The sequence below is a fragment of the Pinus tabuliformis genome, chromosome 5_2 (assembly GCF_031772625.1).
Source record: "Pinus tabuliformis cultivar Carrire ecotype Pingquan chromosome 5_2, CPIR1, whole genome shotgun sequence".
Lineage (NCBI taxonomy): Eukaryota > Viridiplantae > Streptophyta > Pinopsida > Pinales > Pinaceae > Pinus > Pinus tabuliformis.
Genome location: NC_142306.1, coordinates 361414079 through 361558257, shown reverse-complemented (window position 1 = coordinate 361558257; position 144179 = coordinate 361414079). Strand labels below are relative to the sequence as shown.

Here is a 144179-nt window from a genome sequence, read left to right as displayed (position 1 = left end):
TTTTGAAATGCTTCACGGAAGGAGTTTTACCACTCCAAAGCTCATGAGGTGTTTGAGTGTTGTTTACTCGGACATTTGTTTTGTTAAGAATGATAACAGCAGCATGTGCAGCTTCACCCCAGAAGGTTGCAGGAGTACCTGATTCATCGAGCATAGCACGAGCCATTTGTTGGATAGTTCTGTTCATTCTTTCCACAACCCCATTTTGCTGAGGAGTTCTAGCTGTAGAGAATTCTCTTCTTATCCCATGTTCATCGCAGAAATCGAAAAATTCATTTGATGTGAACTCCCCACCTCTGTCAGATCTGAGGCACTTAATTTTGTGTCCTGATTCATTTTCAGCCAATGCTTTGAAGGATTTGAATTTTTCGAATGCTTCATCTTTGTGCTTCATAAGCCCTAACCAAACAAACCTTGAGAAATCATCAATGAATAATATCAGATATTCTTCTCCTCGAGGTGTCCTTTTCCTAAATGGACCACATACATCTGTATGGACTAGCTCAAGAGGCAAGCTAGCTGATCCTTCCTTTTCTGGAAAGTTAGTTCTGGTTTGCTTTCCAAACTGACAAGATTTGCATATGGTGTTGTCTGGAATTTTGATATCTGGAAGATCGCGAACTGCCTGATATTTGCATGCTTTTCTTATTTGTGAGAAGCTTAGATGTCCCAACCTTCGATGCCATAACCAGTGCTCTTCATCCTTGCTAAGATAGCATTGTTGTTGTCCTTCTTCAAATATGTACAGATTATTTGGAGTTCTTTTGCCTTTGAGAACTGTTTTACCTGTATCAAGATCACGAACAAGACATCCATTCGATCTGAAAATAACCTCGGTTTTTTGATCACACATCTGACTGACACTTAGAAGATTATGCTTCAATCCATCAACATACAAAACATTTCCAGCCTTGACCTTTTCTTTCAAAGGAGCAATACCTTTTCCTTTTATAGTTGCAGGAGTATCATTTCCAAAAGAAACTTTCTTTCCCTTTTCTAAAGTAGAATAAGATTCAAGTTTTTCTTTATCACCTGTCATATGTTTCGAACATCCACTGTCAATGTACCATAGATTTTCTTGTCCTTCTGCATAAAACGCTATCCCACATCTTTCTGTCTGAGGTTCTTTTATTCTCCATTTTTTGGTGCTCGTGGCTTGTTCCTTTTTCTCCTGAAACCTGCTCCTGCATTCAGATTCTTTATGACCAAAATTATTGCAAATAGAACATTCAACTTCATTTTCAAGAACCGAAAAGTTGTTATAGGTCCTCTTTGTAATCCCTGTCATACTTCTTTGTTTTTGAGCTTCCCTAGTCATGATTGTTTTATATGCAACACATTGAGCTGCTTTGTGACCAAAGTTATGGCAAGAAAAGCATTGTCCATTGAAGAAGCTTCTGCGGTTATTGAATCTACCAGCCAACTGATTGTAATTTCTATTTTCATCTATTCTTGTGCCAAACTGAGAAGATTTTACCTGTGGTTGGTTGTAGCTTTTGTTCACCCTTAAGAAGGATTGTCCCTGATAGTTTCTGTTTGTAATTCGTCCCTGCTTTACCTGATTATCTTCATTGTTCTTCTGCTCATTTCTTCTTGCTGCATCAAGATAACTCTTTGAGGTGGATGCTTGAGAGGTTTCTCCATTATAGCCCAAACCTGTCTTGTTTAGAGGAGACCGCTGCACATTGATGATCTCATCCAAAGTTTCAGATCCTTTGACAAACTTAAGATTAATAGCTTTTGTTTTCTCAATTTCTTTTCTGAGACCAACAATTTCACCTTCTAGTTTTTCAAGGTGTTTTTCCTTTTCATCAATTTGGAATTGCAAAGTATCAATGATCACACTCTTTTCTTCTATGCATCTCTTGAGTCTAGTGATTTCATTATAGAGATTATCCACATCTACAGCATCCTCATAATCATCATCTTCAAATGCCATTAATAGCTTATATTTATTACCTTGTTCATCTTCATCACTGTTTGATAAGCCATCACTATCTTCATGGGTGTAGTAGCTTTTCTTATTTGCACTTTGTTTCTTATTCCATCTAGCAGGTTCTTTTCCTTTATCCTTATTAGGACATTTTGCAGCATAATGACCTACTCTTCCACAAGCAAAGCATTTGAAAGGTAGCTTACCTCTAAACCTTCCAGCACCCCTTTGAAGATTTCTGACAAAATTTGATTCTTCTTCCTCTTCTTCTGGAACATGGCTTGCTTCATAGTAATCTTCTTTTCTTGATGCCTTAAAAGCAGCTTCCCTTCTGTCTGATGGACCTCCCTTTCTCATTTCATAAGCAGTTAGAATTCCATGTAGCTGAGACATAGTGAGAACTTTGAGATTTTCCTTTTCTTCTATTGCAGATACTTTGGATTCAAACTTGGGGGATAATGATCTTAGAATCTTTTGAACTACTATAGTCTCTTTTATTTCTTCACCCAAATTTTTCATACAATTAACAATCTCATCTACCCGAAGAAAATAATTAGCCACACTTTCATCATTATACATCTTGAGGGTCTCATATTGAATCCTGAGAGTTTGAAGTTTAGCTTGCTTTACCTGTTCATCTCCTTCATAGCTAGTGATCATTTTGTCCCATATCTCTTTTGCTGATTTGAAGTGCATGACCTTCATGAATTCTGTTTGAGATATACTTCCTAATAGAGTACTGACTGCTTTTGCATTTGTTTCATATGCCTTTTTCTCAGCTGGATCTGTAGGAGTAGCTGAAGGAAAAGCATAGCCTGTTTCTACAATGTCCCAAACTTCTGTACCAAGAGATTGAAGATATGCAGTAACTCTTACCTTCCAATAATTGAAATTTGTTCCATCAAAAACCGGTGGCCTGATTGATGCTTCTTTCTCGTAATTGCTCATGATGAATGATCTTCCTTCAAGCGATCAAGCTTCTCTGAAGGACCTGCTCTGATACCAATTGTTGGAAATAATACTGAGAGGGGGGGTGAATCAGTATTATCAGATTAATCAAACTTTTCAAATGCTCAGAAACATATACGCTACTTCAGTTAAGTGAACCAGCGTGTACACGCTACTGTGACGAAGTAAAACAGCGTATAAGAAGAAAACTCACAATTTAGTTAGCTTATTCTTCAATTAAGTGCATCAGGACATTATTCACCACATTAACAGTAAACATGTGCAGTATAACAGAACAGATAAAAAGCCACACACATGAACACCAAGATATAAGGTGGAAACCCAATGTGGGTGAAAACCACCTGCTGCAAGTTGTCTCTATCTTTCTTTAATATGAAACTTCAGTTTACAATCTTTTGTACTGGTGCAGCCTTATACCAGTACGCAGGCTACAACCTGCAGAAGGCTACAACCTTCTCTCGTTCTCCAAACTTCCTTGGAAGGGAGCTCCAACCCCCTTTGCTCTTGTACTAGCCAAGATACTAGTACGTAGGTGCTGACCAACAATCTTCCTTCTTTCAGATATCACTTTTCATACATTTTCAGACTTGGATATTCCTGAAGCACAACATTACAATCTGAAGACCACAAATCATTCAATTTCCACAACAGATCATTGAAGCATAAAACAACCAAACTTTGAATCACTGAACCATTGAACCCTGTCAATCACCAGTTACCAGAACACAGAGCAGACTACAGAACTCTGCAATAACAGTCAGACCCCACTGTAAACCCAAAATCAAGCTTCAAAAGATATACGCTACTTCAATGAGCAAAACCCGCGTATACACGCTCTTTTACCGAAGCCAACCTGCGTACAGATCTAAAAATAAACTTTCTCAATTTGCAGCTGTACCAGACATTAGTTAGATCCAAAACGTAACATTGCGACAATATGCAGATCTAGAAATACGCATAATCAACCATATCATGATAGTGCATTTCAAACCATTAGATCCCGATCTATCCTTAGATCTAGTCTTCCATCAACCGATGTGATCTCTCCTTGGCTTAGATCAAGCAACCCAGAACCTGCATATCAGATCTCTTTCTCTCTTAGATATTCAAGCCTTGTCGAAAGATGATCTTGCCTAATGATCTTCTTCTCCTTATATAGTCTTAGGCCTAGTTCAATACCAAGAGCCAAAACCATAGTAACACAATACCATCAACTTCAAAACTAGGGATCGACACGCCCGTCGAGACACAATGGTCCGAAATCATAGGCACAACTTCCAAGGACTAACCACCATGGACCAAAGATACTTTTCCACATACACGCGCTTTTTCTGAAACCAACTTGCGTGTACACGCGACTTGGGCTTAACGAACATGCGTATATGAACTTCCTTGGCATGCTGTACTAAGATCTGTCTTCTGATTAAGTTGCCATCACCTGTACCAACCTCTGAGCACCTGTACCATCCTCTGAGTGAGTTGCCATCAAGGACAACACTTGAATCATAATGCCAACAGTAGATCTTAGTGAAGGACTACTAGCAAGCATAACATTGAACTTTAATAATACACAGTGGACACAACAACTAGACTATGAAAATACAGCTTTCAGATGTCGTGGGTGTTCACAAACAGGACACCTCTACAGTGCATGTCTGAAAGCAAAACAACCACCCAAATGGAACAAGAAGCAATAGAAACAGCCAAAAGGATGGCAATACATAGGCCCCCTAGAGGAAGAAGCAAAACAAGCAGAAACAACAGAATACGAAACAGAAATGGAGGAGCAAAAGACATATAACAGCACACCTAACGAGGAGAAAGACCCCAGCAACCCACTGCAACACCAAGAAACTCAACCAACAAGAATGGAAATAACCGGCATCAAGCAATCTCATGGATCAGAAGGATCTAAATCTGACAAAGACTCTCCCACCCATACAAGTGAAAATCAACTTTCCATTGTAACCACTCCCAACACTGGAGGTTGGCGAAAAGTGGAAAAAAGAAAGGGAGAAAAGAGTAATATCAATTTATTTTATTTTTTAATATTTTATTTCCTTTTATTTCTCCAAGGTAGTGCTGCTACTATGTGTGCATCAAGCACACGAGCCCTGCTACTCTATGTGCTTCAAGCACACGAGCCTTGCTACTCTGTGTGCTTCAAGCACACGAGTCCTTCGGGACACCTCTAGAATGCTTCATTGCATATACTACAATGTAACTCTCCGTTTTAATTAATAGAAAGTTGATGTTTTTTTTTCCTTGGAAAAAAATAATGGAAAGTATTACAACCATTGGAAAGGACCGTATTTCAATGCAATCATACGTGGTTCAAGTTCCAATTCATATGGATAAATGTGCAAGGTATGGTGGGGATCAGAATAATGATCGTGGGATGTACGAGTTGGTGCGAGGTTCAACAGCGATAATGACAGATCATCATTGTTATTAAATACATCATCTTTAACATTAAATATGATACCTCCCCCCAACTAAGGGATGACCATCCACGGTCATGTCTAGTCATGTCATAGGTGAAATATCAATCAAATACACAAAGTCGGTCGAGGACATACCTGGAAACTTACCTTGACGAAGTAATAACACCGGAGGAGTAACAGCACTAGATGAGTACTTAGACTGAATCACTATGAATGGAGTAACAACACTGGAGGAGTAACAGCACCAGTGAAGTACTTAGATGGAATCCCGACGAACGAAGTAACAGCACCGAAGGAGTAACAACACCAGTGCTCAGACGGAATTTCCATGAACAGAGTAACAACACCAGTGCTTAGACAGAATTGCCACGAACAGAGTAACAACACTAGAGGAATAACAGCATCGGATGAGTACTTAGACTGAATCGCTACAAATAGAGTAATAACAACAGAGGAGTAACAGCACCAATGAAGTACTTAAACATAATCGTGATGAACGGAGTAACAACACCGGAGGAGTCAAAGCACCAGCGAAGTACTTAGATGGAATTGCCACCAATGGAGTAACAACACCGAAGGAGTAATAGCACTAGTGAAGTACTTAGACGAAATCAGCATTCACGGAGTAACAACACTTGGGGAGTAACAGCACCAGTGGAGTAGCAGCACCAGTGAAGTAGCTGCAAGAAAAATAATGATAGAGTAGTAACAACATTTTATTATATATATATATATATATATATTTATTTATTTATTTATTTATTTATTTATTTATTTATTTATTTATTTTTATTTTTATTTTTATTTTTTTTAATTAAACAAGGGGTGCAGAGGAAGAGTTCTTTGAACTAACAATTTCAAATCCATAATTATCAAAGAGATGTTTAATAAAGTGTTGTGGCCAGCAACAACCCCCCTTCTTATTTAGTGTTATTCCTAATACTAAATAAGTGGGGACCCTTAGTTAAAATTTAAAAAATCAAAGTAGTGCTTAAATTTCCTTTTCGAATAAAACTTACCATCATAAGCTTAGGAAAACCCCCTTGGAAAATCTAAAAAATCTAAGTTTTATGATAAGGTAAGACAAAATCTTTCCTTAGGAAATATCGCATCGCAAAAAGATGACAGAAGACCACCTTACAAGCCGAATTCCAATATTGTGAGATCGCGATACGCGATAATAAACAAATATCGCATCGCATACATCAAGCACAACTTACATTGAAACACTTTAATTTGCCGATATGTGATGACGTCAATCGCAAATCGCATTTCATAGAAAACAAGTTAACAAAGATTGTCATATATAACGTTCCTGCGATCTGTGATATTGGGATTTCGTGATACAGCAACAACGCGATAATGCGATGTCAGGAACAATCAACTCTGCGATGTTACAATCCTGCGACGTTGTGATTCTGCGATATTGCGATCTGTGATATTGCAAAGCAAATCGAAAAATTGCTTCATCGCAGATCTTTCGGGCTCGTTATTCAAGAAAAGTATTTTCCATAAACTGACACCTGGTTATGTGCTTTAATGCTAATAAATGAGTTAGTTGCCAGTTATTAATGGAATATGGTTTCGTGATTATCAAAAAATCATCTCACGTAAGGTGGTATACTTGATGTGTCTTCGGCATTTAAAACTTTCCCATCACCCTTCCTTGTCATTATTTTCACTTCACTTGTGAATTGCAGGAACGAAGAACAAAGAACGATACAAAGCAATACGCAGGATAAAATGGGAAAGAAAAGCAAAGCTCCGAGCTCTGAAGAAAGAGAAATGGCGCCCTTGTATACAGACACGGCCTGTAATAGAGATGCAGGAATTGCTACGTGGGAAGGCATGTATAATCTGCTCGAAGAGGAGAATCCTAGAGTAATGGAAGTTTCCACTACTGCGAGATCAAATAGTTCTTCTAAGGCATCCATCACAAAGCTAGCTTACTCATTCTTGCACCGAATAGCAGCAAGACCCAAAATTCTCCCATACACGGACATGGTAAAGTGGATACTGGACAGTGGTGATATCAGAAATAGACAGTTTAAGACTCAGGATCAAGAGCTTACGGAATTATTATTTTTATAAATCTTTAGCTTTATATCCGCTAAAAGGAAAAAGCGCAAAAGGCGAAAAACGCATCAAGGAAGTCGGGACCAAGAAACGGAGGCAGTTTCGCCAATCGCGCATCGCTGAGAAAAATTTCTAGAAAAGGAAAGCTGCTAATTGTCCAATCACCTGCAAGCCCCGAAAATTGCAAGAAAGCAATGATAGAGATAGATTGGAAGCAGAAGGCTCAAGAAAAGGCAAAAGCAATCCAAGGGTTAACCAAGTTGAACTGGGATTATTACTAGGCATACTTGGTAAAGCCACATAGCCAGTGGATGACTCTTAAGTGTATCATCAATTCGGCTAAAAGGATGGCGCCAGCTCTTGTCGATTCTGTTTTCTCAGCTCAGCTAAAATCGGAAGTCAGCCAGCCGACTCCTCTCAAACAGATGCTGCATGCGTGCGATTTCAAGGATCAGATACAGAAGTAGTTTTAATTTTAGATTCAATTTTAGTTTTAATTTTGTTTTATTTTTCCTGAAATGAGGACGGTCATTTAAACCGCATCCTACATTTTTGTAATAATTTATTTTTAGATTTAGTTAGTAGTATTTAAACCCTTCTCATGCATTTAGAGAAGGGTCCTAAAATTTGTCAAAAACTTATCCCTAGAACATGCACTTCTATACCCTCTGAGGAGGTTTTGATGAATGAATGGAACAGGATTTATTGATGTTTGCATTTGATATCTCCTACTGATGTTGCACTTTTGTACTCTTAGAGGATGTTAGACCAAGAAGAGATAAATCGTTATCGCTTGAAGCTCATGAGTAGGACTAGTTATAAATGGTATTTCTATCTCTTAACTATTTCTGCCCTTGTGTTAAAGTGATTTTTATGTTCAGTTATTTATATATTGATGTATGAATTCCTGAGTTATCATTTGGCACTTTTGTATGGTGATAGCTATTTATTTATGCTTAATGTATGAGTAGCTTGTTATGCGATATGTTTTTCACAACTGTTTCGTCTAATTTTTTATACGAAGTGGTTCATCTTTATTGAATTCTTTTCTCATAACAGTTGAATGATCTTTATTACCAGATGTTATTTGAAATATTTTTAGATCGCATAAAAGAAAGGTTACACCCCGGGTTAGTGTAGACTTAGATATTTCTGCTTATTAGAATACAATTTGTTAGATTAGAATTAGAGTAGAAGTATTCCATTTAGAAACTGTTAGAAAGAGAAATATCAGTCCATTACACACACACATAAATTGGGAAACTGGTCCCATATCCCCAGTCTGACCCACTATACCAAACGGAAAAGGAGCTGCTAACCAAGGTCCAGACCAGGTGGGTATCCCCCTTGTTGTAGACCCGATTTTCAGGGCTTCAACATATTTGGCACTAGAAGGAGGGCCCCGAAATGTGAATGGCAAGAAAATCTAAATCTAAATACCATTCTGAGAGTAAATCGCCCTCACCATCTCCTCCGACTTCTCCATTGCATTTAGAATCTTTACATCTAGAGTTAGAAGTCGTTGGAGCAACAACCGTTGCTACAAACCCTGACATTTCAGAATAATCTACTATTGAACCTCCTAAAGTTGAATCTTTGATTCACAAACTTCAGCAATTTTCTATATCTCCTCAAAAATCTGATAAATCTCAAGGCAACATGACTTCGCAATATAACCCTGCTCATCCTCTTACCAGGTTAAAGAGCAAAAAGTTTGGTGTTCAGCCAACCGAATTACCTCTACCTACTAGGAAGAGAGCAAGGAAGTCTCCTAAAGGTTCCGATAGCGAGACTCTTTCATCATCATCATCCATCTCAACCTCTTCACCGTGAAGTCAACCATCCACTCCTCCACTTCAGATCATTGTCCATCAGCCTACTGGAACTTCCACAACTCCCTCTCAACCATCTGGAGTCGTAATATCCTCATCTTCTCAACCGCAGGGATCATCTTCTGCACTTTCCTCTGTTAGTAGTTCAGCGATGGCCTAATCTCCATGGAATAAACCAGGGGTAGTCTTAATGCCTGCTCCCTTGAGTCAGTTACCGGCCCATCCTAAAAAATGGTTGCCTAAGTTTAATCTTGAGGAAAGCATGCTAGCGGAAGAACATATAAATAACTTTATGCTATCCATAAATCTCAATGGAGTTGTTAACGAAGATGTTGGTGTTCAACGTTTTCCTTATACTCTGCAAGGAACAGCCGGATCATGGTATTTCTCATTACCATCTGGATCTATTACTAGTTGGAACATCTTCCAAGAACAATTCCTAACCAAGTTTGGTGATGACAGGTCTACAGCAACACTGATCAATGACTTTTCTAACCTTAGGGCCAAGTCGAGAGAACCTATCAAAGATTTCAATTTACGTTTCAATAAAATCTTAATCAAAATTCCTACTGCTTCCCAGCCTAGAGAAGAAGTGCAAAGTGAATGGTACATTACTACTTTACCCTCAAACTTAGCAATCTTTGTTGATAGGGCTAACAAAACAACCTTAGTTGAAAATATGAAAGAAGCAATAGCAGTAGAGAAACATATTATGGCCCTAGAAAAGAAAAATGTGATAGAGGAACGAAAATCTAAAAAGGTTTCTTTCAAAGAAGATCCCAAGAAAAAACAATTGAAAGATCCATTCGATTTAGAAGGATTACAAAAGGTTTTGAAGACCATGTCTAATGAAATGGTCGACATTAAGAAACAAGTGGCAGAAACTTCTTCTAAAAATCCATACAGGCCTTTTAAAAGAAATCCTTCAACTGATTCCAAACCCCCTAACGCTATTTCAAATGCTGAATCAGAAGAAGAAGAAGAGGAAAACGCTACTGAAGAACATATCGATGAAGAAGAAGTTGTAGAGTTACAAGGTATGTGGGATTTCATCCTCCCAGATGAAGAGGATCAAGAGGCATTCCCGGTTAGTACTTGCAGCAGAAATCAACTTGATCCTCCTCAGCCTACACCTAAGCCAAAGAGCGCAAGCTCGATGACTAAGGATAAAGTCGCAGCCAAGAAAACATCACCTAAAGCGACTCAAACCAGCCCAGTCCAAACAGACACATCAACTCCATCTAAAACGCTAATCGTTTCAGATGAAATGGAGTATAATATCATAGAAGATATGAAAAATACTAGGGCCAATATTACTCTTTTTGAATTGAGCAAGTCAAAACACCAACAGAAAGTACTTTTGAAAGAATTACATGTTGTACCAGTTGCACCTTTACCAGCCGTTGTAATCTTGCAAGCTTCCCATGATATGGGAAGACCTCCAACTAATATGGTGAATAAGGTTGATCCAAATGATATTTCCTTAATTGGAGGAAGATCGAGATCGCATACTCCCCCATTTCTCCTTGCTTATGAAATTTTCAATAAAAACGTGCATAATTGCTTAGTCGATTTTGGAGCTTCATCAAATATTTTACCAAGATCAATATGTGCAAAATTGAACGTTCAACCACAGAAATCCATTGTGCACATAGTCCAATTAGATCGATCGCAAGTCGAAGTGATTGGCGAATTAAATCAGGTTACCATAAGGCTGTCATCCAAACCAAAGGTATGTCAAGTTATTGACATTTTAGTTGCTGATATTCCGGAATTTTATGGCCTAATTCTTAGCAAAGATTGGTCAGAAAAACTTCACGGATACTTTGCAACCGATTGGTCTCACATGTGGCTGCCTTATAATGGTAAACCAAACCAAATAAAAGTTGAACGCGAACAACATCAGAAATACATAGTAACAGAACTCGAGGGAGAAATGAACCAGTAGCATATAATTCTAACATCATTGGAAACTATTTAGTAGATTCTTTCCTAGGAAATTTTAATGCTCATACTTCACCTTACTTAGAACATTCTGTTTTGTCTCAAGTAGAAAATTTCTCTCAAACAGATAGTTTTAAATGCATTAATTTTATAGATAGTCCTATAAATAAATCTTTGTTTTGGAAACTATTTTTTGATGGTTCTAAGTCTAACGAAGGAGCAGGAGCAGGATGCATGTTAGTAAGTCCAGAGGGAGATAAAACCATGCTAACTTGCAGACTCGAATTTGAGTGCACCAACACCACAGAATACGAGGCTATAGTCCAAGGGTTATACAAAGCAATCGAATTAGATGTCAAATACTTGCAAGTTTTTGGAGATTCTGAAATTGTAATGAGACAGGTACGTAATACTATAAACTGTTTATCAGGTCATTTAAAGCATTACCAATCTTTAGTTCAAGATCTGACTGAACACTTTATATCATTTAATATTTCATCAATTCCCAGACTCCAGAATGCTAGCGCAGACCTCTTAGCCAACGTAGCTTCCAAGCTCATTCCTTCAGAATATTTTAGCCCTGACCGATTTTCAATTAAGTTAATTTTTAGACCATCTATTCCTGATAACATTACCAATTGGAGGATTTTCAATGACGATCCTGATATCGTGAGTTTTCTCACATTTGAAGGATCCTACACCAATCAAATAATTGACGAAGACCAACATGACCAACAATTGCAACAAGATAGTACTAACAATGCTATACCTAAATCAGTAGTCAAATTAGAAGACCTTTATGATTTTAAAGATCGATTCAAAAGATCTACCAATTCAAAACTCCAAAGTTCAACTTTGAATTATGAATTAGTAAATCTAGGAACTAATGCCAAACCGCAGAATATCAACCTAGGCCTTGGCCTAGCCCCTGAAGAAAAATTAGCATATATCTGTCTCTTGAGACAATACAAAAGTGTCTTTGCTTGGAATTACGATGAACTCAAAGCATACGACACCTCCATCATCCAACATACTATCCCAATATCGATAATGAAAAACCTGTCCAACAAAAGTTGAGAAAAATCCATCCAAATTTAGAAAATTAGATCAAAATTGAACTCAACAAGTTATTGAAAGCCAAAATAATCTTTCCCATTAGACATTCTAAATGGGTCTCCAATATGGTACCTGTTAGAAAGAAAAACGGAGATATTAGAATCTGCATTGACTTTCGAAACCTTAACAAGGCCTGCCAAAAGGATAATTTTCCTTTGCCCCCCATGGAACAAATATTGCAGGCAGTTGCGGGCTCAGGACTAATGTCATTCTTGGACGGATTCTCAGGATACAATCAAGTGTTGGTACATCCCGATGATCAATTAAAAATGACATTCAGAACTAAATGGGGCACATACGCATATCAAAAGATGCCATTTGGATTGATTAACGCGGGTGCCACATTTCAAAGGGCCATGGACATCGCATTCAAGGGGTTAGTTAATAAATCAGTGGTAATCTATTTGGATGATATAACTGTTTATTCCAGGAAACGAAGCAACCATCTCAGAGATTTACAACAAATCTTCCAACGTTGTTTAAGGTATGGGATTTCGCTTAACCCGAAAAAATCTTTTTTCGCATCAAGTGAAGGAAAACTTCTAGGATTCATAGTGTCAAAATCTATAATTCACATTGATCCTGACAGAATCAAGGAAATTTCCGCAGTACCCCTACCTCACAACAAGAAAGCCATGCAATCTTTCCTTGGCCAGATTAACTTTGTAAAGAGATTTGTTCCAGATTTTTCAAGAATCGTATCTCCTTTACAAGCCATGATTAAAAAGAATGCAAACTTTAAATGGGGCCAAGATGAACATGAGGCATTCAATCTGATCAAACAAGCAATTATCAATGCTCCATCTTTGGCAACTCCAAATTTTTCCGATCCTTTTATTTTATATACATTTGCCTTAGATAGATCATATGTTGCGATACTCACACAAGAAAATCAAGAAAAGGCGGAATCCCCAATTGCTTTTTTCAGTTCTAATTTACAAGGTGCTGAGTTGAATTATTCAGATGTGGAAAAACAAGCTTATGCTTTTTTTAAAGCAATTAAATATTTCATAACTTTTTTACTCAAAACACATACCAAGATCATAGTACCATTTCCAGCGGTAAGAAATCTTCTAGTACAGAAGGATGGGGGTGAGAAAAGGGCCAATTGGGTTACTGCCTTACAAGAATATGACGTAGAAATCAAACCAGCAAGTATTGTAAAAGGTCAAGGCTTTTGCAAAATGATGGCAGGAGCATCGCTAATATCCAAAAATTCATCTGAACAGGTACAAGTGTACGAGGTAAGCCTAAACGATGTTGAGTTATTATACGCTGATATTATTTATTACCTAAAGAACGAATATGCTCCTCCAAACCTCGATCATACCAAGAAAATAGCTCTAAGGTTAAAAGCCAAACAATATCAACTCGTGAATGACGTTCTTTTTAGAATAAATTATGATTCTGTTCTCCTTAGATGTCTTGAGAAAGTTGAAGCTGAAAAAGTCTTCAGGAACTCCACGATGGGCCAGCAGGCAGACACTGTGTCAGAGATGCAACTGCTCACAAAATTTTGCGCGTAGGCTATTACGAGCCCACATTATTCAAAGACGCACATAACTACGTAAGGAAATGTCAAGTCTATCAAACCTCTGCTAGGAGAAAAAAGAAACCATCCTTGCCACTGCAACCAGTTACCATTGAACAGCCTTTCGATCAGTGTGGATTGGACGTAATAGGTGAGATCGTTCCTCACTCTTCTAAACAGCATAGATACATCCTTACAATGACAGATTACTTTACTAAATGGGTAGAAGCAGTTCCACTCAAGACGGCTAATGCTGAAAATATCATTGAATTCATAGATCAGTTCATAATCACCAGTTTTGGGTTGCCTTCTGCTTTAATGTTTGATAATGCATCATACTTTTCTGGTAATACAATGACTGAATTTGCACTCAAAAGGGGTTTCAAGCTTAAATACTCGGCCAATTATTATCCACAAGGGAATGGGTTAGCTGAATCCACAAATAAGAACTTAATCAGAATCATTAAGCGAACCATTGACCAAAACCATAAAAATTGGCATAAGTCTTTAATATATGCTTTATGGGCAGATCGAATAACGCATAAAACCTCTATCAGCACTTCTCCCTTTAATTTAGTTTATGGGAAAGAAGTGGTTCATCCAACACATCTGGCAATTCCCTCTTTAGCCTTGGTTCAATATATTGATGAAGCACCAACTTCTTCTCTACAACTAAAGCAGCTGGAATTAATTAAGCTAGAAGAACAATGAGAACGGGCTAAGATTACTCACGCTCATCATCAAGCATTGGTGAAAGCCTCTTTTGATTCCAATATGATATCCAGAAAATATTTTTAGATGGGAGATCTAGTTTTAAAATGGGACAAGGCTCATGAGGAAAAGGGAAAACATACAAAATTTCAAAGAATGTGACTTGGTCCTTTTCAAATCATAGAAGTTGCAGGTTCGTCTACCTTCATGTTACAAGATTTAACAGGGAGAAGAGATTCTTTACCTGTTAATGGTCAGATTCTTAAGAAATATTTTCCATAGAAGATCATTCTTCTATTCTTGTAGAGTAGTTGTTTTTCTTTCCATAATAAAATCGGTTGTAAATGGTTACTTTTGAGATTCATGAAAAAGACACAAATTCTCTTCTAGATTTTGTTTTTTCACTTGTATAAATAGAATTCTTTCTGAAAAATTAATCATTACTATTGAAAGATACAGTTAAAGACTATAGGCCTAGATATGATATTAGTTTCGACTTTGTAAATTTTGATGAAAAGCCACCTTTAGTTAGAAATTGTTTTATTTCAGTCAATGAAAGGTATCATTGTCGTCCAGAACTGTCTTAAGGAGATAATGAATTCCTCCCCACCTAGGAAACTACAATATTCAGAAAATGATCCAAATATACACTTTAACTTAAAGAGTAAGAGGTCTCAACACGAGCCGACTTATCATGATCATAGATGTTATAACTTGCTGACTTTGCCAAAACTGCATACCACAACAGGGCAATGACTCAAGATTGTTGCAATCAAAAGACAAGGGGTCTCATCACGAGCCAGCTTGTTCAGCAAAGTTATAAATCAGTGAATGACTATGTCATGAATTGGCTACCAAACCAAGACATTTCTCTTTAAGAATAAAAAGAAAATGAAAGCAAAAAGTGTGGAAATGGATTTTTCTTTGAAGAATTGTAAATTTCTCTAAGTAGGATACAGGATCATTGCTGGATAATAGGTAACCCTATTGAAGCTATAAATTCTTACTGGAAACAGAGGCTCTACCTACGACAAATGATCATATTTAAAACTGATTTACAGAGAAGACTTTGTTTTTATCTTTATAAAACCAAGTAATGATTGATGTAGATACAAGGACTAGCTTGAGAAAGTAAATAATCAAAGTTGACAAAAAGAAGAAACAAAATATCATTGATAGGCAAAAGCATAATGTACTTAGTCTTTCTAAGTAAAGTTTAATTTTCTGGAAAATTTTCTGTTTTGGAAGTTTTGAAAATTCAAAAGAGCAGAAGAGGTAACTGGTTCTTCCAAGTGAATCGCCAATTGTTGTGGCCAGCAACAACCCCCCTTCTTATTTAGTGTTATTCCTAATACTAAATTAGTGGGGACCCTTAGTTAAAATTTAAAAAATCAAAGTAGTGCTTAAATTTTCTTTTCGAATAAAACTTACCATCATAAGCTTAGGAAAACCCCCTTGGAAAATCTAAAAAATCTAAGTTTTATGATAAGGTAAGACAAAATCTTTCCTTAGGAAATATCGCATCGCAAAAAGATGACAGAAGACGACCTTACAAGCCGAATTTCAATATTGCGAGATCGCGATACGTAATAATAAAAAAATATCGCATCGCATACATCAAGCACCACTTACATTGAAACACTTTAATTTGCCGATATGTGATGACACCGATCGCAAATCGCATTTCACAAAAAACAGGTTAACAAAGATTGTCATATATAACGTTCTTGTGATCTGCGATATTGCGATATTGGGATTTCGCGATACATCGACAATGCGATAATGCGATGTCACGAGCAATCAACTCTGCGATGTTACGATCCTGCGACGTTGTGATTCTGCAATATTGCGAAGCAAATCACAAAATTGCTTCATCGCAGATCTTTCGGGCTCGTTATTCAAGAAAAGTATTTTCCATAAACTGACACCTGGTTATGTGCTTTAATGCTAATAAATGAGTTAGTTGCCAATTATTAATGGAATATGGTTTCATGCTTATCAAATCATCTCACGTAAGGTGGTATACTTGATGTGTCTTCGGCATTTAAAACTTTCCCATCACCCTTCCTTGTCATTATTTTCACTTCACTTGTGAATTGCAGGAACGGAGAACAAAGAACGATACAAAGCAATACGCAGGATAAAATGGGAAAGAAAAGCAAATCTCCAAGCTCTGAAGAAAGAGAAATGGCAACCTTGTATACAGACACAGCCTGTAACAGAGATGCAGGAATTGCTACATGGGAAGGCATGTATAATCTGCTCGAAGAGGAGAATCCCATAGTAATGGAAGTTGTCGCTACTGCGTGCTCAAATAGTTCTTCTAAGGCATCCATCACAGAGCTAGCTTACTCATTCTTGCACCGAATAGCAGCAAGACCCAAAATTCTTCCATACACAGACATGGTAAAGTGGATACTGGACAGTGGTGATATCAGAAATAGACAGTTTAAGACTCGGGGTCAAGAGCTTACGGAATTATTATTTTTACAAATCTTTAGCTTTATATCTGCTAAAAGGAAAAAGCGCAAAAGGCAAAAAACGCATCAAGGAAGTTCGGACCAAGAAACGGAGGCAGTTTTGCTAATCGCGCATCGCTGAGAAAAATTTCTAGAAAAGGAAAGCTGCTAATTGCCCAGTCACCTGCAAGCCCCGAAAATTGCAAGAAAGCAACGATAGAGATAGATTGGAAGCAGAAGGCTCAAGAAAAGGCAGAAGCAATCCAAGGGTTAACCAAGTTGAACTGGGATTATTACTGGGCATACTTGGTAAAGCCACATAGCCAGTGGATGACTCTTAAGTGTATCATCAATTCGGCCGAAAAGATGGCGCCAGCTCTTGTCGATTCTGTTTTCTCAACTCAGCTAAAATCAGAAGTCAACCAGCCGACTCTTCTCAAACAGATGTTGCATGCGTGCGATTTCAAGGATCAGATACAGAAGTAGTTTTAATTTTAGATTCAATTTTAGTTTTAATTTTGTTTTATTTTTCCTGAAATGAGGACAGTCATTTAAACCTAATCCTACATTTTTGTAATAATTTATTTTTAGATTTAGTTAGTAGTATTTAAGCTCTTCTCATGCATTTAGAGAAGGGTCCTGAAATTTGTCAAAAACTTATCACCAGAACATGCACTTCTGTACCCTCTGAGGAGGTTTTGATGAATGAATGGAACAGGATTTATTGATGTTTGCATTTGATATCTGCTACTGATGTTGCACTTTTGTACTCTTAATGGATGTTAGAACAAGAAGAGATAAATCGTTATCACATGAAGCTCATGAGTAGGACTAGTTATAAATGGTATTTCTATCTCTTAACTATTTCTGCCCTTGTGTTAAAGTGATTTTTATGTTCAGTTATTTATATATTGATGTATGAATGCTTGAGTTATGATTTGGCACTTTTGTACGGTGATAGCTATTTATTTATTCTTAATGTATGAGTAGCTTGTTATGCAATATGTTTTTCACAACTGTTTCGTCTAATTTTTTATACGAAGTGTTTCATCTTTATTGAATTCTTTTCTCATAACAGTTGAATGATCTTTATTACCAGTTGTTATTTGAAATCTTTTTAGATCGCATAAAAGAAAGGTTACACGCCGGGTTAGTGTAGACTTAGATATTTCTGCTTATTAGAATACAATTTGTTAGATTAGAATTAGAGTAGAAGTATTCCATTTAGAAACTGTTAGAAAGAGAAATATCAATCCATTACACACACACACATAAATTGGGAAACTGGTCCCATATCCCCAATCCGACCCACTATACCAAACGAAAAAGGAGCTGCTAACCCGGGTGGGTATCCCCCTTGTTGTAGACCCAATTTTCGGGGCTTCAACATAAAGGAATCTTTAAAAGTTGGGTGGTGATACAATATGAGGCGATGTCCATTTACAATCAGGGGAGTATGTGTTTCATCAATTGTTACAAGTCTAACAATATATTTATCAAACATCGTTTCAACTTCATACGGCCCCATCCATCTAGAGTAGAGTTTTCCATTAAAATATTTGAACTACGAGTCGTAGAGAAACGCCAAATCTCCTCTTTGAAACACTTTTTTCTTGATGAATTTATCATGCCATTTAGTTCGTTGCTGCTGAACTGCAAGAGTTGTCTGGACAACTATCAAATGAATTTCATCCAACTCAATTAACTATTCTAGTCAATGTTTTGGGGCTTCTGAAACATCCAAACCTACTTCAAGGGTTGTCCTGAGCGTATTAATTTTGAATTCCACTGGAAAAAAAGGGGATTTCCCATAGACAAGCGCGTATGGTGAAATTCATGTTGTGTTCCACCATGTTGTTCTATATGCCCAAAGTGCCTCAGGAATATTTTCAGCCCAATTTTGGCAATGGTTTTCTACAGTCTTCGTAAGGATATTCTCCAGCACTTTATTTGTACTCTCGACTTGACCATTCGCCTGAGGATGATATGGTTATGTCACCCTGTGCTTGATTCCATACTTATTCATAAGTCCTGCTATCATATGTGATGTAAATTACGCCCCTCCATCTAAAACTATCTCTCTAGGAGCTCCGTACCGAGTGAAAATTTCTTCGAATAAGAAATATGAGACAACTTGTTATGTTGCTTTTGTAACATCCTTGACCTCTACCCACTTTTTCACATAATTTGTGCAGACTAGAATGTGGACTTTATGATGTGAAGGTGGATTGAATGGCCCAATGAAATCAATAGCCCCTTTCTCAAAGGGCTCAAGTGCTAGTTGAGGTTGTAACAGCATCTCATATGGCCAACAAGGTTGTCCCATCCGCTGGAAGTTATCGCACCCTCAAACATATTTTCTTACATCATGAAAAATAGAGGGCAAATAGTACCCCATCTGTAACACCTTATGACCTGTTCGTTTATCTGCAAAATGCCCTCCACAGTGGCCATCGTGAGTAGCTTTCAGGACATCATAGATGTCATCTTCACCTATGAAGCATCGTATTTGCTGATCGGGTCCTGTATAAAAGAGGTATCCCTCTATCCACAAATAGCAAGAATTATGATGGATAATCTTTCGATGCTCTTTTTATGGCAAGTGTTGAGGCACTTTTCATGTAGAAAGATAGTTATCAATATCTGCATACCATGGAGTGTGAGTAGAAATTGCAAAGAGATGTTCATCTGGAAAACTATCCTCTACAAGTGTACGTTCATCACTAGTATCCAACCTAGATAGGAAATCCACAACTACATTATCTTTCCTTGGCTTATCTACAATGGTAATATCAAATTCTTGAATTAGTTCCATCTCGTAATACGACGATGAGTTATCAGTGTATTCATTAGATACCTGATGGTTGTATGATCAGTGTGCACGAAAGTGGGATACCCTATAATGTAATGTTGAAACTTATTAATAGCATAAAAACAGCCAAAAACTCTTTTTCAGTTGCCATATATTTCAGTTCAGCAGCAGTCAAATTCTCGCTGATGTAATAGTTCGCGTATGGTTTCTTGTCCTCCTGTTGTCCCAATACTGCCCCTACTACTGTGTAAGAAGCATCTATAGAAATATGAAATGGGAGCTTCCAGTCAGTACCACATAATATCGGAGCTTTGAAAATTAGTTCTTTGATTTCCACGAATGTTGTTTCACATCCATCTGTCCACACAAACTCTGCATCCTTAGGTAACGACTGAAAATGTGAGAATTCTATCTTAGAAAAAATTTCTATAAAACGTCTATAATAGCCAGCGTAACTGATGAAACTATGCACCTGTGTTGGTGTCTTAGGTGTAGGAAAATTTAATATTACCTCTACCTTGGTAGGATCAACCCGAATTCCTACAGCTGAAAGCAGGTGTCCCAACACTATTCCTTCTTTCATCATCATATGGAATTTCATTGTACTAAGAGAAACATGTGTTTTCTTACATATTTTAAGTACTTTCTCTAATTTTTCTAGAGATTTTTCAAAATAATCCCCATATGGGGTGAAGTCATCCATGTAGATTTCAACACTATCATTGACTAGATCAAAAAAAATATATAATATTTCCCGTTGAAAGGTAGCAGGTGCATTACAGAGACCGAATGGGAGGAATCGGTATGAAAAGGTTCCCCAAGGGCATGTGAAGGTAGATTTATCTTGATCCTCAAGAGTTATTAATCTAGTTGTAACCACTAAATCCGTCCAAAAAGGAGAAGAATTGCTTTCCAGCTAATGTATCAAGGATCTGGTCAATAAAGGGTAAGGGAAAATGATATTTTTGAGTTTCTTTATTTAATTCCATGTAATCAACACAAATCCTTCACTTGCCATTCTTCTTCGGAACAATGACTAGTGGGGATACCCATTGACTGTTCGAGATTGGGTAAATAAATCCCACATCTAATAGCTTATGTAGTTCGTCTTTGACAATGCTCTTTAATTAAAGCAGGATTCATTCTTCTCTGTAGTTTCCTAACAGATCAAAATTCTTCTTTAATGTATATGTGATGAGTACATAAGTCAGCAGGGATTCCTTTCATATCTGTATACTCCCAAGCAAAAGATTCTTTCTGTTCCCGAAGGACTTTCTGTAACTGTTCAGACTGGGAAGGTGAAAGTTCAAGATTAATGTTCAGCGTTCTCCCTAGTTCAATTTCTACATGAACGTTGTTACGGGGTACAATTACAGGAACATTTTCAACTTCAGTCTTTGGTTCAATGGCTTCCTGAACATTGCAACTCATAACAATTTCTAATAGTTGGTGGGTTGAATTAGAAATGGAGTTGGGGCTGCTGACAAAGGTACTAATGGCATCATCCTCTATTTCATCCTTAAAGTAGAGGGCCTCTCCAATGGTAGGAATTGGTCTAATTTCTTCATTTTCAGGTTTAGGCCCTTTCGTAGGTAGAGATTATTGTATTAAAGTAAATCCTGGTTTATCTGGTGAACTTGGTTCTGCACAGGGATAAAGGATAATATTCTTTATAACTTCCCCATTGGATATTACCATATTTCTTAACCTACACCCAGTGTAAGTGTCTGCGGTCGCAAGCCATGGTCTTCCTAAAATCAAAGGATGCCCATCTGGGGATTGGGTATGTAATACCAAAAGATCGACCAGGTGCTACTATGAGTCTACTGAAATGGTCATATCTTCCAACTTCCCTGTTGGTCTTATAGTAAATCAATCTGCCAATTCTAGGACGATGGGAGTTGGTTTAAGGTTTCGCAGGCCAAAGGCAATCACAGTTGCAGAACTTATGGCATTAATTGATGCCCCCAAGTCTACTAGCACATTTGGGATATCAACCCCATTAATCTATATTGTAAGAATCGGGTTCCCTAGATCCCCGTATTTAATAGGTGTAGGCTTCCCCAACATTATGTCTAATAATTTTCCCACCGATTCCTCCCATTCGGTCTTTGTAATGCACCCGCTACCATTCAAGATATTGGTTCTCAAGATATTTATCCTCAAGTTGTCTAGCAATTTTCCAATTCCTGCTTTTGTAACTCCATCGTTGGATGTCTTGAGCATTCATATCCCTTGCCTATGCCTCACAGCTCCACGTGAACACTTAATGCACAATTCACAGATGGTTTTGAATTCTTCCTTTGATATATATCCCTTTCCTACTATGTTCAAGAATTCCAAGGATTCCTCACTTAGTGCCTGGAGTAAAATTATCTTCAATATGTCCTTATCCAGATCACTATGACCTGATCTCTGCAAACTGTATTTGAAACATTCCACAAATTCCTCCATGTTATCATCTTATTTCTATATAATATTAAAGATGTCTTCCTTAACATCTCGTGATTTACAATAGTCTTGATATTTTTTTAGGAAAATCGTCTTCATATCATCCCATGTAGTAATAGATATTCCCCCTAAACCCATGAACCATCTCAAAGTTGTTCCCTTCAAAGTGGCAGGGAATATCTTCAATTTCTAGGCAACGAAAATATAGTCATACCCTTGACAAACAACGTCGAATTCAAACAGGAATGTGTCTAGATCTTCAAAAGAAAGACCATGGAAGTTAGGTAATGTTGTCAAAGGAATAGGCTTCATAGGCACATCACCCCTGATATCTCCAATTTGGAACTCGATTGAAGAAGTTGTAGGAGCCATGAATATCTTCCAATATTCACTTGGAATCTCAACAAGTTTTTGTTGTTCTATAATGCGTAGTTGAGGTTGTTTGATAGCACTTCCTCGATCAAATGGTGCAGAGAATTCCCTCAAGTCTTCTTCTTCTTAACTCATAATGGTCAGTTCCTCCGATGCTCTTCTTGCTACTTCTTCCTCCCTGAATTGTGCTTCTGTTATTGGGGGAGGTTCTGGTTGTGAAACTGACTTCCCTCCAGATCTCGTATGAGATCTCACCCTAACAGCAACTCGCGATGATGCTCCTGACTTAGATTTTGAAATGATTTCTTGGATGTAGGTAATTCTGCCTAGATCTGTCTCTCTTTTTGGGGGTCTTCCTATGCCCCTTTTATTTGTATCTTTGTTCATGCAATCTGACAATAAAAAGAAAACATTCAAGCAAATCGAAATATCAGGACCTGAAGCAGGGTGAAAACTTCCCTCCTTGGGATGAGTGAGTGGCCCCTAAAAAGAAAGCAAAAGAAGGAAAACAAACCAACCACAAAATAAGCTCAGGACCTGAAACAGGGTCAAAACAAAACTTCCCTTCCTAGGGCGAGAGAGAATTCGTATTGGTCCGGATCTTGGGGGGAGGCCCCATGATATAAAAGATTGAAATGGAATTTGGGGGAGAGGCCCCCAAGATTTGAAAAATTGAAATTCCAGAAGAAAAAGAGGAGAATGCCCAATAATAAAAACCACAAATATTTTTTTTATTGAAACGGAGAATAACTGTAAAAACTACATTGTGGTGGAAAAATTGTCCTTTTACAAAATGCGACTTGTTACTTATAGTATTTTTCAGTTGCAATATCATGGGTCAATTCCATGGGTGGATGTCACAATACCATGGGCAAATACCATGGGTGGATGTCAATTACAATACCGTGGGTGGATAAATACCATGGGTGGATGCCACTTACAATACCATGGGTAAATTCCATGGGTGGATGAATACCATGGGTTGATGCCATTTTCCATTCGGATCATTCCTCCCTCATTAAAAAGAAATGGTCCCCATTGCGTGAAGTTCCCTCTTGTGAAGCCTTTGTTCAATATGAAGAGCCATTGAAGAGAAGGGTTTTATCTGGTTAACCTATAACCATGATGAACGAAGATCCGAGGATAGAGATACCCTATAATGCTTGTGACCAACTGTGATATTGAAAATGTGCGGCCTAGCAAGTGGACTTCGATGAAGTGTGAGTTTGTTGATGACCCATAACCATGATGAACGAACATCCGAGGATAGAGATAGTCTGTAATGCTTGTGCCCAACTGTGATATTGACAGTGTGCGGCCTAGCAAATGGACTTCGATGAAGTGTGGGTTTGTGGGTGACCCATAACCATGACAAAAGAAGATCCAAGGATAGAGATACCCTGTAATGCTTGTGACCAACTGTGATACTAACAATGTGTGGCCTAGCAAATGAACTTCGATGACAAGGATTTTGTGTGATTGACCTATAACCTTGATGTTGGTTGTTGATGAAGTAGCAGGTGCCTACATAGCCTCGGGTGGGAGGGCACGTCTCAAAGAACCCAATCCAAATGCTTCTATGCTGACACTGATGAATGTGAAGCAGGTGCCTACTAAAGCAGGGTGGGAGGGCACGTCTCCAAAGGGAACCCACTCTGAATGCTGCTCTAGAATTAAAATGGACATAACTCGAACAATATAACTCAAAATATTTATTATAACCTGTTTTTGGAAACAGAGGGACCATTTCGCATCTTCTCGTGTGTTAGAAATCCTTATCTAGACACTCTAGAATCTCATATTCACACTGCAACTTCTCCGCCGTCACAAAAGTTCTGAAAAAATAGTTGATTTTAAATCAGCAATATCTCCCACATCCGAACTCTGATTCCACTCATTGTTTTTTGAAATTGAGTGATTTTTCAAGAGGAAATCGGATCTACAATAACTTTTCTAAAATTATGCACCAAAATTTCAACAAAAAAAAAATAGGAGAGTCGTCGTCCACGAATTGTCGTCAAAAACATTTCTGCAACATAGCTAATTTTAAATCAGCGATATCTCCCTCATCCGGACTCTGATTCGGCCGATTGTTTTTTTGAATTTAGGTATTTTTTCGTAAGGAATCCAGATTTCTTATTTGTTTTTGTAAATTTTTCACCAAAAAATTCAAATCTGATCTACAAACTTGCCACCCAAAACACATTCCTAAAAAATAAATAATAAAATTAATTAAAAAAAATAAAAATTAAAAAAATTAAAAAATTAAAAAAAAAATCTTCCCGCTTGGCCCAAAAAAATGTTTTGTGGAGGACGTAGCACATGCCTAAATTTTGTTGAATATTGCTGCAAATTTTGAAACTGAAATATGCATCAAACCCTCATTCCCATGGAATCATAACCTGCTTTGATACCATTGATCTGGATCTTGGGGGGAGGCCCCCAAGATCTAAAATATTGAAATGGATTTTGGGGGAGAGGCCCCCAAGATCTGAAAAATTGAAATGCTAGAAGAAAAAGAGGAGAATTCCAATAAGAAAAACCACAAAGAATTTTTTTATTAAAACGGAGAATAACTGTAAAAACTACATTGTGCAGACAAAGTGTCCTTTTACAAAATGCGACTTGTTACTTATAGTCAGTTACAATACCACGGGTCAATTCCATGGGTGAATTAATACCATGGGTGGATGTCACAATACCATGGGCGAATGAATACCATGGGTGGATGTCACAATAACATGGGTGAATGAATACCATGGGTGGATGTCACTTACAATACCATGGGTGGATGCCACTTACAATACCATGGGTAAATTCCATGGGTGGATGAATACCATGGGTTGATGCCATTTTCCATTCGGATCACCTATGAAAGAAACAAAACAATCTAATGCTCAGGACCTGGAGCAAGGTGAAAAAAATTCCCCTCCCTGGGACGAGAGAGTGGTCCTATGGGCAATACTAGTCATACTTTCATGCCTTCGATAGCCTCCCCGGCAATAGCGCCAAAATGTTGGTGTTAATATATGAATCATACAGTTCAACCAATTCCACATTAATTGTCAACCCGGGGCTCGACCAGTTATTTCAAGGCTATCATGCAAGGTATATGCAGGCCACAGTTTCCCTACCCAACATTGAACATTCAATAATAAACATAACAATGTGTAACAGCAAGTAATAATTGTAACATCAATCAAAGTAACAGAAAGTTAAGACTCACAGCAACACACTGATAAATCATTACACAGCAAGAAAATAATGCAACAAAAATAAACCTACGCACACAACTAATCCAACAACGCCTGGTCAGGAGAGTGGGCCCAACTCCCTAATCAGGGTTGCACAAGATCAGGAACTATGAAATTCTCAGAAGATTAGAAATTGCATTAATAAAAATAACATTACATAGTTTTGATGTTACAGCTCTGAATTCTCGTGTATCTCTTAGCGGTGGATTTCCCAACCCTGTAACACTACTTGTACATTTCATTTAACAACTGAAAATTCCTAAGATTACGGAAGATGTCTACCTACAAATACATAGGGATTCTCAAGATACAACAGAATATAAAGATAACACTTGTGTTGGTCAATAAGTTGAACAATCGTTGTAGCTGATATCCAAATATAACGTTGCCATCTCAATAGTCATCATACGCTGAATCATGGTCTTGATCATCATTCCTTTGAATCTGCAAGAAAACTTAAGTTAGCAAGTTTCTTTAGGCAATAATCCACTATGACTACACTTCTTCTATTAATAATCCACAAATACATGACAATAGGTATACCTTTGTTGCTTAGAATACAAATAGACCAACAAGGACATGAAATGAGAACAAGAAAGGGATAAAAAGGCCAGTAAAAAGTAGGCAAATTTAGCAACCAACACTTAGCTTAAGTTATGAGGAGCTATTTATAACAAATGAAAATGACCTTTGAGCTTCTTCGTGGCTCTTCAACTCCTATGACTTTTCATAAACATGACCTTTTACATTCCATATGTGGTTATTCACATTCCATATGTGCTTATTCACATTCCACATGTGTCCCTTGGACTACATTACATACAATTTATAACAAAATACAAATTACGTATGAGATGGTGGTTATGTGAGACAAAAATTATAATAGTACAAAGTCTTATCAAATTGAAAAATCATTTTCTTCGTCATGGAGATCATTGGTGATGTATGTGTGCCATGCTATGAACTTCGTAGGGATGATTTTGACCTGAACTAACAAGTCCATTGCATACCACATCTTCACCTCCAGTTTATTTATCAATATGGTCTTCGAGCTTGATTGTACATTATTCTACATCCATGAGAGTTTCGTGTGACCTTTGACTCGTGCGATGGCATATTGTATAATAATACCTTTGGTGATCTCCAAGCCTTCTTATTTTGATGCTTGCTTGATCTTTTCTATGTACTACTTGATCTCCTAGAAGATGATTTCCCTACGTCTGATTTCTTCAAGTGATCCTACTGAGGCATCCCATGTTTATATTCAAGAGACTCGAAACCATTGCGTGGAGGACCATAAGCAGTAATGGTCTTAGTCACTTGTTCTCCAAGATGGTTGTAATTTTTATGTTGGAGTCTCAGCTACACTCGGTCAATTTCAGTGAAAATCTTGTCCTTTCTAACCAAATGTGGTAGAGCATTCAGGTATTTGGCAACCCATTCTTGAAGTTGATCAACCACTTTGTTTGCCACTTTCAAGGACTTCAAGACTTCTTGTGCTTTCTTTTAAGGGCCAACAAGAGGAGCCACCACTTGTTGTAGAAGTATCATCGCATCATATAACCGTGCCATGATGTCCTCCACTGGCCCTAGTTCCTCCTTCATGGCTGGCTGCCATTCTACTATATTAAAGTTGTGTGAATATAGTCGTTGATTTTCCACAACAAAGTGTTCTACCTATTTCTTCACCGCAATTAGATCTCTCCTTAATCATGCATTCTCATTTAAGAGATATTCAAAGTTGTCATGCGTTGTTGTAGCAAAAGAAACATTTGCGTCCATGATTTCCCTGGGATTCCTTTTGGTATTGGTAGTTATCATCTTCTCTATAGATACTAAGAATAGGTTCTGAGGATCATTTGGGAAGTATCTTTGCCTCTGCTGCACAATCCTATTCTTGATCTGATCAAATGTGACATTACACACATCCATGTCTCTGTCTTCAGGTGGATATCCCCATTTCACCAAATGGGAGATGACCACCCGTGAGAGGAGGTTCTTTTGGAGAACCTAGATCATCATCTATGGGTTGAATGGTATCGCCTTCCTCCATCTCTTCCTCTATCCCCTCAGTCAATTTTTCTCCCTCCTGTCTTTGTGCTACTTCTTCCTCCTGGGACTATCGTTGTTGTTCCTCTTCTTGTCTCCTTCTTTTCTCTTCTTCTTCATGTTGCTTCCTCTTCTGCTCTTCTTCTAACTCTCTCATTTCTTGTTTAGCTTGAATAGCTCCTGCGTTCAAAGGATTGACTTTCCTTTTCCTGTTGCTTTCTCCTATCGAATCATACTTGATCCTTTTCCTAGGTGCTACACTCTTTGCTTGAGGGTTTATCTACTCTGCCTCCTATACTTTCATATCCTGAGCTAGTGGATCTTGGGGTGAACCGGTCTCCATTCCTGGATGTGTCTTTTTAAATGCATTGTACCATTTCTTCACCTTCTCATCTTCTGTGGTAGACATTGATGAATATCCCCAATTGAAAATGATATTTTCACAATGTTTCTTGCACACTCTCCTGGGATCATATCCATGAACATCCTTAACTACGAAGTGCAATCGATCCAACTTTTGTATTTATGTACTTGCTTCAGTATGGCTCTTTAGATCATACAACATGATCCTTAAAGGGAAGGTGGGTCAAGGGCCTTTATTCCTTCTATGAATAACTCCTGACATCCCCTTGTTCAAATGATATGCTATTTCTTGCAAGCCACCTTATTAGTCACATATCCTGGCATGAGGCGAGGGGAGAACTAACATTCAAAGCATCAAATATAAGTACCCTCAGGCGTTGCAAACCAATCCATGATATCATGTAGTGACTCCTTCACTTGATCGATCATGCAAGGAGGATCGATCTCATATATCATATGGAATATGACTGCGAAGAAGTGTTATGCCAACCTGACTTATGCGCCTCTGAAGCTTGATTCTAACACTTTCCAGTGGAAGTAAACTAGAAACTTATTATGTAGGATCTAATTCAGTACATTCCTGGGAAAGCATATCGTGCACAAATCCATCTAACAAATATTCATACATATAGAATTATGGTGCCTGGTTTTCCCTCAAAGATTCCTTTGCCTGCCCCACCTGACGTTGCAACTCAAATGAAAATATATCTACCCAATTGGAGATCTTACCACGGGTAACCATCATATTAAGCATATATATACAGTTCTCCTCAAACACCTCAGTTTTCTTTCGCCTGGGCAACTGACAACACATGGCAATGAGATACTGATATACATCCTAAAAATCCTAGTCAGGTAAATTGTGGATGGGCAGTGAAGGAACTTAGTAGGCTGTCGACACAAAGATTTAATGATGTCACTTGTGTCGAGATCGGCCCGTTCGGTGTAAAAGTCCTTATTGGCATATTTTTTGGGCCTAAGCATCTTATTGTAAGTATGCATGTCTTCCCAGTCTCAATGTGCTCTTCTTTGGTTTGAATTTGATGTATATGTGTTCTCCCACTTTGAATTCTTTGTGCATTATCCTTTTATCTACATAGAATTTTTTCCTATATTAGGTAGTCTTAAAATTCTATCTTATTTTCTTTACCACTTGTTCCATTTTATGAAGGATATCACGGTCTAACACCAACTTGTCTTCTATATGACTCCAACTTAAAGGATTATGACATTTCCTCCCATACATAGCTTCAAATGTGCTCATTTTTATAAATGCCTAATAGTTGTTATTGTATGAAAATTGTGTTAAGGATAAATAATATTCCCACTTAGTGGGTCGATCCATAACATACATTCTTAACATGTCTTCCAATATCTAGTTTATCCTTTATGTTTGACCATATGTTTGAGGATGATAGGTTGTACTAAATTTCAGATGTGTACCCATTCCTCCAAACAGTGTCCTCTAGAAATTGGAAGTAAACTTAGTGTCTTTGTCTGATATCATTGTTTTCAGTATTCCATGTAACCAAAAAATTTCTTTCATGAATATATTTGCAATTTGTGTTGTTTCAAATGTAGATTGGGCAACTATGAAATGGGTAGCTTTACTTAATTTTTCCACAACAACCATAATATAATCATGTTGTCTTCTAGTGCTTTGAAGACCTATGATAAAATATAAATAAATAACCTCCCATTTCCATTCGAGAATGGGTAAAGGGTTTAGCATTCCAGCTAGGTGTTGGTGCTCTACCTTCACCTGTTGGCACTCTAAACACTTAACCAAATACTCAACCACTTCTTGTTTCATGCCTAGCCAATAAAATTTCTTTCTTAATGTTGTGATCATTTTATGATATCTAGGATGACCTAATAAAGGTTTCTAATGGTGTTCATTCAGAATAAGTTGTTTCAAAACTACTTCATTTGGGACATAGATTTGTTACCTCAAAGTTAATAGTTTTTCTTGATTTCTACATAACCGGGAAGTTATGTATGAGGTAATTTTAGTTGCAATTGTCGATAAACTTCATCTTTTAGGGATACGATTCTTATATGTTTTGTAAAATTTGTCTTAGCACTACTCATAGTAATCTCAACTAACTGGTTTGCACTTCCAGTTAGGGCATTTGTTACTTTATTCTCTTTTTCTTTAATGTGTTTGATGTCAAATTCAAATTCACTTATGCCATCCACCTAGCTTGTCTAGTATTCAAATTAGATTGACTAAAAAAAATTAAACTTATGTGGTCATAATAAGAGTAAACTTTTTCCCTAGTAAGTAATGTCTCCTCATTTTCAACGCATGTATAACAATAGCTGCTTCCAATTCATAAACATCATAGTTCTTTTCATGGGGCTTCAATTTTCTTGATTCATAAGAAACTACATAGTTTTCCTACATTAACACACCACCTAGCCCTTCAAGGCATGCATTAGTACACACCAGAAAGTCTTTTTCTAGATCAACAATCTTTAATGTTGGGGCAACTATTAATAGATGTTTTAATTTGTCAAAACGAGCCTCTTGACACTATGTTGTCCAGTTAAATTTCACTCCTTTCTTTTGCAGAGAAGTGATGGGATAGGCTAAATTAGAAAAGCCTTCAATGAATCTTCTATAAAAACCAGTAATGCCGATGAAGGACCTGATAACTGCTACATTCTTATGTATTGACTAGTTTAAAATGGAATTAACCTTTTCATGGTCAATAGATATGCCTTATTTAGAGATAACATAGCCCAAGTATTGAATTTCTTCTTTATAAAAGTCACACTTGTTGAACTTTGCATACAGTTGGTGTTCTCTCAAAGTATGCAACACTATCTTTAAATGTTCTTCATGCCCTTCTTGGTTTTTCATATATATCAGAATATCATCAATGAAAACTAGTACAAATCTGTCTAGATATTTACTAAACACATTGTTTATTAAGAACATAAAGGTAGCAGGTGCGTTGGTAAGACCAAAATGTAATATTATAAATTCATAGTGTCCATACCTTGTTCTAAATGCTATCATGTGTATGTCCTCATATTTTATCCTTAACTGATGGTAACCTTATCTAAGGTCTATCTTTATAAACACTATTGTCCCTCTAACTTGATCAAACTGATCATGTATGAAGGGTAAAAGATATTTATTCTTAATGGTCAGTTTGTTCAACTGTCAATAATAAATACACATCATGAAAGTCTCATCCTTATTTTTAACAAACAACGTCGAGGCTCCCCAAGGGGACCACTTGGTATTATATAACCTATATCTAATGATTCTTGTAGTTGCATTTTCAATTCCATAAGTTTAGGAAAGCTCACTCTATATGGTGCTTTTGATACAGGTGTGGATCTTGGTACCAATTCAATTGTAAAGTCTATGTCTCTTCTTGGTGGTAATCCTAGAATTTCTTCCAGGAAAACATCCTTAAATTCTCTAATTAAAACTAGATTATCTATTGTTGTATTTCCTATTTTCTAAATGTTTTCTTCAATTTGGACAACAAATAGTTTATAGCCTTTTTGAGCACATATTTTCAATTGTAAGGATGAAATTTGTTTGGTGGATATGGGCTTGGTGTTTGATCAATTTATTATGCAAATCAACACAAGTATTTAATTATCAATCTCGGCTTGTAAGCTTAGAAGCATGTCCAAAGTATAAGGATTTTAGTTGCGGTCAATTTTAGAATATGAAATATAAAGATTGATGGAAGTGCATATTACAAATATAAAATCTAACTTAATAGTTTCTGATTCAATATATAGTAAATGAGGAAAGAGGCTCCTAACTAAGGAGATCTAGGTTGTCCTTTCCTACAATATTACTTACATGAAGAGAAACAAAAATTAACTAATTAACAATATTTTATGATGCATAAAATGTAGAGAGAAGTGGCTCCTAATTAAGGAGGTCTAGAATGTCCTTCCTTACAATATTATTCCATCATTATTACTATTGCATTGAAACTAGAATTCAGAAATGACTCAACAAGGAAATGAGAATGAATTTCAATTATAGCTCATAATCAAATAGAAGGAGAATTTAACTTGAATTCTTGTTTGTCCCTTCATATGCAGATTAGAATTAAATAAATATCATTCAACAATCATAATAAATCTTCATACATCTAAAGAAATCTGAAGCAGAAAAAAAAACCAGTTTATAAAAATTATGCTAAATTAACCAAGAAGTGCACTTAGCTTGGTGTGGGTGACCTCCACCCTTGCCTTGCACACTTGAAGAGATCTCAACTACAGCAAACTCAGTTACTTCACTTAAGCATGAATAGAAAATTAAATGAAACAGGTTCTTCAATTAACTTTCAATCTTCAAAGAGTCTCAAAATCAGATTACATCAAATTCTACTTGCATAAGCCTTCAATAGTCTTGGCCTAAATAGAGAAATAATAAACAAACTTGACTAAAATGTCTCTAACAGTCATATCTATCCTAATCCCATCTATCTTGGTCGAATCCATCCATTCAATTTCACAAAATTTGGAAAATCCCAAAAAATACTAAATTTGGCATATTTCCTAGGGATCTTATGAACAGCGGGTCATGTTTGACCAGAGTTGACCGGGCATGTTTTAGCTTGGTTTGACCGAACGAATAGGTACACATCCATCCTTGGTTTCCAATCTTTCCATATTTATTCCCAGCTCGTGCCCAGGTGTCCTACAAGTATGACTTCAATGGAGCTATTCCGGGAATTTTTAGTTCTGTCCAAAAATACACTAAAAACCCAATTTTTGCAAAAATATGTAAAAATTGAAAAACATAATTTATATACCTGGATATGCATAAATTATTCAAAATAAGGTGTATGTGGATGGTATATGGTTGAAAATGATGGAAATTAGGTGTATTTTAATAAGCAAAATTTGATAGAAATTGAGGGCTAACATCTCCCCATTGTTGATGTGCAAGCATGTCCTCATGCTTTCTTTCTCCTTTTTGACCTTGTAAGTGATGATGTCTCTACTGACCTTGATCCTGAAGCCTCTTCCTATGTAGCCTGTAAAAGATAATAAATTCATTCACACTTCCCTTCCTTGTAAATGGTGGTCTTGACTTTCTGCCTTTCATACTTATATTGCCATGTGTTTTTCTCTTTCAGCCCTCTGTAAGCCTGTTTAGCTATGAGGGAGTTTTTAGTTTCAAGTTTGTTAACTTTCTCGATCAACTCCTTATTCTCTTTGATTATCTTTTTGTTGTTTTTCTTGTACATCTTGTTTTCTTTTTTCAAATTTCTTTCTAGAATTTTTCTATCCTCCAACTCCTCTGTTAACTCTTTGATTTTCTTAAGGTGCAGCTCTCTTTCCTCTTCTTTTGTATTTTTGGCAAATGAGTGTGATGAGGTAGCTTCTACCTCAACATTGTAAAAGTATAAATCCATCTCCTGAGGTTCCTCATAAACTTCCTTTTGCAATCTCTCAAATATTTCATCAATTTCTTTTGAAGTGGGAGGAGGTTTAACAATTTGCACTTCAGGATCCTTTCCCTTACTACTTGTTTCTTCTTGGCTTTTCCACCTAGGCCTCCTAGGAATATATAGAAAATATTTCTCCTTCTCAATCATGATATTGTCTTGTTGTTTCTTGGACCTAGTCCTCATGTTCAAGGGAGTATTCATTATGCTTCTTGTCTTATGTATTGGTTCAAATTTCTCCTCTACTCTTTGTTCTTCCATCTGATGTTGGGCTAAAAATTCCTTTCATGTCGAACCTTTACTTTTTATTTGATGCTGTACCAGTATTCTAATAGGCCCCCGATGGTAGAAGTGTGTCTTCTTAGTTTCATTTTTACCCTTCACACTCTCTATCATTTTGATCAAACTTTTAGAGAGGAAGCAGGGTAGATTGATTTTTTATTCTCCCTTGATATGTTGAAGTAGTCTAATATGGAAGAGGTAGACTACACTGAACCTGTTATCACATGTAAAGTACCTCTGAATGATTAACACCAACTTTTCCCAAGGTTCATTCAACCACTCCCTTAGAATGCCTTTTGTCCTATCAAATGATCATTTTCTATGTTTTTCCAAAAATAAAGTCCACCCTTTGTCTTTAAAATGCAAGCCTTTGTGGTATTCTTCACCTTCTAGTGGAAGATCTAGAGCTTCAGAAATGAATTATGGGCTTAGTAGAATAGATAGGTTACCCACTGTTGTTTGACCTTGACTATAATTTTTTATGAACTCTCTTGTTATCCTGTCATTATGCCCTTTGAACTTTTGAAGGAATCTTATCAATCCCACTTGATATAGCTTCTTTATGGTCTCTTTTCCCCAATTTTCTACCTTGAATTCACTTGGCTCTAATCTGGTGGACATGTTCTCTGTATACTAGTTTATGTACCCTTGTATAGTCAACATCCTCATTATAAACAAAATCACATGCATATATATGTTTCTACCTTCTTATTCAAGTAATTTTGATTTATAGATTATGTCAAAAGGCTTACCTAATCTTTTGAACAAAAAAAAAATGATTCCCTTGCTCAAATCTTTCTCAACTTCCTCTGTTTTGTTGCAAAGATGAATGATCTACTTGTCAAAACAATTTTTTTATTCAAAGATCATAAAAACATTTTAACAAATGCTTTTATTGCTCTACAATCCATGTGTTTGATCTCTGTTTTGTCAAATTCTCAAAAATATCATCCTTTGTTTTGAAAGAAAAACAAGTCCTCTGCCTTGAAATAAAAACAAGTTCACTGTCTCTTTTTAAAAAATCATTGTGTAAACGATGGAGAGAACAATCTTTTTACAGTGCTCATGAATTCATGCTCTGCCTTTCTTCTTCGAAAATCCTTTCACATGTGTTCATTGTGCATAGTATTCTTCACAAAAATGTGCTCACGGTGCATGAAAATTATGTTTACTGTGTATAAAAAAATATGCTCAATGTTTCATACATCGAATCTATATGGAGAGATTTCGAAATTTAATGAAGATACCTGATCTCTAAGTGGTATTATGATGACTTTGAGTTAATAACTTTTCCTTTGTTGACACAAAAAAAATCTATTAGGACTCATGTTGAATCTTTGCCGAGGATTTTCTCTTCTCACAAGTGGAAAAATCGTTTTGAATGGAGGCACATTTTGGGCTTAGAGGTGGCAACGTTTTTAAATAGTGACAGAGACCCAGTTTGTAACTAGAATTCAATGTGACACTTCTTAAAACAATTCCGAGTTTACTTAACCTCTAAATCTGTTCATGACTCAGAAAATCTGGAATCGATCCTTACCTAATTCTCCTGCTCAATTTCCTATGATTGTTGGAGTGTTTCAATCCACTCAGAGAACAGAGGACTCGGCCTTCAACTTAGTGTTAAATCCTATGCCTAACCGCCTTATTTCTCCACAACTTCCTTGCTTATTTCTATGTTGCTCTTTCTTAACTCTGGCTTCTCTCTTTTAACACTTATCTCTAATTTTTTTATAGTTTTAGCTTCTTTCACGATATGTTGAATGTCTACATTTGTTTGCACATCATTATCATCCTTTCCCTGAGCTTCAATCGGGTTGTGATGATGAAAGAACTTCGTAATATAGGTCTGAGTAAAAAAACATAATGCAGAGCTTTTCAAATGGCTTTGCTCATGGTTTTGAACTCGTTTGACCATTTAATATGCCAAATCACCTTCTGACCTTCATATTGTACCTCCCATGACTGTGTCCTCCCTGTGGTTGCGTTCTCTAGGCTCCACGGTGTACAGGCTTGTCTAATCACTGCTACACTGTATCATCTCCATTCATGGCCGCCTTCATTATTCCATATTCCCACCTTCATTATTCCATATGCCCACATTTCCATTTTCATGTTTTGATTTCGTTTCTTTGCATATATCTTAGGCATATATCTTAGGCATTTTTAATCATCCATTTTACAATGTTGCACTCCTTATGTCATACTTTAGGTTTGTCATTTCATTACTTATCTCTTTAATTTTTTTTTAAAAATGACCATAGTATAGGTCATTTTTTAAATCAAATTATTATCATTATGACATTAACCTTTGTATAGTTTGTATAGGTCAACCAAAATAAATAAATAAGGGGAAAAACATTCATTCCTTATTTCTTAATCGAAAATGCTTATAAAATATGTAGGGATGGATAGGATTACTGTGTGGTAAGGTAATGGATATGTCATGATAGTTTGTAATGGATAGGATTATTATGAGGATAGGATTATTGTATGGTAGGATTATTATGATGAATATAATGGAGTAGGATAAATGTGGAATGTAGAATGGTAATCTAATGGAATGCATATCAAGTTAAACTAGTTTTATCAATTTCTAGAAAAAAAAATAAAAAAATAAAAAATAAAATTTCAAAAATCAAAGGTTCTAAGAGCAATTTTTTTACATTTACTATACTTGCACTTCCATAATAACTTGATGTCAATACTAAGTGATGATGTTCTTTGTTGATTCATTTTTTACTCATAATGATGGTTCTTCAAAAATATTTTCTGATGGAATGTAAACACTAGTATTTTCTTATTTGTTTTATGTTTCCTCATCTGATATTGACTTAGGTCCCTTCTGTTGAGTATTGATTGTTCAGGTTCCTTCTACAATGTTGATATCTCAGGTCCCTTCTACAATATTATCCTGGATGTTGTTTCAGGTCCCTTCTGCAATGCAGCTAGTCCAAACTATTTGCATAGTTTTATTACGAATCTTCCCCCTTGCTTATTTTAAGACATGTCCTCAAGTCTTAGAATGATGGAGGATGATTTCTGCAAAATAAACTAAATAAAAGGTAAAAGAAATTGGGGAATTCATATTGGCTAAACTAGTTGGTTTTCCAATATGAATTTGAGTTTGTATTGTGTCAGTTTCATGGATTTTCACAACCAAACTCCTTTTCCTTTTTCTTCTTTTTTTTATTGGAAGTAAGGAAGACATATCACTATGTTGTTTTATTATTTCCATATTGCTATCTGTTGAGACTCTTTTCAAAAAAAAAAAATTATTGATAGTCTTATTGTAGACCTTAAGCCTATGTCCATTGACTATAAATGAAATTTCTTCTTCATCAATTGTTTTTATTTTAACTGCTCCATTGTCAAAAATTTCTTCTATCTCATATGGCCCAAGCCAATGAGTTGTAAACTTTGCTTTGAAATCCTTGAACTTGGAGTCAAAGAGTAGTGCCCAGTCTCGTTTGTGAAATTTTTTACTCTTAATAAATCTATCATGCCATTTAATTCTTTGATGTTGCACTAGTGATGTGTGTTCTACTGCTTGTTGTCTTATTTCATCTAATTCATTCAATTGCATGACTCTTTGTTGTTGTGCCTCTGTTAAATCCATTCCCAATTTTACTGCAAGTTTAAATGTTTGAATTTGAAATTCAATGGGTAACAGAACTTCCTTACCATATACTAACTAATATGGGTTGAATCTAGTTGTATTTTTCCATGTAATTCTATATGCCCACAGTGAATCCTTTAACTTTTTTGACCAATCTTTCTTGTTCATCTGCATTGTTTTCATCATGATATTTTCCATAACTTTGTTAGTGGACTCTACTTGTCCATTTGCTTGAGGATGATATGGAGTAGACTTTTTGTGTTTAATTTTATAATTTTCTGTAAGATCTCAGACAAGTTTGGATGTGAACTGTGTTCCCTAATTTATAACAATTTGTCTTGGAACTCCAAAACTAACAAATATTTCCTCAAAAATGAATGAAACCATTGTGTCTTTTGTTTCTCTTGCCACCGCCTTTGCTTCTGCCCACTTTGTAACATAATCTGTACACACTAAAATGTACTTCTTTCCATTTGAAGGTGGGTTAATTGGTCCCACAAAGTCAAGAGCCCATTGTTCAAATGGCTCTATCAGTACTTGTGGTTTTAATGGCATTTCATCTGATATTGTAGGTCTTCCTGTTCTTTGGCAGCTGTCACATCTTTTAACATAGGCCTTTGAGTCCTTGAAGATGGCTGGCCAGTAGTAGCCAAGTTTGAGTACCTTGTATGTTGTCCGCTTGTCTACAAAATGGCCACCACATGGTTCGTCATGACATGCTTTCAAAATATCAAAAAATTCGTCTTCTCTAACACATTTTCTTATCAATAGATCAGAACTAGTATAGAAGAGGTCACCATTGACCCAGCTATATCTAGCACTTTCTCTAATTATTTTTCTTTTATGTTTATTGGTGAAATCGGATGGTAATGTTGCAAATGATAAATAGTTGGTTATGTCTGCAAACCATGGGGTTTTATTTGTAATAGAAAATAAATTTTCATCTGGAAAATTTTCTAAAACATGGATTTGATCACCATGGAAATGAGGTCTTGACAAAAAATCTGTCACTTGATTATCTCTGCCTAGTCGATCTAGAATAGTGATATTAAATTCTTGCATCAATAATATCCATCTAGTTATTATGTCGTTGGTAAACTATGTAAACTTTGAAACAGGAACTATAAACTCAAAACGGGAACTCTAGCCAAAAAACCCCGAAAAACCATCAAAAACAGTGCTAAAAACGAAAAGTGTTGATGCTGGAATAACACTTTTTTTCTAGGGTAAATTTTCAACATGTTTTAAAAATGGTGGTGAAAACCAATTTTTGTGCAAAAAAGTCCAAAAAACACCCTCAAAACGAAGTGTTGATGTTCGAATAACATTTTTTTTTTCAATGGTAAATTTTGTGCAAAAAACCCCTCAAAACGAAAAGTATTAATTCTGGAATAACAAATTTTTTTTCAAGGGTAAAATTTCAACTTTTTGAAATAATAGTGTAAAATATTTTATCATGACCCCAAAAAACATTAAAATTTCAAAAAAATAATGAAAACATAAAATTAAAATTAAAATAAATAAATAAATTAAAAAAAAAATTAATTAAAACAATGAAAAAAAACAAAACAAAACAAAACATAAATAAAAATATATACTAAAAACAAAAAATAAAAATAAAAAAACAAAAAACAAAAGAAATCAAACATCAAAAATAAAAATCAATCATAAAAATGCAAACAAAAAAAACAAAATTAACCTATAAAATATAAGAATTAAAAAACTAGAAAAAAAAAAAAAAATAATAATAATAATAATAAAATAAAAATTATAAAAAATAATAATAAACAAACAAACAAAAAAAACAAAACATTTTAAACTTACAAAAAAAATGTGTTTTTGATTGAAAAAAATAAATAAATAAATAAATTTTCTTTTTTTATTTAAAAACAAATCAGAAAATAAATTTTAAATATAATTTTGTTTTTAAAACGAAATTTTATTTTTTTATTTGAAAAAAATAAATAAATAAATTATTAAACAATTTTAATAAAAAATATTAAACTAAAAAAAATGTATTTAATAATCTTTAAAAAAACTTATTTATAATTAAATATTTAATAATTATTTGGAAACCGCCCTCCGAAATTTCTTATGGCAAGGAGGGAAAAAAGAAAAAAATAGATTCAATTTGGTCAGTTGGAAAAGTGTAATTCAATCTCAGGACAGAGGTGGTCTGGGAATTAGAGCCCCAAAAATCCTAAATTTGGCATTTGGGATCAAAATGGCTTGGAGGTTAATTAATGAGCCAAAAGCCTGGTGGAAACAGGTCATATAAAGCAAATACCTTAACGGCAAAAGGCAAAGACTTCTTGAAATAGACATTCCCAACAGAGATTCCACCAAAATTTGGCATCTCTGCAAGAAAGCAATCCCCATCCTCAATCAAAACACCTCAAAGATCCCTGGAGGAGGGGACAGTATCAACTATGCTACTGACAAGATAATGGGTCTTCAACCTCTAAATACAATAGAAGAAGCCATCCCTTTCATTCTCCATCTCAATAGTAAAGGCATTCAGAGGCTTGATCAAATATCAAAATGGGATGTAGATACAGGAGCCTGGATTAATTGGGAATTTCCAGCCACCCCTTCAAATCTAGAAGCAAACTTCAAAGCCCTCCAAAAAAATCTTCAGAATAGAGCACCCATAAAAAAAGGAGCAGCAGACGGATTTCGATGGGATCCCACGGGTTCAAGCTACACCATCAAGTCTGGCTATCAATATATCTGTAATAGCACCTATCAGATTCCCATTTGGAACCAATGGAGAACAATCTGGAAATCCGAGGCCATTCCCAAAGTTAAATTTTTCACATGGCTGCTGCTAAAAGGCAAAGTCCTCACATCTGAAAACTTAAGAAAGAGAGGGATCAACGGTCCTTCAAGATGCCCCAACTGCTGCTCAGCAGAGGAAACAATTCAACATTTGTTCCTTGACTGCCCCTTCGCGAAGAGATGCTGGATCAATTTGTCCAACCTGGGCAATATAAAATGGCAATCCCAACAGAACATTTCAGAGACAATTCATGAATGGAGAAGGAACTGCCCATGGAAAGACAAGAGGAGCAAGATTGTCAAAAGAATTTGGGCTATCATACCTCATAACCTTCTATGGAAAATTTGGCTCACAAGAAATAAAAAGATCTTCCAAAACAAAGAGAGTAATGTTCGAATGACATGCAATAAAGCTCACATCTTGGCGCAAGAGACAATTGCAGCAAAGTATACAGGAAAAATCAAAGCAGCAGATTACTCAGTGGAAGAGAGATCAGTTATCAGGCACATACTAGACCGACCAGGCCATCAGCAGGATACTCAGAGAACTGACAGACAGCAGCATGAACAAATCAGGGAGTGGGAAATTAGACTCCCAATTCAGGATTATAAGATGTGGATTCAGAGCAGTAATTGTCCAACTCTATACTTCGATGGTGCATCAAAGTCCAACCCAGGACCAGCAGGAGCGAGAGGAGTAATATTAAACGAGTCAGGGGATGAAATCTGCAGTTATGAATGGAGCTTGGGAAGAAAAACAAACAACAATGCAGAGGCTTTAGCCCTTTATCAAGGTCTGTTACAATTAAAAAATATGGGTATCAGAAAGGCACTAGTTTTTGGAGACTCTTCAATTCTTATTCGCATCATGAATTACAATCAGCGATCTCCTAACAGCAATCTCCAGCAACACATTGAGCGAATCAAACTCCTCCTTAAACATTTTGAAAACATTAAAATCTATCACATTCTTCGCACGCTAAATATGGAAGCAGACAAGCACGCGAATAATGCAGTGGGAAAGCAGGAAGGTGCGCTAAGGCACAACAATAGAGAAACTTTTCAACCCCTGCCATGACTCAAGAAAATCCTGGCACCGCCCAGATTCGCATGATCATCAAGTGTGCGAAGGGCATGGTCTCCACAGTAGCAGGACAAATTGCAGAGAGCATAATATGCATAAACAGTCAAATCCGAGCCTCGATAGAGAGAATCACCTGTCATCAAGGAAAAATAAATCAATACAGCGCCGGCATAAGGATTGAAAATACAGCAAATGGAGATTGCATGAAATATTTGGGAAAATATCTCACCATTTCCGAGAGTCCGACTCCAGCTAGGCATTCTATCCATTGTTGGATCCAACCTATAAATGTGGGCAACAGCAAGCAAAGATTTGTCAATCAAGATCAAGCGACAGAGCAGCAACATCGGTTTGAAGCAGGCGCTTTTACTCAGAATCTCAGGAGAAACAATACTCTGGTATCGCCTCATTCTATTTTGTTTAAATTCATTTTAACTTCTGTTGCGGTGTTTTTCAGGAATGCCCAAGCTAGTCTCTGCAGGGTGTTACTCAGGAAAGCCCAAGCCCGTTTCTGCAGGGCGGCTCGTTTAGCTGCTCCTCCATCCTCTCATTCTGCGCCCTCCTCTCACCGTCTATGCCCGCCGTTTACAGCATCTCCCCTCTTATTCTGTCTCCACACCTCTCGCCTCTTCAGCGAGCTCTCCCCAGCTCCCTCCTCTCTCCTTTTCTCCGCCCTCACCTCTGATATCCCCCTCTGCCCCAATTGCCTCTCTTCCTATAGACCTCTGGTTCTTTTCGGCTCGTGCAATTATCCTCCGCCCAATCTCCCATCTGTTCCTGTTGCTCTGGAAGCGGGAAGCACTGTCTCCTCTGACAACGTCTCCAAATCTTGTCTCCAAGTCAGAGCATACAATAACGCTCTAAACTCTCCCGCCCACTGGACCTCTTTTTTCAACTATCTCCACTATCGTATCTTTCTCCCATCAATGGCGCGCAGTGAGGATTGTTTACACTGTGCTGATCTACAAGCTGAGCTAGAAGAAATAAGGACTCAGCAGTCATTGTTAGAGGAAAAGCATGGTCTACTCGATGCAAGACTAGAAGGGCACGATAGGCGTCTTGACGAGCACAGCAGGAGACTTTTTGAACAGGACCGCATTAACACTGAAAAGTATAAAGCAGAAATCCAGCTTTTCATGCATAGGGTGACCTCCCTCCAAGAGCAATTCAGGCAGCTCACAAACCGCTGCGGCCATGTCGAAGAATCACTTTCCACTCTGAAATTCTGGCTGGAAAAGAACGCCATCGCCACCAGCTCCTCCAGCGTCAATCAAGAAGCCAAAGATGATAAGCTAGAGGAATCAACAGCAAGACACATCCAACACATCATGATTGACTGAATGAATTTCAAATGTATTTTTCTGTTATTCTCCTTTATTAGAATCTATACTAGCGCTGTCTTTAACAGTAGGAAAAAAAGCAATCTAAGGACCAAGGGGGCAGCCACATTTTGTAAACCCCTTGCTCCCTCTGAGTCTGTGCAATCTATGTACCAGAGGATTCGAAATCCTTGTTTTTTTTTTCTCAGAATATAATATATAGCAACCGACCATTTCAAAAAAAAAACATATTTAATAATTATATATATATATATATATATAATTAAATTATTAAACAATTTAAAAAAAATTAATTAATTTTGTTTTTATTATTTAAAAATAAAAATAAAAATAAAAATAAAAATAAATAAAAATTAGGCCCACGGCCGCCCCAAATTAAACATTTTTAATTATAAATATGTTTTTTAAAATTGTTTTTATTAACAATTTTTATTTTTATTTTTTATTTTATTTAAAAATAAAAAAATAAAAATAAAAATAAATATTATTAAAATAATAATAATAATAATAATTAAAAAATAATAATAATAATAATAAATAAATAAATAAATCTGGCCCAGAGTCGCGCCTCCACCGGGCGGCAGGCAAGCCGTTGGGCGATTCTCGGAATCGCCCAACGGCCCGCCCACTACCTGGTGGTGGCGTAGTCGTGGGCCGAGGGGCTGCGTGGAATCGCCCAACGGCCCGCTCGCCACCCGGTGGTGGCGCGGCCGTGGGCCGAATTTATTTATTTATTTATTATTTTTTTAATTAAAATTGTTTAATAATTTTTTTTAATTATTAATAAATATTTAATAAAAACATTTTTAAAAAACATATTTATAATTAAAAATCAAAATTGTTTAATTTGGGCGGAGGGCCACCAATTTTTATTTTTTTTCAATTAAAAAAAAAACAAACAAACGAAACATTAACTTTTAATTTTTTTTAATAATTTTTTAAATTTTAAATTAAAAAATTAAATTTGTTTTAAAAAAAATTAAAATATTTTTTATGATTTGTATTTTTAAATAAATTAAAAAATTAAATAAATAAATAAATTGTTTATATATATATTTTAATTAAAAAAAAAAGAGATTGTTTAAAAAAAATGTAAATTTTTTTTTTTATTTTTTTTTTTTAAATATAAAATGTAGGTTTAATTTTATTTTATTTTAAATATAAAATGTAGGTTTAATAATTTGTATTTTTAAATTAAAAATAATAACAATAATAATTGTTTTAAAAAAAATTATAATTTTTTTTAATAAAAAAAAGATTGTTGTAAAAAAAAAAAAAAAAAAAAAAAATTTAAATAAAATATGTATGTTTAATAAAAAATAATTACTTTTTTTTTTAATAAAAAATATGCATATTTTTGGTTTTTTTTTATAATTTAAATTTATTTTTGTTTTTTTTAATATCAATTTTACCAATTTTTTATTTTTTTTGGTTAATTTTCTATTTTATTTTTTTAACTAGTTTGTTTTTAATTTTTTATTTTTTTTTCCTCAATTTTTGCTAATGTTTTTTTTTAATTTCTCTATTTTTACTTACTTACATATATATATATATATATATATATATATATATATATATATATATATATATATATATATTATTTTTTTTTTTTTCCACATTCTTTTATGTTTTGTGAGATAATTTTTTTTGACATTTTTTGTTTTTTTTTAATATTAATTTTACTAGTTTTTTTTAATTTTTTTCCATTAATTTTCTTTTTTTTTTTAATTAGTTTGTTTTTATTTTTTTTCCTAGTTTTTGCTAATTTTTTTTTCTCAATTTTTACTTACTTATATATATATATATATATATATATATATATATATATATATATATATATATATATGTTTTTTTCCAAATTCTTTTATGGTTTATGAGATCATTTTTTCTTTACATTTTTTATTTTTTATTTTTGTATTTTTTATATATATTTTTATATTTGTTTTTTAGAGATAATTATTTCATGTGGATTGAAAATTTAATTAACGATGTATAAATATGTAGAATATCGAAAATGCAAAATATCGACCTTCTAATTTAAAAATGCAAAACAATAAAAACCCCACTAAAAAAAAAAAAGAAGAAAATATGAAGAAAACGACCACTTCAAAAATTATCAAATTTACAAAATAATTATTTACATTTTATACATTAGAAAATTTAAAGCCAAAAAACAGGTCTTTTGAAAAAAGGGTGTGATGCAGAATACTCACTTTTTTAAATCAGCGTGAAAAATCACTACCATTCTAAAACATAATGTACATAGAAAAAATTAAAGTGCCAAAAACTATGCTCTAAAAAAAACGTGTGTTCTGCATCATCCCTTTTCAAAATCGGGTCACTTTTTTGTTATCTCTACAAAACGGATAACAGTATCAGTTCCCGTTTCAAAGTTTACGTTGATGGTAATTGCTTTGTTCATTAAGTATATAATGGTTGAATGATCTATATGAATAAATACTTGATATCTTGTTATATAATGCCTAAATTTGTTAACTCCATGCACTACAGCTAGCATTTCTTTTTCTGTGACTATGTAATTTAATTCTGTCAGTGTTAGGTTTTTACTTATGAAGTATATGGCATAATTAAATTGATTTTGTTTTGTCCAAGTGATGCTCCTATTGTTGTATCAGATGCATCAGTGGATATATGGAATGGCAATGACCAGTTCGGTCCACAAAGAATGGGAGCTATTGACAATTTTTCTTTCAATTTTTGAAATGCATTTTGACAATCAGTAGTCCATCGAAATTCAATGTATTTTGCAAGTAACTTAAATAGAGGCAAAGCTATTTTACTAAAATTTTCAATAAATATTCTGTAATAGCCTGCATATCCTAAGAAACTCCTTACTTCTTTCTGAGTTGATGGTGGCATTAAGTTTACAATGACTTCTATTTTTGTTGGGTCCACCTTGATTCCGGAAGAAGAAATGTGGTGTCCCAACACTATCCCTTCAGTTAACATCATAAAACATTTCTCATTACTGAGAGATAAGTTTTTCTCTATGCATCTCTTCAAAAAAATTTCAAGATTCTTCAAACAATCATCAAATGTATTTCCGTATATAGTGAAATCATCCATATAAACCTCTACACATTCATGAATTAGATCAACAAAGATTGCAAGGACTGCTCTTTGAAAAGTAGCAAGTGCATTACATAACCCAAAGGAAAAAACATTTTATGCATATGTTCCCCATGGACAAGTAAATGTTGTTTTATCTTGGTTCTCTAATGTTATCTTAATTTGATTGTATCCACTAAACCCATCAAGAAAATAAAAGTATTTATTTCCAGCTAATGAATCTAGTACCTAGTCAATGAATGGTAATGGGAAGTGGTATTTTAATGTGGCTTTATTCAGTTCCCTATAGTCTACACATATTCTCCATTTTCCATTTTTCTTTGGTACCACAACTAGAGGTGAAACCCATTGACTATCTGAAATAGGATAGATGAATCCTGCTAGTAACAGTTTTTGCAGTTCCTCTTTCACTATTTCTTTCATCATAGCATTCATTCTTCTTTGTGGTTATCTTACTGGTTTGATATGATCATCAGTATAGATATGGTGAATAAATGTTTTCGGATAAATTCCTTGCATGTCTGTATAATCCCAAGCAAAATCTTTTGAATATTTTTGTAATAATACAATTACCTGTGTTTCTTGTGATGATTCTAGATTATTACCAATATTTAAACTCTTTCCAAGTTCAATTTCAATGATTTTGCTTTGAGAATTGGTAATGGAATTAACAGGAAAAAGGATTTCAAATGAATTCTACAATGATTGAATAGTACAATTTTCCTAAAAGCATTGACTTAAAAGGTGATTTGTAGATTCATATTGTGTTATTCTTAATTGTTCGGAAATATCAGGTTATGAGATAAAAAGATCTATTAAACCCTCATCTGCTTCCTCTTCTCTAAAATTAAAGGCTTGACTAATGCTTAAAATAGGCCAAGTGTTTTCTTGATCATTGTCAAGCCATGATAATAAATAAGGAGATTGAGCAAGAGGATAGAGTGTAAAATGTTTCCTTTCATCTCCATGTGATATGATCATGCTTCATGATTTGCATCCAATGAAGGCATATGTTGTGGCTAACCAAGGTCTTCCAAGAATTAAAGGATCGCCTCCTAAATTTGTTTTTGGTTGCAAGATCAAAAAGTCTACAGGATATTCCCATGAATCCAAAGAAATAATTATGTATTCTAATATTCCCTCTGGTACTACTTTAGATCTATCTGTTGGCTCTAAAACTATAGTAATAGGTCGAATATTAGGTAATTTCAAATATTTCATAGTTTTTGTTGTCATGACATTTATAGCTTCTCCCAAATCTATTAAAGTATTTGGAACTAAAAAATCATTAATCGAAATAGTAACCATAGGTATCCCAGGATCAATATATTTTTCAATTGTGGTCTTTGCAGACATGAGACTAGCTAATTGGTCAATGACTTGGATTGTGGGTGGATCTCTTTTCTTTTTACCAGTTTTCTTAATGCATAATTCCTTAATTGTTTTTGCATAGATTGGTATATCTTTTATAGCTTGCAGCAAAGGAATTTTGACATAAGAATTCTTTAATTCATCTAAAATATCAAATTCAGGAAGAGAAATTGGAATTTTGATTTTCTGCTCTACTAACCTCTCTGGATAGGGTGGTGTTTGAATCATAATTGCTTTTCCTTTCTGAATCTAATTTTCTAGATGAGATTTTTCATATTGTTCTCCTTGTTTAGTTTATTCTTCTATGATCGGTGGAGAATCTTTGTTGAATATTTTCCCAAACCTTAAGTGGACATCTTGTATAGGAAGGATAGAATATGTAGGAAAATATGTTACTTCTTCCATATTATAAGCTGGTCTTTCCACTTTGTTACTCGGATTTGCTACTGGTTGAGCTGGTAATTGAGTTGGTCTAGGTGGGGGTTGGTTAGAAGGCAGCTGAAGCTATTGTGGTTGAGTTAATAATGGTGCAGGATTTTGTTGTGGAAATGACATTGGTTGTGGATTTTGTTGGAATTGTTGATATTGAAATGGTTGTTGAGGATATTGATATTGTTGAGGATACATTTGTTGAGATGGCTGAGATGGCTGAGTTCCATAACTATATCCTCGCCAACCTTGTGCAGGTTGGTTTTGGTATTGTTGTGGAGGCCATGCTTGCCATGGCATTGGAGCATTCCATGAATTTTGAGGAGGATACTGATAATTCTGGGGAGTTTGTTGAAAGAATTGTTGAGGAATCCTTGGTTGCCAAGGTCTCCTTGGTGCCATATAGTAAAGAGAATCTATTCCATGTAATTCTTCTATTGGATTCATTTGCAATTCTTTAAGCTTTGGACAATTTTATGTTGAATGATTTTCTGTGCAAAGTCCACACACTTGAATATTATCCAAAGGAGATTCTCATAAAAGATGCTTCTTTCTACACTTAGGACAAAAGATTGACATTGTTTGTTCTTCTTCTTCTTGTTTCTTATTTTCTTTTAACACATCAACTTGTGTTCCTAAGGTGCTCAAAAGATCTGTTTTAAAGTTTTATAACAGACTCCCTATTTATGCTCTTGTTACTCCTCCTGCTGCTGATTTAGAAGCTCTAGAAGTTATTTCTCTTTTTCCTGTTTTGGATCTACCTCTAGAGTATTTTTGACATAATTCAGCTATTTCATCAAATGGTATATATGAAATATCTCATTTACCCATTACATTGAGAATATCAAGATATTCATCTGTTATTTCTTTAATAAAAATTGTTCTAATGGTATCTGGATTGAGAGAATGTTGTTTGGATTTTTGCAGGTTATACAAAAATCGTTACAATTACTCCTCCAAACTCTCATCTTCTTGTTGAGACATTCGAAAAAAATCTTTTTTTGAATCTCTAGGCCTGCAATAGGCTTGATATTTCTTCAAAAAAAAAATCTTCATTTCTTCCCAAGAAGTGATAGAATGTTCTCGCAATCCCATAAACCATTTGAAGGCAGTTGCTTTAAGATTAGCAGGAAAAGATGAAGTTTATGAGTATCATCAATATAACCATAAGTTCTACATGAGATTTCGCATTCGAACATTAAGGAATCAGGATCTTTAGATGACATTCCATGAAAATTTGGTAAAACTGAAGGAGGAATATTCTTCATTTTTACTTCTTCTCCTAGAATTATCTTTCTGCTTCTCTCTTGCCTCTTCTTATCTTTGTCTTTGTCATTCTTTATGTTGTCTTTCATATTGAAGCCTTTGTTCAGGAGTGAGGATGGTAGATCCTTGCCCTTCTTCTGTCATATCTTTTTTAGTAATTTCAACTATTTCAATAGCAATTTGAGATTCAACTTATTGTTTGTTTTCAAAAATAGGTTACTCTATTTGTTCAAGAATGGGTTGATCAATTTGTTATCTTGTCTCTTTTTGTTTTCTTATGGAAGATGTTCCTTCTTATACTTGTTTTTTCTTCACTTCATAAGCTAACAAAGTTTGTCTTTCGACAAGATTTAACCTTTGTCCTGAAACTTGTTTTTCCTCTAATTGTTCCAAAGTTGGTCTTCCAGCAATTGGTGTAGTTATTTCTAATGGAGGTAGTCCTGCTTTGGTGAAGGGTAACACCCGCACATACCCACAGTGTGCAAGAATTTGCATAAACTCATTGTCCCAAGTATTTAACTTTGCAATAGAGTCAAATCTTCATTAACCATACATGGTTAAGACCCTTTTGCCATAGTTCCTTTGTTATCAGAACCAATCATCCTGCCTAGACCTCCTATCAGGACTATATCAACTCTCGAGCTTTTGTATAAGACTTTGATTAAAGTCTTTCCTCTAAATCCTTCTATCGGGAACGTGAAACCCTTCAGAACCTTTATATCACCCCTTAACCGCATACATAACCATTAAAGGCCTCATCATGCTATTTCCTATTAAAACCCATTTACAAAGGAAATACACACATAAACATACCTTTCACCCTTTTACATGGACTCTGCACAGTTCCCAAGGTTAAACCTCATCGCAATCGGCATTTGCTCCTATCACGACACACCACATATATGGTTGCATCACCCCTCCGACTCTGATATTCAACTATCGGAACCTTTAAATCATACTTAGTGTTAAAACCTTCGACACAACCCTTATACAAAATACAAGGAATACTCTGCTCCAACCTATATAAGACCGGACTTCAAATTTCTTAATCCCGCATTCATAACTATCGTCGGGTCCACTCCCCAAAATGCCGACACCTCCGATCACCGATTATCGCATATCGGTGATATCGCTGTCGGCATATCGCTACACTCCATTCCATTTTCATTGTCATTTAGCTTTTCCGAAATGCGATTGCTATTTCGATCATGACCGTTGATCTGATCCCGATCCAAAGATCCACGATCAATTGACAGTCGCTCGCCGATTTCAATGCCTCCGCCAATCTGCCGATGCGATACCACCTAGATCGTTGATCTCACAGATCTAATAGCTCCTGAGTGATTAACACTTCACTTCTCCACTCGTCCCTTTACTTAGTTTTTACACCATTTCAAGGGTTTCTGCGAGTCTTTTGGGTTCTTCAGAAGTTCTTCCTCCTTCGTTGTTCTGTTGCGCCACTATGATCTGAGCTTAACTCCGCATGCTCTTTAATCAATGTCTTCTTAAATCCTTCAGATGGACTCAATGTTCCATTTTGATTTCTCTTAATCGTTCCTCTCTTGCATAGTTATTCAGAACTCCGCCTTCCACTGTTCAGCTTCTCTGAGCTTAACTCTTAAGCGTATCCTCACTTCGCCATTCCTCCAAAGCTTCCTCTGTCTCTTCACTTGGATTCAAAATCAATTGTGATTCCTCTGAATCACTCCATCCCTTTGTGTCCTTCAGAATTTTGTCTGCAACCTGTTGCAGAGCCTACGAATTCACTGTAAATCATTCATGAAATGCTTCTTCGGCATACTGACACAATCAGGAAATAAAATCTCCATATATTAATATAAACAGCAAATTACATAGCTGAGACTCTAAGTCTCACACAGGCCAGTTCTTCAATGTTGCGGCCTATCCCTTTTGTCTCTACCCTTAGGCTTACATATATTCTATATGTCCCTCTCTATCTATTAATTGAACGCGCAGGTTCACTATTTATAAGAATACATTGGATCAAATCACTGAAGGGATCCGATCAATACTTTCCTTGAATCACTCAACTGAAGCCCTAAAGCTCGCTACAGAATACATATGTGGTAGATTATAATTAATAAGTCTTCGAGAGACTTATCCATTCCATCTTTTTCTCCATTTTAAAATAGAAAAGTCCCCTTATTCAGCTCAATGGTCCACGTCTATTCTCCATTTAATGCCTAAAAACTCTCTCTCACTCCTAGAATCATGAACTGTTCTAAGAGTCCTAATTGACTTTAGGCTCTTTTGTTATTATTGCCACTCATGTCCTCATTTATTCGAGGGTACTTACAATTTCCTCTCACATATCTAATTAAATCACTTAAAGGCCTAGATATTACATTAATTTGAGACTTAGGAAAACTATTTCCTAAAAATACATGACCCCTCTATGTCTACTTAATTACAATGATTTTCCTTGGCTGAATGCTCCTGCATCATGCTTCTACCAATGGTTTAGTTGTTGGGGGGTCTTGCTTAATGTATCTACCATTTTCATCTCTATATCCAGGCATAAAGAAACATAACTAATTTATTTTTTTTATTTTTTTTTTATTTTTTAGCTTTAGCTAAGTATGCTTCCCCGGCAATGGCGCCAAAATGTTTGGTCAATTTATTATGCAAATTAACACAAGTATTTAATTATCAATTTGGATTTGTAAGCTTACAAGCATGTCCAAAGTATAAGGATTTTAGTTGCAGTCAATTTTAGAAGATGAAATATAAAGATTGATGGAAGTGCATATTACAAATATAAAATCTAACTTAATAGTTTCAGATTCAATATATAGTAAATGAGGAAAGAGGCTCCTAACTAAGGAGATCCAAGTTGTCCTTTCCTAAAATATTACTTTCATGAAGAAAAACAAAAATTAACTAATTAGCAATAGTTTATGATGCATAAAATGTAGAGAGAAGTGGCTCCTAAATAAGGAGGTCTAGAATGCCCTTCCTTACAATATTATTCCATCATTATTATTATTGCATTGAAACTAGAATTCAGAAATAACTCAACAAGGAAATGAGAATAAATTTCAATTATAGCTCATAATCAAATAGAAGGAGAATTTAACTTGAATTATTGTTTGTCCCTTAATATGTGGATTAGAATTAAGTCAATATTCATTCAACAATCATAATAAATCTTCATACATCTAAAGAAATCTGAAGCAAAAAGAACTAGTTTATAAAAATTATGCTAAATTAACCATGAAGTGCACTTAGCTTGGTGTGGGGGCCCTCCACCCTTGCCTTGCACACTTGAAGAGATCTCAGCTACAGAAAACTCAGTTACTTCACTCAAGCATGAACATAAAATGAAACGAAATAGGTTCTTCAATTAACTTCCAGTCTTCAAAGAGTCTCAAAATCAAATTACATCAAATTCTACATGCATAAGTCTTTAATAGTCTTGGCTTAAATAGAGAAAAAAACAATAAAAATTTGACTAAAATGTCTCTAACAGTCATATCTATCCTAATCCCATCTATCTTGGTTGAATCCATCCATTCGGTTTCACAAAATTTGGAAAATCCCAAAAAATACTAAATTTGGCTTATTTCCTAGGAATTTTCAAAACAGCAGGTCGTGTTTGACCAAAGTTGACTGGGCCTGTTTTAGCTTGGTTTGACCGAACCAATAGGTACACATCCATCCTTGGTTCCCAATCTTTCCATATCTATTCTCATCTCGTGCCCTAGTGTCCTGCAAGTATGACTTCAATGGAGCCATTAAGGGAATTTTTAGTTTTGACCAAAAATACACTAAAAACCCAATTTTTGCAAAAATATCTAAAATTGAAAAACATAATTTATATACCTAGATATGCATAAATTGGTCAAAATAAGGTGTATATGGATGGTATATGGTTGAAAATTATGGAAATTAGGTGTATTTTAATAAGCAAAATTTGATATAAAATGAGGGCCAACACTTGGGTATATCGTTAATCACTTGCACATTTCCTTCCTCAGTTGTGTAAGTAACAAAATTTTCTAAACAATTTATTGCATAAAAATTTTTCTCCAACAAATCCATTCATATTAGCAATTCATATGAACCTAAAGGAAGTATATTCAAATTTAATTCAGTTTTATAGCCAATTAATTATAGAATACGTTGTTTTACCTAACTTGTTACTTTTCATTTTGTGCCTATATCTAATTGAACTAACCACGAATTTTTAAATTTCTAAGTATTCAATTTGCATTTTTCCACAACTTGTAGACTGGCATAACTAAGACTAGCTCTTGGATCTACTAGAACAGATACAAGATGGTGTAGTATAATACCTTCAATTTCGATCATGGTTGACTAATGTTTTGCTTGTCTATATTCTATAATAGCATTGATTCTCAGTATATTACTGTGGTTGCCTCATGCATAACTTGCAATGCTTGAACTGATCTAGTATTATGTGGACAATTCTGCAACAGATGGGCTTCTCCATAGCCCCAACATTTTAAAGGCTCTCTTTCTCTTCCACCATTCATCCCTTCATTGTTAATGTCAATTTGTTTAGAACCAGTTTGGGATTGGGAAGGTTATGGTTGGTTATTCTAGTTGACCCTTTTCCATTGATGGTCTCTTACAAAATCTTCATAATGGAGGATTTTGGATTCTTGAATCTAGGTAATGCCCTACTTAATCTTATCATGCAAATTTTACTAATGTTTAAATTACCTTAAATATTGACTTATAATTATCAAGAAATATTGGTACATACCTACATTGGTGAAACTGTAATTTTATTACTGATATAAATTTTGTTATTATTCAATTCCCAACTTACCTCCTCAAATTTAAATTTTGATAGGATATGGTTTCCTTCCATTTATTCTAATTTAAATATCCACATCCCCAAAATGTCCTCTCAAATTTACTTGGGAGAAGACATGGTCCTCTCCAATTAATTACCAAATTATATATTCATATCTCATCCCCAAAATGTCTTATCAAATTTACTTGGGATATATACCAACCAAAATGTTTTTGGAAAGTTATAACTTCGAAGGTACTATGACTGAGAAGACATGGTCCTCTCCAATTAATTACCCAATTTTATATTCATATCACATCCCCAAATGTCCTCTCATGTTTACTTGGGAGAAGAGAAATCAAATGTAAGGATGAGGGAGTAGTTATGACATTAATGAGAGGTGGTTGAGGTGGAGAGGAGAAGGGGGAGCATAAAAGGGGAAGGATGAGGGAAGGAGGGGGGATCCTTGGCTTGATTTTGGTATTGGTTTGGTTGTGGTTTTGGAGGATTTGTTTTGAGAGTAAGGTGGGGAAGAGAGAAGGGGAGAAGGAGAGTATTGTTTATCTTGGACACACTACATCTAGTTGGACTTGGGCTCGAAGGACTAGAGAACATGTGGAGATTTCCTGGGCTAGGAAATACTTCCTAGTTGGCCGGGAGGTAAATCCAATCGGTAGTCAAGAGGAGCATCCCAGCAGGATCAAGAGCTTAGGGGCATCTCAACCAGGCTATCAAAACAGGTATTCCTCTACTTATAGATTACTCATGTAAGTGATTGAAATGAAATGCTCACTATTTAATTGTAGGAAATAAATTTTAATGGTAAGTTATCATTGACTAAATGTTTAGTTAGAAATAAATTATTTCTCATTTTATTGCATTTTGAAATTGAGAATTTTAGTTTTGTAGAGGACCATAGGGTGGAGCCTCACACGTGGTATCAGAGCCAAGTTTTAAAATCTGGACCCAAAACCCACTAGACCCAAATCTCCGCTAAAAGAGTTTATAACCCTCAAAGTTACTTGTAAGCATTCTATTATAAAATTATATGGAACTAATTTCATTTAAGACTAAATTAATGATTTTTTTATTCTACCAGCAATTTAGACCTTCTTTTATCACTGCCATGTGTGTCCTTAACTGCATCGCCCCTTCCAACACTGCCATGCTAAGACCCATAAGCGCCAAGCTCAGGTGCACTCCATACGACCCTACCGATCCAAGTGGGCTCTGAACAAATTGCGAAAATTCAGCCGCTTGTGACAGCAAAGATGGATTGAATGACGATACCAAGGCAGCATTAACAGACATAAAAAGCAAGTGATCCAACCCAAGAAAGTTTTGGTTCTGACCAGCCAAAACAGCATTAAAATGCCTAACTGAACTCGGAAGCACAACCCTGATTAAAAGGAAATGTGCTACCAAGAACACGGTGTACTTCCACGGCCGATCCGAGAATCGAAACCGCACCACGGGTCAGAGCAAGGTCATTGGGGTTTAGAGAGCCGGTAACAGGGGTATGCATGTTCCTTTGCTTGCTACCTTCTGCTGCCCACTTGCATTTCATGGCATGACCTTCTACAGTTTTGTTCAGCTCCTCCAAAGCCTTCTTAGCACCCTTAACAGTCTTGTAAATGAAAGTGCAAAGCCTCTAGACATTCCTGTCAGTTTATCAAACCCTAAGGGCCCTTCCTCGATTACGTCGTAATTCAAAAAAAGAAGTTCAACAACTTCTCCGCCGGCATATCGGCTGGAACATTGCTCACATAGATTTTCCGCTAGTGGTCTTGGTGGGAGGGTGCACTGGCACTGGGCCAACGAAACCATCTGGAAAGCAGTCATCCTATTATCAATTTTCTTGCTAGGCTCCTTCAGGGATTTCTGAGCGCCTTCCATGTGTTTAAAGGTCACAAATTTGTAACCCTTGGATTTCCCAGTTCCCTTGTCCATGATGACAGTGCATTCTTCCAGCTCACTGTATTGGGAGAAAATGAACTTTAAAGCCTCTGACGTAGTGTCCCAGCAAAGACCGCGGACAAAGATTTTTCTGTGCGCCAGATCCTTGTTGACATTTTTTCAAATATTTTCTACAAGTTGAGAGTCTTTCTTGGCGTTCTCAGAAATGATGTCCATCAACTGCTCTTTGCTGAGAGGCTCCAATATCTTCTTTATGTATTCTTCGTCTTCCTTGACTTTGGCTTCGGTGCTACAATCGGCTTCAGAGTACTACCATGACTTTCTGCAAGCTTCTGTAATGACCCAATTACTCGTAGAAGTGTCTCTGAACAGACATAAATAATGTCATACATGCCTGGTTCTAGCTCATCCAAAGAGGAGAATCAACTTCACTGCAGTACCATCAACGCCATGACTATTTAAGGAAAACATTTATGCAACTGACTTTGTCTAATATGCCTTATCTTGATCAATGGTTTCAAGTATCCAGTTGTGCTCAAATGTATCAAATGCACGATTCTCCAACCGAAGAATTTGCTTGTGATAATTGCGTAGAGTTCTTCTATGCCTGACGCTTATATATGTTATTCCCGTAGCTGCAATTTATTTGTACAAACGAAATTCATTAGCTTCAGCTAGCACGCTTGTAGACTCATCCAACAAAGCAAGTTCTGGTTGTGCAAGTAGCAACCGAGCAAATGTGATTCGTTGTTGTTCACCCAGCTAAAGTACGCATCACCAGTCAGCGTTGGAATCCAAACCATTGCAGCGTGTGATTAGATGATCAAGACATACAGCCTTCAATACCCCAACAAGCTCATCTTCATTTGGCATAGGTTTAAGTTCACATCGTGTGTTTGTCAATCTCGAACTTTTCAATGAAAATGGTAGAGAATATGATTCTGACACGGCAATAAGATCTTCAATCCACGTAGGATAAAGCAGCTGCTGGTGCAGTGTTCCTAAAACCATATAAGGCATTGGAGGAAGGAAAAATATTTCCCTATAACTTCCTTTTGTTCCATCTACGAGTTGGTGTTCTTTGTCTTATGTACGATAGTTTGTTCCATTCACTAGGCCATAATTGTTAATTGCTCCTTGTAAAATAGATCTATCAGATCCTTTATTCCTCTGTTTTATAAGGAATCTAATAGTGCCTTTACGAGAACACCATATACCAGCAATAGCTCTCAACAGTGATGTTTTTCCACTTCCACTTGGACCCATTATCAGTAAGTGATCTCCTTTAGTGACCACTAATGACAAGTCTTCAGTAAGAGTCACGGTGTATTGTGGTGTTTGTAATGTTAAATGTTCAATTTCCAAAAGTTTTGGACATTTTTCAAAAGTATCTACTCCATTACATTCTAAAGTCGTTCCATAAAACTGATCAACCTTCAAGAATCTTTGGTTTGGATTATTCTATCAATAGACTATTTCTTTGATCCAAAATATCACTAAACTCACCTAACCAATCAATGACAGCTGAGAAAGCATTGATAGCCTGAAATTGGTATACAATTAGTGAGAAGTCCCCCAAGACATGATTGAAAGCGAAGTAAGACTGATTGATCACTCCAAATTCGATTTTGCCAGAGAAATACATGGGATCCACAATAGTTGCAGGTAAAGTTTGAATTAGGTATCGATATCCGCTGGTGAAGAAGTCCAAGTTCTGTGATGAAATCAATAATTGAGTTAAATTCTCAAAAGCTTGTTTGAAGCACTGGAGAAGCAGCTGCATATCATTCTCTTCACCTCCATAGAAAGCAATTGACTCTGCATTTTCTCGGATGCGCACTAGCCCATAACAAAAATCTGCCTCTTTTTTTCCTTGCATGAAGTTTAGGTTTACAAGTCCCTTTCCTACAAGGACATTGATGGTTCTTTCCCCGTGTGAATAAACAATGAGCACCACAAATAAAGGTGGATAAATTCCAAACAGTATGTTGCTGAATGATATCAAGTCTACTGTTGCCGTAAACAATGTTAATGCAAATGAAAGAGAAGTCCCAATGAAATAATTGAGGTCATCAACAATCCTCTGATCTGGGTTATCCATGATTGATTGTGATTGGGCCTTCCAAAAAGTTTGGATCTCAAAATAGCTGCCCAAATAGTATCTTGACATCCATTCCTGCCATCTCAGTCCAAGCATTTCCCTTCCATAATCTCTCAGTACAAAGACCTACAAGGGTGCAGCAATTTGCTTACTGGAACTCCTCCAGCAAAAGCTCCGAGGTAATACAGAAGTTGTTTTGTGAACTGTTCCTGATCTTTTCTTGCAAGGGAATTATAAAAATAACGCCCAAGAAAATTGAATCCCACACTGATTCCTCTAGTGGCTAGGGTGAGAGCAAATACACCAGCGAGTTGTAATCTAGCCTGAACTTAATCCCCTGAGGTTCAATATGGAATGAAAACCTTCCAACACCTATTGATAAGCAATGATGGGCTCAACATTCTCCGCCTCCACAAACATTTGCCTCAACATTCTCCGCTTCAACAAGAAATGCACCAAAACATAAACTGGATGGATGCTTTGAGTTGGTTTCCACTCATTTGGCTGAACCCCAAAATCTCTTAAAAGTTGAATAATCCTCTCCTGATCTGCATGATTGAAAATGCATCTAGTAATCCATTCAATTACAGGTTCCATCAAGCGGACAAGACTTCGTCATTTTTGGTACCTAGATTGCCTGAAAGAACCCTTGGAAATAGTGTGATATAATCACTAAGTCCTGTGATGAGAAAACCATTTTTCATAAGGAATCAATGCTTGTGCACAATGAGCCAAGTACAATTGTTCAAATGCAGAGGCTAAGGGATCTGCTAACCCTCTAATCATCAAACTCAATCATTGGCAAACATTCAATGGATTCTCATCCAAAAATGTCGAGAACGGAAAATAGCCACTTCCAAGTATATTCGAGGAAGTAGTTCTCGAATAGAACCAATCTTGTAAAACCAATTTCTACACATTTCTTTAGCCTCACGCCGAACATCGATGTATGTGAATCCCTCAGGTAAAATTCGTATGATATTTCCCTCATCAGCAAATTTTGCCTTTCTCTTGATACGCTTCTTGAAAAGAGTGGAAACAAATTGAAAAATATGGACATTGTATGTGCTGAGCACAGGCACAATCCTAGAGACAGTGAAGGAAGTGAGAATGAAGATGGCAGTAAAGATGGTGCAAATGAGGACTTCTTATGAAAGGTTATGAATGGAGAGTAAAAACAAGTAAAACAATGCTCCAAATTAGATCATCACTCTAGCAATAAGGATACCAGTGTTCTATCCCAAGATTATAAGAAATTGAGATCCATGAATGAGGATGAAGGGGATGATGTATTCCTGACCAAAAGAGGCCAATTGAATATGGGGACACTGAAGCTACAAGTTGGCAACAAGAATTTTGAAAAAAAAAAAAAGGAAACTTAAGATCAATATCAATAAGCCTGTTGGCCAGCGTTTTGTCTCTGATCAGGAAGAACAAACCATAGGTACATGTTTATTTCTTTATAACAGAAACTGGAGAATTTATATTATAAAGGGTTGCAGCATCATTGATCAGCGAAGTGTACATAGAGATAGCTTTTATGAATTTCCAAGAAAACTAAATAGACATAATATGCCAAAAACAGAGTTTTTAAGTACCTTCGCAGTTATAGCTTTCCAAAAATATTTTGGTTGTTATATATCCTATAAAAAAAAAAGGAAAAAAAGAAGAAGGACGTTTAATATTATTATTGAATGACAAATCCATATTGATAAATGAACAACTCAATTACTCACAAAAAATTAACTACAAAGACATTGACTGAATTGAATTAGGCTTTAGTGTGGTCTTAGAATCGTGATAGCGCTAAAGCAAAGTCATCATTGTATTTTCTCTTTGGCCACTTTCATCTTTTTGTTAAAATGTATTATATATACTCTTCCAATTTCTACAACAGCAGCATCGCATTCAACTGTAAATATCTTTTCAATGTTCACCTCCTCTTGAGTTTGAGGCAACCCCAAAACAGAGTCCATGGTAACATCAGCCCATGGTTTATTCAACACAGGCAAAGGCTTATGCAAAATAGTGCTTTACTATCCTCTTCAATTTAACAAATCTTGCGAGCAACAATAAGTTACTCACATCTCTCATTGTGGCCAATGAGACCTTTAACTCACTTAACTGAATGCTTTATTTTGCTGAAAACTTCCTCTCAACCCACTTGAATCCAATTTTTGGATCAATTTCTCTCTCATTGATCTAGCCATAATACATAATTCTTTATCTTTAGACAAAAATCCATCCACCACCAAATATTCTCCAAAAGTGCTTCTAGTTGTTCCTCTTCAATTACATTAAGCCCATGGTTCAATTTGCATAGTTATAATTAAATGGCAGCCCTACTTAAAGTTTCCATAGCAACATTGCATTGCTTATTATATGTTGAATAACAAAAGTGACAATCTGAAATAATGGGAACCAATTACCATGTCCATGTTATAATTTTTCTCGGGAATTTATATACCGTAGTGCTTGATGATCTGGGAAAAACAAATTCTTTACATAGGAAATAATGCTGCCAATATAAGGTTTTTGAATGACAGCATATATTTCTTTACCAGAAGTGTTATATTTTCTTTTGGCATCAATTTTGTTAAAATGTGCTACAAGCCTACATGTCCCAATCTGACTCAATAACTAATCCAATTGCTACAGAAGAAGCATCACAGAACATCAAATGGCTATAAGTGGGGATATACACCATTTAAGTCCAATATTGTATATCCCAACCTATACATCATTTAATGCATTGCTGCATGGGCCATATTGTTTTCCCTTTTTGGGTAGCTAAATATCTTTTTCTAGTGTTACTTCATCTAAATGTTGACATTTGGTGCAATTTGTTAAGGCTGCAACTATGTCAGAAATGTTTAATAAACCTCTCCTAAATATTTACTACCAAAAGAACTTCTAAAACCACCTCACCAAAGGAAGTCACTAATAAAGGCAAGTCATGAAAGCCAAACAAGAGGAGGAAATTAAAATTTGATCCAATTCTTTTGTTCAAATCATTTATGTTCTAAGAACAACTTCTTTTAACTAAGGTTGTCTAGCCTTTTCACTAGCTAGGTGGTCTGCCATAGTTGTTCATTGCAAGATTCTTACCAAAACAGGCATGCAAGCTATGCCCATTACATGTTACATTAAAATGTATCAGTTGGTAGATTTTCTTCCCACTTAAACTGCATTTTGGGAGATTGTTCCTAAGCTAAATGCTTGCAGTCTTATTGAATTGTTGAAATAAAAACAACGTTACAATTTGTATTTTTTTTTTTTTTTTTTGTTATCACAACATAAAAACATATTGTTATAAGCTCTAGAATGTTCAAAAAGGATAACTAGAAGTATAGACTATTTAGTTTTGCTATTGGTGATCATCATTCATCATCAGAGTAAACTAGATAATGTCAAATTCTAGATCTAAGTAATAGGAACCAAATGTGGATTGTTGTCATTTTTTACCATGGTTATTTTTTATCCGACCAACCTTTGGCTGACCTTGCAGCCATTACAAGTGTTCAAAGGGATTTATTGAACCTTCCCTAGAACTTTTATAAATTATACTCATTTCAAAATGACCAATGCAATGAATATTTTCAACGAAAACCCTCTTTTGCAAACTGTTTTGGAATTGTACTTTCTTTCCAGAACGTGTTAGGGTAATATGCAATATCCTTTAGAGAGCTTAAACATTTTTTTTGGATGGTTTAATTGGGCAGTACTACCTGTGGAAGTATTCAAGTTTTATTGTGCAAGCATTATACAAATAATGATAGAGATGACTGCTAATATCTTTTGGAGAAGTCTTACTAATGTTTCTTTTCTCAAGCACAGAGATACAAAAGCTAGCGAATATATGTTTATCTATTTATTCTGAGTGAAGGAGACTAGTAACATAAGTAATCCATATTTTAATTTATAGGTATGGGAAGATTATTTAGTTGCATTTGCAACAAAATATTGTCAGTGGTTTTGAAATGTCGTTTATATGAGGTCTTTATAGTAAAGATTGGAATTTTTTTTGAGTACCCATGTTTTATACCAGCTAGTATGTATTTATCAATTTTTATACATTGAAGAAGATGAGTAATATAAGCAATCTATATTTTGTTTTGTAAAGGTGGGAAGATTATTTAGGTGCATGTCCAACTTGAAGTTTTTAAACATTGTCAGTAGTTTTGAAATGTTGTTTCTATGAGGCCTTACAAATAAAATTTGGTTTTTTTCATTTTTCCCCTTTTCTGTCTATGAACTGGTAAATGCATAGATTTTGTTTACTTATCAAATGAAACTTCTTAACTCTGATTTACTTTCTAGAACAGGCCATTCAATTATGGCCTTGATCTTCTTGGATCCATGCTTAGGGTATCTACTGAAATTGAATTTCAAAGTACTAAAGGTTCATCTTTTCTTTGCAAGACTCACTCTTTTCAAGATTGATTATGATTTTTTTATACAAGTGCTCTAAATATTAATTCATGTTTATCCTAATAATTATTATTATGAAATTGGACAACAACAAAAAAAATCAATGTGTAGTATAAGTACCTAGTTTATTGTTCTTATAAATGTACTGGGGGTGTTTATCAACACAAACAACGTGAGCAATTATTCATACAAACCCTTCTTGGTTTTGAATCTCGTATTTCACTCATCTCCTTCTCGAATTCAGATTCAGTAATATCCACTCCTCGGATTTTGATCTCTTTCGAGTACAAAGCAAGGACATAAACTAAAAACAAGAGACCATGATCAGGGCTAAATTACATTGACCTTTAACACAATCTAATTATGCTTTTTGAGAAGCTATAAGAGATTAAAAATGCATGAGTTCGAATGTATGATATTCTCGTCACCTTAAGGACTAACATAAATAAGTAAACAGAATATAGGTTTGATAAATATGCAGTGGTCTTTACTGCTCTAGATATCATGGTTTATAATTTTGGTGAGCATTGATTAGAGATTAATATGCATCAGTTTAAATGTCAAGTATTTTCATTGCTTAGAACACTGATATAAGTATGTGTATTGAAACCTATGGATCATAAAAATTATTAGCATGAATGGTATGAGCACTTAAAAGTTTTACAAAATGCACATATGTTTTCTGCTTGGACTTGGTTGCCTATTTTTGGTTGATGTAACAGTCCGAAGAGCGGTTGGTAGGTGTGTGCAACTGTTTTATTTTGTTTACAACTTTAGTTTGGACAATGTGGTTGTCAAGTAAGCATATTTTGGCCAGATGAGGCAACTCACACATGTTGTCATCCATGGAAAATCTGAAATTAATCGTGGCATTCTAAGTTCTAATTCATGGTTATAAATATGCAAAGAATGGCCATGACTGTAAATGAGTGCTATAATTATATATTGGGCCTATTACTAGTTCAGATTCCTTCTACTAATTATTTCTTTTCTTATAAAGAAATCGTCCTTTCTCTCAACTTGAAGGCAAGAGTGAGGTTGTTAGTACCAGGCCAGCCTACAGAGTCATCGACTGTACATGTCTTGCCAATAACATTGGCATCTGATTTCCCCAAGACCTCTATTCATCACGCTATCATGCATGGTTAAATAAATGGTGAAACAATTTGAATGGTTTAATATTGAAATTTAAATGTAACACATAGTTAGGCGCTTGGGCAGTGATATGACCATAAATTCTATTTGGAATACAAACATCGTAAGCATAAAGTGATAGAGTACAGAAGCAAGTAATAAAATACTTAAAAGATGGATGATGCAAAATATTCGTTAAGTACAAATTTAGGATGACTTGAATTCCATACTGCTTAGAGAGGTTGAAGGAAGTGTCAAACATAAAAGACATTGTAACATAGGGTTTGATAGTTCAGGCATCACTTGGTGGACCAAGTTAAGATACAATGGGACAAGTCTAACCCAAGATCTGATACTCGAGAGGATGCAAAGAATATATGTTGCAATTACCTCTCACTTTTGACCATTTATGATGTCCATTTTGAATGAGATAGCTACATATGCTAAGGCTTTATTTTGCAATTCCATGTTATTTATTTATGAACGCTATGTAATATTGATGCATTTAGTTGGACAGGTGAAACTACTTATGTAAATCATTAGATGGATTAAGTATTGATGATTGAAATTTTCGATGTATGACCTAATGTACAACTTACTTGGTTATGATTTATCTAGTACATGACTTATCAGAGTTATTGTTGTTTCACGTATGGCTTAAGTGGATATGAATTATCTCTTGAATGACTTAGTGAAATTATGATTTATCTAATGTAAGATTTATTTCCAGTATGAACTACAAAATTGATACGTGGATACTAGACTTAATAATATGATGTTTAAAATCATGTATCTATATCTATTTTGTTGTTATATATATGCATGGATGAGAATTAATTCACAAATTGGAAAGAATTATATGATAACCAAGATCTACTCTTCCATTGGGGAAGGTCGAGACATCCAATAAGGAAAGGTATGATGTACATTGTTCTATTACATTTAGTATCCACTTGATATGCACTCTTATGACATGGGTAAAATGTAAATGACAGGTGGCAAGACTACCTGAGTGGATTATTCGATGACAAGTATCCAACCAGCATTGTAGTGTGGTCCATATTAGGGTGTTGACCCTAATTGTGAGGAGGGGTGGAGGTATTTCCCACCGTTTAACCTCCAAACCTGGAATCGTGGGAGGGCAGTGGTGGACACGCTCCCCTAAATGTGTGATGACGAATTCTAGTTGCCTACTGAGGAAGTTAAGTTGATATAGTCGACGCTTCCGCCATATTGGTTTTATCAGTGGTTAGATTGATATAGTCGATGCCACCGTATATAGCAGCAGAGGATGGATAGGGTGGGAACAGAAGTAGGTCAGGAAGGATAGGAGGATATAGATCAGTTGGAGACTCTTGATGGGACGTGATGTCATTTTTTGACTTATCAAATTTTACTACTATAACTCTCTCTCTATTTTGTTATGCCTTATTGCCAAACTGCTTCGAACTCCTTGTATCTTTTACACTCTAACTTCGGGACGAAGTTTTCTGAAGGAGGAGTGTATGTAATGCCCTACTTAATCTTATCATGCAAATTTTACTAGTGTTTAAATTACCTTAAAATATTGACTTATAATTATCAAGAAATATTGGTACATACCTACATTGGTGAAACTGTAATTTTATCACTGATATAATTTTGTTATTATTCAATTCCCAACTTACCTCCTCAAATTTAAATTTTGATAGGATATGGTTTCCTTCCATTTATTCCAATTTAAATATCCACATCCCCAAAATGTCCTCTCGAATTTACTTGGGAGAATACATGGTCCTCTCCAATTAATTACCAAATTATATATTCATATCTCATCCCCAAAATGTCCTCTCAAATTTACTTGGGATATATACCAACCAAAATGTTTTTGGAAAGCTATAACCGTGAAGGTACTATAACTGAGAAGACATGGTCCTCTCCATTTAATTACCCAATTTTATATTTATATCACATCCCCAAATGTCCTCTCATGTTTACTTGGGAGAAGAGAAGTCAAATGTAAGGATGAGGGAGTAATTATGACATTAATGAGAGGTGGTTGAGGTGGAAAGGAGAAGGGGGAGCATAAAAGGGGAAGGATGAGGGAAGGAGGGGGATCCTTGGCTTGATTTTGGTATTGGTTTGGTTGTGTTTTTGGAGGATTTGTTTTGAAAGTAAGGTGGGAAAGAGAGAAGGGAGAGAAGGAGAGTATTGTTTATCTTGGACACACTACGTCTGGTTGGACTTGAGTTCGGAGGGCTAGGGAACCTGTGGAGGTTTCCTGGGCTAGGAAATACTTCCTAGTTGGTTGGGAGGTAAATCCAGTCGGTAGTCAAGAAGAGCATCCCCGCAGGATCAGGAGCTCAGGGGCATCACAACCAGGCTATCAGAACAGGTATGCCTCTACTTATAGATTACTCATGTAAGTGATTGAAATGAAATACTCACTATTTAATTGTAGGAAATAAATTTTAATGGTAAGTTATCATTGACTAAATGTTTATTTAGAAATAAATTATTTCTTGTTTTATTGCATTTTGAAATTGAGAATTTTAGTTCTGTAGAGGACCACAAGGTGGAGCCTCACAATCCACTTCCAAAATATTTTTTCTCTTTGTTAGACCAGGATTTTGAACCTGCTTTCTTTTTTTTTAACTGCTAATAATAAATCTTTTCTTTTCTTACAGCTTTGTCCATGGTATTTGGATTGTAAAATTCAATCCTTTCTTTGTATGAGAGTGGAAGACAGTTCAAAAATCATTGCACTTTTTCTTTTTCCTCCTTGATGTAGGGGACATATTTTAACAAGTTTGCAAATTTTGCTACAAACTCATATATACTTAGTTGTCCCAGCCTCAATCATGAAATTCTTTAGCTCGATCATCGTAATATATTTTGGTTAGATATTTTTCCTTGAACTATTTCTTAAATTATTCCCAGGTGATTGTTTTTTCATCAATCTTATGCATTGATTTTTCTTCCTCCCACCATAATGCAGCATTTCCTTGTAATTGATATACTACAAGTTTGGCCTTTAGATTGCTAGAATATTTGTATACTTGAAAATATTTAGTAATGTTTAACAACCAAGCTTTTGCACCTTCTTCTTTCTCTCCATCAAAGGTAGGAGGTCTTATCTTTTTGAACTCTCCCTAAAGTTTGTTTTCTTTTTCTTTCTGGATTCTGTGGGTTTTGGAGATATTTTTTCAAAATATTCTTCACTGCCATATTTTTTCATTTTCATGTTCAGACTTATCAATTTCATTCTCAGTAGTTTTTCACTTTAAAGGGTCTTCTCTTCCCCCTTCTACCTATATATCTAGAGGTTTATGTATTAATTTTTCAGTCAATTCTTTTATGATATTTTCCTTCTCTTCACTTGATTTCAACAAGTGTTCATGATTGGCCCTGAAGTTGACTGACTCTTATCTCAAATCTCTTACAATTTTCATAAACTGGATTGTTGGAGGTGCATTTTACCCTCCCAACTCAACCCAAATCTAAACTCCTTCACCAAGAGATTGGGTAGAGGGTTTTTCCATATTTCACTCTCTTTCTACTTACTATTGTACCTTATTACACCAAAAAAATCAACATTAGTTTTCTTAAGCATAATATTTTCTAAAAAATACTTTTTGTTGTGGTTTGACCCTTAGGCCTACTTTTTGAACCTACAACTCTGATACCACATGTAATGCCCTCAATTTCATACAAAAAAAACTTTTAATTTACACTCTATTTGTTCAACAAGTTTATACCAATTTGGAATATGATACAAAAAGAACGATGGCTTGAAACAAATTTCAATTTACTAGAAATATATGAAGATTCTTCAACAAAAAACTCTTTTGAATCTTCATTGAAAAATCATTATGATTCTTCTAGTAATGAAACTTTAGAAGATTCAAATGGTAATAATTCAGATACTCTAGAAGAAAGCAAAGTTTCTATTCATATAAATCGTATTTTTAACAAAAATGGTAATAATTCAAATCCACAATCTAGTCAACATGAAATGCCAAAGTGGGATGAACAACTCTGGATGAAATGAACAAAATATGCACACAGAGTGAATTTTGGGTAGAGAAAAAATTGTCTTAGTAACAAATGATTTTACTTGGCCATCAACTTTCAAAGAGGTGGTAAAACATGAAGAATGGAAAAAAGTGATGGTTGATTAATATAATTCAATAATTGAAAATGGTATTTGGAAACTTGTTGATTTTCCTCCAAATTCCAAACCCATCAGATCCAAATGGGTTTACAAAATTAAGTATAAACCAGATGGAATGATTGAAAAATATAAAGAAAGACGTGTAGCTAAGGGTTTTGCATAGCAAGAAGGGATTGACTACAAAGAAAAATTTTCACCTATATAAAAATAGAACACAATCATAATGGCAATTTCTTTGACAACTCAAAAAGGATGGAACTCACATCAAATGGATGTCAAAAGTGCCTTCCTAAATGGATATTTGTAGGAAGAAGTCTGTATGACTCAAACTCTTGGTTTTGAACTTGAAGGATAGGAACATAAGGTTTAAAAAATAATGAAGGCATTGTATGGATTGAAACAAGCTCCCAGAGCTCGATATGCTAAAATGGATGATTACCATCGCAAAGTGGGTTTGCAAAGAAATGAATCAAATGATACTTCATATGTGTATCAATAGAGTGAAAATATGGTATTATTGGTATTTTATGTGGATGACTTGATCATTACTAAGAATAATGATTATCGTATTTTCCACTTGAAATAGGAATTACAAGTTGGTTTCAAGATGACAGATCTAGGATTATTGCTTTACTATCTTCGAGTTGAAGTATTCCAACATTCACATACTATTTTCATTAGTCAATGTAAATATGCATCTGAACCATTGAAAATATTTATCATGGCACCATGCAAGTCCATTCCCTCCCTAATGGAGAAAAATTTAACTTTCAAAATTTGAAGGGGTGGAATTGGTAGACAGCACTTATTACAAGAAGTTGATTGACAACTTGATCTATTGGACCAGTCATCTAGATTTATCATATGAAATCAGTATTCTCTCAATAGTTATGCAAGAATTTAGGGAACACCACTAGAATGTGTTCCTTTGGTTCATGCATAAATATCGAGAGAATACCCAATTTTTCTTAGATATATCCAAGGTACAAAAGATTATGGTTTTCTATACAAAAAAAAAAATAAGAATTTTGTACTTGTTGGATATTCAAATGTATATTTTTGTTGGAAATATTGATGATAGGGCATCAATATAAGGATATTTGATGAATATGGAATGAACAAAAGTTTCTTGGAGTTGTAAGAAGTAGACTATGATGGAAAATTCTTCAATAGATGCAGAATATATTTCAACATGGGAAGCATTAAGTGAGATTGTCTAGTTGTACAAGTTTTACAGGACTTACTTCTTTATAAAGAGAATTTTCCAAATCACTTTTTTTGCCAAACTCTAAAAATGGTTTTATCCTTAGCCATAGCATCTACTTCTTCATAAAATGAATGGAATACTTCATGTGCTACATTTTTATTATCCCATTTGACTTTCTTTGAAACATCATTAGGTGCAGTTTATTTTCTCAAGTTAATCTGATAAATTCCTTTACTTTTTAGTACATCCTACATTTGAAATTCCCATGAGAGTTTGTTTGAACTAGTAAGCAAAATATATTTTGGACTAAATATATTTGGTAATATGGTTTAAAAATAAAAAATGGATTATCTAAATGGAAAACTGTCAAAAAAATTACAATTTTAAAAAGAATGGCACTAAAAATAATTTCAAGATGTTAAAATTATGTCATTCTTAAAAAAGATCAAATATAAGCAAAGTGCCACATGGTAAGTAGAGCTTGGTCCATGCATTGATTGTGCAAATTGAAACTCTTGAGTTAAAAAAAAATTATCTTCCGTCGAAAAAAATTATCTTCCTTCTCTCACTTTTCTTACACAAATAAGTGAAAATTACTTTTACATTGAAGTTGTTTTATAAAATAAAATTGCATGTAAAAAGTAACTTAAAAAACATATAAAAGTTACATTATAGCCATTCACTTTGATAATTTAAGTGAAAATAATTTTAGGATAAAATTATGTGAACCCTTTCAAAAAGTAACTTAAAAAGAAGGGTTTTTCTCTCTTTTCCTCAAAGTTTGTGCCTACTCCAAAAACACTTTTTTCCCCACAACAAACTTCACAATTTTCCTCAAGTGTGTGCTTACTCCAAAAACATTTTTTTTCTACTAAAAGCTTCAATACAACCACACATAAAAACAAGCAATATTTTAACAAAAACAAATTTAAAAGGTAACAATATCAAGGTTATATTTCGATTAGTTTGCCTCAAAAATACAAGTTTCCCTATGTTTCTAATTTGTTAAGGTCATATAAAGCACATAGCAAAAAGGATATGTAGAAAAGAAAATGGTTTATCTTCATTTTGAGCTTGTACTACTTATATATACTTATATATAAAAGTTGTGTTGGATCCAAGATGTTAATTAGAAGATTAATTAGGGAAATCAATGTAAATGTGAAATGTAATGAAAGTGAAATGACAGGAAATGAAATTAAAATGTTATGAAAATTGCATGTTATTTGTGGGAAAGTTAGTTGTAGATATTTTTAGTAAAATATCATAATATTCCCCACCAACTCCTAAGGTTAGGGGTTTTTGTATTGGGAGTTGAGTGAGAGTTGGAGTCATCAGTCTTGTGTGTAAGAGAGTTGTATAGGGTTTTGGGGGATTGTGTGAGAAAAGGGTGGAGGTTGGGCAGCCTCCCTGCACTGGAAAGGAGGGTTGCATATCTTGTTGTAAATTCTTGTTTGTTTTAATGTGAATCTAGATGCATTGTTTTTTGTTCATTTGCAACCATTTTTGTGTAATGTGAAGCAGTTTGTTGTCTATTTTGGTGTTTTTAATTGTGGCAATATGTATTTCTATGTGCAGTTGTGTAGCAGTTCTTTTCTTTTCAACTGGTTGTAGTAATATTTCTTTTTGGATTAGTTCATTGTCCCTTTATTTATAGCAATCTATTTGCAGCAGTGTGATGTGGATGGTTGGTTTAACTTACTATTGTTTCTAGTTTGTTATTTGCGTATTTTTGTGTTAAAATTTTTGCGGTTATCTTTGTTTTGTCTTTGTTTTGTTGGCTCTCCTTGCCAGAGGGAAAGAAAAGGTGTCCAACAAATTTTACTAGTCTGGAACAACTTGGTTCCCCTCTCCATCTAGGTGGAAATAGCGGTGGAAAGAATCCCAAGTAAACGAATCTATGGTTGGAAGGGGGTTGTGGGCCTCGTCATCTTGCAACTTGCAGGACGCAGCATCATTGGTTTCTTGGCTCAATACTTTATGGGTTCATGGTGGTTTCTCACATCTCACATCTAGGCAAGCACCAGCGTCGTGTAGCAAGGGTGTTTTTCTATTATGGCCTTCTTCGTGTGAAATCTTGTCCATTTCCATTTTTTAAGCCCTCTCAAGAACGTCCTTGGCTTACCTCCCATGTTCTGACATGGCTCCAATCTTCCAAAAGACCATTTTTGGGTATCGTAGGGTGACTCATGGAGTAGAACCCATGACCAAGTACAGGTGCATTTGATTTGTTGAGAATATCCTGGAAGGTTTTGGTAGAAGAGAGCTCATGGTAGTCCTCTCATTGGCAATTATATACCATTCATATATAGGGAAAGACATTGTACTCAAATACTTGGTTAAGAGAACATAAAATATTAAGCACCATGCACTAAGCCAATCATTGGTTCATTGTTTTTTCATCTTTTCCATTAAAATCACTTTATTATCATCCAAGGGACAAGATGAAAAGGCAATGAGCCAATGATTGGCTTAGTGCATGGTGCTTAATATTTTCCCCAGAGAACACCCTCACAATGTAGATTTTTTATGTAGATTCAATAGCTCATATGATATACTAAAACACAAGACAAGAATCTACTCTAATTTTCTCAGTGGAAACCAAAAATGATCGATGAAAACAATAAGCAGAAAGAGGAATAATATCAATCGCACATAACACAATATTTCTCCGAGGAAATCCACTGCTCAAAACCTTGACTATCTATATTGCAAACCAAAATATCTAAGAAGAAAATACAATGCTTGTTCACACTAGAACAATTCCTGCACAAATATTATCTAACTCTCTACCTCACAAGCCAGATCAAGCCAACACTTAGCCAAATCTGATGTCTGCCAAGCCCCTACTTCCTTGTGAAACTCCTGAGAGAATTAGCCCATATTTAATTGGGAAATCCTTCCTCCATAATTGCGTAATCCAAACATAGGTCCTCAATTGATTTCATGCACCATCAGTACAACTTGGAAAATTATACAACTAATAGTACATTGTCCCTGCACTCTAATCTCAACTGAGTCTTCCTCTGAACTGACACGCATGAGTTATTTATGAGTGAATCTTTAGTTAACTGGTGTGGTACTGGGGATGCACTAGTGCACTACTCCACTACTAGACCTCCACTAGTTCCTCCAACAATTAGAACTAGTTTAACTGACTATAACTCAGTTAGACTGAGCTATATAATTACAACTCAAAAGAAATCAACCTAGGCCCCTAAAATTTAGGTATCACTCTACATGAATCTAGATAGACTTCCAACTCAAATTTCCTAAGTCAATTAAATCAATTTAACTTAATTACCTATTACAAGTCGCTATGAGAATAGAATTACAATTTTAATTCGTAATTTAATTCTAGGACAAATTAAATTGGAATTTATTGTTGCTATTTTTAACAATGCCTTTGTCAAGATATCTGCATCCTGCTCCTTTGTGGGAATGTACTCCAACAACATAATCCTCATCTGCACACAATCTCAAAGAAGATGATACTAGATATCAATATGCTTGGGCCGATCATGAAAAACTAGATTTTCAGAGAGTTTGATACAACTCTGATGGTCACAGTAAATCACGCTTGGATCCTTCTGCTGACCAAACAAACCAACCTGAATCTTCCTCATCTAGATGGCCTCATAAGTTGCTTGACTAGCAACCATGTACTTTGCCTCTGATGAACTCAATGCAACTAGTCTTTGTTTCTTTTTGTACCAAGAAATAGTTGTTGACCCAATACTGAAGATCCCTCCTAATGTGCTCTTCCTATCGAATGGACTCCCTGCCCAAGCTGCATCAGTGAAGCTTTGAATCTTCACTCCCTATGTCCATCTGTACCATAAATCATACTGAGCAGTGCCTCTGAGGTATCTCAACACATGCTTGGTCGCCTTCCAATACAACTTGGTCAGCCTAACCATCGCTTGACTAAGTTGTTTAACTACATAGCACATGTTTGGTCGCATGTTCACCAAATACATGAGTGAACCAAAAAGCTTCCTGTAAATGGTAGCTTCCACTACTTCACTAAAAGTAGCATCCTCCTTGCTCCAGTTACCTGCTAGAAGAGTCTCCATGGGTTTACTGCTCTCCATGTGGAACCTTTTTAGTATCTCGCTGGCATACTTTCCCTGAGAGACAAAAAGTTCCCCATCACCTTGCCATACTTCCATTCCCAGAAAGTAGTGCATGAGCCCCAAGTCCTTCATTTCAAACTCTCTTGCAAGATCCTCTTTGCAAGACTTGATTAGCTTATCATCACCTGTCATAATCAAATCATCAACATATAAAACAATAATCAAAAATTTACCTTCAACCAAAATATGGTAAAGGTTCACATCTGCTTCACTTTTGGTGAAGCCTAACCCGATGAAGTATTTATCAATCCTAGTGTACCAAGCACAGGGTGCTTGTTTCAGCCCATACAATGCTCGCTTGAGTTGGCACACATGTGACTCTTGGTGAAAGGTCTCAAAACCTTCAGGCTTCTCAATATATACCTCTTCCTCAATCATGCCATTAAGGAAGGTTGTCTTTACATCCATCTGATGTATCTTCAAACCCATCTGCGCTGACAGTGCCAAAATGGATCTGATTGATAAGTACCTCGCAATAGGATCAAAGGTCTCATTGTAATCAATCCCCTCTACCTGAGAAAATCCTAGGACCACAAACTTGGCCTTATGTTTCACCACTGACTTGTCTGTTGGTCTTGGGACCACATCCCAAACATTATTCCTAACAGTGGAGTCATACTCCTCAACCATGGCATCAACCCAAACCAGTTGTTGCACTGCCTCCTCAAAAGAAGATGGATTTGTCTCAACACATCCTCTCATAAGAGCCATGTATCTAATGTACCTCTTAGGTGACCTCCTTTGCCTACGCTATGATGTGGGTTCTCCCACATTCTCTCTCGCATCATGCAATAACCTGTTATACTCTGTAGTGCACTTTCTCCCATCTCTAGAAGACTCTGCCTAAGTGCATGCCTCCACTCATGGGTCCTCTGCATGTGGTTGCTCCACATCAATCTGAGGTTCCTCGTTAGGAGCTACAATCTCCTCACCGCATGTATTTGAAGCCCACTCTCAAGGGAACATCTCATGGCCTTATCTTCATCAAATTTTACATCCCTACAAACCATTGTCACCCTATTGGTCGATAGGTACACCCGATAGTTGTGAGGTGTATCAGTGTACCCCACAAATACCCCCAACTCTAATGTCGTCTCAAAATTCTTTCGTGCATCTTTGATCACATGGCAATATATCGATGATCTAAAAATCTTGAAGTGACCCACATCTGGTCTCTTCCATGAGAAATCCTCCTCTGGTGTACTCATCCCAAGAATTCGATCAGGGCTTCTGTTCTGCAAATAAACAGTTGCACGCCTCGGCCCAAAAGTGTAGTGGTAGGCCCTGACCATGCAACATCGCCCATGTTTCCCCTACAATTCTTCTATTCTTCATTTCATCCACCCCATTCTATTGTGGGTTATGAGGTGTGGTAAACTCTCATTGAATGCCTTCTTCCGCACATAAGTTTTTAAACTCATTCGACACATACTCTCCACCGTTATCACTCCTCAGAGATTTAACCTTCTTGTCAGTATATTTCTTGAGCAATTCTTTAAATTCACAAAACTTTGCAAAAGTATGATCTTTCTTATGCATGAAAAAGATCCAGCATTCACGAGAAAATTCATCAACAAATATAATATAATACATGTGCTTGGCTGTGGATTTTGCCGAGAACAATCCACACACATCTGAATGGACTTGATTGAGGATCGCCTATACTCGATTGTCTTTTTCATGAAAGGAAGATTTGCTGATTTTTCCCAAAGTACACCCTTTGCATGTGTCAACTTGCTCTAGTGTACCTTTGGGAAGACCGGTAGAAATTTGTTGCATGATTTTCAAAGTGCCATGATGCAAGTGACCCAATTTCCTGTGCCACAACTCACCGATGTCTCGGCTCTGCACCTTCTCTGCTTTCGTGCTCAAGGCAGCACAATCTTCTACCTCCAACTTGTAGAGATTCTTCACCTGAATCCCTATCCTCTTTACATGTCCCGTGGCTATGTGACGAAGGAACGCCTTTCCCTTACTAAAGATCACATCGTAGCCTCTATCCTCCAACATGGCAATAGATACCAAGTTCTTCTTCAAACCAGGAACATACATAACATCTCGCAAAGTGAGGGGAGCACCTGACTCCCTCTGAAAGGTAATTGTACCAAGCCCGGTAGCACTATACCTCTCGTCATCACCCATCTCGATATGCATCTGGAGATCCTTCTCCTCCAAGTTACTGAAGAGCTCCTTTTTACCAGTCATGTGGAAAGAAGCTCCATTGTCTAGGTACCATACACTACCCATCATTGATGACACCATACATGCGATGAGGGTAAATTCCAATTCGAATTGTGAGGCAAGATCCTCACCTACTGCTCATCCTGAGGGCTTCTTCTTGGACTTCTTGAGCCGACAATTTGTAGAAAAATATCCCAACTTGTGACAATGAAATAAATTGACTTTCAACATGTCCTCATTCTTTCCTCCATGACAAGAATCCAATTTGGAATGGGACGCCTTCCCTTTCCCTTTCTTTTCCTTACCTGCTAAGGCACAATTTTCCTCATTAGCAGTATTTAATGAGGATTTGTCTCTGGTGTTCCTCTGAATCTCTTCCTGTACCAAATCCGACCACAGTCGTTCCCAATCTAGAAGCTTCTCCCTTCATTTGACAGAGTCCTAATAACTATGCCAACTCTTGGGAAGTATAATAAGCGTTAGGCTCACCATATCGTCATCGGCAATAGTAATCCTGAAACTTCCAAGCTCATCACGACAATGAGTGAAATTGGTCAAGTATTTCGGAATAGAGTCGCCCTTCTCCATATTGATCTTTTTGAGTTTGTCCTTCAATGTCAACTTCCTATGGTCACTATTATTCTGAAACAGGTTCGTCAAGGCCTTCCACATTGAGTATGGAGTTTCCTTTCTGTGGAGACTCGAGACAATGTGATCTCTAACTCCCTCAAGGATAATCTTCCTTGCCTTTTCCACACACTTTACCCATTCAGTTATATCTTTAACATCCAATGTTGGAGGCTTAGGAATGTCTTGATCAATGAATTCCTTGAGGCCATTTTCTTTCATCACTGCTTCCATCTTGTCCTTCCAGTATATGTAATTTGAGCTACCTTCCAAGGCATACTCAAGTCTCAAACCGTAGAAAGCCATATTGCCGACTCTGAAGTATGAACTACAAATTCAATTTTCACCTGCACAACAAACTCGAAATCTCCTCTTTTATATTGTCTTTAGCTTTGATACCATTTTCTGTACATTCAACAGCTCATGTGATATACTAAAACATAAGACAAGAATATACTCTACTTTTCTCAACGGAAACCAAAAATGATCGATGAAAACAATAAGCAAAAAGAGGAAGAATATCAATCGCACATAACACAATATTTCTTTGGGGAAAGTCATTGCTCAAAACCCCGACTATCTATATTGCATTAACCAGAAGATCTGAGAAGAAAAGACATTGTGCGTTCACACTAGAACAATTCATGCACAAGTATGATCTAACTCTTTGCCTCACAAGCCAACTCAAGCCAACACTTAGCCAATTTTGTTGTCTACCAAGCCCCTACTTCCTTGCACAATTCCTAAGAGAATTAGCTCATATTTAATTGGGAAATCCTTCCTCCATAACTGCGCAATCCAAACATAGGTCCTAAACTGATTGCATGCGCCATCTGTACAACTTGGAAAATTATACAACTGATAGTGCATTGTGCCTGCAAACTAATCTCAACTAGGTCTTCCTCTAAACTGACATGCATGAGTTTTTTATGAGTGAATCTTCAGTTAACCGGGTCTTCCTCTCTAGATGATAAAAGGTTTAACTTTTGGTTTGAGAAAATGTGACCTAGAGGCATCTATGCTATCAAAATCATGGGGGATCGCACTCGGCCTAGCTCACACCAACCTTTAACATGATTAGGTTTTTTCCCATAAAATTTCGAACCAATAACATTCACATTACAAAATAACTTAGCAATACACACATCACCATTTATTACATACCTCGTAAACTTAATTTAATAATATTAAAAATTAAACATAAAATTTAATTTTATAATATTAAAACCAAAAATTTTAACTTTAAAATTTGGAAAAAAAAATCTTAGACACAAATTTCCAAAATCCAAAACAATTTTCGTCCCATCAAAATTGTTTTGTTTCGTTACTAAATGCAAAAATGTGGGAATAAAAATAATTATTTAAAAAATAGTAAAAGAAAGTCCATTGCATTATGAATAAAGTCAATTTACTTAAATTCTTTTATATTTTTTTTTAACAGTATCAAGCTTTAGTTTTGTTTTTTACAATATCAATAACATATTTTAATGGGAGGTTTAACCAATTAAATTTACTTAAAAAATATTATTCCCAAAAAAATATTGATTGGTGTCATTTATTTTATATGGGAGATAGAGGACTTCGATGGAATAAAGGTAATATAAAGGTATCAAATATTTAGATAAGGATGGTACGTCGTAAGGAAATAGTATATAGCACTAATTAATGCTTCTTTGACAACTGTTGAAAGATAGAAAAATATCAACAAAATGCAAGGACCATGTTACAATGAAATCTTACTGTAATATTGCTTCCTTGAGCCTTACCAATCATAAGACCTATGTTGAAGTTAAAGACCTTGTCTAATTATGCCAACATGAATGCCTCGTAAATAAAATAAAATAAAATAAAAAAAATAGATCATGATTTGCTACCTTTGAAATCAAAGGTCGTTTTGGTACAATTCATCATAAACTTCTCCTTTCCTAGAAATGAAGCATAGGCTTTTCTTGATTTATATCAAGTTCTATCTCCTTGTTTCCATTGCTAGGTGATGAGAGTTCACTCTAAATTGACTGATTTTATGTCATTCATGCATGAAGATTTTTTCTCTTGAGAATATGTTGTTCTATGTTATTTTTTCTTTAGGTACTCTTCTTTATAACTTGAAGAATCTTAAGATTGTACTATAATGAACCTAGCTTTTGTACAAATCCTACTTCCATATTAATGGGGGTTTTATATGGATGTCGTTAACCATTTTATGTTGATTTGAGTTCATACTCACTAAGTATTCTTTTGATTTTGTTGTCTTGTGTTACTGTGTATAGTATATTTGTCTCTGTTTTTATGTTGCAGACTGAGTTTATGGTGTTTTGTGTCGCTGAAAAAAATGGAATATATTCCTAATGGACCAGCTCATTTCCAAATGAATATGGAAGAATGCCTACACTTTTGGAATTTTTGACGTATTAGTAGACTAGAAACAAGTTTGTTGAAAACATTTACATACACAAAAAGGATTGTAATTTTTTGCAATTCTTACTTAGTCGAGTCTAGGTTGGGTCAATGTCCTTACATGCTTGATTCCAAAAATCATGCAAATTGTTCTTAGTTTGATTGCAAAAGTTTACACTAGCACTTTTAGTACAGTGGAAACAAATGGAATATATACTAGTATAATTATTAACACAATATAAATGAATTTTTATTTTTTTAAATATAATGATTAATAAAGGTAAAATAGTAATTTGAATATTATATATATGGTAATATTTTGAAAATTTGAACTAGTCACATTCTCATAAGGAGCGTTTCAAAAATGCACTCATTCACTATTAATACAAAGTCAATAAAAAAGTATAAAATATAAAATTTTAATTATAAATTAAAATGAATACTCGTTAATACTTAAAATAAAATTTAATATATTAACATTGTAAATTTTTAAATGTTATAATACAAATGTCCTATGGCAATTCCTACACACAACAAAAATAAAGCTATTTTGCATTCACCTCTAATTTATTTGAAATAATATTAATTAAAAATAATTTTTTATATTTTTAAAATATAATATTATTATTTTAAAAAATTTAACTATATAAACACTTATCTTTTATCATTTCTTTATTTTAATACAGCCTAAATTCAATACTTTAAATATTATATACAAATATTTTATAAAATGGATAATTTCAATCTTATCTTATTTGTTTCTTCAGGTCCGATAGACAAAATTTAGTCTCAACAGACGGACGTTAGCCACCATCATCATCATTAAAAAAGAAAGAAAAAAAATACAAAATATGCCCAACCAAAAAATCTTATCTTAAATATTATATCGATCATCCGGCACGAAAAAATCTCTTAAATATTATATTTATCACCGGTCAAGAACATATTGTAGTTACCACAGAGAAACTTTATGGATTTTGATATTTGGCCAAAATATTTTACTTTCGTATGATTGGATGTTTCCTTTCCTATCGTACATGGCATCTATAATGATTTTCTTTACCAATATTGAAGCCATAGGTTATAGAAATGTCCTTGTCTTCTCACCGCCAGCACGTTATTCAGTAGTGGAGCCTACTCGCCTATGCATTAACTGGTCATGGAGCGTACCTGTCTGCCTGCCTGAGTCCGAACAATGGAGATATTGGAAAAATAGGAAGTAATGTATGCCCATACACACCCTGCACTAAGCCCATCACCCAATGATTAACTTAGTGAATTATTGTTAAGAATGGTGGTGATAGTAACCCTGGGGACTTATGCTTTGGTGCAGGCTCTAAAGCCTGATGCCATTTCAACTTAGGCACCACTAGTGGCTGCAAGGTCGAGAGAGCGTGTATCGGTGTTGTATACTTGGAAACACCATTTTCCCACCTATGATGGCAATGGGTAATTGAATAATGGTTATGATGGAAGTTTTTACCCAGATAGCTTAATTAGATGTTCAAGCTCATGGTCAACAAATATAGAAACAACGAGTTCCTCATTGTATATATTAAGTTTATTGGCCACAATATAATTTGGCGACGAAATCCTTGATGATCTTCTTCAATCATAAAGGTACTCGAAGCGAGAAGCAACTCTGGCATCCTATACATAGAGGCCTAGTTCTAAGCGGGGGTGAATCAAGCTTCGGTGGTAGTCATAGTCAGAAGAAAGAGAGTGTCCAGAAAGCAGTGAGACCAGATACAAGGATTGTAGATGATGGTGATTCTGATTCAGAAAGTTGGCAATGAATTGATTTGGGGGAGCCCCCATTTCAGAACCCAAAAATTTGTGAAGCAGTTTTAAATTTAGTTATAAATTTTGTTACTGGCCTATTTATTTTGTTACTTGGGCTTTCAGCTAAAAGCCAAGGGTTACTCTAAGGCGGACTGGCAGTGGCTAATAGATAGATAGGTACTACAAAAAGATTTCGGCTTGGGAATATAAGACCATATCTATGGTAGGGAGAATAGTTCTAACTCATGCTGTATTAATGCAACTGGTTGTATATTAGGCACACATTTTCTTCCTTCCTGCAAATATCATACAGAAAATGAACAAGATAACTGCAAACTTCATATGGGGTGGTAAATCAAATCAGAGAAAATATCATCTTTCAAAAATGGAAAAGATATCTTTGCCGAAGGGCTCAGGAGGATGGGGATTATTGGATCTGAGGTCATTTGGTAAAGCACTCCTGTGCAAATCATTATGGAGAGGAATTTTCGGGGAAGGGCCGTGGAGCATTACTATCAAAAAGAAATATATGAAAGGAAAAGCCTTGGAATTCTGGTTCAGAACAGGAAGGATTGGAGCCACATATGGGTCAGCCATATGGCTCAGCTTCCGCAAAGTGGAGCAATATTTTTTAAAGAATTTGAAATGGAACTTACAGTCTGGCAGTAGAATCCTAATTGGATTAGATCCCATATGGAGCGGACGGGAAAGCATATCCATCCCCAAAAGTCTTCTTCTTTTTTTTTCCACAGGAATGGTATTTTTACGTGGGACAAGCTCATAATTGCTTGGCGAGGCCCTCTCCCTCTCTGGAAAGAGGCTGTTGATCTTGGCCTGCCAGAGCCTCTGGCTAGGCTATGGAATCCTGTCAAGGAAGCACTGAGAGGTTGCGGGTTTCATCGTTCTAGGCCAGGAGACCATCTTACATGGTCGGTGCCAAAAGCAAGTCTGCCGATTCGAGTAAAAGATATTTATACAGATTTGATAGGATTAAAGGCCATACAATCCTGTACAATTTATCCTCCGCTCTTCTGGAAGACAGGATGTTCTCCAAAATCAATATATTTCTCATGGATGGTGTACCACAATAGAAATCTGACATGGGAAAACCTAAGGAAAAGAAATTGGCACAGGCCGAGTAGATGCTCAATGTGCGAAGCAGATGAGGAATCAAATTATCACATGTTCTTCCAATGCAAATTTACCCTACAAATTTGGCATGAATTGGCAATGCTATATGGTTTCCCTCATGTTGTTTTTGATTCAATTCATGCAGCCTTTGAATGGTGGAGTGGGCAAAGAGATTCATGGAGGTCGATCATTATTATTGTTCTCTGGTGTGCTTGGAGGTGGAGGAATAGTAAAATCTTCAAAGAATCAAAGATCCCCCTCAAGTCTATTCTGCAACATATTATTTCCATATATGACTCTGTGCCAAAAAAGCAGCCCAAAATGAAAAGAGGCAACAATAAAGAGAAAGAATTTAATTTCACAGGTTTCCCGAGAGCGTTTTTTGATGGTGCTGAGCAGCAAAACACTTGTGGATGCGGGGTTCACATTATAATGGACGAGAAGCTGCAATATTTTATATCATGGAATGGAGGGAAGGGCACAAATAGTATGGCTGAGGCAAGGGCTCTAGCGGGTCTCCTTGCTTTCTGCATCTTTTTTGATATACAGGCTATTTCAATCTTTGGTGACTCCAAAACAATGATCGATCATGTCAAGGGAACCTGCCACATTAAGTGCCCACACCTCACAGGTTGGATGGACAGGATTTTGTTTTATTGGGGTCTCTTGAAAGACTGCTCCATTCAACACATTTTCCGAACTTAGAATCAGCAAGCAGACAGCCTGTCAAAGGAGGGTTTGCTCCTTGAATCCGGTGCCTGGTCCATGAAGGTTATATGTGGAGAAAACTCATGTTTTATCCAGGACTTCTCTATCCCTGGATCTTGATTATCCTTCGATTGTTGTCAGTTTTATCTATTTTTCATCTTTTTGTTTTAATACTTGTATATGACATGTTATATGGATGTCCAGCAGTCTCGAAATCCAGATCTTATTCCACCAATGTTCATGCATGTGATGCACATATGTCGGGCATATGCTTTCATGTTTTGGTTTTTGGAACAGCTCAGGTGTTTTTCTTTCAACACAAAGGAACTCCACCTACAGTTTTTGTTTTCAAGAACAAAATCCTTCTACTTCAAAGAGCAGAACTATGTACTATTTGGAACTTTTATATAATCTCAATATAATACAATGATGCTTTTTCTTTCTGAAGAAAAAAATTAAAAAATAAATAAATAAATAAATTCCAACTCACCCAGACCCTGTAGCACATAAATTAAATCAGGGTAAAACATATAAGCAGTGTTTATTAAGACGCCCACCACTGTCGTTAGCTGGTCCTAATTAAACTAGTTGTCGCATTGTAATTTTTCAAATGCCCCGAAATAGTAGAAAGTACAGGAGAGGGACAAAGCTTGACAGTGGAAGACTCCAACCCAACAGAAACAGAAAACTCCAACAGCACCTGCAAGCGACAGTGAACAGACAATCTGAGCAGGTGTAGAGAACAGGTACATTGGAAGAAGGGAGAGCAGCAGAGACTTGATTGTAGGTTGCAGTAGGTAGTAGAGTAGAGCAGCAGAAAGTGTATTGTAGGCTGCATTAGGTAGTAGAGTAGAGAAGGAGAAAGGATTGGGGTCTTGTGAGCAGAAGGTTGGGCTGCTCGTCGAAGGAGGAAGAAGTGTGCAAGGAGGGTGTGCAGAGTTTAGTAGGGGAGAAACTTGCAGTTCAACATGTAGAGGAGGATTTGGATCGCACAGCAGCTCAAGAAAGCATGGATTTCCACCTGCAGTTGGCTCGGGGAGGAGCCAGGAGTTTGTATCAGAGCCTGTTGAAGCCCAAGTATTAATTAGAAGATTAATTAAGGAAATCAATGTAAATGAGAAATGTAATGAAAGTGAAATGACATGAAACGCAATTAAAATGTTATGAAAGATTCATGTCATTTGGGGGAAAAGTTAGTCGTACATATTTTTAGGAAAATATTAAAATATTTTCCCCCGCCTCCTAGGCTCAGGTGTTTTTGTGTTGGGAGCAGAGCGAGAGTTGGGTTGATCAATCTTATGTGTAAGAGAGCTGCATAGGTCTTTTTGGGACTGTGTGAGCAAAGGGTGGAAGGATACATATCTTGTTGTAAATTCTAGTCTATGTTATGTGAATTTGGATCGAGTGTTGTGTGTTTATTTCTAGTTATTTTTCTGTGTAATGTGAAGCAATATGTTGTCTAGTTTTGTGTTTTAAATTGCGGAAATATGTATTTTTATGTGTAGTTGTGTAGCATTTATTTTATTTTTCGCTGGTTATGGTAGAGGTGCTTTCTGGATTAGTTCATTGTCCTTTTATTTAGGGCAATCTATTTGCAGCGGTTTGATGTGGATGGTTGGTTTAACCTACTAATGTTGCTAGTTTGTTGTTTGCATATTTTCCTATGTTAAAATCTTTGCAGCTATCTTTGTTTTGTTGGCCCTCCTTACCAGAAGGAAAGGGAATATGTCCAAAAAGTTTTCAATTAGATGTAATTCAGTGAGTTGAGAGAAATGTTGTTACCCTTCTCACCCAAGTTTGATTCCTTGTATGTGACATGTTTATTTGTTTATTAATATTACACAAAGTGCATGGAAAAGAGCATACACACTAAAAAAGGTAGCAAATTGGACACACACACACACACACACACACACACACACATATATATATATAACTTGTCAATTAGATGTAGTGTTTGGGAGAAATGTTTTCATCCTCGCTACTCAAGTTTAATTCCCTTCATCTGACTTGTTGAGCTCATAATGAATATATCCTTGTAATAGCTTTGAGCATTGTTGTCTAAGAGTCCCTAGAGGACCAAAACATGTATATTCCTAGAATATAAATATATTTCTTCATAGAGCTTTCTACCCCAAGATTTGATAGAAACTCTCATATATTAGGTAAATAGAAATATAGAAAAATTTTGAGAAAGTTGAAACCTCAAACATATGGCATCAAGGATGGAAATCAGTCAAGGATCTTCTCCTAGAACCTCGATGGGGGAATAGTGGCAGAGATTCATAGGAGAATTTGCATCGCACCAATGTTAGGATCAGGGATAGGTCAAATTCTATACGATGGGTTCATGCTCCATCAGGGCAATACTCCCCAAAATATGGTTATAACTTATTGATGGCTAGGAAAGATTGGGGAGTGCAGGAATGGTGGTGCAAATTATTATGGAAATTGAAAAGTCCTACAAAAGCAAGACTTTTCTTCTAGTGCATCCTAAAGAATAAAGTCTCCACCTAATAGAACCTTCAGAAACAGAAAAAACATGGGTCAGGCTAGTATATTTTGTGCAAAAACGTTGAAGAATCTGTTAGCCATTTATTTTTACAATGCCCTTTCATATCCAAGGTTTGGGAGTCCACTTTGCACCTATTGGGGATAATATTAACATGGAATGGGGATACCTGTAGGGAAGCTTGGCAAAGTTGGTGGAATTCGGAAAGAGATGAAAACTTAAGAAACATTCCTCTGATCATCTCATGGGGCATATGGCTAGCCTGAAACAAAGGCATCTTTCATGATCGTGCAACTCCTCCCTATCTGATTGCAGCGGAACATGCTTCAATTTTTTCTCTTATTCCTATAATTTCTCCTTCTCAGGGTTACAAGATTATCAGGGAAGAACGTATTAGGCCTGATATCCCTTGGGCATACTTTGATGGTGTTTTTGATGCACGTAATAGGTGTGGGGCAAGGTTGGTCATCCACATTAATGAAAACAAATTTTTCAAAGCTTCGGTGGGCATAGGACTAGGAACTAATAATTATGTTGAACTACAATCGTTAAAATTCTTAATGTGTTGGATAAAACAGTGGGGGATTGGATCCGTGCAAATTTTCGGTGATTCATTGAATGTTATAAATTGGTTCAACAGTTTGTAGAGATGTCAAAATCATATTTTGATTCCACGCTTAGAAGAATTTTTTCAAATCAAAATGACTTATTATGATATATTTGTCCGCCATATCTACAGGGAGCAGAACTTAGCAGCAAACCTCCTTTCTAAGGAGGGTTTACAGCAGGATCTAGGCGTTTGGCGTATAGCATAACATACAAATGGGATGATCCGTGTGTTGGATTAGCGGCCCTACAATCTCTAGTCTGGCCTCTCTAGTTGCTTTTTTCACATATCAGTGTTTCCAGTTTTTATACTTTTGGGTACTTGTCCACAGGGTTTGGACAGGGTCTTTTTTCATGATGAAACTATGGGCTGTTTTTTGCTCAGTTTTGATGTAGATTTTTGCCTATTTCATGGCGGATATACTACTTTCAAAATGCTTAATGGTCTCTACTATGTAACCTTTTATCCTCTTAATAAAAAGTTCAATTTTTCCTCTGAAAAAAAAAATAAATAAATAAATAAAGAAACATGGTTTACCTAAAGATGCATTTGATCGAGTTGATCTTAACTAACTTCTAAATATCTAAATATTATAGAATAGCATACAGATGGGATGATCCGTGTGTCCGATCAGCAGCCCTACAATATCTAGTCTGGCCTCTCTACTTGCTTTTTTCACATACATTTTTTCTAGTTTTGTACTTTTGGGTACTTGTCTCCACCAAACTATCTGTACTTTTGCATAGAACAATTATCTTTTTGTAAAACTGGTATTTATAAGGGTCGTTTTCTCCATAAGGGGAGGCCCAGGTTTTGGACAGGGTCTTTTTTCATGATGAAATTGTGGGCTGGTTTTTGCTTAGTTTTGATGTAGATTTTTGCCTATTTCAGGGCAGATATACTACTTTTCAGAATGCTTAATAGCATCTACTATGTAACTTTTGATCCTCTTAATAAAAAGTTCGATTTTTCCTCTGAAAAAATAAAGAAACATGGTTTACCTAAAGATGTATTTGATCAAGTTGATCTTAACTAACTTCCAAATATCTAAATATTGTATCATACTTGTCTTTAGAAATTGCATGTGAAAGAGTTCATGAAATTCTTAATTTAGTTGATAATTTTGGAAACAAATTGAATATTGGACCTTCAATGTGATAGATATATGCTTTGGAATAATAACAAAATATTGCTAAGTAAAAATATATTCAAAGTTCAATAATGGAAGAAAAATTATGGTAGTAAACTATAATTGTTGGATTTCTAATGTGAGAATACCAATTTTTGGGCTTCGCTTTTGTCATAATTCTCTCCCTAATAAAGTTACTATTCTTAAACCATTTTGCTAATACTCTATGTCCATCTACGTCATTAACCATCATTATTCATCATTATACATCTCATGTGGATAATACATTGTTTTTCTATGTTTTTAGTGATTAAAAATGATTATATTGTAGTTTTACTAATGACGGTTTATGAAGTGTGATTCCTATAGTTCAATTCAATTCAGCTCTTATACCAGCAATTCACTTCTGGTACCCAAAAAAAAATTAACATATGTGCATGCTTAGAGGAGGAAATCAGCCACATGTATTTTGAACACTGAGGTGTCAACATGATCTATGTTGTTCCATTTGGACCTCCAACTCATAAATAACACTTCAACCCAATTTGGTAGTAGTTTTCAAACATCATATTGTGACATGATTTCCAGCCAAATGAAAACAAATCTCAAAATTTTTAAACATGGGTTTTGTCTAGAAGGTGATATGGTTGAGGAGATAAGGGTGGATATTTATCACGATTTTTCCTAAACCGTAGTAAAATCTAGATTTTGATATTTTTCCTTAAATTGTCGAATTCAATTTATGAGTTTGGGGATTCAATTTCATCCACTCCTCAATTGATTTTATTTATATATAATAGATTAATAACACTGGGGGGTCGTCGTTGTGCAATTTTATATTTGTAAGAGAGAACATTGTTGACAGATCTACCTCATTTGTAAAAGAGATTTGATCCTACTATAATTTTATAAAGTTGGTTCCCATAATAAAGAGTTAATGTTTATGTATGTGAGCATTTAAGTAGATTGATCTCCCTTTAACAGCGCCAAGCCAGTTGGGAGGGCCCCTCAACTCAATAAGGAATTGCTCCTTTCTGCATTAGTTAGTTTATAATAGATTTTTTGAATGTTTGAATTTTTATTTGTTTCATTTACAATTGTTATGTTTCAATTCTTGGTTCTTATGTTGAATTGTGGATTCAATTCATCTTCTCTGCTCCACTTGTATACACCATCACATGATTTAATTGTCCAATTTAGTCTAAACATTGTTGCTATGTTCCCAAAATCCCGTACCTCTATTTGAAATGTGTATGGACATTACCATCGTTGATTTCTTGTGTAAGTTTCTACAGCATTCATTTGATCCATCACCCCAATTATGACATGATTCTACAATGCAACGTATACTGTCTCATTTGTTTAGATGTGTCATTCTCACTAATCACTTATATTTGGCCATACCCATCATTTATCTACAACGTTGATATAAAAAGTCATGCATGGTGTAAAATAGAGTGCTATTATGTTTTTTTTTTGTTTTTCACTTATAAATACAAAACCGTCCCTTTTCCTACATCACCAACTACCTATCACATTAGATCACTATGCTTCAACTTGCAACCATTCATATGCTTGATACAATTCAATCCACCCTCATACTCTCTCTCTTCATTCTCTAATTGAACCATTTATATACATAAATTATACAGGGAATTAATTCTATAGATACCTTCATTAATCCGTGATTAGCTTCTGACCATTCCACCCAATTGCATCATCAGATTTATTACAAAAGTTGACAATTTTCTCTTTCCTCATTCATCCCTATACTCATTGTGTGATTGCTTCACAATATACTATTGTTTCCTATCAATTCTCTTAATTTTATACTTTTTTTATTTGTATTGTGTGTATACATTTGAGGAGTGATTTTTGAGTTTTATTGCATTCATTTGTGAGTTGTTTTCAGATTTCTTTGTTTTCCCTTTTCAATTCGGTTTCCTTTGCATGTAATTTAGTTTCCAACAATTTGTCAACGACTATAGGAATTCCATTGAAGGACAGGAAACTTAAGTTAGCTTACTCACGATTAATCACACAAACATTCTTAAATGAAATATTGTGACCTAAACTTGTATAGCACTGAGTTCATCTTGTGTTCCAATGAATGAATCCTTAGTATTAGTTTTAAGTGGATTATTTTCTTTCACTTCTCGCCGCAAAAGAAGTTACTATGAGAGAAATCATTAAAGGACTAGAACATGTTAGTAATCTACACACAAGATGTTGCACGAACATGCATATATGAAAGATTGTAACCTGGCATACTTATAGCACTAGAACCTGGGATACTTATAGCACTAGAACCAATTAGGGAAGGCATCCTATGAACCTGACCTTGCACGTTATAAAACTTTTGTTAAATTGCATGCTTATAAAAATATAAATTTGTTATTGTTACTAGAGGAGTTAAGTTAGGAATCAAAATATAATAACATGCATGATATGTTGTTAGAATAGGAATTACAATAGTTTATTTGCATTCTCTTAACCTAGAAGGTTGTCTAAAAAGGACTAATATCATTGGCTTCTCGTAAGTGCCATAGTTTCTTTGTCTTAAACTAACTAAAGTGTCAAATCTTTGAATTGGCTCAAAAATACAATGAGTTGCCTCTAAACAACTCAAACCTTCATTAAATGTTCAAATAACCCTCCAAAAAAACCGAGATTAACAAGTGAATAGGAAGGATAGGGTCAAAAACCTCTTTGCCAGTTACGATGTAGTGAAAACATTTAGAATTTCATCAAAATTTACCTCCCTACCAAAACCATTCATGGGATAATATCAAAGGAAACTTATTCTAACATTTTTAATGGGGTTTTTCAGAGAAAATCTAAAGGTAGTCTAGATTTCAACCTCCATAGTAAGAAATTGTGAAATGTCAATCTCATATGACTAGTAGAATTTACTTCAATTTCACACCAAATAGTGAATTGTCTCTCCTTGTGATTATATTTTACATGAACAAATGGAAAAATACATAGGATACTTGCTCAAAAATATAAAAATCAACAATCTTAACCATATTAACTCATAATTAACTAATGACTCAAATTGACAAAATTTACCATACTACTTATGAATGTGGCAAAACCTATCATATAGCTCAATTGTCACTGGACGATGAAGACAACCACCACTCACTACCATCCACAAATGGATACTGACTCATCATCATTATTCAAGGAAAACCATGCCACTTTAAATGACTTGCTAGTAGTTTGTGAGGGGTAATCTTCCACTCTCACTAGACGCTGTTGGGTCTTGGGTTCTTAGCATATTACTTAACATCCATGGAAGACAAGCTCCTAACCAATCAAAAGCAATTTTAGGTCTTACTCCAAGACCTAGAAGGTAATCTAGATTTCAACCTCCATAGTAGGAAATTGTGAAAGGTTCATCCAAAATGAGTAGTGGATTTCTCTGCAATTTCACACCAAATTGAGAGTTGTCGCCCATTGTAACTAATCTTACCATGAACAAATGAGAAAAAACACATAGGATGCTAACCGCAAAATACAAAAATCAACAAAATTAACCATGCTAACAAAAGTGTCTCGACTTATAATTAATAAATTTAACCATACTACCTTGTGAATGTGGCAAAACGGACTATAACTCAATTTTCAATGATAGTAAAGATGATCATCACTCATTGACATCCACACATGCATGTTGACTCATCATCATTATTCAAAGAAAAATGACACTATTTTAAATGACCTTCTAGTAGTCCACGAGGTGGTAGACTTTCACTCCTACAAGATGCCTTTGGGTCTTGGGTTGTTAACTTATTTATTTACATCCACATAAGACAAACTCTGGACCAATCAAAAGTAGTTAGGTCTTACTTCAGAACCATAAGACAATTTCAACCTAGATAATATCAACAAGAATATCAATGTCCTATTTATTCATGACTTAGGCTAACTCCAAGTGGCATCGTGCTTTCTAATAAGCATGAATTGAGATAAATATCAACCAAAAATGTTAGTAAATTAAATTACCATTAAGAATTTTTTTATTTATTCACCAATAAAAAAAAATTGAGTGGATTGTGGATTATTCCTTATCTAAGTGGGTTGCAATACATATGAAAATTCACTTTCCCACCCAATTAATAGTGCACGCATGTTGGCATGCTTAGGTCACTTCATAGTATAAATATTTGTACAAATCCATCTCAAAGCATCATATGAATCAACACTTTTCATGCAAAGGTCTTTGTTGGCTTATTGGTACGAGGCTTTGATGTAATTCATCTTATTTGAATTCAAGTACCCCTCCTATTAATATTTAGGAGGAGGTGTATCAAGTCATCATATAAAGAACATGGGACTTTATCAAGTCAATATTCTATAGATGTACAAGGAATGAACATGGAATTTTATCAGGGCAAATATTCTATAAGTGTACAAGGAACCGCTAGAAAAAAAAATTGAAAAAAAAAAATTCAACTAAGTCCTATCAAATCATTTTGAACCACCCTAGTAACACCTAGATCATCAAAATGTAGAGCCACTATCCTTCTTTATTGTATGGAATAAATATCATTTGCAAAATCTTCGCAATGTTTCTCAAAACACATTCTTCCCAAAACATTGTCCCAAGAAAATTGGTTTCATTATAGGATGCTTCACTTTAAAAAATGTTATTGTTGTCACATGAAAAGGTATGAAATGGAACTACTCCCTTGGCTATAATCTATTTATTATCACTCATTTTGAAACGGTTAGTATGATAGAATAAACTTTCAAGATAATCAAGGTCAAAAGATTTTTTTGATCTAGGCTTTCGATCATTTTCCATAAGATCAATTGAGACTTTACTAACTCTTCATTTCCATAAGAGCAATGGAGACTTTACTAATTCTTAGTAGATGATATTTCCTAACTCCAATGGTCATCAAAGAAAATGGAGATTTTACTAACTCTCAGTGGATGATATTTCCTAACTCCAATGGTCATCAAAGAAAATGAACTACTTTAGGACAAGGAACTCCTTATAAAAACAATCATTTCATATATATAAAATAAAAATAAGAGTCCAAAAAAAAATGTATCAAAGTGGTTGTTTGTTATGAAGAACTTTCTCATGCTATCAAAGCTATCGAAAAGCTGCCATTGGCCTCATCCATACTCAATTGAGAGGGTTTCACCCTAGGTCCCCATATTACTGCAAACTCAATCACCTCATTACTCGTTGCTACACTTAAATCCATCTTAAATCTGGATCTGCCAAGAACCAAGAGGGACCAAGTCCAAAGCTAAAATGGATCTAAGCTGGTACTCTGATCTTCCATAATGGATTTCCTCGAACCTTTAAATAGGGTTCATCATAACAAATACCATGGACAAATACTATGGGCTTGTAAACCACCATCAATAAACCAATTAAATGACTAACTCAAACTTATACATAATTATCATTTTTTTATCTTATGTTTATTTTTATTTTATTTTAAATTAATTGACTAGTCAGCATAATACATTACATCGCTACCATACTATGCTGTAGAGCGCCTCTCTACCATACTATGCTGTAGAGCACCTCTCGACGCAGCCAAACCACATTCCCATGAATAAAGTCCAATTGTCACCGAGAATATGTTGAAAGCAACAATTATCTTCCATCATTCTAGTTTGTAGTTTGTAAGAAAAATTTAAAGCAGGAAAAAACTGGTTCATAACACATTAGGGTGAGAAAGGACAGGTTTAACATGAGGTTGCATGACGTTGCTGCACCACGATGAATTGAAGAATAAACTAGGTGCTGATGTTGCTTACCTTCCTTCTCCAGCCTGAGCAAGGACATGGCCAACTAATCCTGAATTGATCAATCCATGAAAAGATAGAAATGATGGGCAAAGAGAGATCGAAGTGACCTATCAGATGTTTCGGGGCTCAAGCAAAGGCGGCCAATCCGCAATCTCGAATGACCAGACATTTTCCACAAAAAATAAATAATATTTTCCATCATGATTTGAAAATGGAGAAAATAAGTAGCATTTATGAAAGCTAAGTTATTTGAACTTTTTTTCTTTTGTATGGCTAATAGTTAGAAAATCCATCTAATCTCTATGTATCATCCCGACGACTAGTAAAAAAGTATTTTGTCAAAATTGGCCGAAATGGGAGGAAAATTTTATCAACCCTACACAATTTACACCCAGAAGGTTTACCACAAGAAAAAAAAGACTCCTCATTAAAATTAGTAGAACTTAGAAGGAAAATAGTGAACAAATTAAGATAGCCTGCCTACTCAATGCAAGGAGTTCTCTTCCCAAATATACAGAAACTCCACCCGTTTGTCAAAGTTTGTCTTCTAAGCATACCAACAAAATATGCATGTCAATAATTCAAGATAGTACACTAGAAAGAAAAAGCATTTACCAGGACCGTAAAATCGCAGTGTATAATATGCACAACTGGCATGTTAGGTAACAAACTAATTCCTAAAATAATAGTTCATGCAAATGGAAACAGTAGCAAGTTGAAACACACAATCTGAAAGGTGCTTCATGATAAATCCCACACTAGAAAGATGAATCAAAAAGCCCACAACAGGTCAACAGGTCAATGCTTGATTTACAAAAACCCAAATCTGCCGATAAGTTCAAAAGGACCATTTGAATGTTCCACTAATAATTCTAATTCCATAATCTGCTCAAGAATTCTTACTCCCATAAAGCATGCAGAGCGAAAAGAGTTGACGCTAACATGTACTTCAATTAAATCACCAACAAAGTCGTCAAATTCATGTGTCCCTATGGATAGTACCCATATACAATTGTGGACTCCTTTCCATGTAGTAAAAAGTATTCACCTGTTTCCTGCCAAGTAAAATGTTTAATTATGCTTGACGAGGAACTATGCAGTTTTGACACTGCCCACACCTTTGTGCTCTTAGCTGCAGTATAGCAATTCTGCGTTGCATGGCATTGCAGGTCTTCAATGCCAGCTCTCAAGAGGGATGTAAATATACACCTTTGAATTTTACTAAATTAACCTGTCATCACTGAATAATGACAATCAAATGAAAATGTACATTCTGTACACCATTGAATCTACTTATTTACTCAGAACCAACATCCAAAAATAGTAAAAACATTAGCTGCAGGAACATAATGAGCTTGAGAACAGTACAACTCATTCAAGAAATAGATTGATATTGTCATCTTCATCTGAATCCTCCTGATTATCATGTGGTATGAAATTCGCCACTGCAATATTTCCCAATATTTCAAGCACCCTTCGAGCTCTGATCTGTCTTATCCTCTCTGCAATGGAATACCAATCAGAGTTGGTGCCAGTTTCATCTTCGGGGGATGCAGCTCTTGAAGTATCTTCAAATGGCATTTCAGGTTGCCCTTCATCCCCGAAGTACTTTAAAATATACCGCCTTGGCTGGCCTTGAATGTTAAAACCGATGGAAGAAAGAGGTCTCCCAACCACATACACATGACAAACACTGACACCACATTTCACCAAGAAAAAGGGAATATTAGGTTTAGTATTATAATGCAAAAATAAGAAAAGTATTGCCTATAGTACCATGATGATGCACCACAAATAAGTCAAGCAAGAGTGCAGATTTAAATAGAACCTCAAGCAGGGATGAAACTAATACTCTGAACAGACCTAACACCAGACAAATGCCAAGGAAGCAGATAGACCACAAAATAAAAATGTTCTAGTGCCTACACAACAAAGATAAGCTTGCAATATAGCGCCACCAACACACATAAATACTGTAAAGCACCAACCGTACAAAACAGTGAATAGAAATCTTGTAATGCCGAAAATCTGAGAAGTCTATATAACTTTTTACCGAAGCTTTACTATTTCCTACAACATCATCCCACGAGTGTATTTACTTCAAAGTTTGATTGCTTACCATATATAATACAATCCATCCATCTCTTGTTGTTGAACCCTACCCAAGAGTTCAACTTGTAAGATGTCCCCAATACATAATACTGGTCTTGGAAGCTTGAACGATTGTAATTTATCCTCCTGATGCACAAGAATGCTTCATTACCAAAACTTGTAAATAGAAACCCTCTTTCAAAACTCACTGTATTCTAAAATTTTCAGATCAACACAAGAAGATCCCAATATTCGCCAATTATAGTTAAATGCTTCTACAAAGTTAACTTTTCTACCTTCTAAAGTGCCATATAAGAATGGTACTTTACAAGAATGGTAACCTACAACATATTAGAAGTTAGAACCATAGAGTGTACCAGAAAAAGGTTGTATAACAAGCAACAAATATTAGTCTTGTATGCTTCTTTGGAACCCATCATCATCCAACTATGGGAAAATTTTCATCATCCACGATTCTGCATTTCCAAGTCTTTGAAATAGATGGAGTACAAAAGAGGTTGTTTCAAGCCTAAAAGAAAAAGGCCAACTTCAAGCCAACCAAAGGCATGCCACAGTTAGGCTGAGGGCATTTCCTCTGCCAGCTCTTTGCAAAACCCTATAAATTGAAATTAGTTCATCATTAAAAGGTACCAATCCTTGGCCCAAACACTGTAAAAAATTAATTCCACAAGCCAGTAAAATGTTCAGGTAAGCGCTTTAGCTACCTGTCTAAGATGAAATTTGCTTCCCCTTACCCAAGTTTTAGGTCTACCGATAGTATTAGAAAAGTATAATTTTTTGTAGGTAGACTAGGAATAAATATTGAATGGACAACATAGTGAGAGAAAAACAACCTCAACAAGATGGCTAAATTTCTTTGTAAATATTAGTTATAACTTATAACTTAGGATACGTCTTGGTTTGTCACTCTTATATAGATTAATTTAAAAATGTGGTGGCGAGAAAACATAGATGATAACAAAGGTTAGAGGCACAAATGATCCTACAGCATAGTACATACTCTAGAAATAGTATTTTATGCAATAAGGCTCTACTCCACTTGTTTCCCTGATGTTAGGGCTGCTTCTGACTCCCTTATATATATATTATAAATCCGGTCCAAAGGTAGAGTTCAAATTCTCATAAACAGGATAGTACAATACCAATTTGTCAGGAGACTGTAGAATCTGCATCAGTTCAGACTCTGGAAACAAGCGATATATACAAGGTCATGTGTGACTAATGATGATCAAAATGAAAACTAAGAGCTACACTCTGCTTTGGTCATATTTAAAACTTAGACATTAGTTAGGACTGTGTATCTTACTAATAAAGTGAATTAATAATGAAGCTTTGAATGCAGAAATTAGTATAGCAGTTAAGGGTCAGGTATTTGGGAGTGACAAAACATACCCTTCTAATATGTAATGAAACATTCTCCTAATTACTTGTGAACGAATCCACTCTCTCATTCTAATATGTATTCCTGTCCATGTTTTTGTGTGTAAAATTCACTAGTAGTATTAGGAGAAATCAAGGAGGAAGGGGAAGGATCTGAAAGACTACCATGGACAGAAAAAGCACCAAGGGACAGCTCACACCCTAGAGATCAAATTAAGGAAATTAGAGATCAACTGAAATAAAAATTGAAGAACAAAATATGGGGGTTATAACTTGAAAATTATTTCTCCTTCCTATGCAAATTTTATAGACCCTAGACGTTACTAGCACTGATAAAGATCCAACATTTGATCAGTTGAGCACTAAACTCTTGCAACGAGACAAATGGAAAAAGCAATTTGGAAAGAGCATGCAGCAAACAAGAAGACAATGATGAAAATAAATCTTCCAAGTCAGACAAACCTAGAAAACCTTTGAAGGAAGGATCTGAGATACTACCATGGCCAAAGAAAAGCATCAAGGGAAATCATATTAAGGAAATTAAAGATTGACTGAAATAAAAATGGAGGAAGAAAATATGGTGGTTATAACTTGAAAATTCTCTCTCCTTTCTATGCAAATTTTATAGAGAACCTAGACATTACTATCATTGATAAAGATCCAACATTTGATCAGTTGAGCACTAACCTCTTGCAACAAGACAAATGGAAAAAGCAATTTGGAAATAGCATGCAGCAAACAAGAAGAGAATCAAGTGCTTGAAAAAACTTTGAAATGCTCTAATTGTGGCATGTTAGGTCATAAAAGTAGAGTTTGCAAAAAGTAGTTATGGGATGAAAAGCACTACGAAGAGTATTCTTCCAAAGATGAATTCGGAAAGAAAGATGCTAAAGTCGTTGAACAAAAGCAGGAAGAGCTATGTTCATGGCCAAAAACAAGATTTCAAAGTGGTAAAGAAATGCTTGGTACGTTGATTCAAAGCATCTTTACATTTTACTAATATTCTTGATTGGTACACTGATTTTGTAGAGGATAAATTTCAGTATGTATGTTTCTATTGTGTTGAGTGGTGGAGCACTAACCTCTTGCAACAAGACAAATGGAAAAAGCAATTTGGAAATAGCATGCAGCAAACAAGAAGAGAATCAAGTGCTTGAAAAAACTTTGAAATGCTTTAATTGTGGCATGTTAGGTCATAAAAGTAGAGTTTGCAAAAAGCAGTTATCGGATGAAAAGCACTACGAAGAGTATTCTTCCAAAGATGAATTCGGAAAGAAAGATGCTAAAGTCGTTGAACAAAAGCAGGAAGAGCTATGTTCATGGCCAAAAACAAGATTTCAAAGTGGTAAAGAAATGCTTGGTACGTTGATTCAAAGCATCTATACATTTTACTAATATTATTCATTGGTACACTGATTTTGTAGAGGATAAATTTCAGTATGTATGTTTCTATTGTGTTGAGTGGTGGAGAATAATATAGGGATTAAAGGGAAATGCCCTTCCTCAGCTAACAGGTCAGAAGGTAATGATTAAAATTATCTATTATGTTCCTTGTTTGAAGGAAAAGATACTTATGATTATTAGTATAACGAAGTGTAAATCCATAACTAGAAATAAATTTCAGCAATAACAGGTGTTTTATTGTTAACAAGAATAGAAAAATGATGGTTGTTATGCATGTGGAGGAACAGGGATTACTACAAATAATAGACAATAAGAATGCAGCATAGGTTCAGCAGAACAGTGGTAGTAATCTCCTTGAAAACTATATGAAAATGCCTAGGTAAGAAAGGTCTCAAGTGAGACAGATCTCGAGAAATGAAGCCCAGAGGATTTTGATACTGAAACGAGTTTGAATCAGCAAAAACGAAAGGAAAACAAGGGGCATATTGCCATATTATGCATTATCTATTGTGATTTATAAGAAGATGACCCTCAAGGAGAGTGAAACTGAAGTAGTAAAACAAGATGGTGCTTGCTCAAGGAAGCAAACACAAAAATTTGATTTGATGGACTGCCAAGATGTGAGGTAAGTTCAATGAACAAGCCAAGTTTTCTGCCAATGCTGGAAAGGTTGACTATTCAACCAACAGTGCCTCTTATCCAGCTAATGAGTCAATAGTCAGACAAAAGGATGGTGACATAAATTGTACTTCATCAACCTTGCTAGATTCAGTTCACTTCCAGTCACTCTTTTGAAGATTTTATATCTCCAAAGATTGTCTTTCTGTATTTTGAACAAGCATGTAAAATGATCATTGTAGGAGGGCATTAGAGATATTTAGAACTAATAATAAATTAATTTAATGAGGCATTTAATGCCGTGATTAGTGTAGTGGTTAACTAATGGGCATTAGGCAGTTATTTACTGTACTCCTAAAATGTAATGAGACATTACATCATCTAATAACATATGAACAAATCCACTCATTCTAATGTGAGTTAACGTCCATGTTTGCGTGTAAAACTCACACTACTAAACAAAACAAAAGATTTCAAAAAATATTCAATAACAAGAAACCCCAAATGTAGTTCAAATATATGCAACCAATTTGCACTATTATCATGCCATGGCCTATAGGCAGAAGATGCCTTACATGGAAATACCTTCAATGGGGTTTGACACATAAACTATGATGCATAAGCAACACAGCTGACATGACTCAAGCTATCCAACAATGAATCCCCCCTCTCAACCGAGAAAACGAGACCATGATTACAATCTTTCCTTCTTACAAAAGGACCACTTAGCAACAAGTTATCTAGCAAAGGTGACATAAAATTAGTAAATTATAAACATTTATCCATGAAACCCACCATAAAACATAGATATCACTAATCCCTTCCTTTAAATTGGATATAGTCTGGACCACTGTTATCAGAACCAGAATAGAACAGGTTGAACCAGCCGGTCTGGCCATTTTCAGGCCCTCACTAGTTCAACCAGTGGCACAGAACTGAAAAAAAGATGATTCAACCCTAGGGCTCTACTATTGCTATGTAATTAATGTTAATGTTAAATCTTTCATTTTCATCACTTTACTTAAATTTTCAACATTATCATTAATTGTTTCAGGATGTTTGAGAGTGGTTCCAACCTCATTGGATTTCATATGGAGAAAGTAGAATTTTAGATCCTACTCAAATCCAGCAGAATTAACAGTTTTTAAGATTTTGAGAAATTGTTTCGGTGATAATCACATCAAAACTCATTTGTCGACACGTTTTGAACCAACCAGCATGGTTCATCGTTAGGACAAGATTTTAGGATTGGAGGAATTGCAGAGTTCCTTTGTATTCTGTCATGTATGAGAATATGCAGCTAGCACTTAATCAAGAGCACCAAGCACTCTATGTACCTCGATGTTGGTAGCACTGATTGAACTCCTCTATCGTGACCCTAGTAAAAATGTACCTGTCACTAAAATGAAATCTCGATTTGACATGTTAAGCTTCTTCTATCTTATTTTAATGTTTAGAGGGTGATCTTGATGGTGATGATCCCCATATAGGCAATGATTTTGATGATATGTAAGTATTTGTAGCATGATTTGTTTAAGACTCTAGAGGGCCATCTAGAGCCTCTTTGTTGATGTATTTTTGGTTCATGCCTTTACTTGCTATATATATGAGAAACTTTGCACATTTGCGTATAATGGTTTGGTTTAATATGGATACACATGAATATACGGTTTTTTTTTCAAAATTTGTATATATGTATTTTTTGGACGACCAGTTTTTTCCACTTTTTTTTCGTTCCAGTCCAATTCCCAGTTTTTGGGTCAACAAGTTTGATGACAGGTCCAGTTCTGACAACATTGGTCTGGACCAGTCACATTTCACTACTATGTATGGCTAGCATAATTCCTTTAAATACAACATTGCTCAAAAAGCTGTTATAGAACCATAGCATTCCAACCTAGTGTAGACATAACTTCTTAAAACATAAACTTAATTGTACCAATTTGAGGCTAGCTACACTATCCTACTGTCTGACGTCCAAATGATGGACACACAGAATCTAGAACGTCATCTTCCAGCAGTTCCGATCTATTTTGAGCTAAGTGGCTTAAGAATTTCAACACAAGCAAGCAATTAAATTGCGCAGGTATGCTTCTTACACCCAGTACAAACTCCCCAATTGATTGGATCTTCGATAGGCATACAAACTAACTAAAAATCAACTTGCTTTTGTCAGAAGTCTTATCTGTCTCCCTACCATACACATTGACAATGAATTATGTCGTGTACTGTGCAAAAGGTGGAAGTAGCAATAAACTCTGATGCTTGCCTAAAGTCCATTACATGTATACTCTCTTCCTCACAAGTAATTCGTCCATCACTACTTTCTAGCAAAGCATATATTAACAGAAGCTTGGAAGGCACCTGTAACACTGGATACTCTGGAGAGATATACGTCCAGACATAGTCTTCACAAGGAGATCTATCAGATAACATTGACCCATCCAATACAGAACTTTTGATTCCTGGAGATGGGCTAGAATAACCAAATCGAAAGCGGACTGCATTTGCTGAATATATAGGAGTCCCCCTCTGGAAGTAAGCTGTGTAATAAAGGTTTTCATGAACATTAGTTAGTAACTTAAGTGACAGGCAATGGTAAAAAATATGACATACACGGATTTTCTTTGTGAAATCGTATAATTGGTAGCAGACAATGAAATTTAAATAAATAAATGACTCTCTTCCATGAATAAAATTGCTTTAATTCACACAACCTTGGAATGGACGTAATTTAACTTCGTGCACAACAGACAAATTCTTGAGCAATCTGTAAGTCAATGTCTCAGAGGCATCTCTACTGCTTTCTCCTTTACTTGACCAATAAGATGGCCTACCCTCTTCTCTATCCCTTGGATTCAATGTATAGATGATGCTCTCATCCGGATCATTGTCAGTGCTGGAAGCACAAATAGGCTCCCGTATGCAACTTTTCCCCACAGGCGATCCAATAAGTTCATGGGCCAGTTTTCCATAGACTCTATGTTCCATATTCAAATTTGTCCATGCTAAATCTTTACTTGAGCTTGGTCCTCCAGAACTGCTCATTTTGTCTTCTTCCATCACAGAATTAAACCTGGAAACTTCTGGACAGATCCTGATGCAGAGGTCTTTAAAGCATCTACTTTCAACCACTGCATAAAATAGAAGACACATTCTTCAAGTCAACAAATCTGTCAACCCCATGCTAATCCCTTCAGAATAGACCCACATCGAACAAAATTGAAAATACATGAAAAAGGAGTGTTAGACTAACAAAATTTAACATTGGCATATTGGATCTTGAAGATTGCTAAAAGTGTATCTGAATTTTTAGCTTACTTCAACATATGCAAGATGCTCTAATGCAGAAAGTGAACTTTGTTGCTACTGGATTTAATTAGAATGAACTAACTGAAATATATTATACTGCCTTGTGTGCAGCTGTAAGAAAGATATAAAAAACTGGAAATTATACCCAAGGTTATATCATCACATGCTATCACCTACTTTCCGATGGTATATTTACCCTTTTCTCTGCTCTGCAGGATATTAAAACCTGCCTATATTGTACCTTTAGTTCTACTCAGAAAAGATAGTAAGCTTTTTTTCTTCTTGGAAGAAAAATATATACTTCAAAAATTATTCACTTATGGTAGAAACAACATATAGTTTCTCAAAGGCACTCATAACCAAAAGCACTGCAAAAGAGGCAAAACAGTTTACCAAGCAAATAAGACAAGTACCAATACTTTAAAAAGCAGTTGTGGCCTTTGAAGAACGAGTTGTGGCATTGTCAAACTAAAAAATGCCTAATACTGTATATCCAAAACTTACTACTTTGTTCTTAAGTAAAACTGAAAGCCCAAATGCACACAAGTTTCTAGCTCAGACAATTTTTTGGAGTCTAAGCCCATTATCTAATGACCAAACTCACTCATTATAGGAAAAACATATCTAATCACTGAGCAAATATTCTCGTATTTTTCCAGGTTTTATTCCTCTCAAAGCATTAAAAAAATTCATCTAATGTAATGCTGATTTTCTTGTGCACCAAGATTCCAGCGAGGTTTTTTCAGTGCTTGTCATGAAATGAATTTACTCCAAAATTTCCCTCTAGCGAGAAAAACAACTGAGCAAACTAATGAATAGTTGTTACAAAGAGGAATGGAGACCTCGGAAATTGGTGACCGCTACATCCATGGAATATTTATATTGGGCAGATCCACCCTAAGGGATCACTTCCTACCGGCTCAAGCACGGAGCCTGAACTTGAGGGTGTCGAGAGAATTGACCCATGACCTCTAAATAGCAAAGGTTGCTTTAACGACGGGGACACAACTAGTTGAGCTAACCCTCAGGGCTAATATATATATATATAGATAACTTATAAATATACAATTTTTTTAACTATATAAATACAATTTACTTAAATTTTAACATGTATCATATATAATTATGTTGATGCATCTCAACAGTGATGAAATGAATTGTGAGGAAACTGCAACAAGGAAATGTTAATGCATCTGAACAATGAAGAATAAGATAGGCTGTAATTAAACATAATTTATATCAATATAGATGTCAAATTTAATGATAAATTATATATGTATCATATATATATATATATATATATATATATATATGTTTCTTACTAAAAATATCATCATTAAATTTGATACACACATAATTTTATTAAAAAACATTTATATAACTCATCATTATATATATAAAATTATATTATTAGAGACATAAACACGCACACACATATACATGATCAAAAACATTTTATATATATATATATATATATAATTCATCATTTATATAGTTTGTACTTTATGTTCCCTGCCATATCCAGATCCTGGTTTTTCAAAAAATCAGCGTACACATATCTGGATCCAGATCCAAATTCGTATCCGAATCCAATTCCTAAACATGGATTCCAACACCTCTTCCCTTCTCTTTTCCTCATTCTTTCATCTTGTTTGCTCAAGCTTGGAGAAGAGAACATATTTTTTAGGGCAAATTTATGAGAGCTTGGAGAAGAGAACAAAGGAGAGGTTATAGTAGTGATCAAAGAGGATCTTGGAGGATATAACAAAGGCCCTGGAGGAGTGAAGCTGGATCTTGGCGATGCTACCCCAAAACGAAAACATTTGGCTTCTTCCATGGACAGGTGTTGAAGCACCTACAGTTTCATCCACAAGTTCAAAAGAAACGGGCCAAATGCAAAACAACCAAAGAGCTCGGTTTATGTTCATTACAACTTGCAATTGAAGTCCCATTACTGTCAGGAGGTAAAAACAAATAAAGGCTTGAAAGTTTGCAACAACAATCCAGAGAGGAATAATTTGGAGGATGGAGTGTTATACTTGGAGGACACTCTTATGGATGATGATGATCGTGTTGAGATTGCCAACCCCATCCAATGCCACGATCCCCAAATCAAAGACTCTAGCTACAACAATAGGGTCGTCATCTTGAGTTCCACATCCATCCACTTCACTATCACAACATGGAGTCCCACAGAACAGTCGTGGTAGTGTTTATATGATTATGTCATGTTTATATGTCATAGATGATAGATTAGTGGTTTGAACCTTTCAATCTTCAAACTTTAATGTACAGATAGCCTATTTTGTAAACATTACCATTTGGTCATGTTGAAAATTGCTGGATGAGTTAATGGCCTACTCTCTATTACATACCTAAAAAATTTGTATGTTTACAAATGTTAGAAGTTGATGCTCAAAAGACTAATCATTAAAGCACCATGAACGACATTTCTATCTCTATTGATGTACAAATATGCATGTTTTCATATGTTCTGCAACAATGACATTTTGCATGCTGTTTTTATATATCCATATAAAACAGATGCTCCATGCCCAGGGATTTTTGGAAAATGGCACTCCCACATGTTGATTTTTGTGTAGCGTCAGGAGGTATTCCTGCATACCAAGAGGCCTCCTAAGTCAGCCTAGGAAAATTATGAAAATAAAATTACAATTCTAATTTTTTTGGCTTCATGTAGGCTCCGAAGTGTCAAGTCAGCCCCACCATGAATGGGTGTGGCTCTTGGTCAAATTCAACCCATTTGACTAGTATATATACACATTGAGAGTTCCTCATTTTGACCAATCACAACAACAGAACATTTGAGCAGCCGTAGAAAGGATGAATTGACCAAGTCAACAGAGCTATTATTTGATATAGTTTGACCAATTGTTTGACCAAATTATCTGGCCCAATTTGACCTCAAAAGAGGTTGAATTTGCCCACAAAAAGAGGCCAAGTTTGACCACAAAAGTGGACTGTTTGACCACAAGACTGAGTTGACTGCAAGATTCAGCCGCAGGTCTGAAGTTGACCACAAGAGATAAGTAGACTAAGCCAACAGTTGACCAGAATTGACTATTTGGATGGTTTGACCAGTGTTGATTGGCTGGTAGTTTGACCAGGTTTGACCGGTGTTTAGATTTGGATTTTTGCACATTTCTAGACAAATTTGTATTTGTAAACATTGTTGAAGAAAATTTCTCCTAGAAGAAGAGTTGTTGGGTTTTCTCTCAAGTTTGGGTTTCCCAAGGAAAAAATTTTGTCTCTATTGTGCATAGCTGTCTCTTTATGATCTTACTGTTTTCGCTGCATTACTGTTGAGATCTTCTGTATAATTGCTCAATGATATCAACGGGATAAAGATTAATTGAGATGATTAGGTAGTAATTATCAGATCAAAAAATTTGGTTTCTATTATTCATCCTATAGAGAATTCAACATGGTGTCAGAGCCTTGTTAAAAGAGCAGTCACCAAAGTCAACAATGAAATGTTACTTCACAAGAGAACAGGCCCTAGAGGAGTCGCACATGCCTTGAAGTGGCTGAGTTTAGGAAATTCTATCTCAGTCTGTCTTGAAGAAGCCGAGTGGCATCCAAGCAAGGCCAAGTTAGCTCTATGATTTTGCCAAGTTAGCTCTGTGAGAAATTGTGTGCTAGCCAAGTTCTGGAAAGAGTTGTCTGCTAGGAGAGGTTTGAAACCATACGAAGGAGGATCGAGATAGATGAGTACTAGTCGTAGTCCAGGACAGACCTAGCCGAGGACTGTTATGTGTCTAGGTTGTAGCCCTAGGAAAGGACCGAGGACCTCAATAATCAACCCAGACGGGCTGAAAGGCCTCAAGAAGAGGACAGTTGAGGGCCAAGACTTCCCAAGCTTAAAGGAAGCAAACCAAACTAGGTCACAAAAGGAGAGGAATCAACCGCAGGCCTAAGCTAGGGCAACCGAAGCTAGAATAGAGGCCATTCTTGGAGAGTGACAAGATTGTTTACCAAGCGAGGGTTTGTCTTGTGTTTAAACAAGTTGGTCAAGGATTTTATGAATAGATAGAGTGTCCTTATGTTTGTGTAAAGGGGGCCGAGTTGAACAAGAGGCAGAAAAGGGGTTGTTGTACTAGCTACGAGGCCCGGTTAGGGCCTCAAGATCCTAGGTCAAGCAAGTTGAAGTGGAGAAATGTCTCGTTGGAAAGGAGGAAGAAAATCGAGGACTGTAAGGGAAGGTTGTTAGACAAAGGAAGTGTTGAAAAATACAACAAGAAATTCTCAATTTGATTAAGTTGAGAAAATTCGAATTTCTGCATCAGCAAACAACTTGCATGATGTTAACTTGTGTGACATGGTTGGTGTCACCCAGTTTACTCAATAGATTCGAGTTGGAGGAGTTAGAGTTCAAATCTGCATGTGTGATTGCTAATTTGTAGCAATCAAAGTCAGTTATCTCATGTTGTTTTCAGTTAAACTAGTTCCAACTTTTGGAGGAACTAGTGGAAGGTTAGTTAAGCAATGGGACTTCAGTCAAACTCAGTGATCATCCAATTAAAAGATCAATCAGCCCAAAATAGCTAGTGCAGGAAAAAGAATTCGAGTCACCTAGTTGAGGTGGAGATTCCAAGGCAGTGTAACATTAGTAGTAGACTAGTCTTCAGTGTACAGGTATTGCATGCAATCAGATGATCAGCCTAAGGAATTGCGCAATTCAATTTGAGGAATTTCCTAAATAATAGGGGCCTAATTCCTCAAGGAACAACACAAGGAAATAGGATCTCAAGCAGAGGCAAAAATTGACTAACTCTAGCTCAGAGAGATAGGTTATTCACTTGCAAGGTGTGCTCAATTGAGCAAAGCAATTGTAATACATCTCTATTCATTTGATTAATGCAAACAGGCATTGGGGTTTTTAGCAGATTGCTTTCCCCAGATAAAAATACTTGTTTCATGTGTGTTATTTCTTCTTTCATGTCTGATATTTTTGTTCTAAATTGTGAATTAATGTCCGCAGAGTAGTAGAGTAGGTTTGTGTCTTGTGATTTTGATTAAAACTTCATGAGCAGTTGCAAATCTACAACCTAATTTCTACATGGTATCAGAGTTGGATTCACATTAGAGCAGGAAATTTGAAGTTGTTTCTCAGAGGTTCAAATTTGAAGATCGGTGTAGCAGGATTTCTTCGGAGTTGAGAAGATGGCCTTCAATGGACTAAGGGTAGTGTATGCCTTGGAAGACACCTCAAATTTGGTTGCATGGAAAGACCACATGGAAGAAGTATTAGATGACAATGGATTGCTTGAACCAACAACTAATGTCCAAGACCTTGCTTAGTGGGAGAAAGATGTAGCCAAAGTAAGGAGAATAATCTTGGAGGGGGTATGGGATCATATTGTCTCGAATCTCCACGGAAAAGACACACCGTTCGCAATGTGGAAAGCACTAACAGAATTGTTTGAGAATAGTAGTGACCACAGAAAGTTGCCACTAAAGGATAAACTTCAAAGTATTAAGATGCAGAAGAATAACACTATACCGCAATATCTGAGCAAGTACACACAATGTCGTGATGAACTAGGCGGAGTCGGTGTTACTGTCCCTAAAAATGACTTGGTAAGCCTAGCCCTTATGGGCCTTCCCAAGAACTGGCATAGCTATCAAGATTCGATGAATAGGAGGGAGAAACTAGCAAATTGGGAGCGCTTATGGTCCGATTTGGTACAGGAGGAAATAAGGCGGAATACCAGAGATGGGACTTCATCAAAGGATGAGGATAAAGAAAACTTTGCATTGGCTAGAAAGGCAAAGAATGGAAAGGGGAAGAAATCCCAATCCAAACCAGAATCTAATCAAGGGAGCAAGAAGAAAGATTTGTCAAAAATTAAATGCTTCCATTGTCATGAATTCGGGCATTATGCCACGAAGTGTCCACACAAGACAAGCAAGAAGACCTCAGGAGGAGGAGCAAGTGAAGCTTTGGCTTCACAATTCAAGCTTGACTTTACCCTCATTGCATGCATGGTTAGCACAGTGATGGGGAGAGTGTGGTACCTAGACTCAAGTGCATCGTTCCACATGATAGGGTGTAGACTTTTTCAATGACCTGAAGGAGAAAGATATGCAGATGCACATTGAGATGGGGGGCGACAAAAAGTATAGAGCGACCGGGATTGGTACAGTCACCTTTCAGAGGGAGTCAAGCTCCCCCCTCAAGCTCAAGGATGTCATGTCATTTCGAGCCTAAAGAAAAATCTCGTCTTTGTTATAGTTTTGGAAGACTGTGATTATGATGTGATCTTCAGCAAAGGAAAGGCATTCCTAAGACACATAGCCATGGGACAGGTGAAGCAGATCGAGGTTCGTGTGAAGAATTTGTACAAGTTAGATGTGAAGGATTGTGCTGCATTGAGCACAAAGGCGGAGAAGGTGCAGAGCCGCGACATTGATGAACTTTGGCATAAAAGACTTGCCCATTTGCATCATGGTGCTTTGAACACCATGCGGCAAGTAACCACAAGCCTCCCCAAAGGATCACTTGAGCAGCAGGATCAAGATGTATGCAAAGGATGTAATTTGGGGAAGTCGACGAAATCCACAAGGAAGTACACAAAATCAACATTCCATGATCGGGACAACAAAGCACATGCAGTCCTGGAAAGGATCCACTCTGATGTCTGTGGACCTTTCTCGACAACCTCCACTTCCAGGCACAAATATTTTGTCATTTTTATTGATGACTTCTCACGAAAGTGCTGGATCTTCTTCATGCGGATGAAAGATGAGACATTCTCCAAGTTCGTAGAATTCAAGGCACTCGTTGAGAAAGAAACAAGCAAGAAGGTGAATGCTCTCATGAGCAATAATGGAAGTGAGTGCGTGTCGAATGAATTTAAATATTTATGTGCAAAAGAAGGCATTCGATGAGAGTTGGCAGCACCCCACAACCCACAATAGAATAGGGTGGCTGAGAAAAAGAATCGTAGCATTATTGGGGCAATGAGGACGATGTTGCATGATCAAGGCCTACCTCTGCATTTGTGGGCCGAGGCATGCAACATAGCAGTCTATTTGCAAAACCGGAGTCCTCATTGGATTTTTGGCATGATTACACCAGAGGAGGCTTTCTAGGGGAGAAAGTCGGATGTGTCACACTTCAAGATTTTTGGAGCATCTGTTTACTACAGCCCACAACAAAATAGGGTGGCTGAGAGAAAGAATAATAGCATTGTTGGGGCAGTGAGGACGACGTTGCATGATCAAGGCCTAACTCTGCATTTGTGGGCCGAGGCATGCAACATAGCAGTCTATTTGCAAAATCGCAGTCCTCATTGGATTTTTGGCATGATTACACCGGAGGAGGCTTTCTCGGGGAGAAAGTTGGATGTGTCACACTTTAAGATTTTTGGAGCCTCTGTTTATTACCATGTCTCCAAAGAATCAAGGAAGAAGCTAGAGCCGACAACAGAATTGGGGGTATTTGTGGGTTACACAGAAACTCCCCACAACTACTGTGTGTACTTGCCATCCCTCAAAATGATAATTGTGCGAAGGGATGTAAAATTTGATGAAGATAAAGCGATGTGGTGCTCTCTTGAGAGGGAGCTTCAGATCCCACCAGAAGAGGAGCTTTTAGCTCCAAAGGAGGAGCCTCAAGAAGTTGTAAGGCAGCCACAAATTGGGGAGCAAAGAGTGGATTCAACCACTCAAGCAGAACCATCCAAATAAGGCAAGAAAAGGACCAAGGACGCTGAGAGACTTGTGCGGGATGCGAGGGAGAATGTGGGTGCTCCTTCAAATCAATACAAGCAGAGAAGGTCACCAGATCGGTACATTGGCTACATGGCTCTAATGACTAAAATCTTGTAGAGACTGAGCCATCCTCTTTCAATGAAGCAGTAGAGAAACCTATATGGGTTGATGCAATGGTGGAGGAATACGAATCCATTGTAAAGAACAGTGTTTGGGAAGTGGTCCCAAGTCCACCAAATAAACCAGTTGTGGGTTTGAGATGGATCTTTAAGGTAAGATCATGCAGAAGATGGTAGCATAGAAAAGTACAAGGCCAAATTTGTGGCCAAGGAGTACTCTCACGTTGAGGGGGTTTTACTATAAGACCTTTTCTCCTGTAGCAAGGTACTCATTCATTAGATCAATTCTTGCTCTTGTTGCGCAGATGAGGTGGAAGATCCACCAGATGGATGTAAAAACAACATTCCTCAATGGAATTATTGAGGAGGTGTATATTGAGCAACCAAAAGACTTCGAGAATTTTGATCAGGAGTCTCATGTGCACACACAGACTCAAGTGAGCGTTGTACTGTCTCAAGAAAGCACCCCATGCTTTGTACACGGGGATGGGTAGCTATCTCATCGATTTGGGCTTCACCAAAAGTGACACAGATGCGAGCCTCTATCATATCTTGGTAGAAGGTAAATTGTTGATTATTGTCTTATATGATGATGATTTGATTTTAACTAGTGATGAAGAGTTGATCAGATCTTGCAAGGAGGACCTTGCAAGAGAGTTTGAAATGACGGACATGGGTCCCATGCACTACTTCCTTGGATTGGAAGTATGGCAAGGCGATTGGGAAATGTTTGTCTCTTAGGGAAAGTATGCCAACGAGATGCTTCAGAGGTTCCACATGGACAATTGCAAACCCATGGAGACACCTCTAGCAACCAACTGGAGGAAAAAGGATGCCACTTTAGGTAAGGAAGTGGATGCTACTGTTCACTAACAGTTGATGGGTTCACTAGTTTATCTTGTGAACACATGACCGGATATGTGCTATGCAATCAACCAACTAATCCAAGCTATGGTTAGGCCAACTAAATTATTTTGGAAGGCAACTAAGCATGTTCTATGGTACCATAGAGGCACTACCCAGTTTGGACTATGGTACAAACGGACAGAGGGAGTGAAGCTATGTGGCTTCATAGATGCAGATTGGGCGAGAAGTCCATCAGACTGAAAGAGTACATTAGATGGAATTTTCAGTGTTGGGTCCACAACAGTTTCTTGGTACAACAGGAAGTAAAGATTTGTGGCACTCAGCTCAGCAAATCCCGAATACATTGTTGCCATTCAAGCAGCATGTGAAGCAATCTAGATGAGAAAGATACTTGTTGGATTGTTTCGTCAAATGATGGATCCAACTGTGATCTACTGTGATAATCAAAGTTGCATCAAGCTCTCTAAAAATTCTGTTTTTCACAATCGATCGAAGCATATAGATATCTCATATCACCATTTGCGGGACTATGTGCAGAGGCGAATAATGTTGTTGCAGTGCATTCCGACAGAGGAACAAGATGCTAACATTTTGACAAAGGCCTTGTCAAGAGGGAAGTTCGATTTCCACAAGTGCAAGATCGGGGTGGTTGATAATCCATTTCTCGCTGAGAGGGAGTGTTGAAAAATGTAGCAAGAAATTCTCAATTTGATTTTGCCTTGATTAAATTGAGAAAATTCATATTTCCACATCAACAAACAACTTGGATGATATTAACTTGTGTGACATGGCTTGTGTCACCTAGTTTACTCAATAAATTCGAGTTGGAGGAGTTAGAGTTCAGTTTGCTAATTTGTAGCAATCAAGGTCAATTATCTCACGTTGTTTTCAGTTAAATTAATTCGCACTTTTGGAGGAACTAGTGGAAGGTCAGTTAAGCAGTGCGACTTCAGTCAAACTCAGTGATCATCCAGTTAACTGATCAATCAACCCAAAATAGGCAGTGCATGCAGAGAAATCAAGTCACCCAATTGACGTGGAGATCCCAAGGCAATGTAACATCAGTTGTAGACTAGTCTTGAGTGTACAAGTGTTGCATGCAATCAAATGATTAACCTAAGGAATTGCGCAATTCAATTTGAGGAATTTCCTAAATAATAGGAGTCTAATTCCTCAAGGAACAGCACAAGGAAATAGGAGCTCAAGCATAGGCAAAACTTGACTAAGTCTGGGTTAGAAGCCTTCAGTGAGCAGAGAGATAGGTTATGCACTTGCAGGGTGTGCTCAATTGAGCAAAGCAATTGTGATACATCTTTATTCATTTGATTAATGCAAACAGGCATTGGGGTTTTTAGCATATTGCTTTCCCCACATAAAATACGTGTTGCATGTGTGTTATTTCTTCTTGCATGTCTGAGATTTTTGTTCGCAAAGCAGTAGAGTAGGTTTGTGTCTTGTGATTTTGATTAAAACTTCATGGGCAATTGCAAATCTACATCCTAATTTCTACAGGAAGGAGCTACCGGCAAGGTAAGGCCTTCTAAGGAGGGTTGGATGAGTTGTATTAGGGCTATGGAATTGCTACAGCTAGTAGTGTGCAGGTTTTTTACCCACCACCTGTGGGTGACACCCATAGGAGAAATTGTTATCCTACATTGTCTTCAACCAATAGCCTCTTGCAGCCACCAGATAGCTCGATGTGCCATCATCTCCGCCACCGGAGTCAGCGATTATGCACCCTCGCCCATCTATCATGATTGTATGTTTGAAGGTGGGCCTTAAAACCCCGAAGGTATAGCTTTCATTATGTAAATGGCTATTTTTGCTTACTTATCATGGACACTTCTAGGCATGGATTAGTGGGGGGAATCAGCGGAAAGAATGGGCTTGGTCTGTACTCTTGTCCTCTCGTCCAACTTGGTGGTTAGCCTTGTATCCTAGTCCTGTGGGATCTCCTCTATTGGCTACTAGGTTTAGGAGTGGCATTACATGGGAAACCCCGATTTTGGTTGCATGGTCCCGCTTCCCGACATCACATACATCACTCCCCTACGCTCATTATAAACCCTTTTCACATATTTCCTATCTGGGTCCATACTTGTCCATTAGGTCCACAAGGAGTTAGCCTCCCACTCCCCTTGTCCATACTTTGGGTTGAGCCTGGAGGTGGTTGATGCAGTGAAAAAGAAAAAAGCATAATTTGGCCACTTACAACAATAAATGTAGCATAAAATGAAGGGACAAAAATTTAGCACGTGGGCAAAAGCCAAACATGAGCTCTACCCCTTATCATGGCCATCACCCTAATTCCTAGGGCTCGTATGTGAACCGCTGCATCATTAAGGAACCCATGATTGTCCCAACCCCTGGTGGGTGATGAACTACCCAACCTTAATGGGGTATTCACTGTTATATCATTCACATCATGCTCTCATTCCCTAGATCCCCAAGCAGTTATAGAAAAAAAATCAATAAAAGGTAAAAGGCATATGAAGAAGGGTGGAAAAACAAAGGTCGGGGTATCTCATGTACCACGATTTCTCCCTCCTACATCTATACACCCATGTGTGGGCTTCCCTTGCTATAGCTACCCTTGTACCATGGCATGTGGCTTGGAGCCTTCCCTGTTGCCCCACTCCATTCCATCATTATTTCATGTGACACCTGCCATCTAACAGACGTACCATGGACCTGTCATTCCCTTAGAGGTTGAAACCACCTAATAGGGTCCTTGATTAACCTCCCTCTTGAACCTAGGGACACCTGTACATTCTAAAGCCCATTATGGAAGGGCATGCCACTATGAAGTGCCCACTTGGTTCCATGATTTGTAAACTCATTTGCTCAATTGCACTAATGAATTGTTGTATTGGAAGGCAAGGAGACATATTGGATCTTATACAAGATTGCAGATGGGTCTTCATCTTGGGGTTTGGCCTGCCTATACAAGATCCAAGCCTTGCTAGAGGGTCTTAATGGCATTTATAGGGTGGGCATTGAGAGCCATGGGCCTCCACTATAGCGGAGCGCAAATAGCCACACTATGGGATCCCTCAACACTACTTATTGCTTGCTTGTGTATCACTTGTTTGATGATGATGATGCACCTGGACCATCTAGCCCAGTCGGCTACACACTTGAACCACACACTTGGCAGTTGATCCAAGGCACAAATGAGGTTTTGTCTCTCATAAGGAGACAAGGGAAGGCTTGTATCATTATTCAAACCATTACAAATGGAGCACATGCTTGGTCGATTCAATTGGAGACCCGTGAGGATGTTCTTTGTGCCCCCACAACCACTTGAGAGCACCATAGGTCATTTGCTTGGAGATCAAGAGGTCGCCCCCTTCATCACTATTATTGGAGCCCTCCGACTCATTTTGGCACACAAAGGACTTCATTTGGCCTTCCAACAGCCCTTCTAGCAATCTTTCTATCATTTCAACCCTCTTGAGAGGCTAATTATTCTTATTATGGAGCTATTTGGTGGGCTTGTCACCAAAAGTATTGTTATTTTGCACATTATTTTATTATAGGGGCATCATTAGGCTAAATTAGGCTATTTGAACCCCTTAGAGGATTGCATAAATATAAGAGAGGTGTTCTATCTCATTGATCATAGTTGGATTTAGGATATATCTTTCTAAAGATTTTGAACCTGCAATTTGTGGAATGATTTGGATGATCAAATGCATTTTGATATGTGGAATATTTTTGCTCTCTCTTGGAGCTTCTATTTGGCAAGTTTATGGATGGATATACTTTTTTTGTCATGTAAGTGCTCTTTTCATGCAAATTTCATAATGTTTCATGTCTAATATATGGAATGTTATGTCATGACTTTACTTGTGCGCTAAAATTAATGAGAATTTATAAAACATTTGTAGTTTTGGCTCGTTGCATATGTTATTCATCTTGGCAAGAAGAACAAATTTTCCTAGGGGTAGGTTGTGCACATTTTACATTGAAAACCCATCAAATATTGCATATCGAAGTATAAAAGTCTAAAGTAGTTGTGAAGTTGTATCCACAGAGAGCGTAGTTGCTTCTTTAGGCCTCCTTAAAGACCGAAGTTCCTCAATCTTGATCACTTTGCCTCTAATCTTCCCAATAGCCAGGCACTGGTCCCAGATCCTTGGTGATCACATTAACATAAAGAAATATCATTATTTCACCTCTTTTCTTCCTTTTTTTGGCCCCCTAAGGGTAAGGAGATTTTCTAGGGCTTGGTGAAAAATTTTAGGGAGAAGGAATTTTAGATTTTCGTCCTGACAAGTTTCTTCATTTATGTCTCCTTTAGGCATCCTCTAGTTTTGAATGAATTTCGACAGTAAAAATTCAAATAAATTGATGCCCTAGCTATCACACCAAGAGGGAACCCTTGAAGTTGCTTTGACTTGGAAATTTCTTTAAGGTTTGCACTTTGTAGTTCACCATTCAAAACCTTTTCTCTTAACTGTAGGTGATCATTGGATGAGCCTTTACCGCAATATATCTCTCAACCCTTGGTCTCTTATAGTATTTCTCTCAAGGAGCTTTTCGTGGAAAGTCACCCTAGCTTCTCCCAAAGCTCGCACTTTAATTTAATCTTTCCATTGAATGAGCCATCCTTGCCTCACTTTGAAGTTTGAACCCTAGTATAAATACATCAATCACAAGTGAGGGATTTTGGAAGTTTTGATCTTAGGCATTCATCATTTTTTGAATATTCCTAAGTCTGATGTCATCCTTCATAGGTCTTTCTTGGGAGCCTTTCAGCGTTTATTTAAGTATTTGAACCATTAATTAAGTCTCTCCTTTGAATAGGCCTAGGAAATCACGTTATAACTTACCCTTGATCCTATCATTCAAGTGATTTCCTCCATACTCAGGACTCCTCCGGTCGATGAAAGTTCATAAAGAGCAAGGGGCAACGACTGAGCTAGCAGTGGGTCCTTGTCCCATTATTGTCACTTGGTCTAGTAGTAGTGCCTTTGGAACCCCTCCTAAGACCCCTGATAGATTGACTTAATCATATGTTGGGCAATGATCAAAAGAAGTTGATCTATGTGTAAGCATTGGAGGCAAAGGACAACCTAGTACAAGAGTTGAAAGTCCTAGGATTTGTGGGATAAAACCCTAGAGCAAGACTTGGAATGTTGGATGCAAGTGGAGCTTGTGTGATGCATACTTTGTATATCTCCTTGACAACATATGGAATGACTTTATGTTGATGTTAGCTTGTTAATCCTTTGGTGTGGCTAGATCGCTCGATGAATGGCTTGCTAAGCCTAATTCGCAGGATGAAGAAACAAAGGAATCTAAGCTTGACAAGATTGCATATGCACTTCATTAAGGAGAAGAGGATCAAGAGGGAGTTGACAATTCTCAACAACACTTAGCAATTTCTTCCTTAATCAAGAGAAGTATTTCATATCTTTCTCCCTTGATTATTGTTATTTTTTCTTGGCAAGCCTCTTATCTTTGTACTTATTCCTTGGTTATAATGGTTTCTTTCATGACCTCCTGAATGAGGTTTGCAAGTAGATCATGAAGGTTGTTAAGGTGATGATTCTAGCAGCATCGAGAATAACAAAGCAAAGTTTGTGGCAAGAGGCTTATCCCAATAAGAGGGAGTACAAGGATATTTTTTGCTCCAATCTCTGATGGTGAGGCTCTTGTATGGCCTAAGAGCTCGAGCATAGACTCAATAGGAGTAATTGATGTTCAAGACGGAGGATTGTACAGATTGCTAGGACGTCCAAGACTATGACAAATGATTGGAAGAGCTTCTAATTCCGAGGAAGTAGACAATCAGGCAGAGTGGAACGGGCAGCCTCCAAGAAGATGACATGGGTTGAGATTGTCAAGATGCTCAGAGACAAAAGGTCTCTAAGAGCAGTATGCCTTCTTTAAGGAGACCACGTCAAATAGCAAAAGGGCTTGCTTACATGCCAAAGGGAGCAACAACAGCAAAAGGACTTGCTTACATGCCAAAGGGAGCAACAACAGCAAAAGGACTTGCTTGCAAGACAGAGGGAAGAGCAACAACAGGACTTGCTTCCTTGACAGAGATAGCAATAGTGGTAGTATGATTTGCTTCTGTGATAGAGGGGGCAGCCAGGACCATCAGGATGTTGCTTTAGCTTGGGATCAGCTATGATATCCTAGTTCAACAAGAAGTTGACTTATGCCGCACTCAGTACAGCAAAGACAATATATCACAGCCTGTATCACGAGTGGTGAAGCAATATGACTTTGCAAGCTTATTGCAAGACTATTTGATCAAGTCACTTCATTTGAGACATGGTGCAGAAAGGAGCAGTGGAGCTCGGGTACACATACACAAATGAGCGAAGTGCAAATATTCTCACCGAGCCTCTATCTAGAGTGAAGTTTGTATACTTCAGAGACACGCTTAGCATGATGCAAAATGTCTCCTTCGTTAAGAGGGAGGGTCGATGCCTTTGCAAGATCAAGCAGACCGTCTCCTGAAGCCACAAAGGACTTTGGTTGGGCCATAAAGGACTTTGACTAGGGGAGATGGGTACATTCAGCTAAGAAGCCAGATGGACTTGGCTAGGTCATAAATGATTTTGACCAAAAAGGTGAATGGCCCAAGGCAACAACAGGGGCAAGTTACATGATTAGACATATCTTCTCCTAAGAAGCCAGAAGGACTTGGCTAGGTCATAAAGGACTTTGACCAGAGGAGATAGATGTAATTCACCAGAAAAGCCATAAAGGACTTTTGGCTAGTTGAATGGTCCAAGGGCAAATTTTCTCCTGAGAAACCAAAAGGACTTGGTTGAGTAGAGGAGATTGATAGATTTGCCTAAGGAGTCATAAAAAAATTTGGCCAGAGGTAAAAGGCCCTGGATACTCACATTACCCACTCCAAAATGGAGTTATCTAGAGACATGCATCAACTTAGCGAGCTGATGAACTTTTCTTATGAAGGGGAAATTTCAAATAAGGGGGAATCTGTTGCAGCCAAGGAGAATACTTCCCTTCGCTAAGAGGGAGTGTTGATTTCTGTGTAGCATTAGAGGTATTCCTGCATGCCAAGAGGCCTCCTAAGTCGGCCTATGAAAATTAAATTTCTAAATTTTTAGGCTTCATGTAGACTCCAAACTGTCAATTCAACCCCACCATGAATGGGTGCGACTCTTGATCAAATTCACCTCAATTGAGTAGTATATATACACAATGAGTTCCTCATTTTGGTTCCTCATTTTGACCACTCACAACAACAAAATATACCTTCTCCAACAGCCGCAGAAAGAAGCAAAAAGGAGGACAAATTGACCAAACTTTGACCAACTCAACAGAGCTATTATTTGATCAAGTTTGACCTGTTGTTTGATCAAATTATCTAGCTTAGTTTGACCACATATGAGGCTAACTTTGACCGCAAAAACAAACTAAGTTTGACCACAGAAGTGGACTATTTGACCACAGGGTGATTGCAAATTTGATCACAAGGGTTGGCTGCAAGTTGACCACAAAAGTCAACCACAAGTCTGAAGTTGACTACAAGTGATAAGTTAATCAAGCCAAAAGTTTACCAAAATTGGTTTTGGGTGGTTTGACCAACATTGACTAGATGGTAGTTGGACCAAGTTTAATTGGTGTTTAGGCTTGGATTTTGGCACAAATTTCCCAACAAATTTGGATTTGTAAACCTTGCTAAAGAAAATTTCTCCTAGAAGAAGAGTTGATGGGTTTTCTCACAAGTTTGGTTTCCCAAGGAAAAATTTGTCTTTGTTGTGCATTGTTGTCTCTTTATGATCTTACTACTTTCACTACATTACTATTAAGATTTTATGTGTATAATTGCCTAATGATATCAGTAGGATAAAGATAAATTGTTAAAGATCATTAGGTAGTGATTATCAAATCAGAAAATTTGGTTTCTACTATTCATCCTATAGAAAATTCAACACCATTGTGTGATCTAGCAACCTCAATTGGAGAATATTCCTATGAATTAAAAACCTGTTGGATGTAAATGGGTTTATAAGGTGAAGTACAAGGCAAATGGCACTCTTAACAAGGACAAAACAAACTTGATCACAAAGGGCTTTTCTCAACAAGAAGGGATCAATACGGAGACACTCACTCCGCCTATCAAGATGGTCACAATCATGCCATTTGGCTCCTGCAGCTCGTTTTGGCTATTTTTCAAATGAATATTAAGAGCAATGTTGCAGGAACCCCCCCCCCGAATCTAATTCCCGAAGCGCGTACCGTACGGATGCGCCCAAGAAGCGTCCCCGAAAGCGCGGTTCCGAAATTCCGAAACGCATTTCGAACTGATATGGACGCTTCCTGGAAATTCCGGAAGCGTCCCTCCAAAACGCGTTTTGGAATCTCCCAAAGCATGTTTTGTACGGCGCTTCGGCCGTACGAAGAGCGGCACTCCGGAGGGCGAACCGTACGGCTCCCGTACGGGCTCCCGAAACGTGCATCGTGCTGTTTAGAAAATCAATTTTTTTTATTTTTTTTTTATTTTAGGTGAGTTTACATATTGTGGGTGGGTCCACCTTGGGTTATGGTGAGGAATGAAGGAAAAAAAATTAAATATATCTATATATATATATATATATATATATATATATAAATATAGCAGATACTCCCTCATAGTAATGTTAAATTCTTAAAGTAAAAGGATGAAAATGAAAAATAAAGGAGAATGTCACTTTTACATCATTTTACTTAAATTTTTAACATTACCATGAAATGACTCAGGATGTTTGAGAGTGATTCCAGCCTCATTGGACTTCATATGGAGAAAATAGAATTTCATATCCTATTCAAAATTCAGCAGACTTAACAGTTTTCAAGAATTGAGGATCAATGGGATTGTGGCATTTCATTAGATTATATCAAGTATGAAGGTATGCGATTAGCATTTAATCAAGAGCACCAAGCCCTATATGTACCCTAGTGTTGGTGGTGTTAATTGTTGAACTCCTTTGTCACGCCCTTAGCAAGAAATTACCTTTCAATCAAGTCAAAATCATCGATAAAGCATTTTAAGCTTTTTCTACCATATTTTAAGTCTTGAATTAGGTAGTTTAATCAAAATTGGGCAATGTTGACTAATATCCCTAGGGAATCGAGCTAGAGGCAAAGGCTAGACAAAAGGAGAAGAATCTAGATTCTAGATGGTTGATGCATCTAAATGGTTGATGCTCGACTAATTAATCATTAATGTACAATGGATGCTATATATATCTTGATTTATGCAAAAATATGCATGTTTTCATGTCTTCTACAACTAATTTGGTATTTGGGATGTTTGAGTATAAATGCAAAAAAATATAAATAAATAAATAAATAAATAAATATATATATATATATATATATATCCGCAGACGCTTCGCTTCCTAGATTTTTGGAAAATAACGCTTCCACGTCCCCGCTTCCAAAAAGCGTCCCCGTTTCGTCCCCGCTTCCAAAAAGCGTCCCCGTTTCGTCCCCGCTTCGTGCAACATTGATTAAGAGTGCCTTCCACCATGGTCATTTAGAGGAAGAGATTTAAATGTCTCAACACCAAGGCTTTTAGGTTCCTATAAAGGAACATATGGTATGCAAATTGGTTAAGGGTCTTTATGGTTTAAACAAGCACTAAGAGCTTGGTACATCAAAATTTACAAAAATTGTAGGATCATGAATTCAAAACCTTTACGTTGAAAGAAAGGTTGATGTTGTAGTATTATTGTCGATATATGTATATGGCATCATCATCACAGTGAGTGATGTTAGTGCAATTATGAAAGTAAAATCTGAAATATGTCCCACTTTTCATATGACAAATTTAGGCCTCCTACATTATTGTTCAAGTGTAGAAGTTTGGCCCACTAACATGTATTTTTTGCTTCACAAACTAAGTATGTCAAAGGTCTATTAGACAAACACAAGATGGTTGATTTTAAAACTTAATCTACACCTATAGAAAAAGGGCTAAAAAATTCACCAAAGTCAACTAAAAATCAACAAATGAGTTAATAGACAAGCAACTAGTGGGAACCCTAATCTATCTTAGAATCGCTAGGTCAAATCTTAGTTTTGCAATCAACTACATATCCAAGTTCATGACACATCCTAAAGTAGATCATTGGACAACAGCGAAAAGGATTTTGAGATACGCAAAAAGGCACAACAAATTTTGGAATATTATATGGTTAAAGTGATGCACTTCACTTGACCAGTTATACAAATTCTGATTGGGTGAGATCAATGGATGATTAGAAATCAACAACTAGTTATGTGTTTAGTCTTGGAACAAGTGCACTTTCATGGGCTACCAAGAAACAAGATGTTTCTCTTTCTTCTAAAGAAGCAAAATACAAAGCAACAACAAAAGGAGCATGTGTAGCAGCTTGGCTTAGAAGAATAATTGGAGTTTTGATGCTTAAGCAAAACAAGCCAACATAGGCTTTTCGTGACAATCAAGGTGTATACACAACACATTGGTGTTCATGGTCATTTCATCAAGCAACTTGTAGAAGATAATGAGACTAAACTTCAATATTGTACTACATGATCAAACTACAGACATCTTCACCGAGCCACTAGGTCCAAATAAGCGTGTTAAACTTAGGGAGAAGTTTGGTATATTTTCTCGAATGATCAAGAAAAGGATACTAGTGTAATTAATGTTTATGGTGATTTAGAAAATATAAGTTTAATTTATGTGAATACAAGTACATTAAAGTACTTTAGTATAATAAATAAATTAATGGAAATATATTACATAACATCATTACCTCTTGTATAAATGTAAGAAGGCTTATCCTCTCTTTAATGTAAAAATATTTAACAATTCTCTCTCACCTATACAACTCCCTTTCTCTTCTCTTCTAGTTTATTTTTCTGATACTAAATGGACTACACTAAAGAAGAACTAAAGGATACCAAATCTCTGCAAAACTCCCTCTCCACTTTCTTCAGGTGCCCAAGCCAATAGTGTCTAGCGTTATTCATAAGGGAGCCCCTGAGCTCAAAATCTCGGTCCATCCAAACCCCAATCCAAACGCACTTAAAATGATTCCTTCTTTTGTTTTGGTGTTATAAATAGACAAGGGCACCGATTTACAAGGAGACGGAAATACCAAATCAATTGATACTAGCTAGCTTCGAGTGAGACACCATGTTACCACTAATGCTCAACAAGCCAAACCCATACAAAGGTGTTGTCTCAAATCTAAAGATAGATCACATAGCACTAGCAGACAAATGTCTTCCTCCAATTCTCAACAAAGGGAAGTGCCTTCTAAATAGCAACAAACACTGCAAACCAACAATTTTCGATCCTCTAACACATACCAGAAGTTTCTTCCCTAAGGCCTTGATTGTTAAGATAAAGATGAGATAGATATAATTGTAAAGTCCAACAAATGACCAAAATTAGGTCAATAAGACTATTTAAAAATTATGTGGCAATACAAAGTGGGATTCTACATGCCTCTCTTATAAAAGAAAAAAAACAAAGCTAATCTTTAAGATTTGGCCTAACTAGTATAGTGAGAATACAATGCTCTAGAGCCAACGGCAAGAGAGCTACTCTAAATGTATTTCGTCAAACCAAGGATAGAGGGGTCCTCCTATGAAGTTGAATGTGAAGCTCTGCTACCATCCAAGGGCAGGGGAAAGAATATCTATATAACAATATGGCAAAAGGAGTTATAGTTGACCCAAGGGATGCATCTCTATCTAGAAGAGAAACAAATTTTCTAGCTCCTGAGGGGGTATGTCCCCTCATCCTCATCCCTAGGTGGCAATGTTGGCAAGCATTGAGGCTTCCTTATGGGTTCCCTACCTGAGGGGCATTCTCCCCAAGGGGCTTGCTCTCAAACATTCTTAACAATTCAAACCTTTTAGCTTTCTACACCACAATTTTGTACTATGTCTTGGCTTATTGATTATTATAACTTTGATATCATAGATTCAATCTACTTTTATCATGTTTTAATCTAAGCAACCTTTGCACTCCCATTTTATATTAACACGAACATACTTAGCAATCCCATTGACTTATTTCTCATCATTTCTTCCATGTGTCACCTACTCAAAACAACAACAGCGTTCACAAAATATAGGAATCGAGGAAAGCTAAAGCTCAGAACCATAATCCAACTACAGACACCACAACCCACAGCACATATGCTATTGTAAGGTAATACTTGCTAAAAAAAGAAATTTACTATAGAAAATAAATAATCTAATGGAACTCAGAATATCAAAATATTGCATAGACACTTACTATAAATCACATCTAAAATAAACACTACTAAAAATGGCACCATCACACATGTAGCTAGTTGCAAACTCGTCTAACTCATAGTCTATCAAGGAACAAGGAAGACAATCCTAATGGATTCATGTAATCATAAGAAACAAAAATATGTTGTCAAATTTGCCATTCGAACTCCATAACGCTACTTGCCAATCTCCCAAAACATATTGCATGGCACCAAAAATGGGCTCAACTGACTCATCTAACAATATGGAACTTGGATGCCATATTGAATATGGCATGTAATGTCTTGAGGCCTTGACTAGAAATGTGCAAGGAAAAGCCCAATCTTGTACTACCCTCCTAGAAACACTAATATCAAAAACTCAAGTTTTGAAACTACATAACTAAAACGATAAAACATTAGAAACTAAAACCTAACAACTTTGGTGTAAAGGTACACGACCTTAGAATTCACAAAAATATTTTCACAAACCATTGATGTCTTGACTTTGGTGTAAAGGTCCATGACCTTAGAATTCACAAAAATATTTCCACAAACCATTGATGTCGAACATTCAAGATGGACTAAGGTGAAGTCCAGCTTTATCCTAAATGTGTTCACAAACAATAATGGGGGTGGCATCTGAATTTTCCCAGGAAAAATTCAATGTTAACATTGGGTTCCACTTTTTTACCTTGATATGTAGGCCTTTCATAGAGTTGTGTGGAATAATATGACATAATTCATTTCTTGCAAAATGTTTACCCATTTTGCGAGTTCAAACTACAATCACTACCCCTTTTGAAATTACATATACAATTAAATCAAAATTCATCTAGAATTTGACCAAGGTCTTCAATTAAAAAGAGAACTACGTTCTTGCTAGGGAAACAACATAGAAAGAGAACTCGATTCATGATTGTTTAGCCATAAGTCCAACACTATGACCATTCCCTTACAATCCATATAGTGTAAATGGCCACGGAGACTTGTAAATTTTGTTATGGAGCAACCCATAAGCCCCTTAAGTTATAAGCACTACTAAAATCAATGAGGGCCACCATTATTCTGCATTTCGCTCAACTCTTTACCCTAAAGGTTTAGCATTGGGTGCTTCCAAGCATGGCCACAAGGGAGACAATTATGATTTCTTATTCGTCTTGCTCCTCTACATGTGTTTTCATTTTGTATTTTTGTTGCCACTTCATGGTTGTGAAATTTTCAACACTACTGCCACAACTAGAAATTATTCTTCTATCTGAATATTATTATGTGTAGTTCATTTGCTATTACAACAAACAACAAATAAAATCACAACTACAATTTTCACCAAAATTAAAATGCACTGCCGAAATGAAACTGGAATTGAGAAAATAGAGCACACACACAATAAAATTGACATTGTTATTTTGGACAAATGTTCGCTGAAAAACCCAATGTGGGAAAACTGTTGCAGCAAATGAGGGTTCTGTTATTATTATGCAACAGTGACATCCACATACAAAAATCTTTAAGTCAAACTGGCAATCCTCAACAAAATAATATGGCCAGAAATTAGTGAGACAATTTTTGTCTCACTCAACACTGATCTGAGCTCTGAAATTGGCTCAAACTGGCTGCTCGAACACCCCTGCATCAACCTCTACGCTACGCTACCTCTGCACAGGGCAAGTTGTACCTCCCCTGGAACTACTTTGATGTTAGATATCATTTTTTGGGATTCAACTGCGTTAAGTAAGTCATTCATCTATGACCATTTCCATGAGAGGTAGTCGTAACTGACTAATTTCTCATGATTTTTGAATAGTCCACTTAGCACTCATTGCATTGGGTGATGCTCACAGGGGTGAAGAAGTGGGATTGAAACTAGTGAAATAAATCACATAGCGCCAATCATCACTTTCGGAGCTTGCACCCGGTAACTAGGACTTCCCGGGAGGTCACCCATCCTAAATTGCCTCTGGCTCAAGCACGCTTAACTATGCAGTTTTCCCCACAATCAAGCCCACTTAGCTTGCTACCCCATTTGCAAAACCTTAGCAAGTATTGTGCCTCATGAACCATTCAAGTAGAGTTCCCTTCACTCTTTTGAATTAAGTATTGTGCTTTGATGTTGTCGTTCTGCCTAACTCGGCCTCTGAGAATGACTCACTTGGCCTTCTGGAACTTTTCCCGGCCACAAGCAATTGAATCAACCCTCTCTCCAACTAAATCAAACCCTCCACTGAAGTTCCCTGTGCAGTCCCTGCACAACCTCACTAAGGAAAACTCGACCCTCTTACTGCTGACTCTCCGACAATAAAAATCTCCTCTGGAATCATAGTCTCTGCTCCCTCTTGCCTCTTCATCCCTTCTGATTCGAACTCTTCCATGCTTGACCTTTACAGCTGGATAGCTTGATCTGCCAAGGAACTTGCTCTCACAAGTGTGTCATCCCCTCTACCCATCAAGTTTCTCTTATAATCTCTCGTTGGTGAACCAACAACCATGACTAGATCTTTGTCAACAACTAAGATCATCTCAAACTCAATCCGTGTGAATTTCTAGAGCATTCTTACTTTTTTCAATTCATTCCAATTTTTCTCTACACCATGACTATGACATTGCTACGCATCCCCTTAGACACCCCTGTAGGCCCTTGCCTAGCCCACCATGGCCACTACAACTATCCTCAATCCAACGTTCTCCTTGATCTATTCACCTTATGCCAAGCCTTAGATCACCGCCATTCTTGACCTATCCAATTCATGATGACTCAACCTAAAACAGCAAGCCAATTGCCACCCCTCTGTTTTCGACTCACCACCTCCAATCACTTTCCTCCTCTACACCCAAGCTCTCTCGACTCCTCCCTAACCAAACTCCTTCGTGTTCAACTTTGTCTACTCCCCTCCTCCTCGCATCTTCAACTTCTCTACCCCACATCCTTTATCTCAAATATTACCTCAAATACTTTCTCCCAACATTGTCCCACACTCCATCACACCCCTAACTCCAACCACTTAAGCATGTTATTATTTCCACAAGAAGAGCACATCAATATAGAGGTGAGGAAAAGCATATCCATGAAGACATCGATAACGAAGGAGACCCACCAATAGATTTTGTAGTGCACCACCTAGAGACAGGTTTATTTATTAATATTTCAGAGAGACAAGGTTTCTATCAATTTCAAGCTTTTTTCTTCTCCTCCCTTTTCATTTTTTCTCTACACCTTAACTCCATGTGACATCCTTACACATCCACATAGACACCTTAACAATGGCCACCACATCCATCCTCAATCCAGCCTTTTCCTTGGTCTATTGGCTCAGTATTAACCCTAACTAAGGAACCTTGATTCCCCCCACACTTTACCTTATAATTTTGTATTAATCTCAAGCCCATGGCAACCTAAATCTCAAAGCCCTTCACTACCCCTTTATTTCCTCCAATCATTCCCCCAATCACTTTCCTCATGGCCCAACCTCCCTCAACCACTCCCCACCCAACCTCCTTCCTATTCAACTTTGTCTAGTCCCCTCCTTCCACCATCTTCCCCTTCTTATGTACCCCACCTCCCTCATCCCAATGTTACCTCACCTCTTTTCTCCCAACACTACCCGAGCCTCCAAGCCACCTTCCCACCCATCGCCCCCCATTGTCCCTGTTAAATTTTGAGATTAATATGTTCCTTGCAGAGGACAGTTACTTCAGAGATCCATATTAGCCCGATTTTCCATAGCAGACACGGAAGATTATTATCATGACAGTAACTGAAGAAAGAACATGGACAAAAGAAGTAGAAGGCAAGCCAAGACAAGAGAACGCGAGTATATGGCTCAAGCCAGGGAAAAAAACCCAAGATGGGGAAAGCCCTTGATCAAATCTTCTTATTATTAATATCAAATGTTCAGCAGAGAGAGAGAGAGTACAATAACTTAAAGTCAACATGATTTTCCAATTCCAGTATTGCAGCTCTAAACAAGTAAATGGCCCAACTATAATTTTGGTATGTTGTTTTAGGCACCTTCCTGAAGCGAGACTAGATAGGCCTATCTTTCTATCCTAGGATTTTGTGCAACTTTGAGCTCTAGTTAGGGCACACCATCAGCCAAAATTACTGCTCTAAGAACTGTGGTTCCCTTCCAGACTGGTTGTCCCTCTTCGTTGTCCCGTCTAGACCTTATCCACACATAGGTTAACCTTGGGATCTTCTTCAAGGCATCATACAGCCTGCAGTCATGCTACAACAAGAGGTTTGAGCCTGACTTCAAAGGGAAATCATCCTCCAATGACTTGAGTTGATCTTTGTGTGCTTGCAGCTAGGATAGTAGGCCCTCATTAGGTCTCTCGGCCCTCCAAACATGGTCTCACTCATTTATGTAATACACAAAATCCCTCCAGCCCAGAACGAAAAACAAATAACCTACTAATTGTCCACATAACCAACCTTACTCACCTCTAAAATGTGCGGCCTCCTCAACAGAATAGCGTGCAACAGAAATCGTCTCAAGAGATGCCAAAAGACCCTTCTTCCAACCTTTGACCTATTGCCTCAGTCCTGCGCATATTACAGAAGGATATATCTTAATGTGATTACTCCTTGGATGATCTAAATGAGGTTGGAGGATGCTTGTATATATATGAGGATTTGTCCTTATGGAGGTGAAGCCGACCTTGACACTTGGAGGCAAATTTGAATTTCAAATTTTCAATTTCCCTGCGTTAATAAGATTATGACTTGAAAAATTTCCTTTTAAATAAATAAATATTTTCCCTCATCCAAATTTGGTGATCTTTAGGTCGATTTTGGTCCTCTCGAAAAGAGGAATTTAATGCCACAATTATCTTCCTCAAAGGAGTTATCCAAAGTGGGATTTGGCCCTAGTTGCCAATTTTAACACTCCCTCTCAACTAGGGAGAATCCCACCTGTCAAACCAACAGCTATGTCACTGATCATCATGCCATCATGAACCATCTATGTATCTCGACTCTGCTCTGCTAAACACTGAAGTAATAATGAAGAAGAATTGATCGAGAGTGAGTCACAAGACCTTACCACTCTCCACTGACAAAAGTCAGTCCAGAGGTAAAACCTCAATCAGACTTGATCCCAAATCAAGTTGAAGAACACCAAGCATCCTAGTCATAGGGAGTACGAGAGTACCCGATGCTTTCGTCCCTAAACACTTTTCCCAACTCATTGGCCAAATGAGGTACTTCCCATGGGTCCCGGACTCCATGGGTAGGATGATATTAGAATCAATAGCAAGGAAAGAATGTATCACATCATGCTCACAACCATACATAGGGAGAGGACAAACCACATGCTACAATCACACGTAGGGAAAGGACGAACCACATCCTACGATCGCACATCACAACCACACGTAGCAAAAGGACGAACCACATCCTATGATCACACATCACAATCACACGTAGGGAAAAGATGAACCACATCCTACATATGCAAGTCACTGAGAGTAGGGAAAGGATAAACCACATCCTACAAACACAAGTCACAACAATCAATCGTAGGAAGGATCCTACACGTGGGGAAAGGATGAACCACGTCCCACCAACATGTCAACCACTAATCGTAGGGAGTGAGCATCCTACATGTGGGGAAAGGATGAACCACATCCCACTGACATGTCAACAGATGCATATATGCATCTCTCACTAGCGTATCCACATGAAAATGTGAACCACTCATCCTGCTCATATGCCATAGGAGAAGGTGAACCACTCATCCTATGCATATGTCATCATCAGTAGGGGAAGGTGAACCACTCACCCTACATACATGTGTTTGCAATCGCTGGGGAAGGTGAACCACTCACCCTACATACATGTGTTTGCAATCGCAGGGGAAGGTGAACCACTCACCCTACACACATGTCAACCATCATGGGTATCACAGGGGAAGGTGAACGACTCACCCTGTACATAGCATACCATATAAGAAGGTGAACCACTCACTCTATGGTCGCTCATAGCTCAATAAGTACCCCAAGCCCCCGGGAGCTCCCAAAGCTCAATCTTTAGACAAGAACCCTTTCATATGAAGAATAGTTGCAAGCTGCTTTCTGAAAATCAAGATTAGATCAATGGGAGCCTCATAGCTCCATTCAATGGCATATAGATGTCTTTACAGCAGAGATCTTGGCAGCACTTGCCGATCCTCTGCTTCTTGCCTATCTTGATGAAGAAAACATTTAACTTATCTTACTCCCTCTTACTCAAGGAGTCTACAAGCCTAAACTTGTCTTTCCAGAGTGCACGTTGTCCGTCAGGTAACCTGCTCATCATGCCATAAAACCTATTCTATAATATACAACGAAGGTGTGCTCAAATGGCTTCACAGTCAACCATGCTTACTGCTTTATACATTCAGCATCAACGAATCTACCAGACTTCAGTCTTTCATTCATGAAATAAGGTGAATTATACCATCTTACTGTTCAACATACTTTGCTTTCAGCCATGTCAACAACTTCTCCATTATATCAGACCTTATAGCTAAGGAAGAAATCAACTCCCACTGAATCATAGCTTGTTCTGAATATTTGAATTGAGATCTAGCCCAACAAGTCATCTGCATAATCATTGGGTAAGAGGAGCTATATAATCCATTTGACCATTTCAGCCTAGACCTTTTGAAATACTCCTATTCCCTTTGATCCTCTTTGAAAGAGATTCTGATGAAGTCAAATAAAAGAAAGTCTGTCATCAAATACGGCTCCGATTTAATTATAAAGAAAGAACAAGATTACTGCAATCATCTTTTCTTGGTCAAGCCTGTAAAAGTAATGGAGAGGGCTTGAACAATATCGACAGAAAAATATTTCTTAATTGACCCAACCCTTTTTTTTCTTTGAATTCCTTCAGAGATTCGGATATAGATTCACCCACCAGATGTTAAGGGTTTATCAAGGATTGAGTAAAGTGCACATCCCCATTTATGACTGGAAATCTTGCTGCTTCTGTACTTCATGGTCACAGGCCCGTAATGGGATGCCAAGTTCTTGTTCTTCAAGAAAGAAGACTCCTAAGGTACTTCTCCCCTCATCCAAGATGCAAAGGTCGAAGGTACTGCTTTAGCTGGTTCATATAAGAACAAAGTATGCAGGCGTCAATTATCCTCTCTTTGATAGCTGATGGATTGAATCATGGAGATGATGAAGGCATTCCATGTAATTGTTACAAGCAGGGTTACTTTCAACAATATCTTCCAGGTCATGTATACTATTACTTAGGAAATGCATTGACTTGAGATGACAAGCTGGAGATTTTATTCTACTGAGATCACAACAGGGCAACAATACAAATTTGATCTCTTCTGTACTTAAGAATAATGAAGAGATGCATATATATTTACTGATAGGCTGCTACAAACTATGCTAGAGGAAAGTCTTTGAACCAAACTTCCAGGTTCTATGCAAAGTTGATTTCAGATTTGATTCTTCTATGAGGGTCATGCCATGAAGCTTTAATCACATTATAACACAATGAAGTTAGCTCGGGATTCAAAGGTGGCTCCAGATTTGGGCTTATTGTGACACTGCCTTGACGTGATCACAACAGTCTCATGACTAAAAATTCACAGACTTCAAAACACGTACCTTGTGATGCCTGCTTCAAAGATAAACATGGACCAGGATTAGTGGATCAAATAGAGTGAATTCCTCAATAATGAACAACAAGGATCCAAGCCCTACTTTGATAGGGAGTCTAATGTTTCTGACTTCTTTATGACGTGGAATTCTTAATCCCAAAATTCTTCTTCTATCAGATCATTTGTTCAGCTGAGATGCAAAGTATAAGATATGGATATCAAAAGCTTGTTCACAACTTTGTTTATGATCAAGCTTCATCATCAATGCTATCATCAATGCTTGCTATTAGGGCTGCAACATACAAATACCATTACTGCTTTAGGACTGTAACGATGCCATACAACCATGAAACTAATACTGTTATAGTGTCAAGATCAATACTGCTCATACATTGTACTGTGTGAGGTCATGAGCATAAATAATACTGTGCTGTGAAAGACCATACATAATGTTGAACTGTGGCGAAATCATGCCATATAATTTTGTGATGCCATACATTGTAAATGGAGATGAACTGTGATCCTATATAAAAGCATAGATTGTTGAAGCAATCATATTGAAAACCATACGATAGGTGACTGCAAATTGTGCCCAGATATCATACCCTGAGAGATAAGGAAAAAATTTGAATGCCATAACACTCCAGAACGATGCCATACGATTGTGATGCCTTAAGATGATACTACGAGACCATCATACATGTAGTGCAGAGATATACTATGCAGTGATGTCAAGATCAGCCATCAAATATATATATACTGTCTTATAGTAAGATCCCATATATTTGATCTGAAGCAATGATGCCATCCATCATTATACTGTAGAAAGAATACAATCCTGTAACATTATCTGAGGTCAACATAATAAAAAATATTACTTGTCTGAACCCATGCATACAGAGACTCAGTCATCACACAATATACCTTATTAATGACAAGTTAATTATAGCAGATCAAAGACGAATTTACAGCTGAGGTATTAGACCTTAAAACCGTATTGAATAGGAGCACTTTTCTGATCTTAGGACAAGATTTCTGCAATTAGGCTACAGGAATGGGTAATCATGTTTGAAGACTTGAACTTAATAACTTCCATAATGACAGAAGCTGAATAGCATTTCTGAAGGACCGAATAATGAGGCACAAAATGCCTTGACAGGGCTGAGATCATTGAAAGAGAGCCCTAATTACTGCTCCAAGAACTGTGGATACCTTCCAGACTAGCTGCCTCTCTTCGCTGTCCAGTCTAGACCTCTCCACACACAGGTTAACCTTGGGATCTTCTTCAAGGCATCATACAGCCTGCGGTCATGCTACAACAAGAGGTATGAGCCTGACTTCAAAGGGAAATCATCCTCCAATGACCTGCACTGATCTCTGTGTGGCTGCGGCTAGGATAGTAGGCCTTCATTAAGTCTCTCGGCCCTCCAAACAAGGTCTCACTCATTTATGTAATACACAGAATCCCTCCAGCCCAGAACGGAAAACAAATACACTACTAACTATCCACAGAACCAGCCTTACTCACCTCTGAAATGTGCAGCCTCCTCAACAGAATAGCCTGCAACAGAAACCATCTCAAGAGATGCCAAAAGACCCTTCTTCCAGCATTCAACCTGCTGCCTCAGTCCTGCACATATTTCAGAAGGATATATCTTCATGTGATTACTCCTTGGATGATCTAGATGAGGATGGAGGATGCCTGTATATATATGACGATTTGTCCTTATGGAGTTGAAGCCAACCTTGACACTTGGAGGCAAATTTGAATTTCAAATTTTCAATTTTCCTGCCTTAATAAGATTATGACTTGAAGAATTTCCTCCTGCCCACCTAGAATGAAAAGGGTGATCCTATAGTTCTTGGCCTATGAAGATGCATTGATAGGTGCTCAATTTTCCACATCTAGGTTGAACTTCAACCTCTGCCCCAAAGATATCCATCAATACACTAATAAGGGATGTATTTCTTCTTGAAGAAAAGAGGATCCATGGTGGATAAACCATCAAACCACAAACAACCCAAATCCAAATCTAGGTTGAACTTCAACCTATGCCCCAAAGGTATCCATCAATACACTAATAAGGGATGTATTTCTTCTTGAGAAAAGAGAATCAATGGTGGATAACCATCAAACCACAAACAACCCAAATCCAAAAATGAATAAAAAGTTGGATTTGAATTCAATCTCACCTAAATCGCCACATCTATCCTCCTGAGGACATGTTCAATTCCAAACCTTGATTCGAACAAACATGAAAAGTGCACCACACTAATGTGTCTTGGATAATCCATATCGCCAAGTTAGGTGTTGATGAGCACATTTAACTATTCATGTGATTGAGAGCCTTTGTAGCCCAGGCACAACGATGTGATTATCAAGGGAACGCTTTATTGCTAAGATAATAGCCCCATCATGCAAGCCTCCTAGGGATGGAGGCTTGCCCCAACACCAATATATTGGAAGAACGAATATAGCAAATAAGTTAATATCCCATTGTGCAAGCCTCTCTAGGATGGAGACCTCGATATATCCAAAATAGCAAAAGATAAACCCTAATCTTTTTTTGCCACTCCATGTCCTTGCTTTGGTGGCAACATGGAGAGGCAAATGGGATATAGAGTTCAATAAACTTGTTCCGACCTAGGATAAAAAAAAGATCATGTTCTAACTTCACTTTCGAGACCCAAAAGAATACTTCCGTCAACAAGCTTGGCTTACATGTGCTTCCTTTCAGATGCAATGTTCAACGAAGATGCCCAAAAAGCATAGCTCTCCCTAACAAAGGAGGTGATCCAACTGCACCTTCCATGAATTCATTCCAGTCACTAACCCAGCCTTTAGCATCCCCCTCATTGTGGTTAAGGTAACAACATGGTGCATGGTAAACTCCCATAATGTGATGAGCGATGTGTACAAAAGCCTAAGAATGGATTCACCATTGTATGGTTGACCAATGATTACTAGCAATTCAAACTTCATGGAAGCATGTTGCAACCTATAATCCTAACTGTGGTTATGTTTTTGCAGTTAGCTTGCCCTCATGTGATCTCAACCCTTTGTCTTAGTTATTATAGCACATATGTTGCCTACAGCATAAGGGGCATGATGACTTACGTCATCCTCACATTCCTCAAACTTATCACCACAATTGTTCAAGGTTCCAAATTTAATGTTGGCAACTAAATAGTAAGGTTACGCTCATTGCAAGACTTAACCCAAAATCTTACACCACAAGCCGACGATAACCATGCACCACCTATGTCTACATTCCTGAAAGCACTCCTCCTTTTTCGAGAGGATTAACAACATGTCAAACCTTGGTAAGGTTCTTCACTTTGCATCGAATTAAACCACATGTTCCACCACTTGTGTAGGCCCCTATCAATTCCTGAGTTTCATTCTTGAAAACATACTCAATAAGCGAGATACTTAACGTGTTAGCTACAACACTATGTGAATCGATATCCACAACATTTAGTATCCATCATTTAGAGCTAGGGCTATTGGGCTATCTAATCCCATTTGCTCCCCTAGCTTTTGTCTCTCAATGTCACTATTGGCCCAACAAAGTGCTTTCACCATTGTTGTTCTTTCCAATCTCAACACATTTCACCACTCCACCAAAAAGTCCCTATACCCCTACCTTACTCCAGCTTGGTAGTTTCCATAGCCTATCTAGGGTTGAGCCCTGGGATTTCCTGACCAAACTTGTGACCTCTTGGGAGGAAACACATGTTGTAATTGTTGGAGAATCTAATTCCAACTACCTTTTAGGTGTCAAAAACATCCCTCCAAGTGTCCCAGTTTAGTTTCAGTTAAGCCCTGGGATTTCCTGACCAAACTTGTGACCTCTTGGGAGGAAACACATGTTGTAATTGTTGGAGAATCTAATTCCAACTACCTGTTAGGTGTCAAAACCATCTCTCCAAGTGTCCCAGTTTAGTTTCAGTTAAGTCCAATTTAGTCGAGTTTCACTCGAGTCATTTATTAGTGATGTTCCCAATGTAATCTTATTTAAGTGATTTATAATACTGCAAAGAAGCAAGTCCTATAGTCCATATTTTGTTCTCTTCAATTTTTTTTCATGGTATCAGAGCTTTAGCCTGTGTAAGACTCCTTGAGAGCAACATAGAGAGATGAGTTTGCATAAGACTCCCTGAGAGAGCAGCAACGTGAGTGAAGAGAAAGCATAAGCCTCTTTGAGAGAGCAGCAACGTGATTGAAGAGATAGCGTAAGCCTCTTGGAAAGAGCAGCAGAAGTTTGAAAAAGTCTGCGAAGAAGCAGCAAGAAAACCAAGAAGCCAACTACAGCAAGGCGAAAGCGAAAGTAACACCATTAACATTGAGTAGTCAGAAGAGAAAACGCGTTAATCGAGCTTTCCTTACATCGTTCTATGATTAACGCTCCATCGTGTCGGTTGATGATGAATGGTTGCAAGTGATGCAACAAAAACATCATATTGACATGATGCTATTTGGTGAGACATTGGAAGACAACCTATTTGCAGCAGCACAAGTTAGTAAAGAAGTCGAAGAAAGAGAGACAAAAACAAAGGAAGAGGCAAAGAAGGAAGCACAGAAAGAGAAAACAGAGACAGAAGCAAAAGCAGAGCTGGAAGTGCAACAACTGGAAGTACAACAAGAAAAAGCTCTCATTGCAGAGCAGAAAGAACAGAGCCAATGTGGTTCTGTAGATGTTTTTAAACTTACCATTGATTTCAAATGTGCAGGTACACAGAATGATTTTGAAGAACAGTTAAATTTCCTTGAAGCATGGCTTGCAACACCATGCCTTGATGAAGTTTGCATAGAAGGTGCAGAAATGAATGTTGAAGACAACATCGATGAAGAACAAATTAATGAAATTTTTAGGTATTGGAGTCCTGAAGAAATATTATTTTATTATAATCTTATGTTGCAGCAGATTGATGATGAAAAAAACACTACAAAAGATAATATGTGGCAGCAGCCCACATACAACTCATTTTTTGAAGAAGTTTAGGATATGCTTAGACAACCTGGAAAAATGGAAGACCTGCACCAACAAATGAAGAATCCGAGGTTTGACGGATACGACAAGAAGAAAATGCTTAAACAATTTAGAGGCTATAGGATTTGGAAAAAGAGAAGAAGAAAAGTTGAAGTCAAATTTTAAATTGTAAACCTAGCTGAGACAAAGACCAGCAGGTTTCTTAATTGAATTTTTTATGTGGTTGTAATTAAGGGGGAGTGTTGGGGAATCTAATTCCAACCACCTGTTAGGTGACAAAACCGTCCCTCCAAGTGTCCCAGTTTAGTTTCAGTTAAGTCCAGTTTAGTCAAGTTCAACTCGAGTCATTTATTAGTGATATTTCCAATGTAATCTTATTTAAGTGATTTATAATACTGAGAAGAGCAAATCTCTGCTCCACTTTTCAGTTTCATTCTTTGTCAGTAACTCTGCCCTTTAGGCCCACTCAAGTTGTAACTTATGACTCACATATGCAAATTTGTGCTGCAATTGTCTATTGCTACATGGACAAATCCTTTAGCAATATATCAAATCTGATCATGGAGAATACTACATATGACCCTCCTAAAGGTCTCAAAGATATTTTGCCTTGATTGTGATTAATATGACATTGCTGATGCATCTTATTTCCAATTGTTAATGTCCATATGTTGGAAAATCTAGTCTATCATTGTTTCCCTTTGTTTCAAAGTCAGTCGCAGTGTATCTTCAGACCAATGACATTCAAACAGCATCATTTATCTCACTGGTTTTCACCTGCAATATTGACTTACAGATCTGCATGCTTTTCTAACTGGTTTTCAAGATTGATGTAAAATTTCAGCCCTAGGAACATAAAATCAGCAAGAACAATGTTAGATTTGGATTTGTTTTCCTTAAATAAAGAAATGTAATTTGATCTGATCTGACAAGGGACACCCATAGAGTTGGCGCGAACCAATAAAAAGTGAGGAATGTGGTCAGGTGACAGCACGGATTCCTTGCAAGTTATGCAGACACTTTGCATCACTTTTATCCAAGGAATTTCTGGGGACAACACACACTAGACTTACTTTCCTTTTTATTTGCCTTTGCAAAAGAACTTCCCTTTAGTTGCTTGCACATTGTTTGCTCAAGGTTCCTCCTTATCCTTGTTTTGGTCTTTAAAGTTGTTTATGTAAAAAGTGAATGTTTCAGCTGCTTCTTTTACTGTTTCTCTCATAGTTGTTCACATTAATTACGAGAGAAATCAGGGAACATAGGTATTGGAAGTAATATGAAAAAGGTTCCATTATTCATTTTTTCTAGCGCCAAATTGGCACTTGAAGAAAAACCTTTTGGTCTGATTCAGTGATTCTTTTTGGTTTCAACAAACTGCCTTTGTGTCTTGTATAAACACTTGACCCTCTTCCACTGCATCAACTGAAAATCACTAGCAAGCTTTTTCTTTGGCATCATTTTGAAAGAAGAATTCACCTTGATACAAAGCCATCAAGGCTTCATACATACCCCAAGCTGACTTCTTTCTAGACAATGTGAGGGATTAAATGGTCCTTCACAGAATCAAGGATGATTCTCAAAACTAACCACCTTTTTGTTGTGTTTGGCCAACAATGAGGGATTGGTAAGGACTGTAACCTTTCCCTCAACAAAACACCAAAGCCAACAAGATCTGAAGTCTGGACTCTGCACTTCCAGGGAGTGAACTTTGCAGTGCTTTATAACTGATCATACTCTCTAAAACCTTTAGGCTAGGCATCCATGCAAACACAGCTCAGGTCCAGATTGCTTCAATCATTAACTTTTGAGCATCACCAACTAAAACCTTTCAACAACTCCCTCTCACAGATAACAGCCCTATCCACTCATGGAACCCTGGAGAATTTCAGATCTGCCACTCTAATACCATGATAAATTTGATGGTAAACAGCTTATCACTCAAAAATGAAACCCTAAGCTGATGGGAATGGAAACTGAAACCCATCTCAAAACATAAGTTCAGAAAACAAAATTTGTATGCACAAAATCTCTGGAAATTTGAATAGCAATTACAGATCTGAACTCTCAATCATATCTCTATTCTATTAACCAAAAAACAGGAAATACAATGGATCTAGCTCCAATCAAAACTCTCAAAATATCAATGGAAGACCCTTCTTGTTTTTCTATAGATACAGATAGCTAGCGTTATAATACATGTATATATACCAAGCAATGTGCCTAAAACCTAACCCTAGTCTCCCAGAAGTGTGCCCAGCTTGTGTGTGAAAAGCTTCTTAGAATAGTACACCCAGTCCTGCATGAGTGAATTCCTAAAATAGCGTCCATCAGGAGAGTAATGCATAAAGGAATGCATCACCTCCTCTTTGGTGGTCTGCACTTAAGATAATTCAAGAAAAGCTAAACTTAAACAAGCAAATTCGGAAAATTATAAATAAAAAAATGGTAAAACTGGAATTACTTCTATGTTGAGAATTATAGCTCAGATAGGAACTTCTGCACAAGTTCAGTGTGAATGTGCAAGTAGTAGATAAAAATATTTTCAAAATGTAATACTATTTTTGGCAAAGTAATTCTATTTTGTCATTCACTTTAGCAAAAAAGTGTCTTGTATTTAGCAGTTGAGTTTGAAATTGTGCCTCACGCATGACTTAAACTAGGAGGAATCTTAAAAATATACTGCAGGCAGCCAGGAAAGAGGCATTTATGAGCAGCCCACAATCCTGTAAAGCATGCAGAATAGGTCTGGAGAGTTGAACAGAAGTTCATATGATCATCTGGATGTGTTTGTACTGATCTGTACAGTCATATGAACAAATCGTGCATATGTTCCATAAAGTATGTAGGGAGATGTATGCAGTCCGTACATCATGATGTACTACTCGCAGTTGTTCCACTCAAGTTTGGGACGTTTTCTTCATATCCATGCAGTGCTGTCTTTTGGGCAGCTTGTGGAGGTTTCTCATATTACATGTGTATTTGTGAACTTAATTGTTAGGATTCCACTATTTAATTTTTAACCTATGTTGCAGGAAACACTGGGCCTGAGCCCGTTTCTGGGCAGAAACAGTACGGAAACACAATTGGTATGGCCTGGAAACGCGTTTCAGGCCATACTGCCATGTTTCACATGAGGAAAACGTGGCCCAGTACGGCCTGAAATGAGTTTCCAGGTCATACAGCCACATTTCAGCGATGAGATTTTTTTTCAGTTTTTTTTTTCACGCCCTGCCAATTCGGGAGTGATGGAGGAAGCTATTGAAGATTGGAAACAAAATTTTGAGTGGGGCAGCCTAATGTAAGCCTATGGCCCTAGTGTTGATATATAGTTCATGGTAATGTTAAATTCTTAAAGTAAAAAAATGAAAATGAAATGTCAGTTTTACTTAAATTTTAACATTACCATGAAATGACTTAGATGTTTGAAAGTGGTTTCGCCCTCAATAGATTTCATATGGAGAAAGTGGAATTTTAGATCTCACTCAAAATCCAGAGATTGGGGTGATTGCAACGTTTCTATTGGATTTTGTCATGTACTAGGGATATAGAACTCGTATTTAATCAAGAGAACCAAGCCCTCTATGCAGGGGAGACTCCCAATAAAATCAAGAGCACGAGCACCTAGGGTACTAGGGTATGGAACTTGTATTTAATCAAGAGCACTAAGGCCGTTCGACTATGCAGTGGGAGACTCCCAATCAAGCACGAGACAAGAAATTAGAAATTTCTCATGGCTGATTTTGGATATTGTTATTTTCATTATGTGATCATTCATGAGTAAATGTGATGTAAATTTAGAGACTTATAGTTTATGCATTGCCATTGGACAATTTAATCGTAATGTAATAAATTATAATGTACCATGTATTCTTTATGATTGCACATATTTCTTAAATGTCCTAATATATATATATATATATATATATATATATATATTGCATTTCCCCATTTCCAAAATTTGGGGGGTCACATTTCGTACCCGTACCCATTTCGGAAACTCGTATCTGTTTCCCTGTATCATTTTCCCATTTCCAAAATTTGGGGGGGTCACATTTTGCACCCGTACCCATTTTGAAAACTCATACCTGTTTCCCTATCGTGCAACTTAGTTTTTCACTATTGGGTGATCGATGTTATGGTCAGAAATTTAATTTTAGCATTAATTAAATTCAGCGATCAACTTGTTAGATTCAGGTCACAAAGATGTTAGTCACCTAGGGCTTGGGCTTGAAATTTTCACATACTATGATACTGTCTACATAACTACTCTCATGCACCTTGTACCATGCTGCTATCAACAAAACTACTCTCATGAACTCTCATCAAAACTGCCCTTACTGCGCTGGATTTGATGAGTGTATCACATAGTATCTCTGCTGTGTGTGCTGGAGCTGAATAATGGCCAAGAAGTCCAGGTAAAAACTAACAGCAATTGCAAGCAAATACAAAAGGATTATAGTAATAATAGTAGAAATAGCACCATGGCAATCACCCTACAAACACCCTAAACAATCAAATGCTTATCTTTCGAAGCATAGATCCTATCTCATTCCATTGTTTTTATTTCATATACATTGAATGGTTCCACTTTCACCAAATGCAAACACTGCTGATAGAAGAACAAATGAACTTCACAGCTACAACTTGACCTATGGCCCAATTATGTAACAGAAACTCAATCCTCTTTTGAAGTTCTCAGAACACCTTAAACTACAATCCTAAAAAAGTAAAATCAGGTCCACGTGTAAGAAACAAGAAATCACTTCCAGCAGCTGTAGTCAAATTTTCCAACATTAATACCCTTAATAAGACATCTTTGGCATCAGATTTGGTAGCTGTATTTGCCAATCATTTATACCATTAGTAGAACATCTTTAAGTTTTGTAACAGGGAGCCAAGTTTCTTATTCAGCCAAATTGCTTACAACAAGTTTAAAAAATCCATCCTTTCGCACAATCTCAAAGGCAAGAACTAGTCATCTTTGCAAAGCATTTACATTCTAAAGTGTCATCAGCACATAACAACGAACCTCTTTTGTCTACTGTGGAAATCAAGAATGTCAATCTGAATCAATGATCCAAAAAATGAGGCATTCTGGATTTTTCAAACAAGGGCATTAAGGTTTCTGTATATTCTGAAAACAGAAATAAAATGCACAAGACTCCAAAAATATTTAAAATTCTGTTTCGCTAATAATTCTAAAAGACTCCTAAAACATTTAAACTTTGCTCTGTTTATAGCTAAAAACCCAAAATTATGTGAGAATGCCAGAATGTAATGCAGTATTGACTGTCCCATTCATAAATATTTTAAGAAAACACAATACGCATAATCAAGGGGATAAGGGAGACTAGCGAGGAAGAACCAAATTTCAAACAAGGGACACACTTCTCCTAACAAGAAGTTGAAATTTAGAGCAATATAATGTGTAACAAAAAGCACAGTCCTTAATCTGCTGAACTTTGTGCAAAAGGATAATAATGCACATCAGGCTGTGGTCTAGTGGCAACTTGGAGCAGTTGTTCTGGCAATCCTCATGGGAATGCTCCTCCCCTGCAAGGGATGTGCTGGATATGCATATTAACCTTGGACCTTCTGCCAATTAATGATTGTATTGTTTAGGCCTTGAAGCAGATAATTGCAATAACCGTTGGCAAAGTTACCAGCAACCCATTCTTTGCAAGTGCGGAAGAGTTGGGGGGTTTATCATCCGTAAACACAGAGGTTCCCATTTAGAAAACAAAAAAAGGGACTATCATGGAAATAAGCCCTTTTTTCCAAAAAGCTTTGACAAACAAGCATGTATAGGGAGCTTCACTGCACAGAACAGACTATGGTGCCAAGTCCGAGCAGTATCCATTCCACTAAAATGACAAGGGACTTGCACACAGTCCATCCTTTGGAACTCATGCAATAATGATGGGCCAATACTAGTGGGCAAGAACAACGCAAGCATGGAACCCTTGTCGACGGCTAACCATCCGATCAACCTTAAAACCAATACACCGTCATGCAGACAAGTTCTATCAAACAACTATTTAAAACATGGCTTAAGATTTCATTTCGTAGGACCAATTTGCAAAACCCATTACCAGGAAATCATTAAAACAAAAATCTTAAACATAAGACGTTCCAGAAAGCTTGAGAAACGCTCTTAGAGAGTGCATAATTTAATCAAAGCTCCAGTAAATTTCCCTTCATCATAAACTCTAACAGAATGCTATGCATTAGAATATAACTATCTCCAACAAAATAAAAGTAGCAGGGATTTCCACGTATAAACCCATTACCAGGAAATCATTAAAAGAAAAAACCCAAACATACGACATTCAAGACAGCTTGAGAAACATTCGAGAATGCATAATTTAATTAAATCTTCAGTAAATTTCCCCTTATCCCAAACTCTAACAGAGTGCCATGCATTAGAATATATTTAACCCGAAACTGATCTGCAACAAAATAAAAAAAGAAGCGATTCCCACGAATATCAACTGCAATTTTGTAATTATACAACCAGCCGCCATGCAAACCTCAGAAAACCAGAGAGGGAGCTATTCAAAGCTAGCCCAGCATGGACAAGAGCAATGAGTTAATGAATGGAAACCTATAGAAGCGGAGACAAATGTAGAATACTAACCAATTCGGTGACAGGAACGGGAAACTGCAGCCAGGCGAGCAAGATCCATGGGATCATCCAGGTAATTGAATATTTGGCCTGCCGCGCCCAAGTCCAGGCGGTCTATCAAGCTTGGGCTATCTTCTTCCATGGCTGAGGAAGAGCCCCCTGCAATCTCCATAGCCAAGAACAACCACAGTCACAGTACAACAAAGATAACATAAATAGAGTAAAATGTCGGTTCGGTGCTTCAAAATGGCGTCTCTGTTTTTGGGGTACCTATCTCCTTCCGTTATATAGTGTCTGGATATGGATATGAACGAAATTTTTCTTCAAACATTTTCAAATTAAACTATAATATATCCGTATCAACCAACGCAGGTCAGGTTTACCTAAAAAAATTTACTTTTACTTCCGCCAGTTACGTGGCAATTTTATATTGACTCTCCCTATTTTGGTCCTCTAAAACTGGGAACTCAGCGCTATTGACGCTTCTATACGGTCACTCAACACACTTTTTTAAAGTTACCAAGTTACCACTTAGTGGAGGAATTGGTTAGATGTTTAAAATGGGCGGAATTATGGTAAAAAAAAATTCCAAAAATTTTGCAGTAGCAGTGTTTGAACCATGTATTTTATTTTGATGGCAGAAATAGATTCAATACCATCAAAAACTTCTGATGCACCCAAATCTTTATGTTTGATAGGTGTAATTTGGATTTACAAACATTTTTCCCTGATTTTATCAAAATATGACCGGAATATCTTTCAAGGAAAAAAACAGTGAAAAATTTTATATGTTTAATTTTGTTTTAATTTATAATATTTTAACAGAGCTCTTCATACATATTAATTTTTAAGATTGTGAGTTTTTCCTAAAATGGAAGTCTGATTAGAATGCAAGTCCCATCACCAACTTCGGCCTCTAGAGTTTTGGCGTTTGGAAGTCTCCCATGTATTCATCACTTTTTTAATTAAATTTATTTTTTAATTGAAAAAAAAAATTAAATCATAAAAATATTATAAATGAGTGATTAATTTCGCTTCGTCATCTATTATATTTTGCACTAAACCACAACTGTAGACACTTAAAGAGCTTTGGGGATTCTAAGATTGTTATCAATTGGTTCAATTGCACATCTACATGCTATGTTCATTCATTTAGGAACATTTTGGACGATGCATTGTTTTTAAAATCACAATTTGATCAGATTACATGTATTCATATTTACAGGGAGCCAAAACTGTGGATTAGCTTTCAAAAGAGGCAAACTTAGGGGTGAATGGCTAATTCAAGCACAAAGACAGGAAGAGACCTACCAGTACTATCACAGACCTTATATAAAATAGATACAGCAACGGGCAGATAGGCCCTAGTTTATCATAGACTTTTGATGCACCAGCGAGCAAAAAATCTACAGCAAAACAATTTTGAGATTTTGTAATATTTGTGTATAACATTCACTGAACTTTGAAGGTCCACCCTAAATGGGTAATATGTACAGACTTATAAACTTTTGGATGAATACGGTCACACATATAGCATATTTGTGTATAACATTTATTGAACTTTGAAGGTCCACCCTAAATGGGTAATATGTACAGACTTATATACTTTTGGATGACTACGGTCACACATATAGCATATGGCACAGACATTTACAGCATGTGATTTTCCATATATACTAGAAAAATACAATTTTTCCTTCGAAAAAAGGAAGTGATTAATTTATAACAAATAACGTAGTTATTGGATTATTTGAAACTAATTTCGGAAAAAATCACATTGGTGGATTAACAACCAATGAGTGTGGTTCATGGCTAAAAAAAATCGATTTTTGACAGGATAGGAAAAATGGACAAAATATTATTATTTATTTTTATTTTTATTTTTTAAATAATAAATTAAATTAAATATTAAATACAGTTAACATGACCCTAAATTTCTAAAAATAATAAGAAAAATTTATTAAAAAAAATTATAATATTTTGTCCCTTTTTCCTATCCGTCAAAAATAGTTGTTTTTAGTGATTTTCCATATAGCCATTGGAAGGTCTTAACTCTCTATTTAACTTACCGTTATGATATGATTTTTCATCTTGTCTTGATGATGAACCACACTGATTGGTTCGAAGTCAACCTAAATCCACCAATATGATTTATTCCGAAATTAGTTTCAAATAATCCAAATATGAATCACAAAAGCTTGAATTTGAAAAGTAGTTATTATTAATTGATTTTTAATTAAATTTTTAGTCACCGAAATACTCCATACTAAGTGTTTTTTAGTATTTTATATTAAATTTATAATAATTTATTTTCTGTTTTTGAGCCGAAAGACTCATTCTACAATGCAATATGAGGGGATGTGTAAGTTTGTCTAAATAGAAAAATAATTCTTGATTTTAGACTTTTGTGATCCATATTGATTTTGATAAATTCTTTCAATTCTACAGTCCAATATGAGGGATGTGTAAGTTTGTCTAAATAGAAAAATAATGATTGATTTTAGACTTTTGTGATGCATATTGATTTTAATAAATTCTTTCGGATTAATCACATCATGATTTTTTTGTCCACGTTTGAACCATTTAATGTGGTTCATGTGGTTTATCCTGAGGACAAAGGTGAAAAAATGAGTTATAATGTCTAAATAGCAAGAATGCATTTGGTTCCAGAGTTAGCCATTAGGAAATAATTGTTAGAAATTAGCCGTTAAAAATTAATTGAATAAAGTTATTATTATTTTGTTATGTTTTGTTTTAATTTATTAATATTTTTAATTAAAATAATATTGAATTCAAATTAGTTAGATTAGTTTATTAAGAATTGAATATTTGTAAATATATAATTAGAAATAAGTTTAATATGGTTATTATTAAAAAATGAATAATATTCAACAATTATATTTCATGATGTGATTAATCCAAAAGAACTTATCAAAATTAAAAAAATAATGTCAGTTATAATCAACCAAATAATAGAAATAAAAATATATATGAGTAAAATATTTAAATCTTATATATTTCAACAAAAGATTTAGATAAACTATATGAAGATATATGTTAACTAATATATGTTTTTTTTTATTTTTTACAGAAACGGTTATGGGATTTCATTGAGTATCTGGCAAAAAGCCATAATTTCGGTTACAAAAGTTGAAACTGGTTTCTTGGCATCTCTCCCGCCAGCTGAACATGGCACTTATGATTGTGGATCGCCTCTTTTTACAATTTTTTACATGAACTCTTGCTGCTAATTTCCCAAGCTTATGAATGCATACAAATTGATTTAGCAAAAAACAGAAAAACATAGAAAATTTAGGGAATTGGTTCCCAAGAGATTTCATTATCTTTGAGAATTGTTCCAGCATCTAGCTAGGCTGCCTTATTTGCCTCTACATCTACTTCTTTGTTGTTGTTTCTCAGGATATGAAAGAATCCCAGTTTTAGGAGCTTTGT

The 144179-nt window shown here is 36.4% G+C and overlaps 1 protein-coding gene and 2 pseudogenes across 1 annotated transcript; all 3 read right to left on the bottom strand.

Annotated features, from left to right (window-relative positions):
* Positions 1 to 54885: 54885 nt before the first annotated feature.
* LOC149158963 (UBP1-associated protein 2C-like) lies at positions 54886 to 56162 on the bottom strand (annotated as a pseudogene).
* A 37-nt stretch (positions 56163 to 56199) lies between these two features.
* Positions 56200 to 75641, bottom strand: LOC149158962 (ABC transporter D family member 2, chloroplastic-like; annotated as a pseudogene).
* A 16845-nt stretch (positions 75642 to 92486) lies between these two features.
* LOC149158961 (F-box protein At4g00755-like) lies at positions 92487 to 141030 on the bottom strand. The gene is made up of 5 exons (XM_089436381.1): positions 140739 to 141030; positions 99959 to 100375; positions 99606 to 99784; positions 93847 to 93965; positions 92487 to 93420 (listed from the first exon to the last, which is right to left on the bottom strand). The coding sequence occupies exons 1-5, from the start codon at positions 140896 to 140898 to the stop codon at positions 93099 to 93101; spliced, it is 1197 nt and encodes a 398-aa protein (XP_089292507.1). The 5' UTR covers positions 140899 to 141030; the 3' UTR covers positions 92487 to 93098.
* Between the last annotated feature and the right edge of the window lie 3149 nt (positions 141031 to 144179).

What these genes read in the sequence shown, in the direction of transcription:
- LOC149158961 (XM_089436381.1), bottom strand. Translation starts at nt 140,898, where the DNA reads ATGGAGATTGCAGGGGGCTCTTCCTCAGCCATGGAAGAAGATAGCCCA. An exon ending in CAGAGTATCCAGTGTTACAG is followed by an intron (nt 93,966 to 99,605) that starts GTGCCTTCCAAG and finishes CTTGTGCATCAG; the next exon opens with GAGGATAAATTACAATCGTT. An exon ending in GATGGATTGTATTATATATG is followed by an intron (nt 93,421 to 93,846) that starts GTAAGCAATCAA and finishes ATGTGGTGTCAG; the next exon opens with TGTTTGTCATGTGTATGTGG.